This window comes from Mchenga conophoros, linkage group LG3 (genome assembly GCF_057382185.1).
Source record: "Mchenga conophoros isolate Kocher_MC1m ecotype Shallow Benthic linkage group LG3, M_conophoros_male_GT1.1, whole genome shotgun sequence".
Lineage (NCBI taxonomy): Eukaryota > Metazoa > Chordata > Actinopteri > Cichliformes > Cichlidae > Mchenga > Mchenga conophoros.
In genome coordinates this window covers 9,743,689-9,860,096 of record NC_140528.1, presented here as the reverse complement: position 1 = coordinate 9,860,096, position 116,408 = coordinate 9,743,689, and the positions used below count along the sequence as shown (strand labels likewise).

The following is a 116,408-nucleotide window of genomic DNA, read 5'->3' as shown; positions in this document are numbered from 1 at the left end:
TGAGTCAGAGCTGTTCATCGATCCTACAGGTACTAACATACAAACACGATCAGCAGCTTCTCTCATATGGAGAACACACTTCAACATCTGCAGCAAATCCTGTGTTTTATGTTGATGTGACCAACATCTTGTGTTGAGTCTTTGAAGATGAGGAGCCAAACACAGACAGTGGATCCAGAAGGACTGTTTATTCAGGGCTTTAATACGACTGAACTGATGCTTCACATCCTGTTTAGAGACGATCGACCAACACAGGCTCAGTCCTCACTCATCACACGGACTTCAGTCACACTGGGATCAACAGAGGAGACTGTTCACCATCACAGTTCAGCAACAATAATCAGAGCTTTTCTCTCTTGGTGAGGATCACATGTTCTGACACACAAAATATCTTCTGCTTTAACTCGTCTCTCTTTTTTAGTTTGATTGTCGTGTTTTTTACTCTTTGTTCCTGTCAGTGTCAAATATGAGAGCAAACTGTTTTATGCAGGAGCCAAACCAACACCAAGCTGACCAAGAGAACCTATAACACCACCAGAATTTATTATCCAGACTTTACTGACAGATTTATGTGCAAGTAAAGCTGTTTTTTAAATTATGTTCACTGCTTTCAGCCAAGGAAGCATTCGTTCTTAAAAGTTCACGAAACGAGTAAATCCAGTTCAGCAGAGTTCCAGTTTGTAGCACAGCTGATCTCAGCTGATCAACAGTAACAACAGTAGGGGTGGGCCATAGAAACGATATACGATAGAAACGATATAAATTTGGCCAACGATAGAGATTGTGACTATACCGCATGTTGATGATGTCATCAAGCTGCGCCTGTTTTGGTCGAAAGCATCGCAGCAGCTACAACAATTATCATCTGCAATTATGGCGGGCGACAGTCATAACAAAGAGATGAAGCACTATTGAAATATGGTGAAAGCCAAAAAGTTAGCATTCATCCTCCAGCTTCACTGTGCTAATGTTATGCTAACATAGCTGTGTCGCTAGCAGTCATGTAGCACAACATTATATACCAGGTAGTCCAACTTCAGTAACCCTGCAAACGCCACTGCTGTTTAGTCTTCATTTATGTTGGAAGTGATAGCAGAGCTGTACGTTTGAATTAGTTTCAAAAATCTCTCAGTCAGAACATGGTATGAAATGTTTAGGTGGAAACTAGCGAGCTAACTTCCTGTTAACTTCTAACTCCGTTAAATTGAATAAATTCTGTTTTCATGGATGCCTGGATGTAGGGCTGCTCGATTATGGCAAAAATGATAATCACGGTTATTTTCATTGAAATTGAGATCTCGATTATTTGACAATATTTATTTAACAATAACAATGTGTTGAATAATGACTTTAAAGGTTGTCAAAAAATAATATTAAATAGTGTGCAAATACTGATAACAGTGCAAATGTTTGCAATATAAAAAAATAAATGAAAAATGTAAACATCTATGTTTAGTGAACTTTGCAGTGTTGCTCTGTGGTGCAGCTATGACACCGTAGCAAAGTTTACACACAGTCTACTTGATCCACGTCTGACTGAACCCATGTTTCCAAACCACTGAAGTTTTTTTACCTCTTTTCAACCAACAGCAGTCACTCTCCTCTCCAAATAACTTCTGCTTGGCTTTCCGAGCTTCCCTCAGGTCCTCTTAATCAGCGGTCCCCAACCCCCGGGCCTCGGACCGGTCCCGGTCGGTGAGTCGTTTGGTACCGGGCCGCGAGAGTTGAGGCTCAGGTGTGAAATGTATAGTTTTCAGGGTTTTTATCGGTTTTCCATGTTATTTTGTCATCGTTTTTATCGTTGACTTGGTTTTCCTGGGTCTTTTCACGTGTGTTATGAATAAATTTTCTTTTTTTCGGTACCGGCACTAGTTTTATTTTGTTGTATTTATCCGCGACACCTTAATGGCCGGCCCGTGAAAATATTGTCCGGCATAAACTGGTCCGTGGAGCAAAAAAGGTTGGAGGCCGCTGCTCTTAATTGTTGTGACACGTGTTCGAAATGCAGAGAGGTGCGCTCGATTTGCCACACGGAGCAGCGCGAGAGTAAAGCACGAGGGAGGGGCTAATAATCGGCTCAGTCATTTTTAATGATCGTTGAAAGCCCAGATCGTAATCGAGATTAAAATTCGATTAATTGAGCAGCCCTACCTGGATGTTAAACTTAATTGTTACACCTGGTAAAGCAGCAACGCTGATGATTTTATTAAAGATGAAAGAATTTAGACCATTTTTAACTCTTTGTGTTCGTTTGACTTTGGGACCTGAAGCTGTCGGAGTTTTGGACCCAGATTACTCCGTGAAGCTCCTCCCTACAGCAGCCGTAATGCTCTGACGATCCATCAAGCAGTGCTGCTTACCAAAGTTGTACTAAAACATTTTTAACAGATTTCTGCAGCCAAAATCGGTTCGAGGTCAGTAAGCACAACCAGAATTCATACATAAGGCACACTCTCGATTTTTGAGGAAATTAAAGGATTTTAAGTGTGGAAAATATGTTATACAGAAGAATATATCGTGATATGGATTTGAGGCCATATCGCCCAGCCCTAAACAACAGGTTATTAAACACATCAGTTTGATCCACAGATCAGATCATACATCAGGTTTACTTCATGTAAAATAAACGTCTCACTCTATGAGCTCCATCAGTCTGTGTACCTCCTCATTGTCATTTCTGAGCAGAGTTTACCTGCACACTTCCTCATGTCTGACAGTGTCACAGTGTGTGTGTGTGCCAACATTAACCAGCTTATCATCAGCTGCTTGTGCTTCATGAATAACTCAGACTGACAGAGTGATGAACAGAGCACAGAGGGAGGCTCTGCTCTGGTCCATCAAGCAGGATTCACATAGTAACATGTTTTTCCTTTGAACACTTCATTGTGTTTAACTTGAAACAGATTAAAAAGTGTTCGATTGTGCACTTCACACAGTCCTGAGTCACAGAGGCTTAAATGTGTTTGATTCTGAGAGGCTTTACTCCTGCATCAACATCAAGTATATGTAGGATTTAAACCGCAGTGAAAACATCCTTAAATATTGATGGTGTGTGAGAGAGTCTGTATTTACTTCTGATTATCTCTGTTTGCAGTGACCCTGAACTGAGCTGGAGCAGCTTCATGTTGTTTTGACGTCACTCAGTAAAACCTGAATGTCGGCTTCTGAAGAACAAACTGGTTTCATCTGTTTCCAGTTAAAGGGACGATCATTGTTCCACCAGTGATGTTGGATCCAAAGTTTCATTCAGATCGTTTTAAACTGTTTATCAAAGACAAATGTTTGAGTGCAGAGTTACTGACTGATAACCAGAGTGGATTCAGCCAATCATCAAATCATCTCATTGGTTTTATTTTATGTAAATACAAACGTCTCACTTCCTGATCTGCTCATAAAGTTCCTAAAGACAAACTGTTAAAGGAGGAAACAGAGCAAACTTACAGCTTCTTCACACACCAACAACAAGCTGCACAGCTGCACACTAAACACAGACACACAGGTGATTCCTGGAAGGAGGCGGGGCTTCACCTGAAGCAGGACAGGTGGAGACTTGATAGGAATTTTCCCCGTACAGGGAGGAGGCTGATCTTCAGATGAGTTCCTGTTAAATCTGACGAAACAAAGTTAAAAGTGGACTCAGTCTTGTCTGATTTCACTCTGTTTTTCACTGAGCAGGTTTAAGTTTTATTAATGAAAATCAGCAGAGCTTGGTACTGATGGAAGACCCTCCTCTAATCGTTGTCATTCAGAGTGATCCAACCTGTTTGTGAATGCAGCTCACAGACTCTCCGCATTTCCACACGACTTAACAGACTGATGGTGTTTTTCCTTCAAACAAACTTTACTGAGAACACTCAGTGACACTCATGGACGCTCCAACAGAGTGAAGATGGTGATCAGGATGAAGAAGACTTTAGAGAGTTCTCAGAGCTGCTGAGCTTCTCACAGTGGAGACTCAAAGTCAGGACTTTAACCTTTTTAAGCATCTGTATTAAAGCAGATATAATATTAAACAGTGCTGTCATATACAGGCTCACCTCCAGGAATAAACATGCAGACACATAAACTTGTGTTCATGCTGACATTAAATAGGAACATACAAAATGATTTTATCAACTCTTACAGTTCAGATCAGGCAGAGTGGAGCTGTTTATAAAGACCAGTCAAACCTAAGATAAGATCATGAGAGGTGGAAACAAAATCCCCAAATGACTCGTTTGTATTTTAATGTCACAATAACTCGTGTGTTGCTCACCTAAAGTATAGAAAATGAAAAAATCAATTGAGTTTAATGTCATCAAATTAATGTTGCAGTTCATTTTCACTGCAGTGAGATAAAAAGGTTTAGTATCTACGTGTTAGCTGGTGTTTGTTTGCTTACAGCTGTTCAGTTTTTAATGTTTGTCAACATCTACAAAGATTTTAGTTTTCTATTATAATCATGTAAAATACTATTCTCACCGAGAAAAAGCAACGATTGAATGTCACAGCTCAAAGTCTGACTTTTCCTACTAAAATAAAACGTGTGAGTGATACGTGTCAGGCACGCTGTCCACAGGGTTCATACACCTTTTTCAGGGTGAAATTCAAGTACTTTTTAAGCACTTTCAAGGTCCTTTTTCAAGCTTTTTTGTTCATCTCCCTTAAATAAACAGGCAGCCTGTAAGTATGAAATATTCATATACAAACACACATAAATGTGTGTACTGTCGCAGTGGCTGATTGTGCCCCACAGGCCTCAGTGTGACCTTGAAGACATTTATAATCTTTAAGTAGTTTGATGTGTCGGTGCTGATGATAAACAGTTTGAATGAAACTTTGGTAGCACAGAAACAAGAGGCTATTCTTTGTGACCATATGGATCGGTCACATTACCGTTATTTCACCCAAAGGCACCAAGTTAATACTCAAAGAAGCTGCAGCTGTACACACGAATATAAACAGTACTTGGTGACACCTTTGCTTTTAGCCTCTAACCCTCTGGGGTCCAGGCTGTAATTGGCCGTTTCTGACTACTTTTGATTTGTTCTCTAGATTTCACCTTTAAAACTGTTATTTTCTCATTTTGACAAACTGTAAATATGTAAATATTGTGCTTAAAACATGAGTAGAAAGTGATATTTTTGACTGTAAAAACCAGAAGCATGTTTAACAAATCATTTTCGTAACTTGAAATGCAAATAGAAATTGTGCATTTTTAAAAAATATGCACAAGTTTTGCAAACAACAAAGTTATTTGGTACTGTTGAGCTAAAAATGCAGCCGAGGCTCAGACGTTTTTCATATAACCATTTCAAACTATGTACAGAACAATCAGCTGTTCTGCATCAAAGAAGAAGACACACGAATGATTTATGCAACTCCAAAAAATAGTTTGTGTCACTGTGACACAGAGGAGAACAGCACAGGGATAAACCTGCAGGTCTGACAGCAGCTGTGTCAGCGCTTACACTGCAACCTGCCTTTGGTGGCTTTAAGGCAGCAACTGTGGCGTTCACTAGTAGAACTGACACACAAAACAACAACTACACACTAACTACACAAGACAACACACTAACCTCTCCCTCTCTCTCTCTCTCTCTCTCTCTCTTCTCGCTGGTCACTCCTAAAACTTCCGCCTCTTCCCAAACAACCACATGCCACATGTTGCCATATCATTTTTTGATTGGTCCATTTTTCCACCAATAGGGAAGGAGTGTTTTTTCTTTTTTCACTCACAATCAAAGCGTGTTTGCTAGCGCTCTCCTTAGAAAACGCCGTTTTTACCGTTTCTTCCCGGAGGAAACGCCAGTTTTATTCAGAAAAAACATCAGTTTTACGAGGCCTATCAACACGATTTAAAAGCTGGTACATAGTTTGAAGTCCGCACGTTCGACCCAAGTTGAAATGGAGACTCTTGGTCCGTCGACCCCAGAGGGTTAATCAGAAAGCCTAAGTTAGCTAGTTATGGTAAATGGTCTGTATTTGTATAGCGCTTTACACTCTACACAATCATCCACCTATTCACACACACATTCACACACTGATAGTTATGTATCGGGCTAATGTTTAAAGTTTTCACTTGAGTAAATTAACTCATATCACTGCTAAGTGATGTTAGCTATGTTCACAGCATATTCCATAACAGCGCTGCCATACTGCATCACACTCAGTGCATTTCGATCATTGCTCCAGCGAGTTTGATAGCAACATAATAATCATAATTTTTTAAAAATAGCGTGTGTAACATACACATACTGGAAAATTATTTACTAGCACTCACCTATCATGACTGGAGAGCGCAAACTCCGCCATTTGTTCCATCAAACACTCATTAAAACAGCGACCTACAGGTATGTTAGCGCACTCATCCCCGACTGTCCGACGGAGGGGCGGGGTCACACGGTGAAACAGACGCAAGGCAGCCAGGCGGGGAAATTTTGCTTTTACATTTTGCGACTCATTTTATTTTTATATCTGACAAGAAAAGTATTCAACCAGATAGTTATTTGTGGTGAATGAAATACAGTTACACTTTTAAGCACCACATCTGAAATTCAAGCACTTTTCAAACCTTGAAAAGACAACATTCAAGGATTTTCACGGATTTCAAGCACCCGTATGAACCCTGTGTCCGTCTCAGCTGAGTACATCAGTTTTGTTAAGTGCTATAAATAAATAAATAGATCAAATAAAGTAGCAACATCCTGAGATCTCGGTGTTAGAAAAACTGAATCCTTTTAGAGGTGAATCGTTGCATCTACAGCCTCCAAGGAAACCGGTGACTTCACTTGTAATTAAGCACATATTTCAATCAACTGATGGTTCCTGTATCACATCTGTACAAAATGCAATAAAAGTCTAATTTTGCTGTGGTCTTTGTCTCCACATATCTTACATCTGTGCAGTTCTTATTGGCCATAACAAAATACATTTGAGTGCAAAGGAACCATGGAAAGTGTCTCACATGGTGTGTTAGCTGAAACTAACAACACAAGTTAGCCCAGGGAGCACATGTGGATACGCTAGCATCCATTCACAGGCTAACACAGCTAAGAAATCATTAGCAGCTTCTACAATCACATTTCCAACAAAACGTCGTATCCTGACTGGTTTTAGAAGTCAGACACCGGACTGTGAACCACAATTCAATTTGCAAATAAACGAGATTCACCAGGATCTTCTTCACAGAATAAACTCTGTGGTTCAACACGTTACTGGACAGAAACTTTGACAACAGCTTTGTGCATCTACAAAACAAAATCAGTGCCTCGTTTCATGGAGCTAAAGAAACACAGGCTCTATATACAGAGAAACTCACCCTGCTCCATGCAGACAGATGCAGTGAAACCATGAGCAGCACTACGGTGCATTCATGGTGCATGGGGAAACTCACTGCTCTACAAAAAGTAACATTTAAAATAAAATAACCAGAGATTACACTCTCCCTCTCTAAACAGCATGAGTCCCTTCATGCATCGTTGACCAACGTGGACGTGGTGGAGTAACAGTTGTGGAGAATGCAACAGCTGAAGTTTGAGAAAAGGAGCTAATAGCCAAGGTCAGCGGCTCTCCTACTTCCTCATAAGGAAACTTCTCAGGTGGATGTCTTTCTCTGTCAGAGCGCCTCCACCTTACTGGCTGTGGTGCAGTGAGATCTGAGTCAGTCTTGGTAGGAGTCAAGTCAGGTTCATCAATCACAACATGGTCTGAAGACCAAGCACCTGAGTGAACATAGTCAACACGACTTGTGCCAAAGACTTCAGGTGTGTCAGGTTGGTGGGTTTGCCAACCAGGTAAGGACATTTCTGGTATAACAGTGTCAGAGAAGTTCTGACGTGCACTGTTGGGCTTCCTGTTAGACTCTCTTGGTAAACCTCAGAGCCTGACGTCTACAAACCAACTGTCCTTTGACATTTTTAGATGTGGGGTCAAAAGCAGAGCTGATCGAGGATTTCAGTGATGGCTCCAAATATCTAACCTGCACTTTTACATAGCAGCTGCTCCGTCTGTCAGTAATTTAAAAACTTTTAATGAGCTGCTGTTTCTCACTGACCGTCAGCTGTAGCTGAGCAGGATATCATTGCATTTGAATCCTCCTCGCTCTCTTTAACCCGAGTTCCTTCTGATTGGTTTCCTGGTTCTACAAAGAGAGTCTGCTGCCTGAGGGCCCCACCTCCTCCTCCACCTACTGCTGTGGACATTTACAAAACGTCAATCCAAGAAAAATTGTCTGGTTTGTAATAGATAGTCATTTTTTATTAGAGTCTACAGCAGGAACCAACCTGAACCTTGTTATGAGCTGAATCAGTGCTGGACTGTAGAAATGCTGTTTCAGTGGCTGCTGCAGGAACTAACATGGAAACGTGTTCAGCAGCTTTCCAGCTCTAATATAGGAAACACAAGATCAGAGTTTGGACACACTGGAACCAAACAGTTTTGTCTCGGGCTTTTATTTCAGCATCATCGTTTGGGTTGAATTAAAACCTTTCAGCAACGCTAACCAGACTTTACGAGGTAAACGTGTATCTCCAAGAATGTCTTGCTAAGAGTCGCGTGTTCTGGGAAACAACACACAAATCAGTGGCGTCAATAAGGTTGTGTTTCATGTAATACTCTAGACTTTACTGTGAGACCATCACTAACATGCAGACGTCACAAAGTTGTTCACGGATCACATTAATCCAGAGTCACAGACATGCAGAGACACTTGCAGGTATAACATATATAATCCACACAGTCAGTCACAGCTGAGCTCTTTACTGAAGTCAGCATCAGCTCTCTGCTCGCTCTCACATCATATTCATGACAATCAGACGTGTTTCAATGATGCTGCTGTTTTCAGCCAAGCACACAGTCTCCATGGAAGTTTAAACTGGAAACACTGGTAACTGCAGCAGAGTTTCATTTGGAGCAGACCTGATCTTTGTGACGCATCAACATGTCAACACAGTATTTAACAGAACTGCAGTTTGCATCAGATCATACATCAGACTGACCACGTTTGTCATTTCATCAAACCTGCCATTAACATATTCAACAGTACTTACACTATCTTAAACATGTTTTCTTTTTAAAATGTTTGCATATTTATTAAATATAAACTGTGCAGTATTTCATTGATGGAGGCCAAGAAAACACAGTTACAGGAGAAATGTATTTAAGCTTGAAATGTAGCTGCACTCGGTAGAATTGAGCCAACTGGTTGTCTTCATTTTCAGTTCTGATGAGCTCACATGTTTAAGATCATCAGTTTAAAGAACCATAAGGCCGTGGATCCTTAAGGGTTTTATGGTTTGAGTTTACAGTGAGAGGTGTTGATAATGATGTTGGCTGTTTTCAAGTTGAACAATCTTCCAGGGAAGTTTAAACTAGAAAAACGAGTCACTGCCTGCAGCAGAGATTCAGTTTGCAGCATTCCTGATCTTTGTGCAGCAGCAACAACATGTTGTTAACAGAGCTGTGTAAAGACTGACTCACCTCACCAGGCTCTCTTTCATTCACAGCATACACAACATTTACTTCATTACAAGCTGTGCTGCTCAAGTTACTGGAAATAAGTACTCAGTTACTAAGTAATCCCATGTCTTTACTGATTACTTATTTTCAAAAGTATTTGGTTACTTTACTCTTTAAAAAAACACGACTTGAATACGTAATAAAGTAGAAAGTAGACGTTCCAGCCCGAGACTTTTTTCTGCATAATCCATCATATAGAAATGAATCAAATTAAAAAGCCTTTCTTTTAAGTGTTTTATTGTTTTTAATCTTTTTATTTTATGCATCAAGAAAAGATTAAATTATATTATAGCTGTTTTTGACTTGATGAAATGTGTTTAACATTTAAACCTATTTCCTGTATATTCCAGCACATGACATAAAATAATGTTTTGTGTTTCCACTCCCGAGTGGGGCGGGTGGAGGTCTGCCCACAGCGGTCATGTCAGGGGGAGGATCCGGGGTTTTCTCTGTCAATGTCACGTTCCCATGGCAGCGTGCTTGCTCAGATCTGAAGTGTTATGGTCCTGGGTGGGTGGCCCAGTGTTTTTTGAGTTTTGGTTTCTTCTCATGGTTCCTTAGTTTTTTAGTGTTTCCTGAGTTCTAGTTTTAGGGTTTGTTATGTGGCTTCCTTCTGCATTTCCTGTTTTATTGTGAAGGTCTGTGTCTTATGCCAGAGTGTTCAGTTTGCATTTCCCCTGTCTCGTCTTGTCAATCAGAATCGGCCGTGCCTCCCTCCTGTGTGTAGTTTCCCCTCTGTGTATTTATAGTGTGTGTTGTCTCGTGTTCGTCGCTGGTTCGTCTGTGTCGTCTCCTTCACGTCTCCCTGCATATCTTTCTAAGGATTTCAGGTTTGAGGTTAGTTTTGTTTAGTGATGGGTAGATGAGGCTTCGTGAAGCGTTTCAGCACATTCCCCAAACTGTACCGATACTGTGTCGACACAGTGTTGCTGTTTTGCTCCATACTGACACCTGCTGGACTTTAAATATCATTGCAGGCAACTTACTTGAGACTCAACAGACACCTAGTCATACTTGTTTACACTGTAAGGTACAGTGGAACCCCGACTTACCAAATTAATTCGTTTCCGAAGGTCTTTCGTAAGTCGAACATTTTCGTAAGTCGAAGCACCCATTGCGCGTTTTGAGTGAGGCGATGCTGAATGATAGGCTATAGGCTAACAACAATACTCTAACTAGAACAACAATACATCAGTGGAACAGCGATGCGCAAGTACGGAAGCCAAGGGGTTGTCTCCGAAAACATTAGAGCACTTTTGCAAACATGTGATGTCTTCAGGGGCGGATCTAGAAGGGTGGCATGCATGTGCCACCCTAAAATGATCCCTTGCCACCCCAAGTGCCACCCCAGTTTTGCATTTGACAGTGTTGTTTATTAAAATAAGATCGCATTAACAGTTTGAGCGTAGTTACAGGCAGCAGTGATATATACACATATATAGTATATATATATATATATATATATATATATATATATATATATATATATATATATATATAGTATTATATATATATATATATATACTATATATATATATATATATATATATATATATATATATATATATATATATATATATACTATATATATATATAGTATTATATATATATAGCATATACACTGGGTGAATGTGCAGTAGTAGCAGCAAGCAGGTGAATTCTGTACATTAATATGAATAGAAATCTGACTATTTTACAGGATAGACAATATAAACATATTTAAAATTAAAGGAATTGAAATGTACATTGTGCCTGGGTTTAGAGTGTCTGGAAGAGTCCTGTCTCAGTCAGTTATAGATGATGTGAGAGGGCGGGTGTGTGTGTTTAGGGCACGGATGGCTTGGGGATAGAAGCTCCTCTTGAGTCTCTCTGTCCTTGCCCGGATGATGCGGAACCTTCTACCAGATTGCAGGAGTTGGAACAGTTTGTTGCCAGGATGGGACGGGTCCTTCAGTATCTGCTCTAGTCCGGCATCTCCTGGTGTAGGTGTCCTGAAGCGGGGGGAGAGCAATCCTGCAGCAGCGTTCTGCTGTACGGATCACTCTCTGGAGAGCTTTTTGGTCCTTCACACAGCTGTTCCCGAACCACGATGTCATGTTCTGTGTGAGGATGCTCTCCACAGCGCCTGTATAGAAAATCCTGAGGATCTTTGGAGAGACCCTGAACTTCCTCAGTTGTCGTAGGTGATACAGGCGCTGCCTAGCCTTTTTGGTCTGGACCTGAATGTGTCAGGTCTGAGGAGATGTGGACACCAAGATACTTGAAGGACTGCACCCTCTCCACTGGAGCTCCATTGATGATAATGGGCTTGTAGTCTCTGTGCGATGTGAATTATATTATATGTGAATGATATAATGTTAAATTACTATTAAGCAAATGGCTGACTAAGTATTGTAGACTTTAGTTTACTGCAGCCATGTTTCATATAAATCAGGTATCATACAAAAATAAAAATAGCTTCAAATACAGTCATGACAATAAAGAATATGACTTTAAGGACTTAACATCATTACTTCAGTTATAGTACACCAACATCTCTGATACATTAGCACTTGTTAGGTGTGGCTGTGTGAAAACAGTAGATCACGACACAGACACAGAGAAACACAGGGCTTAAATACACAGAGGGAGCAATCAGGGAATGGGTAACAGGAGGGAAACACAGCTGGGGCAAATCAGGCCTAACGAGACAAGAGGAAGCAAAACCAGACACATTAACATCAGACATGGACTTTCAAAGTAAAACAGGAAACATAACACAGACTCACGGGCAGGCACTATAACAAAGGGAACAGAGACGTGGGAACAGGGCAGACACAAACACTGACTGAACACGGGGATATAGGAACTTAGGATACACATAGACGCGAACTAGACAAGGGAACTCAGTGTACTAAGGGAACACTGAATGACCTGGTGGGTTTTGTCCATAAAACTACTCATCTACTGACCTTGGTTTTAAGTTGGACAGTGATTTTAAATTGGACAACCAAATCAGAGCAGTGGTGAAGTCCGGTTTTTATCATTTAAGGCGACTGGCAAGAGTAAAATCTTTTCTTTCGAGGCAGCACCTTGAAACAGTGATCCATGCTTTTATTTCTTCCCGCCTGGACTACTGTAACTCACTTTATGTGGGGGTCAGTCAGTCGTTGCTCTCACGTCTGCAGCTGGTTCAAAATGCGGCTGCACGACTCCTAACAGGGACTCAAAAAAGAGAGCATATAACCCCCGTGCTGGCCTCTCTGCACTGGCTGCCTGTGTCTTTTAGAGTTCATTTTAAAATTCTTATGTTTGTTTTTAAATGCCTTCACAGTCTTGCCCCGCCTTACCTCTCTGAGCTTCTTCATCCCCACACACCCTGTCGGTCTCTCAGGTCAGCTGACCAGCTGCTCCTGGAGGTACCGAGATCCAGGAGGAAGCTCAGAGGGGGCGGGGCCTTCTCTATTGTGGCTCCAAGTTATGGAATGATTTGCCCATGCATGTTAGAGAGGCCCCTTCACTGTCCACTTTTAAATCACGTCTTAAAACCCACTTTTATTCCTTGGCTTTTAACCTCAGTGAGACTTAGTTTCTTTTTTAATTGAAGTAGTTATTTAATTAATGATTTCACTCTTCTTTTATTTGTGTTTTATTTATATCTCATGTAATTTTATTTTACAGTTCCAGTGTACAGCACTTTGTGTCAGCTGTGGTTGTTTTAAAGTGCTTTATAAATAAAGTTGATGATGATCTCAGATGACCACAAAGTAAAAGATCTCTCAGCAACATGATGCAACAGTTTAGGCACTGTTGCCCCGATCAGATCAGTGAGCTTTTTATTCTAAACATGAGCTGCTGTTACAGCAACAGACATTAATCCTACTGGTGTCCCACACAACAACTCAGTGTCCACTATGTGAAGCAGCCAAACACAGGCCTGCTCCTCTCACTAACAGAGACAAACTGCTGGCATGTTGGTTTCCATCTATACTGTCCAGTCTCTGCTGGTGGACACACAGCAGCATTGTTTCATCTCGTTTGAGTCATTGTTGACCTTAGCATGTTTTTAGTCTTCTGAGAGCACTGAAGCTTCTTTCAGCCTCAGTACCTGCGTTTTATCCTCAGATTAAATTATTATTCTGTGCTTGATGGGCCTCACCTTTGGCCCTGGCTCCTCCCCTCTGACTGCACTAGGACATACTGTCACCTGATAAAATAACACATGGATTCGTGCCATATAAAAAGTGAGACGTGTCAATTCAGATTCTTTGTCAAACATACACTAATGAATCAGTTTACATCAGCAGCCTGACAACTGTCATGATAAATACTAGTTAATCTACAGTCACCTGTGAGCTCTCCTCTCCACCTCTGAGCTACATGGCAGAGCTGCCTCTGTCACCTGATCAATAACAGTGAGACACTCCACATACATGCAGTCACACATGTGCTTCAAATACAGTCATGAACCATCAGGTCATCCTCCAGTTTCACCTGTGACCTTGTGCCACCATTGCTCTCTGAGCTCTGTGTTGGTTCTTCTGTCACCTGACAAACAGGACAAACATGACAATAAGAATAAAATGTGCAGCTGCTTCAGTGTTTCTGTCACTTTGTGCAGATCCTGACTCGTCAGTAATGTTTGTAGGCTGAGTGCATTTTAAAACTGTGCAAACTGCACTACAAGGTGGAATATTTGCAAAATCGTGACTACCTCATGATATATTGTCTCAAAAATGAACCCTATGAATACGTCAGTGCCATTAGGATGAAATTATTGTGTCACCAACATTTTAACATTAGACATATAATTCTAACAGCCTCTGTAAACTAATATCCGGGCTGCTCGAGGCTGCCGTTTTCTCTGACAGTTTCAATCAAAATTAGAAACGCTGCTCTGAGACTGAGAGAACTAACAGTGCTGATGGTCCGCTTGAAGCTGAAGCTCCGGTGCGTGTCAAAAAAATCAACACACACCGGCTCACTCCTTGGCGGCCGCTTATTGGGGCTCGCTCGGGCCACTTCGGAGGTGGGGTGCCCCCGGCCTCTCAGCCTGGGGCTCGGTCACTCAGGCACAGCTGGCTGCCGGCGGAGCTCACGGGCGCGTCACTGCAACTCCCCCTGGCTTCTGCTCCGCGGCTGCTGAATGAGCCCTCATCTGGGACTCTCCTCAGCTCTTTCTGGGACAGTGGCGCGGCTGCCCCTCTGTTGGTCTTCCTTGGTCTCTTGTGTTCTGGGGGCCTCTGGATGTCTGGAGTTTTGAGCTCCTCCATACCTGCTTGATACCATAAAGGACGGGGCTGTGGCCCCCCCACACCCTCTAGCAGATCGTTACATGGAGAAACCTTTGGAATGCAAGCATGCTGATCCACACAGGTATGCACACAGGTGTACACATGTGTATTCACAGACACGGACTACAGCTTTCTTGGCTGCTGCCTCAAAGCACACTGTGCGCTGTCTATCTTGCGTGCTGCACAATATCGTTTATTATTTAGTATCTACTGATATCTACTGCTAGCTAGTTTATTGTGATGGTGCTGTTTTTTTTATTATGTTGCTCTTTGCTGTTTGCTGTCTCCTCTGGGTTTTTTCTCCATACAGGTGACCCAGGAGTTTTGTTTTTTTTATTTGTTTGTTTTTTTCTCTCTTCCCCCCTTCTCACCGTCTCTTCTCCCCTTTGGTTTTCTTTCTCTCCCTCTCTTTCTTTCATTCTTTCCCCCTGTCCTATCCCACAGTCATGTCTGTCCCGTTTGTAGCAACTGAAAATAAAATAAATTCATAATTATAATAAAGGTCAATCAAATGGACCAATATGGCAAGGCCATGATGATCCACTTGGTAAAATAAATCCGCTTGCCATCTTTCTTGGCCTTAAGACAACAATTCTGATGGCTATAGATCCAAACAGGACAAAAAAAAAAAAAAAAAAATCAACACACTGCTTCAGAAGCTCTGTGTCGAAGCTTGATTCGTTTGGCCAGAGTGATCAGTGACGTCCGAAGCTTCATTTAGAACCTAACTGCTTCGGTGTCTGATTCAATGGTTTATAAGGAAGTGAATCATTCGCGGGATTTGTGGAGTGTTTGGTGGTGACAGATAGTGAACCAGTGATCATTCCACTGAGAGATTTGGAGCCAGTGAGGAATAGAGGAGGTTCTGTTGTGTGGGAGAATTTTGAGTTGATTTTGGTCGATCCGGTGGGTTTTCCAGCTTTGTGTTCTGGCCGTTTGCTTTTGTTTTGTGCGTGTTTATTATATCTGAAAACGGGAAAAAGATAAAATGTCAAAAATCTGCTTCCATAATATAAATATCATTAAATAACTTTAGAAAAACTTCCACTTGACTCTTTACATGTAATGTTGTAAAAATATATATTTTATTGTTTAATTAATCTGAAAATGTTAGTCTGCCAAATGTGCAGCAATTGAATTTATTTATTCTCTTTGGCTGATAGTTTGTGGGGCCCAGGTAGACTGTACAACTGCATCTCTACCAGTTTCTCTGCACTCCAGCCTCCTCTGTGCCATGTGAAGGGATTTTCCTTAAGGCAGGAGAAATGATCTCCACGAAAAGGAACAGGTTCGGCCATCGCACACTAGAACAAATTCTCTGCTTAAATAAAAATGAAGAAGGGTTACCGTCAATGCATCATGTTTTTCATTTGCAAGTTCATAAGCATTTTCCATTTCACAATCAATTCTACCCCCAGGTCAAAAATATGTCTGGGAAAATTTCCCTAATATAATATTATTTATTATTTTTATACCAACACGGTGGCACAGTGGTTAGCACTGTTGCCGCACAGCAAGAAGGTCCTGAGTTCAATTCCACCATCAGGCCGGGGTCTTTCTGTGTGGAGTTTGCATGTTCTCCCCGTGTTTGCGTGGGTTCCCTCCGGGTACTCCGGCTTCCTCCCACCGTCCAAAGACATGCAGCTTGTGGGGATAGGTTAATTGGATAATACAAATTGCCACAAGGTGTGAATGGTGGCATGTTTAAACAAGGAGAGTTTACCGGTCAAAACTATTTATTAAACAAATAAAACACATTTTTTAACCACCAAAAAATACACGTTCAAAGCAACACAGCGGCGGCCCAATATCAGACAGAACTCCACTCTGTAGAGTGAGCAGTCATTATGAAGCAGTTGGTTTTCTTTTGTGGATTCAAGCTGCTCTTCATATTTTTGGCCACCAGATGTCACCAGAGAGGACTGTGTTGAAAAGCTTCGAGTAATGAACCGTTTTTCAATACAAGCTTCAGAAAGCTTCATTTAGCCATCACTACCTGTAACGTTATTGTGACACATTTTATGAGTGAACTTGGCTCTAAGTGACTCACAGGTTTCTTTGAAAAACACTTTCTTACATCCAGCTTCTTCCTCTTTGCTGCCGTCCTCCTCTCCTCCTCGCAGCGCAGGCTTGCCGCTGCTGAAACTAAACAGAGCTCCCTGACAGGCTCAGCCAATCACATTGGCCATACTTGTCACATGACCAGGACTCCAGTAGAAGTAATTTAACTCTTTGGGCACCGCTGGGTGAGATGTATGGAGTGCCAGGACTGCCATAATGCATTAATTAAATACACCATTAAATAATTAATTAAATGTGGCAACAATTAATTAAAATTGGAATTAATTAATTAAATAAATAGTTATGACACATGTAATTAATTAATTATTGACACATTTCAAGTCAAACTGCATGAAATCTGACCTGAAGAAATCCAGTCTTCTGCCTGTTGTGGTTGTGACAGCTGCTCGTAGGAGAGTTTGTTTGTAGGAGGTGGAGATGTTCTCAGATCAAGTGCGTAATCGTCTCTTTGTGTAGACGCTAAAAGCTGTGAGCCAAAACTCTCTGCTCTGAAACTCTTCACTCAGTCCTCACGCTGAGAGTTTAGAGGCTGAACTTCTTGTTCCTCCATAACACTTTTCATGAAACAGCAGAAATGAGCTTGTGTTTCTCAGCAGTGCGCACACAGAGAACCGATCCTCTCTGCTCAGTCTGAACAAATCAAAGTGAAACGTCAGTGAACCCACAGCTGCTGATCAAACTGTGTCAGATTAATGCCTCAATGTTTCACTGTGAGGTTAAAAAATACGTAAAAATGATTTAAAGAAATAAGAGGCAGATTTTCACAATAAGAGCACTTTGTTTTTAATTCAGTTAATGTCAAACTGTCATCAACACCTCTGTGTTGTCTCCGTCTCTGAGCAGATTCAGGCATTACTCAAATAATAAAGGCTTTTTTTTTCACTATTATACTTTTCATTAGTCTCCAGGTTGATGATTATAAACAGAATTATTAAAGTTTTAATAATTTCAGGCTGAAAATCAACATGAATTTGGTTCTAATCAAAGAAGCTCCTTTAATGTGTGTCATTAAAATCCTCACACAGACTTAAAAAGGCGACATTAACATTAAAATAAATGAAAGAAGCTTCAGCTGAGAGCTTCATGCAGTCATCATCAGCAGCTCATAGCAGTCACAGCTCTTTATTACGCAGCTTTGCAGGAATTAAAGTGGCTGAAGTGTCAGAGTTTGTGTGAGAAGCTGCTTCATGGACAGCTGTACACACGTCTTTATTATTTCTTCATAAATCAAACACACAGGTTTGTCTGCAGATGATTTAAAGTGTGTCGTTGTGCAGTTAAAGCTGTTTGTGTGACGCCCTGACCTCCTGTGAATGAAACAGCCAATCAGATCCATCAGAGAGAGAGCAGGAAGTGTGTGTTTGTGACAGAACAAGGAAACAGTGATGATGATGAACATACAGGTCCTCTGATGTTTCCTGTTACAGTAACGCTTGTTCATCTGTTGCTCTCCTACACTTTCCTATAAATAAAGGAGAAAAAGTGCGTTTAGTTTCATTTCCTACAGCTCAGAGTTACACTTCACATTCCTGCTGTCACATCAAAAAGCTTCACTTTGGTCCAACATCTACATGTTAACATGAAACACAGACAGACTCAGAACATCTGGAACATCTGCACTTTGACCCAAACTGTTATAGCAGGATATTTTCTACATATTTCTTATGTTGGACCTGTTTGAACTGTAAACGACCTGTAATCATCTGTAAATGGTGTGAGACACACTGAGGCCACCTACAGGGCAGCTGGGGAACAGCAGGGATCTGAAATCATACGAGACGTTAGTGAGTGAGAAGAACAAACGGACTTAAGATGGCTCGAAGTGATCAAAGTTGATCTAAAACAGAAGATAAATCCACTGATTCTTTGTAAAGTTCATCTGCTGCTCACATGAATCCATGAAAGATTTATTTCACTGAATGTTTCTTCAAAGCTCATTTCAACCTGTTGAAGTCATGAATGAAAGTGCAGACTGAGAGTGGATCACATGATGTTTGAGGTGTGTCATGTGACATGTTCAGTATTGTCACACATGTCTAGATTGTCCCTGATATCATAACTGCTCAAACACTGATGATTATATTTGAAGAATTATTCCTGATGGCAGCAAAGTTTGAATGGAGCTCTCTGTCTGTGCTGATTTGTCGCCCTCTGGAGGTCAAAGCACAAACCTACAGGGCAGCTGGGGAACAGCAGGGATCTGAAATCATACGAGATGTTAGTGAGAAGTTAGAACAAACGGACTTAAGATGGCTCGAAGTGATCAAAGTTGGTCTAAAACAGAAGATAAATCCAAAGCAGCATCAGATGAATGTTACCATTTCCAGTTACGGTGCCCTTCATCTAATATGGAAATGTGTTGTTTTTTTTTGCCGTGTTGTTGTTCTTCCTATTGTGTTTAGGCCAGAGATGCTCTTCAAACAGCTGACAGACATGACCACATTACAAGAACATGGTGTGAGTCCGATTTGATATTCCAGTCAACGCTGAGAGACCTTAACCAGGAAGTCAGAGGTCAGCTGATGCTGCGAGCAGGAAGCGAACCAAGGGAAAGGTCCACTCTACTCAATCTCAAAGAAAATATGCTGGTATTTGTTGATGTTGATGGTACAATAAAAATATATAATATAATAAATAATAAAATATCATGTGATGATGAGATGTGTTGTTGGTGTTTGTATTTTCTGTAAATGTCTTTTTTAATGTAAATGCTTTGTTCCAGACGGACAGGGAATCAGTTGCTGTACGATGACATCATCTTGATGTTGACGAGGAGGGCGAGAAAAACTAGTTTTGTCCTGCAGATGGCGATCTTGCACCGTGTTCAGAGAGCCGACACTTTGATGGTGCTGCTCTACTCAGCTTACTTTAGCCTGGGTTGGACTCTATATGAGCAGCTTCCACTCTGGTTTCACTCTTAAACACACTTGTTTGATTTCACTTGTAAAAGTTGAAGAATAAATATTTTATTACAAAATTATTTGTTGATGCATTTTTTTAGGGTCAAATATCTTGTTTGATTTGAGGAATGAACTGTTAGGGTGGAAAAAGTGAATCAGGTTAAAATAGTGGTGCTTTATATCAGTGAAGATGTATAATGTAATTTAAAATGTTGATGATGGGTTGTAGTGGGCTTGTACTTACAAAACTGCCTCATTTTATTGGAACGATCCACAGTTGCATCCATTCACGGATGACATCTGACATCATTTGACATCTGGTCTGAACACGTTTGTACACAAGATGCCTCAGTTCTGGATGTTCCCACAGACTCCTCTGTGCACCTAAAGGAAAGGTCAAGGGTCAGCAGCACATGTAGTTGGGACAATTCTTCAGTCGCACAAACTACACAATCATTTTCCTCCAATGACGACTTTTCACTTGCAGAAATGGTCCTGTGTGATTTCCAGGCTGTGATATAAAAACTAGTTCCTAATGGCAGCGACTCACTCAGTAAACATGTGTTTCCTTCACCAACCTCACACACAGATCCAATAAGATCAGGAAGTGGGCAGTATAGTACAATATGTGTTATTCTGTGCTGCACTGCCCAAACTAAAGATCTGCTGAAGTGTTGGAAATGATCCAGATGTTTATTTTGGACGATACAGCAGAAGATCAGACATGAAAGTGGAGATAACACAGAAGACCTGCAGCAAAGGTCAGAGGTCAGACTGGGCCCTGGATTCAACAATGAGCCAATGATCATCAAGCAGTGACTAAAGCAGAGCCCTGACCTTCTGACATTCATCACACAGTCAGAACAAATGTCTGCTGATGACTTCATCTCATGAAACGACTGATAGATGTCAGTTCATTGATCAGCTGAGCTGCTGATCTTCATCGTCACAGAAACATTCAGCTTGTTTCAATCAGTAAATAACTCCCACTACTCCCAGTTTGAACTGTTCCCACTCAAAATGCTGTGAGAACAATGATCATTGTAGAACTTCACAAACATCACGTGTTGTTTTCCACATGTAAGATCAGCAAACACACAGAAACTTCCTGTTGCCAGACACGGCCTCTAAAATCTCTTCCACGCTTTCTGTCTGAAGTCCACTCTCTGTGTCGGATCCACAGGAAACAACAAGATCTTATTAACATGGTTTTCAATGTGTCTCCTTCCAAAAAGTCCAACCAATGAACAAATGTGTGTATTTGTGGAGGCCGAACAAAAGCATGACACATTTCTCTGTTTCTATAAACTGGAGTCAAACACAAACATGAAGAGTTTCACTGACAGACTCCAAAATGCCCCCACAGTGGATCAAAGGGAAATCCTACAGTGTGGCCAGAGACTCTTAATGGCTCCAACATCAACACATCCACAATGTTGGATCCAGTTCTGCCTCACAGAGTTACTAAGACACACCCTCTGCCAGCATCACAACAGCTCCACCTGCTTCACCTGCCTCCTCAGCATCTGTACACCTGAAGAGAAAAGAAAGGCTCCAACAGCTCAAATCTACAAAGGATTCATGAAGTTTCATCCAACAATAACATGTTTGCCTTCCACAGTGTGCTGTTAGACACCACTGTACCTCTGCCATTTCAAAAAGAGCAGCTTGGGAACATTTTGGCTCCAAACACTTTGTGTTTAAGTTCTTTGTTTTCTTTGTGAAGCCGACAACATCTGGAGCTTTGTGACTCATAGAAACATCATTTTGTTCTTTAGATGACAGCAGATTGGGACTGAATAATCAATCACTATCAAACCAATAAAGACAAACATGCTGATTTTACAGGAACTTTGTTGGAGAAGCTGCAAAGACATGAAACTGGTGGAGATCCCAAACCAGTTGATAGTGCTGGTTATTCCAAATAAAGCTGTTTCCCTTTGAGATGAAATGACTTTGTGTCCTGATATATAATAAAGATGTTGTTGTTTTTGAGCCCCTGTATTAAAAGTAGCTTAAAGTCAGCTTGAGTTTGATGTCTTTATGTCAAAGCTGCTCATGATGTTGAGCTGCTGATGGAATAAAAACAATATAAAAGCATGTAGTCCAGACTTAAATGTAGCCTGTTGTTAGCTGAGGTCCACACACAGTGTTTGACAGTGTAAAGTGTGTGAAAGGGCTGCTGGTGGAGCTCACTAGGATGAGCAGGTGACCACGAGGTGGAGAGCAGCTGGCCTGGCTTTGACCCGGGCCACGCCCCCTTTCTCTCTGCTTTGCTGTCACTTATCTTCACTGCTCTGTCCAATAAAGCTGAAAAAGGCCCCGAATCAAAGAAATCTGCTGCAGCCTCTGAAATGTCTTCTGTTTCCTTCCCGACGGCTTTTTCACCGTCAGCCCATCAGACAGTCCAGCAGCATTTATGATGATGTCATGATGTTGAAGAGGCTGCTACGGTGGCCTCCCATGACCCCCAGCCTCATCACAGCTGAGATGCAGACATTTGAAAACATTCAGCAGACAACTGAATAACAGTCCAACACAACAGTCTGTGTGCAGACACACACTGACCTTTCATATAGTCAAACACAGCTGGTTGAGTCATTTCTCTGTGAGTCTAAAGTGAATCTAGTATTTGAAAGTCCACTTCCTGTATTTGTTGTTGAAGACTTCTTCAGCTTCTTCTCAAGGACATCAGCTGCTTGTTTGGCAGCAGAGGCAGTTAAGAAGCTTCCTGAAAAACACTGAACAGTGAGTTCACTGTGGCATATGACAGATTCAGCTTTCTGTGTGCAAATGTGTCTGTGTCGACCTTTCAAATGCTGTTGAATCCAAAACATCAGCGGCTCCTCGGCTGCTCACTTCATGCACTTCTGTCTGTGTGACAGTCCAATGACATCACAGCTGTTTCCAGCCCCAGTGTCTCAGGACTGGACACCTTTAAACATGTCGAGGATCAAACAGCGTCCAGCTAAACACACATGAAACTATCAGAGCTGACAATCATTCCAATAACATCTAATGGTTCATGTATGTAGACACAGGACTACAAGGAAATGGCTCTCAGCATCTGGCTGTGGGAACACATGAGTCCCTGTTTGTGTTCAGATTGTGTGCATGTTTTAGACGTGTGTCACATGTAGAAACACAACAATCCCACAATGACACACAGATGTGTTTGACACAGCTGTGCAGCTGTAAGTTGTTTCTAATGATTCATTGAAGCTCTTCTAACATTCTGGAGACGATCAGTACATGAATCTGTTCAACACGACAACAATTTGACTTCAGTGTGAACGTTTGCATTAAATAACCTTCTTCATCCAGCTGACAGCATCTTCATCCTATGATGTGAACAGTTCCTCCTGTTGATGACAAACCTCTGACAGGATCTGCTTGAGGAGCTTTTTCATGTGCAGCTCTCTGAGCTCAGGGCTGAGCTGCTGTTTCATCTTTAAGAGCTGCTGCCTCCTCGCCGGACTTGTTCTCCTCTTCTTCTCCTAATGACACCATTTCTGCTTCATATAAAATTCAATAAAGATGCTGACATGTATCTGTAGCAACAACATCATTGAATCTAGAACAACTGGAGCCAAACCAGTGGCTCTGCTGGGATCACTGGTGAGCCAACACTTCCTTGTTGATGCAGATTTCAGGGCTTCCTTTTGCTCCTCCGTTATAACTGTTCTCTCTTCTCAACACATGATGACACAAAGGAATCAGCAGTGACAAAGATGATGCTGAAGAGAAGCACACACTTCACACATATAACAGAGCAGTGCAGTTACACACACCTCTGCTCGACATCAGGCCTCAAACAAAGACACAAAACACTAACTTGACTCTAAACAGAAGAAACGAGCAGCTGTTTCTGTTCTGTGCTTATTTATATTTGACACACATGCTTCTCTTTGTGCAAACACACATCGCACTATAAGGGTAACCTCGCACACAATGATTGGACAGCACAGTGATGATGCTGGGAGATCCTATACGCAGCAACACAGAAACACTGAGAACTTTAAACAATGATGGAAAGTGTTATAAATGACTTGTTGGCCTCTGATCTGTCACAAACAGCTGAAACGTGTCTCTCATGAGTCACATGAAGGTTTTTGACAGAAAGGACAAAAAGTAGCTGCAGTCAGTTTGTGTCATTTTTATATTTATTCATCTGGGAGAAAAATCTGAGGGACATTAAAATGTGTTTTCAACAGAGACAAGAACATGAATATAACAGAACAGGTAAATGAACATGTTTCAAGTAAACAGCTGGACTGATCAGGTCCAAACACAGAGTGATAAACTTGTCAAACAGCTGTCATATCTTTATATAGAAGCTCTTTATAAATGCTGCTCACTGCAGTCTGTTTACTAATAATGTCAAAGTGTTAGAAACACAGAAACATCAGAATGGTCTTTGTTCACAGAAACCTGTCTGGGATCCTTTGTTGTTCTTTTGATGCAGAGTTACATTATAAATATAAAGAGTTATTTCAGAGTCTCATCAGTTTTCCTGCATGTCTTTATTTAACACATCAGCAGGGCTGAAGCTCTCATGTTAAACACACACTGATCTATGGACACGTTCATGTGTTTCTAACAGAACCAGGCTGTTATCAGCCTGCACTAACATTATGTCACACACACTGAATGTAACAGTGACAGTTTACATCATCACACAATCAGCTGTGATTGTTTCACTGTCATCAAACGAGTCAACAGGAAGTAGAATCAATAGAAACCAATCATTTACTGACAGCATGTCTGATGGAAATAAGTGCAGATTATGTATGAAGTCTAACTGCACACAGTAACTGTGTTACAATAAGGACTTAACAGCGCCCTCTGCTGGAGTGTTTCAGTACTGCGTTAACTAGAATACACCACCTCCTCCTCACACCACCTGCTACAGCTCTACTCTTCTATGACTACAGTCATCCACAGCACTGATGTGAGGTCACATGGTTCATATGTAAGGAGCACAGCTGACCTCAGGTCAGTTTAATGACTGTGAGCAGCAGCTGTGTTATTGTCACTGTGACAGGGAGACACTCTCAGACACAGCGCTCATGTCAGCTTGTTCTCATGCAGGAGGATCAGGAGCTCCATGTTTGTCTTTCTGTTTGAATCATGATGTGTTTGTGCCATCAGAGTCTGTCATGAGTACTCAGGGTTTCACAGCAGCTCTTCTGGATGCTGACGAGGACTCCAACCTCATGTTTCACCTCTCTGAGCTTCTGATGTCTGTGAACACTCGTGTTTCTTCTCTGGGCTCATCTGGACAAAAACACCTTTCTGTGTTTGGCTGCAGCCTCATTCTGACTGACAGGAAGTGTGTTATCCATGAGCTGCACTTCTGTGAGGAAGTTTCCTGCTGTGTTTCCTGTCTGTGGACAAACACGAGTGTTCCAGCTGAGGACTTGCTTCCTTCCACCTGTCCATACAGGACATCACGCTGTCTGCAGCTCTGTAAATGCAGCTCCAGGTCCTTCCACGTGCTGCTCTGTATTTGTGCAGTTTGTAGTGTGTCCTGGGAAACGTAGCACACATGGTGTTCTTCTGCTGTTTCCTCCTTTCACTGAGTGTGAAACACTGACGCTGTGCTGTTGTTCACAGAGGGGAGCTGATTCTAGCTGCAGCTGGACTCTGTCATCTAACTGAATGTGTTGGTGCTGATCACGGGGCTCTGAGGGGGGAGCAGCAGGAGGACTCTGGATGCTGACGTCAGTGTATCTGTGGAAGCTCCCACAGCGTGTCTGTCATTCAATATTGTGCTGTATATTGTATCTATGCAAAGATGAACAGACTGTGTGTTCACTGGTCTCTGTGCTGCAGCTCTGATGTCATCATCACTCCCTCCTCCACCCTCAGCAGTCCCAGCATGCTGCTGTGGTGCACCCCACCCTCACTCTACACCTGAGACCACACCCTCCACCTCAATATACACCACAGTTTTCTCTGCTGTGGAAATGAGATCAGGAGGAAATCATCATTATTATTATTTAATAAACGCTCACATTAATGTGGGCTTATTTGTTTCATATTAGAAACATTAGTTGAGTGTTTTTAGTATAAAATGGTCAAAGTCCCTCTTTTTGCTCCTCCCCTCACCTGTGGATGGGCGGTGCTGTTACCGTGGTGACAGCTTGGATGTGTTTCAGTCCTGCCTGGTTATCACTGCAGGAATCTTTCACATTTATTACAGGTAATAACTCTGATTTTTCTGTGTATTATGAACCAAATGTATCCTGATACACACAGAGATGGATGAGCAGAGGTTGTTTTTGCAGTTTATGTAGTTACTATGGACTTAATGCATACATATTATTAAAATTAGGGCTATAACAGTTGTATTGATGTATAGCAACTTGAAATGCTCCCACAAATGGCTCCACAGCATGTAAAAATATAACAAAAGCTCTGGCGGACTTGGTTCTGTGCTCAGTCTTAAAGGGTGAAGTTAAACTCTGTAATCTTCACTGTGTCACAGAGTTCAGTGAGTCCCGTTATTCACAGTATCAATCAGATCATCAGAGAACAGCTGATCAGCAATCAGTGGTGCCAACAGCGCCTCCTGTGGTGAGAGGATGCAATAATGCAATGTAGCATTTTTCCACTCAACACTTGCAGTCATGGAAACTGTCTGTTGGATCTGTGTGACGTTGCTTTCTTGGTTAGAGTTCCTCACAAATGTCCAGATGATTCTTCTAATGAGGCGTCGACCATGTTTGCAGCTCTTTGGAAGAAAACGTCGCCCTTTGCCATCCTTACTTTTCTTTGACTTCTTCAAATGCAGCTGAACTCCAGCTGGTATTTTCTTGGACTTTGCAGCTGTTTCTGGTCATCAGTTCATTCCTGCAAACCTCTGAAGCTGAACAACAATGATGCTGCATTGCTGGCTGATCCCAAAAGGTTGATTCTGTTCATCTGGACGTTTTCAGAAACGTTTGCTCACTGATCAGGTGACTTCTTCAGTCTCAGCTGACTGCAGCTTTACAAGCTTACAAACAGCACATTTGCACAATGACTGAAAGCAGCAGCACCTGATATATATGATACTAATATAATACATATACATATATAATCCATACTAATGATGAAGGAACTGAGCTCACAGTCCATTGTTCATTCAGTGAACTACTCAGTTTATTTTGGGCCTCAGAAATGCTCACTCTGTTTGTACATCACTGTCAGCAATAGACTCATTCTGCTGTGTGGACAGGAACACATGTGACATCACTTCCTGTTTGTTTGTGACTGAAAAGGAAGAAGTTTACAAGGAATCATTTAGAAGAGTTTCAAACATCAACTGATTGAATCCATGAATCTGAAAACGTGTTTGTGAGTGAAAGAGACAGACATGTACAGACTGAACTATCTGTTCAACAGTCAGAGTGTTTCTGTAACAGGAGACACTCTTTACACTCCACTCAGCACAGGGACACTGAGTCACCAGGATACCAGAACATAAACCCAGGATAAAGAGTTTGAGTGAATGTGGTGTTGAAGGTGTGGAGGTGGATCAGAGTGTCAGAGGAGACTCTGTAGAAGGACAGAGTGCCAGCAGGACAGTCCACATACACTGCTGCTCTGTTAGAGACAGAGGAGGAGGAGATGGATGTTACTCTGTTATTGTGCCAGACAGACTGAGGACCATCATCAGAGCAGCTCAGACTCCAGGACTGATTATTGAATCCAAACAAACAGTCATAACTGCCTCCTTTCCTTCTGATGCTTCTGTAACTCACTGATATATAAACGTCTCCTCTCCACTCGACCTCCCAGTAACAGCGACCAGTCAGACCATTTCTACACAGCAGCTGAGCCCAGTAATCAAATCTGTCTGGATGATCAGGATATGACTGAACCTCCTCCACATGTGTCACCTTCCTGTTGTTGTCAGACAGTTGGAGCTCTGTGTTCACTGTGTTTGTGTCGATTGTGAGTTGACAGGAATCTGATGGAGAGAACAAACACAATCCAGCTGCAGTTATTGATCCATCATCTGTTCATTGATTGACACTTTGATGATGACTCCTGACATGATGAAGATGGTTGAATGTGTGCTGCTTTGTTTTCATGAATCCCATTAAAAACACACTTACACTTCCTCAGACCTGGTCTCAACCATCGGACTCCAGCAGGCTCCACCCTGAAAGGAGGAGGGGGGTCAGAGCAGCACAGTCAGCATGCACACATGGACATTACATGGCTCTCACACACACACTGTTACACACTGAGCTCAAAGCTCGGCTCCACTGTTTTATTCAAAGAAATCTACATTTATTTATCAGCACATTTAAAAACAGCTTGAGCCAAAGTGCTGCACAGAGTAGAGAGAAAATAGGAAACATACACAGTAATGACTATAAAGACTGGTCAGGATTGAAAGCTACAGAGTACAAATGTGTTTCCAACCGGCTTTTAAAAATGTCCAGTGTTGGTGACGACCTGATGTGAAGGGCGACTGTTCCAGAGTTTGGCTGCAGCCATCGATAAAGCTCACCTCTGTTTTTACGTCTAGTTCTGGTCAGAAGCTGCTTATCTGCAGACCTGAGGGCTCCACTTGGATTCTTTTGTTAAAGAGAGATAAGATGGAGCCAATCCATTCACAGATTTAAAGACAACCAGATCTGGAAGTGGATTCTACCACGTACTGGTAACCAGTGGAAAAAGCTGCTGATGGGTCGTCTAGCACAGACCCACCGCTGGAACCAGACAATTGATGAGGGAGAGAACTGTGACAGCGCCGTTCCTTCACTTGACCTCAGTCGCTCTCGTCTGCTCCCTCGTAACACTGCTCTTTATTGAGCTTACATGAATATGCACAAGTTCATTATGACGTCTTACACAGGTATGAACAAAGAGTACCAGTCTGTGCATAGTGTGTGTGTGTGTGTGTGTGTGTGTGTGTGTGTGTGTGTCTGTGTGTGTGTGTCTGTGTGTGTGTGTGTGTGTGTGTGTGTGCGTGTCTGTGTGTGTGTGTCTGTGTGTGTGTGTGTGTGTGTGTGTGTGCGTGTGTGTGTGTGTGTGTGTGTGCGTGCGTGTCTGTGCGTGCGTGTCTGTGTGTGTGTGTGCGTGCGTGTCTGTGTGTGTGTGTGTGTGTGTGTGTCTGTGTGTGTGTCTGTGTGTGTGTCTGTGTGCGTGCGTGTGTGTCTGTGTGTGTGTCTGTGTGTCTGTCTGTGTGTGTGTCTGTGTGTGTGTCTGTGTGTGTGTGTCTGTGTCTGTGTGTGTGTGTGTCTGTGTGTGTCTGTGTGTGTGTCTGTGTCTGTGTGTGTGTGTCTGTGTCTGTGTGTGTGTGTGTCTGTGTGTGTCTGTGTGTGTGTCTGTGTCTGTGCGTGTCTGTGTCTGTGTGTGTGTGTCTGTGTCTGTGTGTGTGTGTGTGTCTGTGTGTGTGTCTGTGTGTGTGTCTGTGTGTGTGTCTGTGTGTGTGTGTGTGTTCCAGATGTGACCCCAAAGCTGGTGCTAAGAGTCCAGCGGTCCCCCTAACAAAGGGCTCTTATACTTAACCAGACACAGAGTAGGTGTCCTCCTACACCAGGGGTCTCAAACTCGCGGCCCGCGGGCCAATTGCGGCCCGCAGGACGATAGTTTTTGGCCCCACCTTAATATGAAAATGTAATGTTAGTTTGATAATGTATGACACTTTACAGTGTTGTGGGCGGAGCTGAATTAACCCACCAATCAGGGTGGGATATGGATCTCAGGGGACACCAGCCGGGCTTGATGCAAGCAGGGAAACATTTCTCAATGAGTCAAAGTTCCAGCAGCGTTGCCCTGGAGTGTTTCTTTCTTTCCTGTGCCTGGCTGGCTTCCTCCTTTCTATTGGGCAAACGCCGACATTCGCCCCAGCGCGCTGCGTTCACAACACTTCAAAAAAAGTTTTTTTTTTTAAGTTGCTGCCCAGCGGGACATTATACGTATATAGATTTAAATCCCACTGACGTGTGTATAAAGTTATTTTTCCACAGAGAGAGATCTCATATTAACTCTCACAGTGATGCGTAGGCGGCGGGATAAAAGAAAAGTCATGAACTCAATGCAGCCCAATTTAGTCTGCAGTCACATAGCGACACCTGTTCATCGGCAACAACAGTCCCCGGTAACCCGGACTAATTATAGGGTCGCACCGTAATTTGTGGCTCCATGTTTTTATTTGCATCACTGCGTTTGCATTGCAGCAAACATGAACATTACATATATTTCAATATAATGTAAAAGCAGTCAAAACAACTAACATCAGAAACAGCTGATGTTATTTGTTATATGTCACGGTGTCGTTTCCGCTTCTTTCTCCTGTAACAACAGCCCGGCGCCGTGAGCAGTCGCCTTTTTTGCGCTCGCTATCCCTGCACTTTCTACCATCTGCAAACGCCACGGTGTTCGTGTCGTCATGAAAGACATGAACATCGAGCGTAAAAACAAAGGAGACTGCTACCGGCTTTTTATCTGCCGATCGCCGTGCTACGGTTGCAAGAAAAAGAAGCAGAAATGACGTTCTCTACGCGTTGAGACGTTCCCCGTCCGTCGGCTAAACGCTTGATTGAAACTTCAATGCGACAGCGACCAAGTAGAATTATAAATGTCACATAGCCCCAAACATGTCTTTTTCAAAGCCTGCGGTGAAGAGAAAGGTTGGTGATGAGCACCGACAATTTCAGGAAAAGTGGGAAATGCAATATTTCTTTGTTGAGCACAGGGGCACCCCGACCTGTCTTATTTGCACAGAGAAAGTTGCGCTGCACAAGGAATACAATTTGAAACGTCATTACACAACTAGACATGCTGAGCTGGATGCAAAATACCAGGGAGACGAGAGAGCGAACCGGGTTGCCAGTCTTAAAACAGATCTACTGAGGCAGCAAGATTTCTCCAAGAAAGCAACCAAAGAGAATAATGCAGCAGTCGGAGCCACGTGGTTAGTGAGATGATTGCTAAAGCAGGGAAGCCATTCACAGAAGGTGCATTTGTCTAAAAGTGCATATTGCAGGCTGCAAATATAGTCTGTCCGGGAAAGAAAGGTCAGTTTAGCAACATCAGCCTTTCTGCCAACACCGCAGCAGATCGCATTTCTGACCTGTCAAGTGACATTTATGACCAACTGTGTGAGAAAGCCAAATGTTTCAGTGTATACTCAGTCGCTCTTGATGAGACCACAGAAATCACCGACACTGCCCAGCTCCCAATGTATGTCCGTGGTGTTGATGACAGTTTTGAAGTGATGGAGGAGCTGCTCACAGTAATTCCAATGCATGGCCAGACCACCGCTCAGCAGATATTTACAAGCTGTGTGATGCCATTGAGAATGTTGGTTTGCCATGGAAGAGGTTTGTTGGAATAACAACAGATGGAGCGCCATCAATGACAGGGAGGAAACATGGACTGGTGGCACAAAACAAACTGGAAGAGGAAGGCGTGGAGGAGGCCATTGCTCTGCACTGCATCATCCATCAGCAGGTCCTTTGCAGCAAATGCCTGAAGTTTGACAATGTGATGTCTATTGTTGTGAAATGCATCAACCAAATCAGATCCAGGGGCTTAAAGCACCGAAGGTTCTGTGCTTTTTTAGAGGAAATGGAGTCAGAATATGGGGATGTGCTCGACTTCACTGAGGTACGTTGGCTCAGCAGGGGAAATGTATTAAAGAGACTTTTTGAGTTGAGAGCAGAAGTGAAGCCTTCATGGAGAAGGATGGAGTTAGTGTTCCTGTGCTAACTGATCCCAAATGGCTCATGGACTCAGCTTTTCTTGTTGATATGACACATGAGCTTAATGTACTGAACAAGACGTTACAAGGCCAGGGGCAACTTGTCAGTGCTGCCTATGACAACGTGAGAGCATTCTCCACAAAACTGGCGCTCTGGAAAGCTCAGCTCTCTCAGACAAACCTTTGCCATTTCCCAGCATGCAAGGCACTCGTGGATGCAGGCACACCATTCAGTGCTGACGAGTATGTTGATGTCATTTTGAGGCTACAGGAGGAATTTGATCACAGATTTGCTGACTTCAAGACACACAGAGCCACCTTTCACATTTTTGCGGACCCCGTCTCCTTTGATGTGCAAGATGCCCCTTCTGTGCTTCAAATGGAGCTCATTGAGCTGCAGTGCAACTCTGAACTCAAAGCAAAGTTCAGGGAGGTGAGTGGAAAAGCAGACAAGCTTGGACAATTTTTGAGAGACTTGAGCCCTAGTTTCCCTCGGCTTTCCCGAATGTTCAAGCGGACCATGTGCCTTTTTGGTAGCACATACTTGTGCCAAAAGCTCTTCTCCACTTTGAACTTCAATAAGTCCAAGTACAGGTCCAGACTTACGGATGATCATCTTCAAGACATACTGAGGGTCGCAACTGCTTCCTCCCTCAGGCCAAATCTGGCTCGGCTATGCGAGAGGAAACGCTGCCAGGTCTCTAGTAGAGATGGACCGATCCGATATTACGTATCGGTATCGGTCCGATACTGACCTAAATTACTGGATCGGATATTGGAGAAAAATAAAAAATGTAATCTGATCCATTAAATATCACGAAAGCACCTCACAAAACTTGCAACACGCCGTAACTCACCTCAGAACGTTAGCACGTCGTAGCAGTATGCATCACGTGATAGAGCGGCTGTGGCATGCGGGACCTGTCGGTGGTCTGGATAGCATGTGGAACTTCGCTAGCAACCCGGCATTTCATCTTCGACAAAGTTATCCCCGAGAGAAGTAAAGCAAGTGTGTAAGTCCATCTCTGAATGTTTGTAAAGCATTCCTGCGTTAAGCTTAACAAGCGACTGCCTCTTTTTGCTGCTACTTCAATCATGAAACTGCTTAATTATCAGCTGATCGGCTTTTCTGTCGCGACTCCGTCTCTCTTCTTTGTTTTTGGCCCACTTTGCACCAGAAAGAGGAAACCAGCGGCTGAACAACAGCAGCACGTTTAAACTTGATAAGCTGTTGTTACAATTTATTTAATATTACTTTCTACACCAGGATCTTTTTCTACGTAGCTGACGGCTGGTAACTGTGCAGGGGCGGATCTAGCAAAGTTTAGCCAGGGGGGCCAATAGGGCATTAACAGGGAAAAGGGGGCACAAAGACATACTTTTCTTTCTTATTCTCATTTAAAATGTCTAGCTTTTAATAAATAATTATCTGACACCCAAAGTTTTAATTTGATGTAAAATGAATAGAAGTCAATTACTGTATATAGTAACTGTTAAGTCTAATATATATACCCTAGTAAGCTATAGTACTTTTTACTTTGGGAAGGTACCATCTGTGCAGTCTGCAATTTTGTTGAAGAAAGATGTTGAATCTATTTAATATTTCTTGAAAAGTAATTGATTTCTGTGCATTTTTATTCACACTGCATCAAATTAAGGTTGATTACGTCGATTAAGCATCATGAGGTGGAGCGTGAGGGGTGGTTCCCTATATTTTATTTATTTATTTTTGTTGTTGCTGGGAGTTGGAACCCTATTAGTTAGGTTGCTTAATATTTACGCTAAGTACTCTTTAAAATACCAGAATAGGGAGGATGGTGTAGGTCTAAGTTTATTAGATTGATCAGTATTGCTGAACTATGAAATGTTTTTTTTGTATACAGGTATAACAGAATAGCTTTAGTGTAGTTGTTGTTTTAAACTTGAGTATGAACTTGCAGACTTGCAAAATGCAGCAAGATATTTTAAAAAACAGTTTTGTTGATTAAAAAACACTATATCGGATTCATATCGGTATCGGCACATATCCAAATTTATGATATCGGTATTGGACATAAAAAAGTGGTATTGTGCCTTCTCTAGTCTCTAGCAGCAAGGAGTAGGCAAGAGAAGCCATGTTCAGAAGAACAGTTCATTTTCTACAGTGTTCCATTCATGTTCAGAAGAAGGTTATAGAACTGTTAATACAGACATTTCAATCTAAATACAGCAGATATAGAAGCCTGAAAGATACACACAAGTTCACTGACTAAAAACATCTTATTATTATTTTATTTATGTATTACAGATTGATTTATTTTCTTATTAATTCTTAATTTGTTTATTTATTTTTCATATTTTGTATTAAAAAATAAAAATAAAGAGATTTGAGAAGATTGGAATTTTTTAACCATGTCTTTCTTGTGGAAAACCTAATGCGGCCCAGCCTCACCCAGACTCTGCCTGCAGCGGCCCCCAGCTAAATTGAGTTTGAGACCTCTGTCCTACACCATAAATCAGTAAGAGAGGGTACGACCTCTCTCATGGCCCCAAGTGGTGTGTGCATGCCAGAGCACTCTGGAAGGCACACAGAGTCTTTACAGACTACTAAGGATCAATCCTCTATCATTATGCAATCAATTATACAACTCTAAGCATATATGAGTAAATATTTCTAAGTATAAATGACAATCAACAATATAAACCTTACAGCTGGTTTTAATAACAGAATTTATTTGTTTCTCAAATGAGAAAGAGCTATCGAGAAACACTCCTAAATCTTTAGTTCTGAACTTTTCCAGTGGGCCAAGGTCAACATTATTAGATAATGCTAATTCTTTTCCCTTACATTATAACAATGTGAGGAGTTAATGCTAAGTATACTGCCATTAGCGGCTAATTCTAATTAGGGGTGAATAATTATTAGTAGCTAATGCTAATATCGTTTTCTCTTCCCTTTTAACAATGTGAACAGCTAGTGCTAGGTAGGCTGATGCTAGCAGCTAATGCTAATTTGACGTGAATTAGCATTATATTAGTGAGGAGTTAATGCTAAGTAGGCTGCCATTAGCTGCTAATGCTAATTTTAGATGAAAAAGCATTAGCAGCTAATGCTCATATTGTTTTCCTTTGCTTTGTAAGAATGACAGCAGCTAGTGATACGAAGTCTACCATTATTAACTATTGTTAATTTGATGTAAATTAGCATTATCCGATAATGGTAACCCTTTTCCCCTGCATTATAACGATGTCAGGAGTTAATGCTAACTAGGCTGCCATTAGGGGCTAACTCTAATTAGGTGAATAATTATTAGCAGCTAATGCTATTATTGTTTTCCCTTTTAACAATGTGAGCAGCTAATGCTAATTTGATGTGAATTAGCATTATATTAGTGAGCAGTTAATGCTAAGTAGGCTGCCATTATTAACTAATGCTACTTTGACGTGAATTAGCATTATGTGCTAATACTAATACTGTTTTCCCTTACTTTTTAACAATGTGAGCAGCTAATTCTAAGTACGCTCTTGTAAATAGGTAATTCTAATTTAGTGTGAATTAGCATTGTTCAATAATGCTAACACTGTTTTCTCTTACTTATTAAAAATGATAGTAGCTAATACTAATACTCTTTCCCGTTGGGTAACAACGATGTGAGGAGTTAATGCTAAGTAGGCTGCTTTTAGAGGCTTATTCTAATTAGGGCTGAATAACTATTAGTAGCTAATGCTAATATTGTTTTCTCTTTCCTTATAACAATATGAGCAGCTAATGCTAATTTGATATGAATTAGCATTATATTAGTGAGGAGTTAATGCTAAGTAGGCTACCATTAGCAGCTAAAGCCAGAGGTGGGACCAAGTCATTGTTTTGCAAGTCTCAAGTAAGTCTCAAGTCTTTATCCTCAAGTCTCAAGTCAAGTCTCAAGTAATGTCAGGCAAGTCAGAGTCGAGTCTCAAGTCACTGGTGTAAAAGTCCGAGTCAAGTCACAAGTCTGAAACTTTGAATTTCAAGTCCTTTCGAGTCTTAAAAAAAAAAAAAATGAAAAAATAATGTTGCAGTTATATGCTAAATGTAAATATTAGACCATGTAATTTTAAAATCTGTGTTTTTCTCAACACATGACAAAATAGTGAACTTAGAAAATATACACAAATTGTGAAATTGCACCTCTTTAAAATGCAGCTCAATTAAACCTAGCTCCAAGAATAATTTTCACCGACAGTTCTGAGATAAGCTGCATGTTATTCTTGGATGCGGTTGTAGGACCAGCTTTAATATCGCATGACAAAAATATCATACACATTAAAAAAAACTGTATCACCAACGTAGCCTGGACAACATTTGCTAGTTGGATGAAGTCAGCTATCTCATCTTAGCATATTTATATGCATATTTATAATTATACGGTTCTTGGAGTGAGTGCATACACTCATGAAGTTTAGTAACTTCAGGTCACTGCAACAAGCCCAGGTACAGTTTACCGACGGATGGGTACAGGACCTTGAAATGCACCGTGTAGAACGAAAGACCATCGTACGTATCATAAGTTTACCAGTCTCACAAATTGTCGTCATAAATACACATTCCTTAACCGTTTATTAATAGGACCTTTGAGCTCAACGGTAATTAATTAGTAGTGGAAATAATTTCTGGTACCCATCACAGAAATGTAGCAGTGACAATAATACTGTATGCTGTAATCGTACTGGACAATTGGTGATACAAAAAACCTGTTTTATCCTGTGAATAAAAGTATATGTTTTTATCAGTCTACCATAATAACAGAAGCGAAACACAATATTGTGTCAGGATAATTTACTATTTATGCACAATAAACAAAGAAGCATAGCGCGACAATTTCTGTTCAGCGCCAGACTTGCTTGTAACCTATATCACCAATTATGTTATGAAAAATGACGTATTAACTACTAAAAAACACTGACCTTCGTGTAAATGCTTGGAGCAGACTAACCTGTGAGCTGGAGTGTTCTGGGACGTTATATTTGGTCTTTGAATGGCTGCAATCCAGTCACGTCTTTGTTACTTCGGAAACATGGCTCGAACAATTTCTCTTCAACGACGTAATCCGATAACAACCGATCTCTTTACCCGTCGGCTTCCCGTGGCTGTCATGCGACCGGCTATTGCAGTTAATAATACAACAGCTTCTTGACATTTTTGTGTTTCTTTTTATCGCTGTGTGACTGATTTTAATTGAAAGCCTGCGTGCGCTAGTACCGCTTGCCACGAGTTCCCAGAATCCTTTGCGGTATGCATGTTAAATTTTATATTTGGGGTAAAATATCAAGTCTTTTCAAGTAAACCGGTTCAAGTCCAATTCAAGTCCCAAGTCATTGGTGTAAAAGTCCAAGTCAAGTCACAAGTCTTAGAACATTTTTTCAAGTCAAGTCTAAAGTCATAAAATTAATGACTCGAGTCTGACTCGAGTCCAAGTCATGTGACTCGAGTCCACACCTCTGGCTAAAGCTAATTTGAGGTGAATAAGCATTAGTAGCTTATGCTAATACCCTTTTCTCTTGTTTTATAATGATGTGAGACGTTAATGCTAAATAGGCTTCCATGAGTGACTCCTTTCCCTTGCATTATAAAGATGTGAAGAGTTTATGCTAAGTAAGCTGCCATTAGCAGCTAATGCTAATACTGTTTTCCCTTTCTTTATACAACTTGAGCAGTTATTGCTAAGTAGGCCACTTTTCTCTGCTAAAGATTTCTGTGACCATGATAGAAACTCTGATAAGCTAATGCTACTAAGCTAATGCTGTTTATGGGCCCTGTTAGAATCAATATTTCATTCTCATTCTGTTGTTTGAGAACAATAACAGAAAAATGTGCACTTCAGAACAAATTTATTGTGAATTCAGCTGTGAATGTACAGTTTGTCATTATTTAAGCTTCCATTTCCAAATGTTAGCTGACACTTTATTAGGTACACTGGCATCTATATCAGGTATACCTGTGACCTAAATGTTCCTGCAAACAGACTCCTTGGAGACCCCTACATAAATATCCATGAACTATCCAGCTAGACTAGTGTGTCTGTCCCTGAAAATATTCCTGCATGTGTGATTGTTCATGTGTCATCTGCAGGAAACAAACAGGAAGTGAGTGAAAGACACAGGAAATGTTTCCAGCTCTTCCTCCTCTATCAGATTTTCTCTCCATACCTGAGAGTGTCCAGTCTCCAGCCTGGATCCTTCAGTCCAGCCGACAGCAGCTTCATTCCTGAGTCACCTGGATGATTGTAGCTCAGGTCCAGCTCTCTCAGATGGGAGGGGTTGGAGCTCAGAGCTAAGGCCAGAGAAGTACAGCCTTCCTCTGTGATCAGACAGCCTGACAGACTGCAGACACACAAAACAACAATCTATCTGTCAACAGTTGTTTTCTCTTTGTCACAATAACATCTATCCATTTACATCCATTCAATGTAACTTTATTTATAAGTGACAATACCCAACAGACAACAACAGTCATCTGAAGCTGTTTAACAGTGTAAGGTGACCGCCTCCACTGTGAGCAGCACTTGGTGATGGTGGGAAGAAGAACTCCCTTTGACACAAAGATCCTCCCAGTGAAAACAGGCTCCAGGAGGAGCATCTACCATGACTGGTTGCAGGGTGAGGGGAAAGAGAAGAGATGAGCTCAGAGAGACAAGAACAAAACAGAGAGACAAAAGTTAAGGACATGCAGTAGTGACATATAAAAGCATCAGGAGTGAAAAGAGGGGAGAAGAAAGCAGAGCATCATGGGAAGTCCACCAACAGCCTGAGCCTATAGCAGCATAACTAAGGGATGGTTCAGGGCCACCTGATCCAGCTCGAACTATAAGCTTTATCAAAAAGGAAAGTTTGAAGCTGATCTTCAAAGTAGAGAGGGTGTCTGTCTCCTGAACTCAAACTGGGAGCTGCTGCCACACCCAGTCCAACATAGCCAGGCTTTCTTTGCTGCTCTGACAAAACCTCAAATCCCAGTCAGAGATGATGAGCATCATCACAGTGATGATCATTTCTCTGTAACCCAGGCTTTCTGCTTCAGGATCTGTGCACGCTCACAGAACAAGGAGACCTTTAAACATCATTTCACTAACTGGATGGACTGAGCTCAGCCTACAGATGAACTGGTGCCAGAGATCATAAAGAACATCAAACAGTCAAATTCAACACTTTAATGGAAATATGAGATTAATGCTGCAGACAATCATGAAGCTGCTGAATTCATGAACATCAAGAATGCAGCGAGTGGTAAAATAAAGATTTGACCTCAGTGTGCTCAGTGTTCCTGTCTATTCCTAACATATTCCTAACATGATAGCTGCACTTTAGAGCTCTAAAACTGGAACTGACACATGTTTAAACTCTACATGTTACTCAGTACATTCAGTTCTGACACTCGCCCACAGTCCAACAAAGGAAACATGGAGATCACATCAGTTTGTCATCAAAGTCTAATTATTAGGGCAACTTAACCTGTTATTATCTCGTTAACTCATTAACTGATTAACGTCAGCAATTATTTTAATCACAGTTTTTAAAATCATGATTATTGTGAAAGTGCTCACTGGCTCTGAATATAACAGCCATGGGTCACAGGAGGGATGTTGATCAGTGCTGGCTTGAAATGGGCGTCAGTATGCGTCTCAGCCAATGGGAGCATTGAGGGTGGGCCTAATACTACTGCAGCGCTCACATGACCCAGGACAGAGAGAAAAGGGCGGGGACAGAAACATGGAGACAGGTACAGATCTTTGACATGTTCATTTTAAACTGTTCCAGGAGGCAGTGTTGATACAACTAAAGTTATCTGTTGTTGAAGAAGTCGGTCTGAGGAACGTTCTTAGGATCAACAAATGACGGCATGTATGAGCCTCAAGACGCAGCATCACAAGAAGAACACATGAGCTGTAGAAAAAGGAGAGACTACGAAAGCCACGGCGTTACAACGTGAACATGCTTGATCAGAGTGTGATTGTGAACAGGAGGAAGACTCAGCTGAGAACAGTGTGGTGGATACAGAGCAGAGCCCACCATCAGTACAGAGGCCTGTCCATTAGAGTGCTGCTCCAACATGCAGCACATGTACTTGGCCACAGCTGCAACATCTGTACCTGTGAAAGCTTCTTCTCTGTTGCTGCTCATATTGTGCAGAAGAAGAGAGTTTCTTTATCATCAGAAAATGTCAATGAGCTTGTGAGTCTTAGCAGCTGGCTCGGTGCAGAGGAGGAAGAACATGTCAAGTCAGAGGAAGATAAATGCAGTTCATGTTGTCAACTCAACCTGGACTGTTGAAAGAGTTTTTCTTTGTCTGGTTTCTGACTGAGATTCTCCAAAGGAAATCCAGCACAAACACACACTTCACACACTCAAAGTCCTGCACAGTAAATGAGCTGATGAGCGTTTGTGCTGCTGCCTGATAACAGAACAATAGTTCTGCTGCTTCCTGTTCTGCAAACACACATTTATAAATGTTCACTTGCTGTTGATCAAAGGTATGTTGGTGGCTCTGGACGCTGAGGGAACTTTGTAAAAAACTAGATCAAATGTTAACGTCCTGGCAGAGGCAAAGAACTTTGATTTGATATTTGATTAGATTCATGTTTCAGCTCAGACTGACAGAAATATTTGAACTGCTGCTGTGTTAAAGGGAACACTGCTGTTAGAAAGCACCTGATCTGTTTCTGCACACTGAATGTTGCACTTCTCATACTGCAGTACTATTAAAATAAGTACACAATGCACTACTGATGAGCAAACCATGTGGCCAAACACTTTAAGAGACAGACTGGGATCATACCATTATGTGAAAGAGGACGGAAATGTCCCATAGACAGCAAGGGTAGTGGTAGAGACCAGTACACAGAGAAATGGGAGCTGTATTGAAATGCAAGCGTGTCAGGAAAGAGTGAAAAGGCAAAATGAGCAGCATCTGGCTGCATTTCAGTGATATTGGAGAGCACAAAGCTGAGTGCAACATTTATACAGGAGATATACAGGAGACGCTGAGAGTAGAACTGATAAAATTAGGAGCTGGCTAAAGTGAGACCCATTTTTATTTCCACCCATTTTCCACTGTGGAGGACAAAAGGTTTCAAACTGGTCCAGGTCTTAAACCTCACGTGTTCTTCCTAATAGCAGTAAATGGATAGAAATAAGGCTTTTATGAAAACACTGAATACAACTTGCTGCCTTTAAAAAGACTAAATGTACAGTTCAGTATTGAATACTACATAAAATAAACTATATATAAAGTGTGTCTGAATGGCAGAGATGCAGAAATATGTGCATGTAGCACAGAGCCACGGCTCAGTGTCTGAATGAGTCTCACAGACCTGAATGTGCTGTTGAAGCCATTTATAATTATAACGTAATTCTTTACTCGTTTGATCTGCTCCTTACCACAAGCCACCAGACGTAGAAGGTTTTGGACTTTTAACTATATTTTCTGAAGTTTTACAACTTTTCTTACTGTTAAAAACCTCGTTATGGCCATTCATGCTGTACAAAGTAATTAGACATGTGTGGTATCAACAGAAACGTCAGAATCTCAGCTAAAAGTTCACAAAACCATCTCAACAACCACCAAACAGCTGAAACAGCAGGTGAACAGATCACACAAAAAAGATGTAAACACAAATCCCCCTGATCATCTGTTTTTTAAACATGAAGCGTCGTTTTGGACGTTCATTTACTGCTGGTTCAGTGAATTTTGGTTGGACAGTGATGAAACCTGCAGCCTCAGAATCTGTGAGAAGTCTGCTTTCAGCACGCAACAGCATTGTTGTGTTGTGTGCTGTGGATCCACCTCTGCAAACTCATCACTGTTTTACCATCATGTTTCTACTTAGACAACAACAAAGGAAGCAGTTCCCAAGAACTACTTCCTGTCTTGTTAACATAAGAGTATGTTGCCCTTCAAAACACCTCCACTTCTCCTCTTATTAGAGGACTGCCTTATTATTAATCTGCTAATTCTGTCAGTTGATGAAAGAAAAATGCTTGATCTCACCTGAGAGTTTCCAGTGTACAGCGTGGACTCTTCAGTCCTTCAGACAGAAGCTTCACGCCTGAATCCTTCAGGTTAATGTTACTCAGGTCCAGCTGTCTCAGATTAGAGGTCTGAGAGCTGAGACCTGAGGCCAGAGCTTCACAGCTTCTCTCTGACAGGTCACAGTGACTCAGTCTGAAAAATAACAGATAAACAATTACAAAAATAAAACACTTATGTTGAAGCGTAATGAGATACTATTATATTTAGCAATATTTAATCTTGTTTTGTCAGGAAACTGAGCACTGATGCAGAGCAACATGTGGAGAGAATCAGAGGAGAAGAAGTGAAGAGAGAACAGCAGTAAAACAACACTGAATTGTTCAGTGTGCTTTTGATATCAACAGAATGTGTCAAACTTCTTTATTTTGTATTTGTTTTAGTAGAATTGATGATTATCACTTAGATAACAACCACAGGCCAGGTCTAAATTGCACTTTGGTGACACTTACACCCAGAAATATTTCAGAAACGTGGACAATTTGTGCTCCATTGTATTCAGTATTGAACAAACTGAGTACCGATGACCACTTAATATTTTTGATATTTTATTTGAGTTGTTCCACCTGATCTGTGTTAACTAGAATAAACATTTAAAAGCTAAAGCTATGATCACATATGTACTTACAGAGCTTTGTTGGAGGCTTTGACCACTGGCAGCAGCCTCAGAAGAGCCTTTTTAAAGGCTCATGTTCTCACTTAGATCATTTATTTCTACTTACATTTCATTCTGGGAAAAATGGGGATTACTTTGGAAACAGGAAGTATTTTCCCCAATAAGCAGCCCTGGATTAGTAAATCACTCCAACATGTTCTCAGGCAGAAGAAGCTGTCTTGTTATGAGGGAGAGAAGAAAAGCAGCTAAAATCAGGTGTAAAAGTAAAGCAGAGGATGAGCTGAATAAAGGACACTCAAGGCTGGCTTGGAAAGGAATGAAGTCCATGTTGGGGATGCAGAAAAAGGAGCAAAGATGAATGTGATGCTGAATCAGCAGAAGACTTGGACTCATATAATTCCAGCTTTGATATCATTGATTTCAATGAAGAGCTTTGTGATTGTAGCAAAGGGCTGGTAGCTCTGAGAGTCCCACTGATGAGGTGTTTGTGAAGGTTCGCAGTCATCTAAAGATCTTAGAAAAAAAGGCATCTGGACTTCTTTAAGTTCTTTGAAGACGTTTCACCTTTCACCTCTCATCCAAGAAGCTTCTTTATTTCTAGTGTCAAATGGTGGAGAGTCCCAGATTAGCCTGTGTACAAACAGACTTCAGCCATATGAGAGTGAGTGTGAGTGAATGAGAGCACACACAGGACACTCTGATCTCTGAATGTGTGTGACGCAGTGAAAAAGAGGATTGTACTGGATATACTGTGACTGACAAACAGAGTTTAAAGAGAAAGGTGTTTGGATTAAAATGGATTATGCTAAAGTGAACGTGCTAATGAAATCTGAACTGACTGAAATGTGAAGTGAAGATAATTCAGATGTAAAAGAGAGAGAAACTGATAATAAGGTGGGGCTGGAGATCAGTGAAGGGCATGTAAACACCTGATTGGTTGACTAGATATCAGATCGACAGTTTCACAGTCTTCCCTGTGGATTATAACTTTAAGAAGATGTGACATTCATCAAGGAATTCTGCTCTCCGGATTATTTCCATGAACACTGAGCTGGATCACATCTACAGTGCTGGAAGTGCCCGTCTCACCACCAACCTCTCTGTGCACATTCACTTTTCAACCCTTTGTGAGACACTAAAGGTGTAAATCTGAGTATTAATCTATGTTAGTGCGAACACCTCTAATAGGTTGGTTTAGTCTTTCCAAGTCATATCTTCCCTTAGATCTGCGGTCCAGGCTCCTAAAATCATCCTAGTTTAACAAGCACTACAATCTAGAGGAGAACTGCACTAACAGGTGTGACTGATGAGATCTGACCTGCAAGGATACTCATGTTTATGTATCAGGACAAGCAGGGAAGACCTGGACATCAACTCTGTCAGGCTGCCTGAGTCCTCTCACCCACATCAGCTCAGAACTCTGCATTATTTACTGAGTCAGACTCAGAGGATCAGGGATCAGAAGTTCTACAAAGAGTAGAACCAGACTTCCTGTATAGAGGTGTGTGGGCCTACTGATCCACAGTGTCAGCACAACTTTCACATCATATTCATCTCAGCACAACTAAAACATGTGACTGACCTCAGAGTTTTAAATCGACATCGTGGATTCTCCAGAAGAACACACAGCTGCTTCACTCCTGAATCCTGCAGGTTGTTGTAGGTTCCACTCAGGTCCAGCACTCTGGGATACGAGGGGTTGGACTTCAGTGCTGCTGCCAGATAATCACAGCTGATCTCTGACAAACCACAGCCAAACAATCTGTATGAAGAATGAAAGATGTAAGTTTATTAGACAAAGTGTGAGCTTGAAATCATTCAGTGTTTCATCATCTGTTCAGAGCTGAAGAAGGTTCAGAATGTAGAAGTTTAGAAAATGGAAACTCCAAACAGCTGAAGCCAACAGGAAGCAGCTTCAAGCAAACACAACAACAGAAAAAAAACTCTGAATGTTTCACATTAAAGTCGTACATTTATCATAAAAACAGGAAAAAGACTTGAAAAAGTCGTGTTTTTCCTTCCAGGAACCACATGGCTTCACTTTTAAAGGTGAAGTGTGACAGAAATGGACATATTTGAAGTCAACACCTTTTTCCAGTCACATTATTAAAGCAGACAAACTACAAGCTCATTTTCATTCCAACAAGTCATCTTCTGACCTGGACTAACAACACTGGTCTCTATGTGCAGCTGGCTGTGAGACCAGTGCTCAGGGAGCGTCTACAAAGTGCAACACTGAAAGAACATCACACACTCTTTTGCTTCCAGCACTTTCACACAAACATCTACTGTCATTATTGTCACCAAACTCTGTGGATCCTTTATTGCAAATTCAAATGGGATCAAATAGTCAGACAGAAGAGGATTATGAGGAAATATGATGAAATGTTGTGTATTAGCAGCAAGTTATTGAATCATTTTCCTCAGAAACCAAACAAAATGATTGACAAACATGTTTTTACAAACTCAGTGTTGGACTTGGATCAGCAGGATAAGCTAATGTTTAAAGGCATTTGAGTCTCGCTGTATGAGAGTCCAGTTATTACTCAATATTTATGGATGATGTTCTTTCAGTGTTGCACTTTGTAGATGCTCCCTGAGCCTCACAGCCAGCTGCACATGGACCAGCTGACATTACCCAGCATTAGAGGCGGCTGTAAAAAAATGGATTTTCCTATTTAAATGGTTTTAATTTGAATAAAGCGATGTTGATTCATTCAATCCTGAATCGATTTTTCATATAAATGTATTTTGCCAGAATCTCAGGTTAAAGCTCCCAAAAGTATTTCAACAACAAGCAAACAGATAAAACAGTAAATGAGAGCAGCTAAACACACAAAGATGGAAACACAGAGCGTGGATCGTTCACGCGACGGCACATACACGGACACGCCGTCGGGGCTGAAAGTGGACAGCTCACAGATCCTGAAGCTGCAGGTTTCATCTGTCTCCAACCAAAACTGAGTGAAGCAGCAGCAAAAGAAGATCCAAACTCTGCTTTACGTTTGATGAACATCGTCATGAATTCTCTCTGACTTTGACGTTTACTTCCTGCACAGCTCTCTCTCTCTCAGTGTACTTCAAGAACAGTTTACCTTCAAAAATCTGTTTCCTGCATTATTCACTGCTTATTACGCACCAGTCTGCTGTTGTGTTCACTGCTGTCGGCCTCCGAAAACAAAGCCTCATTTCTGCTGTTCAATACTGAAGAAATTTAAACCTTTTAAAATGATGACAGATTACAAACTCTCAGCTGTGTCTGTAATCAAACCTCTGTAACTTTGCTTCACTTCAGCAGCATCAGGTCATGTTCACATGTTGATTCATGGTTTGCTTCAGTTTTTGATCGACTGCAGAATATTTTGAAGGTTATCTGCTATAAAAAGCCAGAAGAGGAAAATCAGCTTCATGTGTTTCTGTTTGATCCTCAGTGACTTTGACACAAAGGCCTCTGCTGTGATGATCACACCTCTGATCAAGTCTCACAGTGTCAGCTTTGTTTTTATACATATGGATATGTGCTGATAAATGATCAGAATTATAATATTTCCCACTGTCTGCTGTGTGCCGTGACCCTTGACCTGCTAAAGACAGTCAGCTGTGGATTATTCATTGTTGTGTCTGATACTTAGGACTGTGAGGAAGAAGCTACACAGTTAATCAGGGTCCCCTCTCTCTGAATCAGGAAAGGTGTGGGCCGCGGGCAATATGTTGAGTATCACTGTTTGAAATGCAAACATTGTTCTGCTGCAGTCAATGGACTAAACCAGAGAAGAAGAAAACAGACTTTACCATGAAGATCCTCAGTGTGGATCAGTATAATATCAGCCTGATGTCTGCAGTTTAGTGTTAGCACAACTTTCACATCATATTCATCTCAGCACAACTAAAACATGCTGACTGACCTCAGAGTTTCAAGTCCACATCCTGGACTCTCCAGGAAACCACACAGATGCTTCACTCCTGGATCCTGCAGGTTGTTATTGTTACTCAGGTCCAGCTCTCTCAGATGGGAGGGGTTGGACTTCAGTGCTGCTGCCAGATAATCACAGCTGATCTTTGACAAACCACAGCTCTCCAATCTGTATAAAGAAAGAAAGATGTAAGTTTATTAGACAAAGTGTGAGCTTGAAATCATTCAGTGTTTCATCATCTGTTCAGAGCTGAAGAAGGTTCAGAATGTAGAAGTTTAGAAAATGGAAACTCCAAACAGCTGAAGCCAACAGGAAGCAGCTTCAAGCAAACACAACAACAGAAAAAAACTCTGAATGTTTCACATTAAAGTCGTACATTTATCATAAAAACAGGACAAAGACTTGAAAAAGTCGTGTTTTTCCTTCCAGGAACCACATGGCTTCACTTTTAAAGGTGAAGTGTGACAGAAATGGACATATTTGAAGTCAACACCTTTTTCCAGTCACATTATTAAAGCAGACAAACTACAAGCTCATTTTCATTCCAACAAGTCATCTTCTGACCTGGACTAACAACACTGGTCTCTATGTGCAGCTGGCTGTGAGACCAGTGCTCAGGGAGCGTCTACAAAGTGCAACACTGAAAGAACATCACACACTCTTTTGCTTCCAGCACTTTCACACAAACATCTACTGTCATTATTGTCACCAAACTCTGTGGATCCTTTATTGCAAATTCAAATGGGATCAAATAGTCAGACAGAAGAGGATTATGAGGAAATATGATGAAATGTTGTGTATTAGCAGCAAGTTATTGAATCATTTTCCTCAGAAACCAAACAAAATGATTGACAAACATGTTTTTACAAACTCAGTGTTGGACTTGGATCAGCAGGATAAGCTAATGTTTAAAGGCATTTGAGTCTCGCTGTATGAGAGTCCAGTTATTACTCAATATTTATGGATGATGTTCTTTCAGTGTTGCACTTTGTAGATGCTCCCTGAGCCTCACAGCCAGCTGCACATGGACCAGCTGACATTACCCAGCATTAGAGGCGGCTGTAAAAAAATGGATTTTCCTATTTAAATGGTTTTAATTTGAATAAAGCGATGTTGATTCATTCAATCCTGAATCGATTTTTCATATAAATGTATTTTGCCAGAATCTCAGGTTAAAGCTCCCAAAAGTATTTCAACAACAAGCAAACAGATAAAACAGTAAATGAGAGCAGCTAAACACACAAAGATGGAAACACAGAGCGTGGATCGTTCACGCGACGGCACATACACGGACACGCCGTCGGGGCTGAAAGTGGACAGCTCACAGATCCTGAAGCTGCAGGTTTCATCTGTCTCCAACCAAAACTGAGTGAACCAGCAGCAAAAGAAGATCCAAACTCTGCTTTACGTTTGATGAACATCGTCATGAATTCTCTCTGACTTTGACGTTTACTTCCTGCACAGCTCTCTCTCTCTCAGTGTACTTCAAGAACAGTTTACCTTCAAAAATCTGTTTCCTGCATTATTCACTGCTTATTACGCACCAGTCTGCTGTTGTGTTCACTGCTGTCGGCCTCCGAAAACAAAGCCTCATTTCTGCTGTTCAATACTGAAGAAATTTAAACCTTTTAAAATGATGACAGATTACAAACTCTCAGCTGTGTCTGTAATCAAACCTCTGTAACTTTGCTTCACTTCAGCAGCATCAGCTCATGTTCACATGTTCATTCATGGTTTGCTTCAGTTGTTGATGGACTGCAGAATATTTTGAAGGTTATCTGCTATAAAAAGCCAGAAGAGGAAAATCTGCTTCATGTGTTTCTGTTTGATCCTCAGTGACTTTGACACAAAGGCCTCTGCTGTGATGATCACACCTCTGATCAAGTCTCACAGTGTCAGCTTTGTTTTTATACATATGGATATGTGCTGATAAATGATCAGAATTATAATATTTCCCACTGTCTGCTGTGTGCCGTGACCCTTGACCTGCTAAAGACAGTCAGCTGTGGATTATTCATTGTTGTGTCTGATACTTAGGACTGTGAGGAAGAAGCTACACAGTTAATCAGGGTCCCCTCTCTCTGAATCAGGAAAGGTGTGGGCCGCGGGCAATATGTTGAGTATCACTGTTTGAAATGCAAACATTGTTCTGCTGCAGTCAATGGACTAAACCAGAGAAGAAGAAAACAGACTTTACCATGAAGATCCTCAGTGTGGATCAGTATAATATCAGCCTGATGTCTGCAGTTTAGTGTTAGCACAACTTTCACATCATATTCATCTCAGCACAACTAAAACATGCTGACTGACCTCAGAGTTTCAAGTCCACATCCTGGACTCTCCAGGAAACCACACAGATGCTTCACTCCTGGATCCTGCAGGTTGTTATTGTTACTCAGGTCCAGCTCTCTCAGATGGGAGGGGTTGGACTTCAGTGCTGCTGCCAGATAATCACAGCTGATCTTTGACAAACCACAGCTCTCCAATCTGTATAAAGAAAGAAAGATGTAAGTTTATTAGACAAAGTGTGAGCTTGAAATCATTCAGTGTTTCATCATCTGTTCAGAGCTGAAGAAGGTTCAGAATGTAGAAGTTTAGAAAATGGAAACTCCAAACAGCTGAAGCCAACAGGAAGCAGCTTCAAACAAACAAGAGAAAAAAATGAATTTTTCACATTGAAGTCGTACATTTATCATAAAGTTGTCAAGTTTTGCCGTGTGAAATAAAAAAAACTGAACAGGAATCCTCAGAGTTGAACCCTCTGCACAGAGGTTCAGGTTCCTCTTCAGGTCCCAAAGTGCAGAACAACAAGGTTTCAAACAGCTTCGTTCCAGCAGCATCAGCCACAGAAATGCAGAGATAATTCTTTGGATCTCTTGGTTGTGTTGTATGATGCTGTGTTTGCATATCTGGTGTCTGTGTTGCTTTGTGAGGACGGATCATTTACTGCAGCTCCAGATAAACAGAGCTGGACCTGAACCTGGTAGCTTCACTTAGAAGACACTTGTGACGGGAACGTCAGGTCAAAAAAGTGCCCCTCCGACAGCCAAACCCATCTGTTCTCTGATTGGATAGTTACATTTGTGATTGACATGACATTGACCAATCAGATGAAAGGAAGAAAAATAGGGTCAAAATTCGTACTTGTAACTTGCAGGGATTTTTTTTGGCTAAGTCCACACACAAATCTTTTTTTAGACACACACAAATCTTTTTTTCACGCACACACAAATTCTTTTTACACATACAAATCTTTTTCACGCACACACAAATTCTTTTTACACATACAAATCTTTTTCACGCACACACAAATTCTTTTTACACATACAAATCCTGATTTACAAGTACAAAATATTTATGACCACATTTTGAGCCCATACAAATGTTCTGCAGACGAGTCCATGCGCTCACAACAAAGCTCAGTGTGGACGACGCTGTGCACGCTCCAATGCTGATTGGTTAGAAAGTGGGCGGGAACAGGGAAGAGAGCGACAGCAGTGTTCAGCACAAACACGAAGGATCAAAGAAGAAGAACATGACAAGCTCAGATGGAGGCTGCAGTGGACACTTTTCATTGTTTTAACATTCGCTTTCACTTCAGCTTCACCAACAACAGCACAAGCAGAGCAGCCCACTGACTGCGTGGCCGTGACGGCGCCCCCTGGTGACTGTAAACCACTACAACATGTAGACGGCCGTCTGCTGCTCATTTCTTTGCCACCATCACAGGAGCTCTTTATCATGTTCTACACTCTCATTGGTTCTTTGTGTGCTTGTTTTTACAACAGTAGTCATTGTGATTGTTCAAAGAAGACAGTCAGCTGTGACTAAATGTAGCTCCTACAGTGATTGGAATAACTACTGAAGCTAATCCAGTATCAAAGCTCAGGAATCAGCAGCTCCCACCTCGTTTTCTTTGAACAACTATTTTTAGCTGCTGTGTTTTTGTGTTTCTGCGGACCTCAGACATCCTGCTGCTCTGGAGAACTGAAGCTCTAAAGGCTTCAGCCTTTATCTCCAAGAAACAAAGCTGATCATGGAGACCCAGCAGGTCAGCTGATCTGTGGACAGCACCAGCATCTTTAAGTAAGTCTGAGAGGTGAGCAGTCTTTGGAAGCCTTTACTGTCTGATAGTCTCAGAGCAGGATTTGGATCATTATTTGGCTTTTCTTCTATTATTATGTTTAGTTTCTGCTTCACAGATATTCTCTGAGATGTTCTCTGAAATGTTTCCCACTGTTGGACAAACTTTCACAGTTTCTTCATAAAGGAGATCTCCTGTGCAGTCCATCTGTGATAATATGTTAAACACTGAATTATGATTCATATCTGAATGTACTGACTGTTAATTATTGATGAGAACATAATCAGTAAATATAAATATGTTTGAGTTTGGCTTTGATGAATCAGAATAAAAGTAATAAAATAATGATTTTAGAGACAGGCCTAACTCAGGCCAGCTGACAGCCTGTGTACAAACAGACTTCAGCCATATGAGAGTGAGTGTGAGTGAATGAGAGCACACACAGGACACTCTGATCTCTGAATGTGTGTGACGCAGTGAAAAAGAGGATTGTACTGGATATACTGTGACTGACAAACAGAGTTTAAAGAGAAAGGTGTTTGGATTAAAATGGATTATGCTAAAGTGAACGTGCTAATGAAATCTGAACTGACTGAAATGTGAAGTGAAGATAATTCAGATGTAAAAGAGAGAGAAACTGATAATAAGGTGGGGCTGGAGATCAGTGAAGGGCATGTAAACACCTGATTGGTTGAGTAGATATCAGATCGACAGTTTCACAGTTTTCCCTGTGGATTATAACTTTAAGAAGATGTGACATTCATCAAGGAATCCTGCTCTCCGGATTATTTCCATGAACACTGAGCTGGAACACATCTACAGTGCTGGAAGTGCCCGTCTCACCACCAACCTCTCTGTGCACATTCACTTTTCAACCCTTTGTGAGACACTAAAGGTGTAAATCTGAGTATTAATCTATGTTAGTGCGAACACCTCTAATAGGTTGGTTTAGTCTTTCCAAGTCATATCTTCCCTTAGATCTGCGGTCCAGGCTCCTAAAATCATCCTAGTTTTACAAGCACTACAATCTAGAGGAGAGCTGCACTAACAGGTGTGACTGATGAGATCTGACCTGCAAGGATACTCATGTTTATGTGTATCAGGACAAGCAGGGAAGACCTGGACATCAACTCTGTCAGGCTGCCTGAGTCCTCTCACCCACATCAGCTCATCAACTCTAAACAGGAACGAGCAGCTCATTTCAAAATAAAAGGTTGGAATTGTAAAGAAAACAAACAGAGCTCATAAACTGAAACTGATTTCATTTTTTCAGCTGGAACATTTTAGTTGTTCCTTTTTCAATACATACATAATTATATTTACAGTAAGTCTTATCATTCCCCTTTTCCCTGCCAGTCACCGCCAATGTTCCCTCTAATGTTTCATGTGTCTGAGCGAACACACAAACTCCCTGAGCGTCCCTTGGACCACTGTGAGCAACAGCAGACGTGTGCACTGTGGTCACGCCAGCATCTTATCCATCCAAGTTACATGGTTTATTAAAGTAATCAAATTACAGCATTTACATTTATGTTAGACTACTTTTAATTAACTGCTTTAGCCCACTTACAATGAAAATTAAAAACAACCTTGTTGATGACCTGTAGCATGTTAACACTATTGGAAGTAAAAATAACTTGAACTCCAATTTTTAAAACACAACTTTATTTTTTCTATTTTTATAAAGCTCTGACTTGTATTATGAGTCTGTGGTCTGGGAGAGAGTCTGTAACTCTGTCTGCAAAATACAGGATATAATGACCAATGTTGGGCAATTAATTATATAGTTACTTCTTCAAAAAAGTAACTGAGTTTTGCAAACAACAAAGTTTGTTGCAATAAATACTGAATACTATCGTTGTTATAAAAAACGATAGTATTCAGGAAGAAAACCAAACATTGCAGATATTTTATCATAACTCTGGTTTTACGTGGCCGATCAACACAACTTAAAAACTTGGATAAAGTCCACACTTTGTCCGTCAACATGCAGCTACCAACCCAAATGGTGAGGTGGTGGTTAGTTCTTACTGTTGTTTATGATCCCCTACATTATCCTACATTCAAATATATTCTCCAGCTACAATAGTGTTTGTGTTCCTAAAAGGATTTCATGAACGTGTTATTGTTCATGTCACATCTGTATGAAACAAAGAGGAAGTGAGGTTTATCCTTCATGATCACAAACTGTTCCAGCATGTAAACCTGAGATCTGTGTGGAGCAGCTGACCTGTACGATGTGCTCAACACAAACATTATTTACCATCAGTTACTGTGTGACTGAACCACGTGGGTGTATGAAACATCGCTTTCAGTTTTAATAGCACATGGCAACATTCAGACGTGAATCTATACAGTAACACTTTGATTTGTTACAGTGAGGAGACTGATGAAGGGAACGATGAGGGGAAACTGTAACAGCAGCAACAGAAACCAGGAGACAAAGCTGAGGTCTGGGTTCCTCTATGCTACACACAGCCTCCTGCTCCTGGACTTTAGAAAACACATAAATGTCTCCAAGTACACTTACTTCAGAAACTCTATTAAACTCATTACAAGTTTACTTCAGCTTTAAATTACTCACAACATCAGCACACATGAGTAAACAAAGTAACTCACAGCTACTGTTCAAGTTTAGTCATCTTTAATACAAATATACCTCATTATTATGACTCTCACAGCTACCTGCTCATTGAACTGAACAATAATTCTGTTTGACCATTAAAACAAAATATGTGACTGTAAAAAAGTCTTCAGCCAATTCTATAAAGCTTGGTTGTTTATACAATAATATCATTTAATGATATGTTTGGATCCTGACCTGAGAGTTTCCAGTGTACAATGTGGACTCTGCAGTGCAGCAGACAGAAGCTTCACTCCTGAATCCCGCAGGTCATTGTTACTCAGGTCCAGCTCTTTCAGACTAGAGGACTGGGAGTTGAGAACTGAGGACAGAGCATCACAGCTTCTCTCTGAGAGGTTACAGCCACTCAGTCTGGAAGAAAACAAACAAACAATTAAATCAGTAAAATGAAACATTTTTAATGCCAGCATGCAATACAATTATTGGTTAACTAAATAGCTTCATTAAAACACAACTCTTCTTCTATAGCAGCACTTACTCCTTGTAAGCTCCACCTGCTCCACCATCTGAGTCAGAAGACATGAAAACAAACTGTAAATCTAGTAGAAACATGATTGGAAATCTTCTCAGATCCATTTGTACATTTAGAGCCTGATCCTGAAATATAGCAGCACGGACATTCACAGCAGCAAAGGGTTCTTGCTGATCTGAGCTGGCTTGGCCCTGGCTTATTGACGATTAAAGAAAGCGGAACCAGCTGTTCAAACCCCCACAAGGCTGCCCGCTGTGACTGAAACAATGAGACGGGTCGTGAGTTCTCAAAATGGGCTCATTGAACGCAGCACGGATAAGATCTTGAAGAAGCTCATGGTGGTCATGAGTTCTCAGACTTTGCTCTTTGAGCGCAAAACCGATAACCTCTCGGAGAAGCTCGTGGCTCTCCAACGGGAGATTGAGAGACGAGTGACGGACTGTTAGATCAGCTGTGAAATTGACATGCAGTTGTTCGCACCAAAGAAAGCCACCATCAGCTCATGCGGGTAACATACCGGCGCGAGCTGTGGTCTCAAGGCTGGAGCTGAACATAACAAATCTCACCCTGATAACAGACGGTGTTTAGACTGTTCCTTCCCATCCTAAGCATGCTTATCCCCTCCTGGTGCAGACGGTGGGTCGAGGGGACCAGCGCAAATGCTGCAGGCCCGGATGCGCTGTCTACACCGGCTGTCTCTCACCTTTTACCCATCCCTGTTGCTTGTCATGTGCTTCTATGGCGCATTAAGAGTTTTCATGTGTTCTGCGCTAAGGTCATTTTTTTTGTCTTTTCTCAAACTGATCTCCCTGTTGAAGCTCAGTCTGGGGGGAGTTCTTTTTTCTCCTCATCTTTCCTGATGTTGTGCATTTTCTGCTGTTCGGTTCCGGGTCGCTGCTCTAGCGGCTGACCGGCCAGCTACCTAGCCTGACCCGTCTCCCCAATGTGATGTTTGTGTATTGTAGGTACGGTTGGAAAGCTCAGTATCCTAATTGCCCCTTGAAAATAAATACAGTGTTCTGAATCTGAATAGATTACAGAAGATGACTCTGTTCAGTAAATATTACACTCATGCTGTCACGAAATACCAAAGGTAGGTAAAACTCTGGTTGTTGCAGCCATCCAGTATGACATGCTTTGTACTGTCCTGCTGCAGTTTGTGACACCTGGTTGATGAGTTGTGAAGGACGATGAAACAAACACTTCACTCAATGTTTGTCTTCTAAACTGGATGTAATTTGGGCAGCCGATAGTTTTTCTTAATCTATCCCAGCTGCAAATAGGAACACAACAAATAAATAACTTTACCCACTTGGATCCTTATCATTCAAGATTGTGAAAAGATTCTCTAGTCAGAGAATACTGGGGATGTTAGATGAGAGAGATGATTTGGAAGATGATGAAGGGGAAGAGTTTTCAGAACTTGAGGCCTTTTGTCTTCACTGTATAGGACAAAGAAGACAGGAAGGGAGGGAGAAGTGAGGAGAATAACACACAGGAAATGGTCTTGGGCAGACTCAAACCAGGCCCTGGAGTCACGACTCTAACCTTCAGTGCATGGGTCACCTGCTCAGCCAGGTAAGCTACAGCAGTCAGCAGTGTGTGAGTTAATTTGAAGACAATGATGACTATAAGTCAAAAAAAAAAATACTATCATCAACCAACAAGGGGAAAACAGTGAGCTTGAATGGCCAAGCTTTGACCAAGGGTGGCTCACTCCTCGGTCTTCTTGCCCAAGGAGTGAACCACCCTGCATGGCCATCAATGTGGTGCAACCAAGGCCATCATACAGTACAGGCCATCCAAGCTGATTTTAACTTTTCCTCCCAGATACCACCTTAGAAATCATCTAGATTAGGATATGTTGGCTGTTCTAGATCCAATCACAACAAACAGAGAGCTGTTGTGTGTCCAAGGTGAACAGGAAGAATATATACATGCATAAAGTCAATAAAGTCAGAAGGTTTGCTTTAGACTGTGCTGCAGTTTATCATCAAAGACTGACAAACAGGCACCATGCTGCCAACAAATGGCATCAAGTCTGACTTGAAGTTTTTTGTTCTTTTTTTTTTTACTCAAGATTAAATTTTATAGCAACCACAGCAGAGATAACCAGGGAAGGTGTGCTTGAGGGGATATAGCTACAACAGCTGGTTTCAGACTGAAGATGAACTGAGGTGCTGCACCCAAGTCTGCAGGTTCAGGGAGGGACAAACATCTGCTGCAACCAGATTGGAGTGAGAGGAGAGAGCAGGCCAACAACAACAAAGAAACAACAAACACACTGTGGAAGACCGAAGCAGAGTTTAGTTTAAAGTGGAACTAAGGATGTTTCTCTGGCTGCCAGGATTCACTGAGTAATTCAAATGCTTTCTTTAATGCAGGACCCACCATGCATGTAAACGCAAGTGTTTCACCAACATTTGTGACTAAAATAGACCTGCAGTAGAAATGAATCTAGGGGCATGCATGTGAATATAAAGTATCACAACATCAGGCACATGCAGCCTAAGTGTTTAAACAAAGACTGATAACATAACAGCAGCAGTGATGATCAGTTTATGGTGAATCCAGCGTCTCGAGTTCTGGAGGCATTAAAGAGGTCACAGTTGTATTGGAGAAATCCCAAAACTTTACAAATTCATACAAAGAGAGAAAGCCTGGTGAAATAAATTACTGACACAGTTGGATGTTAAAAGTAAAGACATGAGTACAAATGTACTCACAGAGCTTTGTTGGAGGCTTTGACCACTGGCAGCAGCCTCAGAAGAGCCTCCTCTGAAGCAGAGTATTTCTTCAGGTCAAACACATCCAGATCTTCTTCTGATGACAGTAAGATGAAGACCAGAGCTGACCACTGAGCAGGAGACAGTTCATCTGTAGAGAGACGTCCTGATCTCAGGGACTGTTGGATCTCCTCCACTAGAGAACGATCATTCAGTTCATTCAGACAGTGGAACAGATTGATGCTTTTCTCTGCAGACAGATTCTCACTGAGCTTCTCCTTGATGTACTGGACTGTTTTCTTATTGGTCTGTGAGCTACTTCCTGTCTGTGTCAGCAGACCTCGTAGGAGAGTCTGATTGGTCTGCAGTGAAAGACCCAGGAGGAAGCGGAGGAACAAGTCCAGGTGTCCATTTGGACTCTGTAAGGCCTTGTTCACAGCACTCTGGTGAAGAGATGGTTTAAACCACCAGGAGGTTGTTTGTTGTTGTTCCAGCAGATTGAGTCCAGAGTTGCTGAAGGTCAGATGGACATGAAGAGCAGCCAGAAACTCCTGAACACTCAGATGGATGAAGCAGAACACCTTTTTCTGGTACAGTCCTCTCTCCTCTTTAAAGATCTGTGTGAACACTCCTGAGTACACTGAGGCTGCTCTGATATCGATGCCACACTCTGTCAGGTCTGATTCATAGAAGATCAGGTTTCCTTTCTGCAGCTGATCAAAAGCCAGTTTTCCCAGAGACTCCATCATCTTCCTGCTCTCTGGACTCCAGTGTGGATCTGTCTCAGCTCCTCCATCATACTTGACCTTCTTCACTTTGGCCTGAACCACCAGGAAGTGGATGTACATCTCAGTCAGGGTCTTGGGCAGCTGTCCTCCCTCTCTGGTTTCCAGCACATCCTCCAGAACTGTAGCAGTGATCCAGCAGAAGACTGGGATGTGACACATGATGTGGAGGCTTCGTGATGTCTTGATGTGGGAGATGATCCTGCTGGCCTGCTTCTTATCTCTGAATCTCTTCCTGAAGTACTCCTCCTTCTGTGGGTCAGTGAACCCTCTGACCTCTGTCACCATGCCAACACAGTCAGGAGGGATCTGATTGGCTGCTGCAGGTCGTGTGGTTATCCAGAGGCGAGCAGAGGGAAGCAGTTTCCCCCTGATGAGGTTTATCAGCAGCACATCCACTGAGGTGGACTTTCTAGGGTCAGTTAGGATTGTAGTTTTGTGGAAGTCCAGAGGAAGTCGACACTCATCCAGACCATCAAAGATGAACACAACCTGGAAGTCTTCAAAGCTGCAGATTCCTGCTTCTTTGGTTTCAGTAAAGAAGTGATGAACAAGTCCCACCAAGCTGAACTTTTCCTCTTTCAGCACATTCAGCTCTCTGAAAGTGAATGGAAATATGAACTGGATGTCCTGGTTGGCTTTGTCTTCAGCCCAGTCCAGGCTGTATTTCTGTGTTAAGACTGTTTTCCCAATGCCAGCCACTCCCTTTGTCAGCACTGTTCTGATTGGTTCATCTCTTCCAGGTGAGGCTTTAAAGATGTCTTCTTGTCTGATGGTTGTTTCTGGTCTGTGTGGTTTCCTGGATGCTGTTTCAATCTGTCTGACCTCATGTTCATCATTGACCTCTGCAGTCCCTCCCTCTATGATGTAGAGCTCTGTGTAGATCTGATTCAGAAGGGTTGGGTTTCCTGCTTTAGCGATGCCCTCAAACACACACTGGAACTTCTTCTTCAGGGTGGATTTAAGGTTACGATGACAAACTGCAGCTTGAAGTTCTGAATGAGAAGAAAAATAAACACTCAATTCCAAAAAGAACTAATCTTTAAAACATGTTGCTCCATCTTCCATCTCTGGAAAATGTTAATTTATCCAGCAGCTTAAATCTTTAGATAAATCCTCTTACTGCTCTGCAGACGGTCAGCCAGCTCCTCCTGTTTCATTCTCCTCAGGAAGTCCACTGTGATCTTCACAAATGCCTCTCTGCTGCTGCTCCTCTGACTCTCTAAGCATTCTGGGTAATCTGGACTCAGAACCTTCTGGATCTTCTTCAGCTCGTTCTTCACAAAAGTGATGATGTTGTCCTCCAGCAGCTGGAACAGAATATTTATGAATGAGCCAATCAGACTGAAATCATGGAGCCAAACATCAGATCCATGTTGGACACACTGACGATCCACTGGTCTCCAAAGAGCAGCATGGAGATGACTGAACAGAACAGATGTAACAGTAGTTGTTGTACATGTACAGACCATAAATATGGAGTCCAGCTGTGTTTGATGCTGCTGGGCAGACTGACCACTGGGAACCTCTGAGCTCTGCTGCTCCACTCTGTGGAGGAACCATGAAGGATTAGATCAACACAGGATAAAGATCCAGGAGTTTCTGCTCAAATAACTTCATCTGAATCAAGTCTGTCAAGTTTTAAACTCTCAGATTGTGAACATATCAGTAATTTTCAGTCTGTTTTCATGGACGTCCTTTCAGTGGTGATGTCAGGGATGATTTTGAAGAAGCTCATCAAACTGAACCATCAGCAGATCACTGCTCCAAAACCAGAACATGATCCGAGGTCTCCCTCCACCACCAGAACACCAGCTTTACTAACGTGGTAGATCAGTGTAGTACAGATCAATAACTGATGAGTCATTTGATCAAAATCACTGAGTGCTTCACGTCTGACCCTCTGATGCTTCTGTAGACATTTTGCATATTTAATGAATGTCTGACAGTTTTACATTCATTCTATGAACACAGTGGAAATGTTGTGTTATAGTCTCCATGTTGTTTCCAGCATCATAAATTCTTCAGTTCAGAAAATTAGATTCTTTCTTCACAGCTGAAAAACAACAACATTTATTCTCTATTGAAATCTGCATCGTCCACTCCAAAGGTCACAATCTGAAGGTAACATCTGGTTTTGTTCCCTGTGGTTAACTCTGAGCATCAGTATGGTGGGATTTATCCACTACATCCACACCACTGTGGTTCAGTGTTGTCCTGATGGAGTAACAGCAGCCAGTATGATCCAGGCTTTAGCTGCTGGGTCTCTGTGTGACCTCTCAGACTGTTTAACAGATCAGACACAAAGAGAATCAGAGCAGCTCTGTTCTTTAAAGACAAACATGAACCCACTCAGGTCACACTTTCCCCACAGATATGAGCATCACTGTCCTCAAACAGCAAATGACCAAGTCGAACATTTGGATCTTTTCTCTTTCATTCTTTTCTTTTTAATGAATCTTTGTAACAATCTGAGGATGTTTCAGGTCATATTTATCCAGGAAACACAAACATGTAAAGGAGTCATCACAGCTCTCTGACCTCGTTGCTCCAGGTTCACCACTGAAGTCTGGGGGTGGAGTTTTGGACCGGTCACTCCTCACAGACGGACAGCTGGACCCTGCAGACTGTGACCTCTGACCTCTGCAGACACAAACATGATTGAAGCAGCTGTGATCACACAGACTGCAGATAATGCAGCTGTTTCCTGTCAGTAACATCCTCTTAGATTAGAGTTCAGCTTTTTACAGGAAAACTGGACAAAACTGATTTTTGTTACAAACTCATTTTCATTTCCTCTCAGCTCACAAACACAGTCAGACAATCAACCAGAGTCAACACTGATTATAATGTCAGTGCAGAATTATTTCTGTTACTCAGTGAGTTCAGCTCTCTGACCTCGTTGCTCCAGGTTCACCACTGAAGTCTGGATTTTCATCTTTGGACTCGTCACTCTCACAGCTGGACCCTGCAGACTCTGCTCTGTCCTCCTCTTCCTCCATCATCATCTTCAGTCAGTCTGAGAGGTAAACCACAAACACTCAGTGAGTTCACATTAACAGGAGGAACTGAGTTACAGTCGCTGACCTCTGACCTGTCATGTGACCATGAAACCAGGTCAATATGTCTGTAGGTTCAGTCATCCAGGTCATGTGATCTAAGGAGCTTGGAGAGAAAAGAGACGTCTTTAAGTTTCTGGAAGACGTTTCATCTGAGAAGCTTCTTCAGCTCTAAAACCAAACGGTGGAGAGTCCCAGATATTTAAACCTGAGAGGGAAAGAAAGCATGTCGCTGACCCACCACTGATGTTATTTCAAGGAGGAAACTGAGAGCCTTTGCACCAGGAGCACAAACATCAGCTCCAGCAATGATCCACTGATGTGTTTTTATTCCATGTATGAATGTTGTTATTGACAGAGATGACGTTTGTGTGTCAGTGATGCAGTGACTGTTGTTGTTACCTGTACAGGCTGGTTAGACTCTATGAAACAGATCATACAGATCTCTGCATGTTAGAAGAGACTATTAAAGGTCATGAATGAGACAAAGGCAGGGAGGCGTCCTTTACAGCTAAACAGCAGAGTGAGAGAACAGCCAGCACCTCTACATTTATCACATTATACAGCACATGTATGATACTGACAGGGATGAGAAGAATTTAGTGATTCTGATCCCATCATTGATATTACTTATTGATTCTCAGTAGCTCTGCTCTGACAGTCACCACCATCACTGAGCAGCATATCAAAGACATTTGTGCACATTAACTGCATGTTGTGGCTCAAATGTTTGTGCATGTTGGAGGCATTTCCTCTTTGTTGTGATCAGTGTTGGTCATTACTCAAAACAGTCATTATTACACATATTACACAGAACACTTTGATTAAAAGTAATGGAGTACGTTACTTCATTACTCCTCATAACATTACTTTGATGTTACTGTGTGAAATGAACAAATGAGCATGTAACAACATAAAGCTGAGGTACAGCCCCACACACCAACACAGATCCTGATGAGGTCACGTGATGTTTCTCTGAGTGTTTATGAACACAAATCAAAGATGAAACAGCACAAAGACACTTCAAAGTGATTCTACTGTAGAAACATGAACAGGTAGAAACCTGCAGCCTGACTGCTCATCACTTTGTTACCTGTTCAAGTTCAGCAGCAGCAGCTCACTTTATCATTGTGAAAACAAAAATGTCAAAAACCATTGCTATTCTCTATAAAACAAAGCATGTCCTGAACAAAAAATCATTATACACACTTTATTGTACTCTGTTGCTTCCATATATGACTTACTGTCTGGAGATATGGGGTAATGCATATAAAACGAACACTCTTCCTATTTTCAAGTTACAAAAAAGAGCTATAAGAATTATAAACCAATCAAACTATATAGAACCAACTAACATTTTGTTTATTAATCTGAATACTAGGGCTGCACGATAAATCGAAAATTTATTGTCATCGCGATATCAGCCTGCGCGATGGGCCCATCGCAAAAGACGGCGTAAACTGCGATAATTGGGTACCTTAAAATGTTTACACACGTGCTGTAAAGAATTTACCAATCAAAGAAATCCATTTACACATTTGACCAGTCGAATAGAGCCCTTCACGGCATTAACCAATCAAATGGATTAGAGGCCCGCCTCCTACGCAGGTCGGGCGCGAACAACGCTGCAGCAACGAGTCAGAGTTGTAATGGCTGAGAGCGAGACGCGTGACGAGAATGCTACTGAACTCGTGGCTAAAAAAAAAAAATAGTACCTCACTTATTTGGAGGTACTTTGGATTTGATAAAGACGACGTTCTCCAAACACAGGTACTCTGCAAAACTTGCCGAACACTCGTGGCAACCACCAGAGGAAACACGACTAATCTCCACCATCATCTTCAATACAACCACAGAGAACTGTTTGAAGAGTTCCAGAAAGATAGGGCTAGCCAAACAAAGGTTGCTAATGTTAAGACAAAGAGCGCAGCAGTCCAACAGCCGTCTCTGTATCAGAGTTTTTCAAGTGGAATTCCTTATGAGAAAACGTCGAAGCGGTACAAAGAAATAACAGAGGCCATTACACATTTTTTGGCTAAAGACATGATGCCTATAAATACAGTTAGCAGAGAGGGCTTCACCAGTCTGATACATAAAGTGGACCAGAGATACCGCATCCCCTCACGAAACTACTTTTCACATGTCGCCATTCCACAAATGTATGAAACATGCCGCAAGACCGTCATGTTTGAACTGAGCCAAGCTGAAAACTACGCAAGCACTACAGACCTATGGTCAAGTCGTACAACGGAACCATATATGAGTTTCACAGTGCACTTCCTCACCGAAGACTTTGAACTGAAAACACGGTGTCTAGAGACTGTGTATTTTCCAGACTCCCACACTAGTGAAAATATAGCCCATGTATTACGTGAGGTGTTAGCCAGCTGGGATCTTAAAGAAGATCGACAAGTGTGCATCACCACAGACAACGGTGCCAATGTTGTGAGAGCCACGGAGCTAAACAACTGGGTCAGACTTCAGTGTTTTGGACACAGGCTGCACCTTGCAATCGGTAAGTTTTATTCAAGGCAGATCTTTTTAGCAATGAAAATGTGCTATACATTATTATCAAATTGATATTGATAAGGATAATGTTACCTTTTTAGACAACTTTAGTTATAAATTTCAATTTGTTTTTTTTTTTTAAAAAAAAGGTTTTAAACATGACAGTTTTTTTGTTTCCTCTTATTTCTCCAGAAAATTCTATCAAAGATGATGCCCGCATTGCCCGAGCCATTGGACTTTGCAAAAAGTTAGTTGGACATTTTTGCCACAGCTGGAAAGCAAAGATGGCTCTGAAAAAAGCACAGCAGAAGCTCAACCTCCCAGAGCACACACTGATCACAGAATGCCCAACCAGGTGGGGTTCCAGGCAGAAGATGATTGAGAGAGTCCTGGAGCAGCAGCGGGCCATTTCTGATGTCATCTCAGCAGACAAGAAATCAAGACACTTGATTCCTACTTGGCAGGATCTTGAGGTACTGGAGTCTGTCAACCAGGCATTACACCCCCTGCAAGACTTTACAGATGCCCTGTCTGGTGAGAGCTACGTTAGTGTTTCATATGTAAAACCAGTCCTTCATCTGATGAAGACGTCGGTGCTTGCAGAGAAGGAAGAAGACAGTGATTTGACAAAATCAATTAAGAAGAAAATCCTCGAGTACCTGATTACTAAATATGAAAATCCAGCTACCCAGGAACTTATGGACATGGCGTGCTTCATGGATCCCAGATTTAAAGTCAGCTACACCAGCACTGATCGAGTCTCAGACATCAAGACCAGAGTGATGTCAGAAATGGAAGCAGTGGCACAGAAGGTATTCATGCATGCTTATATATAAAACCTTTCAATTCATATTTAGTCCAAAATGTTTACTTTTCTTATAATCTGCTTTCTGTTCCAGGAGAGAAGCTCCGCTGAACCAGAGGCCCAGACAGATGATCCACCCAGTCGTCCCCTGAAGAAGGCAAAAAAGTCCCTGGGCAGTTTCTTCAAGGCAGCTCCAATCCCTACCTCCTCTTTTATGCATCTCTCACAAGCTGTTGAAGCTGAGCTTAACAGCTACTTGCTATCCACGGCCATAGACAGTGAGGAAGACCCCTTGGCATGGTGGAAACTCCACAAAATGACATTCCCACAGCTAAGCAAGCTTGCAAGGAAGTATCTCTGCATACCTGCAAGTAGCTCACCTTCAGAGAGACTTTTTAGTACATCAGGAAACATAGTAACATGTCAGCGCACATGTTTAAAACCTTGGAGAGTAAACATGTTGGTTTTCCTTAACAAGAACTTGCCATAAAAAACATTCACTCAGGAAGGATGAATGCAAGATAGAGAAACCTTTTTTTTTTTTCAAAAAATTACAAAAATACACTACCTACATTGTTCTTAATTGTTGATAATATTAGTCTTGGCCAGTACGACCACAAAGGTAGACAATTGTTCTTTGGTGTGTTCCCACAGCAGACAAGTTCTTACCTATAGTTTAATCTAGTAAAGTTTCCACTCCAGTTTTGACTTGCATCATAACTACTTGGTGAGTGGTAAAATGATGAACAACTGCATAGAGATAATTTGCAGTATAATTTAAGTTATGTTTATTTAAAACTAATTATAGAGACCGGGAAGGATGTCTTTCAGAATTCAAGCCTCAGAAATTTTTTTATGGGGGCAATGTTTCAATGTTTGACTGCACTTTGTTGTTACACTGCTAATACAGCAGCTTTCATTAAATAAAACTGTGCAGTAAAACGGAAATTATGTATTTGTTTTTTGTTTTTTTTTTGCTATTTATTTTATCGCAAGTCATATCGTTATCGCAGTATTGATCACAGTTATCGCACATCGCAGGTTTTCCTAATATCGTGCAGCCCTACTGAATACCCTGAAATTTTATGATTTAGTTGAATATAAAATGGCACAGATAATGTATAAAGCACAAAATAACTTGCTTTGCCCCAGTACTCAGAAGCTGTTCAAAGTCAGAGAGAGTCAATATGACTTAAGGGGAAGAGATTTCTTTAAAAAAAACAAGATAAGGACAAATATAAAGCAGAGATGTGTTTCTGTTAGAGGAGGTAACCTGTGGAATAGTTCTGACAGGGATTTAAAAAGGTGTAGTTCATTTTCCTTGTTTAAAAACATGTTTAAAAATAGAGTATTAGAAAAATATATAAATCAAGAATGAAAAGAGCAAAAAAAAAAAAAAAAAACAACCTCTTGATTCTTTTGCTTTGATGTAGTTACTTATCTAAGGTGGAAAGTTTTTTTTTCTTGTTTGTTTGTTTGGTTTTTGCTTTGTTTTCTTATTTGCTTCAGGCCCTGTGTACAGGAGCTGCATGCAAAAAGATATTTTGTGAAAAGGGTTGGCGTAATAAGCAAATGCTTCAGCCAATACCTTTTGATTAGCCTTGTTTCATGCTTACTTGCTTTATGGTCGATTTTTGTTCTGTTTTCACTGAGATATTTGAATGCTAATCAATAAAATCAAAATCAAATCACAGTGCTGGTCTGAGGTCAGTGTTTACTCAGCTTTAACTCACTCTGGGTTCTAGGTTAGCTTAGCGTTAGCATGCTGTGTGCTAGCTTAGCGTTAGCTTAGTGTTAGCATGCTGTGTGCTAGCTTAGCGTCAGAGCTCTGCAGGTGTCTCGTGTGTAAATATTAATCACAGTGACAGTAAAGGAGGTAAAGGGCTGTGACGTCATCACGTACGCTGCGTCCTCTGTGGGCTCTGACTGAACTCAAAGTACAAACTACAAGTACACAAACACGAACGTAGCTCAGAGTGGCGGACACACTCGGCCTCGTTGGTCCAGCTGTGAGTCCGTTACCGTGAACTATGGAGCGGCAGATTTGTGCTGAACTAAGCTGCACACAGCTGATGTTAGCCAGGAAACATTACACACTGACTTTAATGGAGAGACCGGAAATACAAACACACACAGTTTGTTGTGTGAAGAAATCAAACACGAGCTGAACAAACAGTAAAGTTCCTAAAGACAAACTGTTAAAGGAGGAAACAAAGCAAACTTACAGTTTCTTCACACACCAACAACAAGCTCCACTCCACACCTGGACACTAAACACGGACACACAGGTGAGCTGCTTCCTGGAAGGAGGCGGGACTCCACCTGAAACTCAGCACAGGTGGGAGGGGCTCAGCTCTGTGTGTGCTGATGTGTTAACTTTAAAAATATGCCGTCTGACTGCTCAGACTGAGTCAGAGTAAAGTTCACATGCTGACGTGTGGAGACATGAAACCTTGTTGTAGCTGCAGGTGTGAACACACTGATCCCAGATCAGCTCTGCTGTATTTGTAACATGAACATTTCTGCTGCAAAGCTTCAAATGTTCAGCATGTTTCTCTGTTTCCAGTCTATAGATCCAGTCACACTTTCTACCTTCACCTGTGCAGTAAAGACTGAGAGCAGAGCTGAAAGCAAGCGTCCAATCAGTGAGCAGCATCAACACCTGAGCTTCATTCAGACTCTGTTATTGAAGATGTTGTTGGTACAAAGTTCACCTGCTGCTCACATGAATCCATGAAAGATTTATTTCACTGAATGTTTCTTCAAAGCTCATTTCAACCTGTTGAAGTCATGAATGAAAGTGCAGACTGAGAGTGGATCACATGATGTTTGAGGTGTGTCATGTGACATGTTCAGTATTGTCACACATGTCTAGATTGTCCCTGATATCATAACTGCTCAAACACTGATGATTATATTTGAAGAATTATTCCTGATGGCAGCAAAGTTTGAATGGAGCTCTCTGTCTGTGCTGATTTGTCGCCCTCTGGAGGTCAAAGCACAAACTGCATGATGTCACTGTAACCACCACAGTGACAGGAAGTGTTTTTATGACTGAAACACTGAAATGATGCTAACGGCTGTCGTTAGGCTCACTGACAGCAGTGCTGATGTGTTCATGTCAAACACTGGCTCAGGTCAGACTCCTTCATCCTTCTCCAGCGTGAGGCCGCCCTCAGACCCACAGGAGCTCTGACCTTTGACCTCCTGACCCTAACCATTTTAGTCTTGTTGCATCTTTAAATGCAAATCCATCCAAACTGTAGCCGAGCAAAAGAAGCTGGAAGTTGTTCTATGAATGATGTTGTTGAAGGAGCTTGGAAAGAAAAGCGTCTGGACTTCTTTAAGTTGCTTGAAGAGGGACATGGACGTCTTAACGCCCACTCACATCCTGGGACATTTGATCACAGGAAATCACATGATAGCGTGGGGCTAGATCTCACAATGGGTTCACCCAAAACCTTGGCTGATTGAGACCCACACCCGTTCTCACGGAGGAGGAGGAGTTTCACATGCTGAACATGTGACAGCCTGGTTTAAAGGGACCAAAAGTAACTGGACACCTGATTCAGTTCAGGTTTATTCATCCGCTCCAAACCACAGCAGCAGTCACCTCCAGGGAACCAGCTGATCCATGTAACTGGGGACAGACCACAGCCCAGAGCACTGGTTCATGATGTGTTTGTGGACTGTAGGTTGTTTGGATAGAGATGAGATGTACACAGCAGTCTGTCTCTAATGTTTAATGAAATGTTCTGAAGATGATAATAACTTGTGATTTTCTTTTGAATGAATCTTTAATCGTGTTGTAGGGCCTCTGACTCTCATGAAGATTTTCACAGCAATGTGCTTTTCACAAAGATATTAACAATGAAAATGACGTGCAGCCCTGAACTACTCATGCGTTAACTCAGCGGTTCCCAACCCCCGGGTCACGGACCGGTCCGTGAGTCGTTTGGTACCGGGCCGTGAGAGTCGTGGCTCGGTGTGAAATTGATGGTTGATAGGTTTGTAGCATAAACCTGTTCGCTGGATCGTTCAATCCAGCTACACAGCAAAGCAAGACACGAGTAGTTCTTTATGTTTCTCGTGCACGGGAGAGAACTGGACCAATGCCGTTCCTTCGCTTGACCACAGTCGCTCTCGTCCGTTCCCTCGTAACACTGTTCTTTTATTGAGGTTACATGAATATACATAGGTTCATTAACATACACGTGAACAAAGGTACCAGTCTGTATGTTATGTAGGTGTATGTGTGTGTGTGTGTGTGTGTGTGTGTGTGTGTGTGTGTGTGTGTGTGTGTGTGTGTGTGTGTGTGTGTGTGTGTGTGACCCCATAAACGACTTCCCTAAACCTGCTGGTCTGGAAGTCCAGCAGTTCATCTAAACAAAAGGCACTTAGACTAAAACAGACATCCTACCACAAAACAATAAGAAGGTAGCACCTCTCCCATGATCCCAGGACGTGGGTGTGAATGCCAGAACACTCTGGAGTCACACAAAGTCTTTAAAGACTACTATCATTACACAATTGGTTCTACACCTCTGAGCATATATGGTTAGATATTCCCCAATAACAATGACAATGATAAAATATAAATCCAACAATGGTTTTCAGGGTTTTTATCGTTAACTTCGTTTCCCTGGGTCTTTTCCCGTGTTGTAGTCTTGTGTCTTATTTTGAAAGAAATGTTTACGCGTTACCATAGCGACCAGAGAGCATTAAGGGTGCAGACAGGTGCATCCAACAACATTTTATTTTCCCTTATTTGATTTATGGACCTAACTGTATGAACTGGACTTTGGCTTTAATGCTGTTCCTCTTCATCATTGCTGTGTTGCATTTCCATCATTCTGCTGCTGGATTCACTGCAGGCTTTAACAAACACTCCTTTGGGTCCAGGCCCAGCCACGTGTTTGTAAGCTGCTGTGCTCCTCACAAATAAAGCCTGAAGCAGCTCAGACTGTTAGAAGCAGCACTGAGCCCTGTTACAGTTATAGTGTTAGAGCAACGGCTGCAGCCTACAGCATTTAAACTAGCTGACAGTAAACACATCAGTCCAGATGTTACCACATTACTTTGTGATGCTGAGAGTTAAAGGAGACTGGCTGATTAAAATCCCATTCCTTACATCACCGTCCTCTGCTCTGACTGCTTTCATTTAATCACAATCAGAATACTTTTTTGATCCCCAGGGGAAATTATTTAGGTTACAGTGCTGCAGCACAAACAGGAACAAAGACACAACACACTAAGTAAGAAATAGCACAATATACACAATATATACATGCATACATATGAGTCACTTATAAGTAACATGTGAGTGCTGGGGTCTATGACAGCAGGCAGGTCTGTATTTATGTCCAGGCTGACATGAACAGCTAGTAGTTCAGGGTTCAACACTCAGGAAAGTGTGTGACCTTCCACACTGACAGAAGATGCTAAACATGACTTTAAACTGTTGTTTGTTAAAGCCTCACAGATCTGAGAGCAGGGCTCAGTGGGTACATGAACCTTTATACATGAAGGCTTTCTGTTTCCAGGAGAGGAAACATGTGATCCAGCTGTGTTTGGTCACATGGATCTGCTCTGCATGGATCACCTGACTAAAACATGTTGTTATTATTGTTCTTACAGTCTTAAATCGGTACATCAGGCGGGTCACATGACACCCGGGGGTGACAGCAGCATCTTTCCTCTTTAGAAAGCTGCTCTCTGTCCCAGGAGCTGTTGTCACAGTAACAGCAGGAACAGGAAGTCACATGCTCTCTGCTCTGTGATTGGCTGCTTTTTATCTCAGCTTCCTGCAGAGGGTGGGGTCTGCTGATAACGCACACCAACAGAAGTGTGACTTTCACTTCCTGTTTATTGCTGTTGTTCTTAAAGCTCTCAGACGATGCTGCAGCGCCCCCTGCTGACACAAACTCCTCCCTCTGTCTCAGAGGTCACAGGTCAGCCTGCTGCAGAGGGTCTGCCTGTTCATGGACTTCCTGTTACAGAGACGGGTCTCAGCGTCAACACTAGTTTCTGATTGGACGGTGTGGAAAATGTTACGAGTTCAAAATATTGGGGATGGAGACAAGAGAAAAACCACAATAACAACACTGGTCCGGTCGGGTTGAGTCAAACGATGATTTTAATGATCACACACGTGGGAGATGGACACTGATGCAGACAGCCTCAGATCTCAAAATGGTGGAGTATTGCTCAAACTCTTATAGCCTCTGGTGCCTCCACCTTATCATAAAAGCCTAAACATTCACATGCTTTCTCTCACACGGCGCCTAAGCTACGACCTTGGCTCCCTGTTTATCTGCTGCTGCTGAGATGGGGCAGAAAACTCCAGCATGTTCTCTTCTAATCAGACAAATAAGGCGATGACTTTCTGCAAACAGTATTTCTTATAACTCAGCAGTATAATGCATCATAAACAATATCATTCATTCACAATAAATCAGCAGTTTAATATAATGCACATCAGTTTAACTAATGCAATAGTTATCAGCTTCTTCTAATTCAGGAGAATAATGCAAACTAAAACTACATAATAATTCACAATCTTTAATTAGGGGTCTAACATGGCATAAAATAATATTATAATCTAACAAAACCCAGCTTCCTCCAGCCGAGTGATGTGTGGATTCATCACTCTCTGTGGATCAGTGTAAGTCTGTGTGTGGGTCAGCTGCAGGACTTGTTTGACCTTTGACCCTGGCAGACAGAGCTGGTTACTGCTGTGTGACTCCTGCCGTCGCTCCACTTTAAATTTTACTTAAAATAAGTCCTGACATGGCCCCGCCCCCTCTGACCTGCTGCTCCTGGATGTGCTGAGGACACAGCGGAGGCTCAGAGGGGGCGGGGCTTTTCCCGTGGCGGTAACCAAACTGCATTAGGTCACTGCACTGCCAGTGTTTAACCACACCTCTTCTGACTGACCTTTGACCTCTGACATGTTGATTCGATCCTTATTTAATGACGTCTTTTATCTAGTGATTTAATTCTGTGTATTTATATGTGATGGTGTTCCTGAGTTCAGCCTCAGCTGATATCCACAGACGCTCCTATTGGCTGGTTTTAAAAACACATTTTTCCATTAAAGAGACTCTTTTAAAAACACGTCTGCCTGAAATTCACATTTCATTTATTTTGGGGGATTTTAACAGAGAGATAGAACTTTATGAATCCCTCATGTTTATCCTCCAGGAAATCCAGTTTGTAGCAGCAGAACACCGACAAACTTTTACACAGCACAGAATTAGGATATCAAATAAAGGGGAATAAGAGAATATGAATATAAGCATAAATATATACATATATACACAGACCTCACACAGAGACAGCAGCTACACTGTGTGTGGATGTGATCCACAGTCACAGCTGTGGGTTTCAGTCAGTGTGTCTCTAACTTCATGGTCACATTTCAAAGCTTATTGGAGCCAGAAGATGTTCAAGTAAAAGATTTATTGCTGTACTCGTCTACCAGGATAACAGGAGGTTCATAAAGCTGTGTAATACTTCACAGAATTAGGATATCAAATAAAGGGGAATAAGAGAATATGAATATAAGCATAAATATGTACATATATACACAGACCTCACACAGAGACAGCAGCTACACTGTGTGTGGATGTGATCCACAGTCACAGCTCCCAGTATAAACTGCCACATCATCTGTAATTCTTTTACTCATCACCAAACTTATTTGTGGGAGAACAAATGCAGCAGCCGTTCTTTTATCTGACAGTGTTGACGCATCAGTAAATATCCTCACATGACCTGAGGACTTTCCCACTATATGAACCTGCTTTTAGTCGCCCCTCCTCCCTCGCCACAAGCTTCCTTTACAACATAACTTATAAAAAACAACTTTATTGACAATCAGCAATAACAATTACAGACAGTCTAGAAGAAGAATCACATGATCAAGGAGCAGAAGTTTATGGTTTTAATAGCTTTTACATTTTGGGAAAGTTTTAAAAACATTGTTTGGTTTTCTTTCTAAAGCGTTGAAAGGACGGCTTTGCATCAGAACAGTAAGATCAGCAAATGAATCCATTAAAGTTCTTTTGCCTTGTTTGCAAAAGAAGCCAAACAACATTTGTGTTACAAAGAGAGACTTCAGAACAGATCAAAGATCACAAACATCAGGCACTGATGGAAACAGCCAAACACAGAAACAGAGGCACCAGCAGGTGAAGGAGGCCTGTTGTAGAAATGACTCTGAGTGCTCAGGTAGAAACGCATGAAGAACCAGTGCGTCTAATATTTGGAAACCAGTCTGTGTTTGAGCGTCCTGGATGAAACACAGATCATGTTGCAGAGCGAGGACGTCGTCTTTCCTCCCGAGTGTGTAACTACAGGACGTGTGCAGAAGGTTTAATCGTCTACCTGACAGTTACTGATGAACGAGTCCTTCAGGGAGGCTCCAGGATCACTGTGGCTTTTACCAGCTGCTGCTAAACTGAGAGGTGTTGCTGCTTCATGTGTGAAGATGTCTGCATGGCTTTAACAGTGCAGACGTTCCTCATGTGCACCCATTTCATATGTTTTATTGTGATGTTTAGTAACATCTGCTTTCCTCCTTCAGGCAGACGATAAAGTGAGCTCAGCCTTAAACATGTGGAGAGAACGTTTGACCGACAGTCCTGGGACGACTGCAGAACAATGGTTTGTTTTTAATGATAAAGTTTCATAATGGAAATAAATGCTGAGCCTGTTTCATGATGTTGGCCCTGCAGCATCAGGCAGGATTAATACTGTAACAAACGTGTGTCACAGTTATAATGACTTTAAATGAAGACTTGGGTTGGATGGAGATGTCAGCTGGATTTGTGCTGACTGTCACTTTAAATGTTTTCAGTTCAGCTTCTAAATCTACTTTTGTATAATGTTTGCTGAGTTTTGCACTTCATGACGCTTTTAAGAAGAGCCAATAAATCCTGACTTTACACAAAAATAAAGGTTTAATGTGTTTAGTGTGACAGTGGAGGAGAGCGCACATAATAAGAGTCATTAACAGAATGGTGACAATTATAATCTGTCTCATTTTAGGAGCAGCTCACAGGCACAACAGACTACAGAGCAATCAAAGCACCAGTTAAACGTCCATGTGACCGGCTTACAGCCAATGAACAATCAGTCCCCACTGTCCCCACCAACATCACTGTACTGGAAAGACTGTGCTGCCATGGTCAGAGATGAACTGGTACTAAAATGTAAGGCAGCTGATGTGTGTGGCCTTAGCAGCACAAATGCATCACGGCTGCAACGCTGCAGTGTGTTTAAACATTTGAACATTTCTGTGGCTTCAAACCAGCAGCTGCTCTGTACTCAGTCGTGTTTGTGTGTCTGTCAAAGTGATTGTTGTCTTTAAAAAGCCTTTTGTGTTGAGTTTTGTGAGCAGTGCCGAGCTTCTCTGTAGTCTAAGCTGAGTCGATATATTTGATTCCATGTTTGGTGTGATTTTCAAAGTCAGCAGCAGCAAACGCTGAACAAGCAAAGTTTGGGCCCATCAGAGACAGCAGTGGACCTGCTGACCTGTAGGTGTTGGAGGTGTTTGTGTGCAGCTGTGGGTCAGTCAGCTTTATTTCACTTATCCATGACAGAGCGCTGTTAGCTGTGAGTTAGCATCCACTGAGCTGTTTCATCTACTCTGTCACTGCCAGCAAGCAGAGCCCAGGGTTGGCTTCAGAAGCTGGACGTGGCCTTGCTCAAGGGCACTTTAGCAGCACGTTCCCAGCAGTAACAGAGGGATTCAAACTGGTGACCCTGGAGTAGGAATCACCCAGAAAAGTCACCTTATGCCAGAAGTTTTAGTGAGACGGGAACAACATTACAGCTCTGATGTCATTGACCTGTGCAGTGAGGACATATTGAACTGTGAGGACACAGCTTATAGGTTCAACACTGATCCAGGGTCAGCATGTGCAGGTGACATGGTGTTGGTGTCACCACTACAGACAGCTCAGGTTCAACTGGTTCTTCTTTGATTTGCTTCTATAGCACAAAGGTTGACACCAGTCTGGTCCAGTTAGCATCTGAATCCATAAACGTGTGAGCTCGTCCCACCAGAGGACGTCAGCATCATGGGGATAATGTCTGCAGCAGGAAAACACAGGGACAGTTGGGTTTGCTGCACATCTGGAACACACAGTTAGCTCAGATATGTTCATGTCGCTAACACCAATACAGTGACTGAGTGCTCTATAGCAGCTAATGCTAACAACTGTAACACTGCTGTTTGTCATGGTTTTCAGACCAAATGATAACAAAACGTTGGGAAAAGTGAAATATTGGAACATGAAATCATAAATTATTACATTTAAACAACAATAATACAGCTAAATTCCCCCTGTTGGCTCATAAGCTGCTCACCTGGATGTAGGGTTGCCAACTCCCTGAAAAATAAATAAGGGACACCTCGTGGCCAGGGCCGGGCAACCCAGTTGTCTTCACCCTTCCCAGTGTGGTAGCTCTTTTTTTGTGTGTGAAATTATTTTTTAACCATTTGACTTGAACTTGATTTAAGCAGATGCATATTCTTTGTGATATGACCATATGGGAAACAAATGATCATTTAGCCATTTATTTTTAGCTCACAATGACAACATTAACACAGTAAAACAGGTCTCTTTCTTAAACAGAAGCCTGTCATGCTTAACTTTTGAGAATATAAGTAAATCTTTCTTTAAAAGAACTCTGTCCTACTTAACTTAAAATTATATAAATTAATAGAAAGCAATAGAACGAAAAATATTCTTGTAACAGTGCACATTTAGTGCATTTAGTACAGTTGGCTTCAGTTGAGGTATTATTTCAGCTTTTCTAATGCTAATCAGCGGCTCCTGTTTGTAAACCCGCTTGTTCCCATGATTACGCATCATAACTCATCATCATTATTCATCTATGTATTACTTTTATGTATTAGTGATCTATTTGTTGTAATCATTTATCCTTGCAGTTGTTTATTACACAAAATAAATTATATTATCACACTTCTGGCCACATAGCCCTGATATTCACTGCACATGCCCATATTAACCTTAACCAGAGGGTTTAAAAAAACAAACCAGTGTTTACATACCATATCTGCTTCTGCCGTGGCCTGGTGGACAAAAAATTGGTAAAGGGTTCCCCGAGCTTTCATGCCCCTCATGTTCTTCATGTGCCCACCAATAGAAGCATGCCTATGGAAAAAGTGCGCCGGCACACAGTGCAGTGCGCTTTATAGGTGTTATCGTGCACTTTTCCAGCCAGGCGTTTTCCTTTTCCCATTCCTCCCTGTACTTTTGCAGCCTTTTTTTTTCTTTCTCTGAGCAACAAACATTGCTGCTCTAATGCTGGGCTCACACTGTGCGATTTTTGGCCCATTTTGAGCCGATTTTTGAGTCGTGCGACCGATTTGGCGATCGGCCCGATTTTGGCCTTCATCGTGCATCGTGTAGTATACGTGGGGTAACGAGAAGCGATTAACACCTCACGACCAGCTCCCGATCATCAATCGCTCGTGAGGGTGTCACCACAGCCGCTCACACTGCTCGCGCGCAAACACGTAAACGTCGGTGAAAAAGACGTTGCAGCACAGCTGTGCAGCGTGTGATCTGGACACAAGCGATGGAGGCACAACTTGTAGAACTTTGGAAAGCTCATCCGAGCCTTTTCCATGTGGCATCACAAAATTATCACGACCACAACAACCGTGAAAATAGTTGGATTTACATGCTGCTCAATCACAGCTGCCTGATAAATGTTTTTCATTAGCAATTTAGCAAAGTTGATGTGGTGGTGTGTCTGTGTGAGTGAAAGACAGAGAGAGCGAGCGACAGATTTTCTGTTATAACCTTCATTTTATGGACGCACAGTGTGCCGTCCGAGACTTGCACCGCAGTGTCGGCGTTTGTTTCCCTGTTGGCCATGCTTGTTGTTGTGGTCATCGGTTGTCTTCCGGTATTTTCTCCGTAAGCGACCTTTCCTCAACCAATGAGATGAGCGGTAATCTGACTTGTCATACTCGAATTGTCATAAGTGTGCTGTCAGCTCATTGGTCACAAAGCAGGAGAGGGGCTGGGAATTATGTTTTCAAACAAAGTGTTAATTCCATTAACATTTATAGACTACTTTTGATTCTCACTGTATTACGGGACAAAGTGCGTCCCTTATTAGCTCAATACGGGACAAAGTGCGTCCCTTATTAGCTCAATACGGAACGTGTACTTTTGTTTCTAAATACGGGACGATTCCGTTTTTTAAGGGACGGTTGGCAACCCTACCTGGATGCTACATCAGTGCAGTCCTCTCTGAACATTAGATAATCAACACACACACACTTATTGTTGAGAGGCTGACTTCACTAAACTCACAGAAACTCTTAAGAAGCTCCTCAAATGATGACTTTGGAGTTTTGTGTTACTGTCAGTGTATAAAAGCTAGAAAAGGAAGAAAAGCAGGAGAAATGATCAAAGTGCTGCTGTGTGCAGGAAGAACTACAACATGTTAGTGAGAAACACAAACAGGGTGTGAAACACACTCCAGAGGAAATGCTGTGTGCAGGCTGTCTGTGACTTCCTGTATCTCTGCCACAGACTGGGACAGACACCAGTGAAACCAGTCACTGTGGTCATGTGCTTGTAGCCAGCAGCCTGTGATGTGAGGCTGAAAACTGGTCTAGGCAAACCACTTGAAGGAACTGCAGCATCTAATATTGTTGAATTGGGGAAAGGAGGGCTAGCAGCCAGAACTGCACCAGAGTGATGGCTAAACTGGGGGGGCTGAGAGGGTGATTGACATGTTGCTGGATCAATCACTGGGAACTGCTCATGTTGCTGATGTGTTTGGGGAATGGCTTGTAAACCGCAAACAGAGGATTTGCTTTCATCAGAGACAGTGTGAATTGAAGATCTGGAGGAACTGCGAGAATGGGGAGGAGATAACTGTATCAGGAGTTGCCTAATCTCCCTCATTGTCATCAGGAGTTCCCTCATCACCTCATCTTGATTGGTGGGTAAAGGAACAGGCGATGTCTCTGGTAGACTTCCTGACTCCCCATCAGGATCCTGCAGCCCATGTGTGTCTGTATCACTATGCTGGCATTCTGTTTGACTCTCTGTATCACATTGAGCACTTCTACTTCCAGGATACTGAATGTCATACTGCTGCAGGTGGGCAGGAGGTCGACTATCACGACCGGAACGTCTCAAATCTTCAGTCAATGGCTGCTGTGAATCCATGACGCTAACGCTACTCCGGCTCGAAGGACCATGTTTTGGAGGAAGGAAGGTTCAGGGTTTCAGTAGTCATCATCATGGGCTCATCGGATTAGAATGAGAATAAGCAGTCATTATTTGCAGGTTTTGTCGTTTTATTGTATAACGTAGTGATGGCCCGCTTGAAGCTGACGCTCCGGAGCGTGTGTCGAAAAAAACAACACACTGGTTCAGAAGCACTGTGTCGAGGCTTGCTTCGTTTGGCAAAAGTCACGTGACCAGTGACGTCCGAAGCTTCATTACGCACGTAACTGCTTCGGTACCTGATTCAAACGGATATAAGGAAGTGAATCATCCACGGGATTCGTGGAGTGTGTTGATGGTGACAGAGAGCGAAGAGGTGATCATTCCACTGACAGATATGGAGCCAGCGAGGAAGAGAGGACGTTCTGGCGTGTGGGAATATTTTGAGTTGATTTTGCTCAATTCATTTTATCTGCCGAAGTGAAAAACTTGAAATGTCCAAAATCATGTTTTCATAATGTAAATATCATTACAGCATATGACTTCAGGAACACTTCCATGTGAATTAAAGCTGATGAAGACTACAAAAATGTATTTGACACTATACGTACATTACATTGCTACAGTTTAGAAAATCATTTTGTTTATTGTTGTTAGGTGATAGTCTGCAGGACCCAGGAATACCTGCATATCTACCAGCTTGCAGTGTGGTTCCTGCACTCCACAGCCTCTTCTGTTCCATGCAAGTGGATTTTCTCCAGGGCAGGAGAAACTATTTCTAAGAAAAGAAACAGACTCAGCCAGCGCACAGTAACACTAATCCTCTTTTTAACTGTAAATAACAAAAGGGCTACCTGACATAGATCATGTTTTTACTTTGCAAGTTCTTGATTAGGGGTGGGTTTTGATTATCGCTTTTCTGATTACAATCCATGCTAAATTGAATAAAGTGATATTGATTCATTACAATCCTGTGTCGATTTGTAAATTAACGTTATTATGCCTGAAACGCCAGCATCTCAGGTTAAACCTCACAACATGTCGTCAAACACCATACAGCTAAAACAGTAACTGGGAGCAGGTTTACGGATTCTGCATACAAACGTGAACACAGACGTGTCAGAATCAGATTTTGGTGCGTCGTCGGGTCCGCGCTGTGTTTGCCTCTTTTTTTTTCGTTGGCTTCTGCAGCTGCAGGTTTCATAACTCTCTGTTTACATCTCTAATTAAGTCTCACGTGTGTCAGCTTTCTTTTAATAGATACGAAATTATGGATATATACTGTTAAATGATCAGAATTGTAATATTTCTGACTGAGGCAAAACCTTCCAGATTCCAATCAAATCGGATCCTGTATCGAATCAAAATGATTCTACAAATCAGTGACGATGCAGCCGTACTCAGCTTCCTAAGCATTTTCCCTTTCCAGTTCACAATCAATCCCACCCCTAGGTCAAAAATATGTATAGGACAATCGGCCTCATCTAATATTTTGTATGAACCTGTCCAGCTGTGATTAAATGACAAGTAGATGGAGGCAGGACTCCACAGCAGGGGCATACTCCATAATGTGCTGTGCATTCTCATATGTATATTATATATATTGCTCACTTATTTTATTTACCAACATCAAGGAGTTATGAGCAAAGAAAGGCCACACCATAGTGCATGTTTAAATAGGGAAAGTTTATTGATCAAAATGTATTACGCAGATACGCATTACATTTTTTTCAGCCCCCCAATCGAGAAAACAAAAGCAATTACATGTTCAAAGCAACGGAACGGTGGCCCAATATCAGAGAGAACTCCACTCTTGAGTGAGCAGATGATTGAGCAGTCCGTTTTATTTTGCAGATTCAAGCTGCTCTCCAAAATATTCGCCACCAGATGTCACCGGAGAGGACTGTGTTGAAAAGCTTCGAGTAATGAACTGTTTTTCAATACAAGCTTCAGTGCTTCGGAAAGCTTCATTTGGCCATCACTAGTATAACGGGTAAAGGAAAGAAAGACACACATGGACTGCTCTCTCTCAGCTGCCGCCCCATGTGGGAGTGAAGAAAAAGTGAGAGGTAGGTGAGTGCAGTCCTTATATAACGAGTGACAGGTGAGTGCAATTAAGGCCAAGCACCACACCCAATCAAAGGTGAGGAAAAGAAACAAGGTGCATCTGGTGAAGTGAATGTGCTAGAAGGTGAGCCTTTACAACAGTAAGAAATGCCAAATTATATACACAAAGTTACAGGAATCACCACTCCTGTTGTTCATGATGATTTCAGTAACGTCACATAATAAAATGTAACGTCCTGTAAGCACAGTCTGCCTGTGTCTTTTCTCTGCAAATGAACATTTTCAGCCAATATAGGTAATACATCAACATGGCTTCTATCTATCTATCTGAACTCTGTGGACATTTGTCTAAAACTACTTGACAGCCCTTCATGTCAGAGGTTTATTACCTGTGCAGGATGGAGCACATGGTCTCAGTCAGGCTGGACACGATCACTCCTACAGGAAGTAAATGTGATTTTATTTCACCTGTGAAATGATGAAAAACAGCAGAATAGCTCACGCTAACAAACAGGTGTTGAAATGTTTCATTTTCTGCTGTTTCACAGGTCAAAAAGGGCGTCGAAGCAAACTGAAGCTGAGCTGCTGCTGCTGTTGTAGTGCAGCATCTGCTGTGTGCTTCATCAGAGAACCTTCTGTACACAGCAGACAGAGGCTGCTGCCACTGAAGTCCATCTGCTAGAGAGCTTTAAACACTGGTTATTGAAGTGGCTTTGATGATACTGATACACAGTCTTTGCTGCTGTCACAGGACAGGGATCCACCAGGGAGTAGTTGTCAGGATAAAGAGCCTTCGCTTCTCTAAATATAAACTGGATACTTGTAGGAAACTTTGGGAAGCAGCATTTTTCCTCATATCGTCTAAACTGAAGTTAGCTCAGGTGCTTCTTCCATACTTGCTCTGCAGAAAGCCAAAGAGTTTGGAGCTCTGCAAACATTTGCAGCACAGCTGGATGTTTGTAACTTTGGTCACCTCTGTATCATCCCTCAGATTCTTTCTGCACAGCTTTGAAACCACGACAGCACGAGTGATGCTGAGGAGACGTCCAGTTTAAACAGACCTTTATTCCTGGAACACAAACACATGAAGTGATGCTGCTAAAGAAGAACATTTAATCGCACTAATGAATCAAGCATCTGTTTGTCTGTCAGTCTGTCAACAGTTCCTCTGATCGACTTCAGACTTGGTGGGTATTTTGTTTTTGCAGCGGTCAAAGTCGATCAGCGTGTTGCTTTGTCTGCTGTAAATCTGCCTGTACAAAGGGAAACATGCATGTTTTAGATGCAAACTCACAACATGGCTGCATTTTTGTGATTATGTGTATTTTATATTGATTTATTCTATTATGTTTTGTATATGAATCTTTACAAGTGTGTCGATACAAAGGCTTGATTAAAACAAAGGTCTCAGCTGTGCTGTTAGGGATGCACTCATATTTGTTTCAAATGTAATAAATCAAAGGATTTCAGGCTTTTCATCCTTTTTATTTGTTTGGTTCTAACAGCAGCTGGATAAAAACATGCAGGTGATGAATATAATTGTGTGATATTATGAGCATTGTGAATAAAGAAAGAGCAGAGATAGTAAAAAGGAAACAGGTGATGGACGTGAGATTTTCAGAACAAAAGCTCCTCAGTGAGACGATCACCTGGACACAAGGTCAGGCAGCTGGGACTCATCTAGAGAGCAAAATGGAAAAGTGATCTGTGCAGAACATCACTGTTGATTGCAGTTATTTACATCAGACTTCTTCTCTGAGATAAGAGCACCATTTGTGGGAAAGATGACAGTATTTCCAGGCTGGATGCTGTTTGCAGGGAGAACTGAATGAAAGTCTCCTGCACCTCAGCGCTGAGGTCCACACCTGTGAACACAGATGAGGTCAATCTGCTGCAGCACGTAGAGCTTTACTGATCAGCAGGTTCAAAGGATTCAGCAGAGCGTAGAGTCAGAGCTAAATGCCACATCACCATAGAGTTTGTTAACAACAGCTTTCTTTGCCCTTTGTCTCGATGGACTGAATCAGGGATACTCGTCATACTTCACCTCAACCACGTCACTGAGAGACCCCAGCCTGACACAGCAGCAGAGATGATGAAAGCAGAAACAGCAAACAGATGCTTCAGTTGTGTTTCTCTCTGTGTGTGCGCTCACGCCCACTTGTGTGTGTGAACTTTCCACGTACCTCAGCTTGTTTCTCCAACATGAGCCATCAGGGCTGAAAAACATCACTAACACATGAATTCTTTCTCTTTTTGTTATCACCTGTGATCATGTGTCTCATGTTTCTGTCATTCACCAGTTCTTGTATAGTTACGTGTAACTAGACTTCTGTGGGACGTAAATGATTGTTTTGTATGCAGATCTGTACAAAGGATGTAAACACTTGATTACAAAGGAGATCTCAGCTGTGTTGTTGTGGATGGACTTCAACGTATTTGTTAAAAAAGAGAATAAAGCAAAGTGTTTTAGCTGTTTGGGAGTTTTTGTTTGATTCGATTCAGTTTTATTTCTATGGAGTCAAATAATAAGAAAGGCTCTAGAACAGCCCTGAGTTTGTCCAGGTGACAATCCTCTGAAGAACAAAGACAAAGAGGAAGAAGGGGATTCGTTTTCAAGTCTTGTTTCTTTCAAAATAAAAGCTGAAATGTTTTGGAAGCATGATAATATTTCAGCCAGGATGCCGTCTCCAAGGAGACCTGCACCTCAGCGCTGAGCTCCACATCACGCCCTGTGAAAGCACAGATATAAATCTGCTGCAGTGAGAAGAACTTTACCCAACACAAGTGTAGAAGTAGACATTTGACTTTACCTACAACCTGTTAACAACAAAGCTTTCATTGCCTCTGTTGTTGATGTCATGTAGGACTAATCATACTTCACATCAGCCATGCACACGTCAGAGGATCTCCAGGCTTTCAGTGATAAAGCCAAGCAGATGATGTGAACATAGCAATAGTAAAACATGCATCATAATCAGCTGTACAGTGGGGCAAAAAAGTATTTAGTCAGCCACCGATTGTGCAAGTTCCCCCACTTAAAATGATGACAGAGGTCAGTAATTTGCACCAGAGGTACACTTCAACTGTGAGAGACAGAATGTGAAAAAAAAATCCATGAATTCACATGGTAGGATTTGTAAAGAATTTATTTGTAAATCAGGGTGGAAAATAAGTATTTAAGTTTATTACTCTGTATCACACATGAGTGCCCGAGGGAGGCGGGGCTGACTGGGGAGACACAGGAAACAGAGAGACAGGGCTGACTCGACATGAAACGATGAAACGTGGGACACGGGAACAGAAACTAAACACAGGCTGAAATGAACACTGAGGGAGGGAGAACTAAGATTACTGAGAGCCTGATAAATAAGAAGAACAAAAACCAAGAAAAACAAGAGTCAAAGAAAACCAAAAACACAAAGCATTGGGCCAGGACCCACTGCTGTGACATTTATATGTGATAAAAACATTAAAAACTGCTCAGATGTTGAAATCTTTCTACGTATACTTTAGGTTCAGCTCTGCAGCCTGGCATTTGGTTAAGCATGATTCAAACATTTGATTTTGTTTAACTGGTTTTAATTATAGTTACTTTTTGTGAACATTTGTTGCAGCATTTAAAAATACATCATTTATTTTCAAACTTTTATTGGATTTAGAGCATCTTATTTGACCAACGGAAATGTTTTAATTTCATATAAAATAACTGAAACAGTGAACTAAATATCTGAAATCTTTCCTTCCTTAAAAGTTATAATCCTACTTAAGTTATAGTGCAAACGCTTAAGCAACAAATATACTTGATGCTAATTAATTAATATTTCCCTTTGATGTTGCAACTATGCGGTCACTTCTGTCTTTAAACAAAATAATATTTTCCAGTTACAGAAATCATAAAGTCCAAACTAAAGTGCTACTGTTGCTATATGCATTTTATATAAATCATGGATGATGGTCCTGACATGAAGGAAGAGAAAGTTACAGGTTGCATCCTTTGACTTTGTCTCCGTGCCTTTGGGCGATTTTCAGAAGGACAGATGTTTCTGTTCAATTCTTAAATCAATTTTTTCAAACACAAACACTATTTTAAAGCTTCTAGAGAGTAAAATATTAATGATAATTATAATAACAATAATAAAAACAAAAGCTCTCAGCTCCATCAAACCAAGCAGCAGAAAGAACAATAACTGAAGAGAAAACTTTAACCTTGTAGACTTCATTATGTTCCAGCTGCTCTACAGACGCTGTGACCTCGAACTTAAGCAGGTCGTAAAGTATGTGCAGCTCAATAACTTCATAATCAGACCCTGTGGTATTTAGGCAGCAGAACAACTAAGAATAACAACTACAAATAATGTTTTTAGGTTTCTGTTGTACTGCAAGGTTCTGTACAGGAGAACCAAACCAAGAGCAAATATTACGTCTCATTTACACCTGAGCACGAAGAGCCATCAACATTTAGCAAATTGAATCATCTTTGTTTAGATGCAAGAAGAATCATATAGAAATGAAAGAGTAGAAATAGAAATCCAGAGCAAAGATATCCTCTAATTCAGCGTAGCACATGTGCAGCTGCTGCGATTCACGTAAGCATTCGGCTCGTCGCTGTTGCAGATTTTTCTCTCGCTGTTCTGGCTCACAGCGCTGCAAACACAAAAATAAATATCCCCAAAGGTGTGAAAGGGAGCTAATTAGTAAGAGTATTGTTACTCTCCGCAGGAGTAGTCCAGCAGTAGAAATCAGTCCAATAACAAGGTGTGTAACATCTAGCAGGGTGACAGAAAAACCCAGGGCAACTTCTAAGGACCTCAACGTCTCTCTCACATTGTGTTTTTTAAACATGCTTCCATTTGTGTTACGTTCCCCTGGGGTCTAGGCGGGGAGGGGGAAGTAACAAAAGTGACCGGGTCAGAAAAAGGAATCAAGGAGGCGAAACAGTTAAATAAAACAGTTTTATTGAAGTAATTAAACTAAAAGAGACGGACAAGCCGCTATCACCATAAGAGTAACACAAACAAAACTCAGGCGTTGGTCAGTAATGCAAAATGTCAAAAGGAAAACGCAGCTCACTAGCTGAAAACCACAAAACACAGCTCACCAGCTGGAAACACCGCAAAAACACTCAGCTCACTAGCTGTACCCACACAAATGGCACTCTGGCCCAGAGCTCACCCTGCTCTGGGCTTAAATACCTTTAATTGCTGATGGGAGTCAGCTGTACAGGAGGGAAAGGTGGCACTTCGGGCAGGAAGTAGTGGGACACTCCCACACAGGCATCCTCAGGAGAGAGAGAGGCCCTGCTAGGGCCGTAACACCCCCTCCCATAAATGCAAACCCATGGTTTGTCAAATTTACGATAACACAAAGTGAGTCCATAGCCGTTTCATGAAGAAATTGCAGGGTTTCCACCTACCAAACCCCATAGCACCGGTTAGGCATTACCTGCGGGAGCTGCCAATCCCATCTCAGTGGGTTCACAACATTCCCAGAGAGTGGCCCCAAACCCTCGAAACAGTGTCCTATGGGATAGCCAGGGCTTCGAACTATCACGTGTGGAGAACTCAGCAGGCAGCTAGCAGGCTTCGCTGAAACACAGACATACTTGTTAGCAAGGGGTGCAGATCTGAAGGGTGGTTTTGAACATGAACCGGAGAAAGGGTCAACCAACGGCAGCTCAGGGTACACTGATTACGGGGTGCTACCGAGCAATTATGCTCCAGGTTTAGCCTTTCCGTAGGCCTGGCAAGCTTGTCAGTTTGAGAGCCACGACTGACTTTTCTCAAAACAGGCCCCTTTTGTGTTGAGTGGGCTTTCTGTTTGAGTGCCACTTTGACACAATTGGCAACCACATGGCCAGGCTTGTGACAGAAAAAACACAGTTTGGGCCTAGGTCTTAACACCATAACTGCATTTTCCTTCTTAGCTGGCCCACTTTTACCTGTCCAGGCTGCGCTATAGTGCAGAGGGATATCCTGTCCTACCGCACTTGCTGTATGAGTCAGCTTAAACTCATCTGCCAGGGTGGCAGCTTGCTGTAGAGTTGTAACCCTCTGTTCACTTAAATAAAGGGCCACAGACTTAGGAACAGAGATTTTAAAATCCTCCACCAGCATAAGCTCACGTATGGACCCCACATCATTAACCTGGGTTGCCGCACACCACCTATCAAAGAGCCTCGCCTTCTCCCTGGCGAAGTCAAGACTGTCCCTGTGCCAACTCCAACCCTCTGCCTATAGGCCTCAGGTACCAGTTCATAGGCTTGGAGGACGGCACTTTTGATCTTTCCATAAACCAGGCCGTCCTGCCTAGACAGACAAGAACACGCTTCTTGAGCCTTACCTGTCAACCGACACAGCAACATCACCCCCCACACATCTTGAGGCCACTGCAGTGCAGTTGCCAAGCGTTCGAACACACTGAAAAAGCTGTGAACACTGGATTCACAGAAGTCTGGAACCAGGTGAATGTTATTGCTCACAAACAAGCCTCTAGACACCTGTACACTAGCAGCTGTGTCAACCATTTTGGGGATGGTGAAGAGTTAGCAAAACGCAACCTAATTAAGACAGTTAACAGACCACTACACAACTTACTTTAGCTGACCAACGTACCTTCCGCAACACACACGTTAACAAAACAACTTACCCAGTTCCAAAACCTTGCCCTGTCTATCTTCCGGAGCGTGCTGGGCTCGAGGCAACTTTAAAGGCAGAACTTCAGCGACCGCAGCCCTGAATTGCTTACCCCCAACAGAGAATTAATCCCCACCCAGGATTACTCCTAAAACAACAAAGGCAAAATAACAAAAGAGTGCCCGAAGGAGGAACTTAAAAAGCTCAGCTGGGTACTCACCTACCTTAACTGGGAAGTTATTAATCTCTAAAAGGTGCCAAAGCGAGATAATCAAAAAGAAAACCAAATCCAACACAGAACTCCCTTTTCAAAGATCCCGGACGAGCCCCCACTTGTTACGTTCCCGCTTTGGGTTAGCTGGGATAAGTGATGGATGGAGGGAATTTTACTTCAGCCACAGAAATCCTAAACAGGAAGGAGCAGCAGAGTTACAGTGGATCACTATCCAGCAGGGAAACAAGGTTTATTTCAATTTCTTGACCATGAGTGAGATTTACTGAGTGGGCAAATTAGTCCTGTGCTACATCCATAAATAATGAATAAATTAGGAGCTAAAGCTGAAAGGACAGTTTATTTGTACCATCTTCACGTGAACACATTCAAGAACATCACAGATGAAGAAACATTAAAAACTTCCACACTACATAAAGCAAGAAAAATAGTTTTTCTTTCAGGTGGTTTCAGAAAAACAGAAACATCAAACATCTCCAAGACTCTCTTTGAAAGAACTAAAAACCTTTGTTCTCATGGTCCAATCATGAGTGAACTCCCCGATGAAGCCTTGTGTGCTAAAACATGTCAGAGTTTTAAAGGTTAAACATGAGTTTCCAAAACGTTTTGCTGGAGAACAATGAACTATTTGACTGAGTTTCAATCATTTACAGACGAGCAAAACCAGGACAGAGAAAAAAGGACAAAACTGACTCAGTAAAACACAGAAAAGAAGATCCCATGTAGATCTGTATTATGTAGAAGTTCAGCCCAGCAACCAGTTCAGTTCAACACAAGTTTAAATGATTCTATCTGAACTCTGTGGAGCCTGATCTCAAGCTTTTTGAGTCTGACCAGAGGAAACCAGAGGATCTTTCTGTGTCTTCAGATTCACTGTGATCCAGTCATGGGAGTGATTTCAGCCCTGAGTGATCGCGCTGATGTTTGCACAGAGCAGACAATGAGGTGAATGTTTGGGCACATTGGTAACAGTGAAACAGTTTATTAGTAACGTGGGATCGTTTGTGTGCAGAGTATGAACTGAGATTCCTGAAGCTCTTGTCACACTGGTCACAGCTGTAGTTTCCTTCCATGTGTCCACGTTCATGAATGTTACGATTACCTGACTGTGAGAAGCTTCTCTCACAGTGTCTGCACTTGTGTGGTTTCTCTCCTGTGTGGACTCCTTTGTGTGTTTTAAGCTGACTTGCAGTGGTGAAGGATGACCCACACTGATCACAGAGGTGCTTTTTAACCCCACTGTGAATCAGTTCATGTTGTTTTAACTCACTTGATGTGGTGAAGCTTCTCCCACATTCTTTGCAGTATTTCAGTTTGTCTCCAGTGTGTCTACGTTGATGTCTTTTTAGGGCCTTTTGCCAACTGAAAGTTTTTCCACAGAGGTCACAATGAAAGTCTTTCCCACCACCACAGTCATGACAGGGTTGAGAACTGGATCCATCTGTGTCACTCTGCTTCTAAACAAAGACACAAAGACAGTGTAAGTCAGTCCTTCAACATTTGTATCCTGAAAGTCGCCTGAAATAAAGAGCATCTCTGCAGACGTCCAACTACATTTGACTGTTTCAGTTAACACACTCAGTTTACTGGGCTGCAATAACTACAATACTACCACCATAATACTACAGTAATACTAAAATCATAACTGAAAGGAAAATCTGAATAATCACTCAGAGCTGCTTTACCATGCAGTAGAATTGCTAACATGCTAACACAGTTTAATGAGCAGAGTTGTTCCAAACAGTCAGGCTAAAATGACAAGATAACAATATAAATACATACCTCACAGTAGCTGCACTTGTAGAGTCTCTTTCTGGTGTGGATCTGTTGGTGTCGTCTCAGGTCATGTGGAGATTTAAAAGTCTTCTCACACAGGTCACATTGATAAGGTCTCTCCTCAGTGTGGGTAAACATGTGTTCTTGTAAGTGTGTGTGAGTTGTAAAGTATTTGCCACACTGTTCACAGCAGTACACATCATGTCTGGTGTGAATGCGTAGGTGTTCATTTCGTCTCCCTCTCTGGCTGAAAGTTTTTCCACAGATGTCACAGCTGTATGGCTTAATTCCAGAGTGGGTAACTAGATGCCTCTGTAAGTGGCTACTTTGAGTAAAAGCTCTGCCACACTGATCACAGCTGTACGCTTTAACTCCACTGTGGATGAGTTGGTGTTGTTTTAGGGAACCCTTCAAGGAAAAAGACTTTCCACACAAGTCACAGCTGAACGGTCTCTCTCCAGTGTGGATGACCTGATGCTGTTTTAGTGAAGCCTTCAGAGTAAAACCCTTCCCACACTGATCACAGCTGTACGCTTTAACTCCACTGTGGATGAGTTGGTGTGTTTTTAGGTGACCCTTGAAGGAAAAAGACTTTCCACACAAGTCACAGCTGAACGGTCTCTCTCCAGTGTGGATGACCTGATGCCGTTTTAGTTTAGCCTTCTCAGTAAAACCCTTCCCACACTCGTCACAGGTGTGTTTTTTCTCTCCCTTTCTTCTGTGAGGTTTGTCGGCCTCCTGAGAGCGCTGACTTCTGGCTCCATGTTGGTCCTGCAGTGACAGAGATACAAACAGAGGCAGTGAGTGAAATGCAGTCGTGGAACAAACTCAACCTTCAAACTCCATTAACACTAGTTTTAAACCTGAAGGTGGAGCGTGGCACCAAACACCTTAAAGGTCTCTTATCCCCACCTGCTGGTAGTTCTAACACATTACATCCAACCTGCTGTTAGAGATAATTCATGACTGTTCAAACACTAAAATCATGCCCATCCCTCCTGATTGTACACACACACACACACACACACACACACACACACACACTTTTATAATTTAGATTATTTTGTTGTTTCCTATTACATATTTCTATAATTTGTATAGATTTATACAGAATTATTCAGTGATAATAAATCCTATGTTTGTTTATTCTAAAGGAACCCCGTTAGCTTCCACAACAGATGTTACTCGTCTTCCGTCAAATACTCACATAAAATATTACACAATAAAGTGGATTCAAGATATCCACATAATTTCACTCTTACATCCACAGTGAGGTTTCACAATTGTTCAAATATAAGCAATCAATAATAATAATATCAATAACATTGAGGCACATTACACAAATTTCAAAAACAAATCATGTCTTACAATATTTACAACAACTAAAAGCTCTGTAAATCGGCTTTTAAGTGTTCATTGAAGTTTTGAATAATTCTCTAATTTTTTAAGGCAACTTATTCCACTTAAAAGTTGCTCTAAATGTAACAGTTTTACAAAACGTTACTTTTAACTCGAGCATTTACTAAATTGCAGCTTGTTGAAAACTGTGTAATATGATGATGTATTTCATCTGGATACTGCAGCTGAGCAGAATAAATGTGGTGTGTTTAACAGAATTGCTTTCTTTAGAACTACAAGTAAGCCATAGAATATTTTAGCCTGTACAGGAAGCCAAGAAAGGTTATTATGCATTTTATCAATATTAGTATAGTATGAACATCTTCACACTAATCTGGACGCCTTATTCTGGACTAACTGAAGTCTGTTAAGATCTGTCTTATTAGCTGCTGACCAAATGATTGAACAATACTCCAGATGAGACATTACTAGTGCATTAATGACATCTTTCATAATGAAGAAGTGATACACAAAGAGCATTTCATAGCCATAGCTATGCCTTGTCGGCAGAGTTATGTGACATTAGTGATGTTTGTACTTTCAGCGTTAACTTGGTTTTAAAGCCTTTAAAATATACGCCGTTCAATAGTCGACCTTCATCTGACAGAGAATGTGATGATTTTGTGGATAATTAAAGTCAGTCATATATCCACAAACACAACAAGCTGAAAGTCAGTGATGCTGCTCGGTTTGCAGTCCTGAACATCACGGCACAAGCAGGATTCACTGCACTGTTAATGTTAGCTGTGTTATATTGCTGCCTCTGTTCGGTGGTGTCGAGCCAAACGCACTTTAACGTGTGTTTGAACGAGCTGACGGTTCACTCGTTAAGCTGAAAGAAAGATGCTTTAATCACAGCAGTCACACATGTGTCCACTGCACCATCTGGGACTCTTCTTGTTTACACTCGTAATAACACAAACACTAAATCCTGCTTCTCTGTGCTGTTGTGTAGCAGTGTGTACACCTGAGACTGTCACCTGTCTGTCTGTCCTGCACTCTCTCTCTGTTTCTTTCTCTCTGATTGTGGAATAAAAGTATGAACATGTGTTTATAAGTTACACTTGTGTTTGAATCCTGCAGCTTATCACACATTTGATTTCCATGTGTGACGACTGCAAGTGTCCAGAGTGAGGACAGACTGAGGGAGCCACTGCTGCACATCATCTGTGAGGCTTTGCAGCCCTGATGATCCACCAGGACAAACTCAGCAGTGTGTGAGGAAGAGGAGGAGGAAGAGCCAGCAGCAGCTGACAGATGGAGAGAATAGACAGACTGTTCCCTGTTTGTGAAGGACTGCTAGGAAAGTTTAACATAACTGTCTGTGCTGAATCAGTCTTATTAGGTAATGTTCAAATAATGTGATCATCCCAGTGTTTCCAGTGTGGGAGAAAGTACTCAGGGCCTTCAAGTTACACACTATGAAAGGCAGCAACAAGTTTAATGTTCAGAAACCTAAAGTCTGTATCAGCAGCAGGATGGAGCTAAAAATAAATGTTTGTTTCAGTTCTATGAAGCTTTGAGTATTTTGGATCAGTAGCTGCTGTGTTTGTTGCATCATATTGCTGTAACTGTTTATATGCTTTATATATTCTGAGCTAAGTTGATCTATAGTGTTACATGATACACTCTCAGAAATAGAGAGAGAACAAGGAGAGAGAAGAACATTTTTGTACCTATAGGAACATTTTTTTAAATGTTCCCTTAAAAGTACATTACTGGTGTTTAAAAGTCCAGAAATGCCCCTTTAAAGGTTCAATCTGAAATAAAGTACAAATCTGTATTATAAAATCTTAAGCAGCAACTTCTCCAGGTTCCAATATTTATGCAATTCTCAAACCTTTTGGCCACGACTGTATAACCTCTTCTTAAGTTTAGTGGATATTATACATGGTTATGCTCAGGATGTGTCGGCCAGTTTCCACTGGAAACGCCTTTTGGTTAAACTGTCAGCGAGGAATTTGCATTTGCACTGTTACATTTTTATATAACTTTAATGCACATAAACAACAGCTGCTTGTTTCAGTGAAAATACATTGATGGGTTTTTAATAAAGTTGTGCAGCTGTAAAGTATTTTGTCTGGTGTCAATTCTATCGTCAGCTACATCGTTATGGCAAATGTTCAAATGTATATGGTGATAAATATCTTTGGTCATATGGTCCTGCTCTGTCTGTCACCTTCTGTGTTGAGCTCATTGTTTCCTCTGTAGTGGCTGAGCTGAGTCCAAGTAGCTGAAAATGTTCCTCTGCTGCTCCGTCAGACTCTCCTCCTCCTGCTGATCAGCTGGGACACAAAACAGATCTTTGTTAGGCTCCACACTGCACTGAAGAGTCAAAGTGTCTCATATGTTCATCTGACAAGTAAAAGAACACATTTTTGTTTCCCGAGGTGGGCAACTTGTTGGAAACAAACACAAAAGCTTTGAGCACTGATACCTGCCATTGCTGCCATTGAAAGATGCAACGCCAGCAATGTGGATTGTCAAGACTCAAACCAATCATCAAGCAAAGACAACAGGGATCATTTGTTTCTGTTTATTTAGCATTCACAGCATTTGTAGTTGCCTTCTGTGCAGGGGAAGTCCACGCACACTGTGTGGTACCGCCATCCGCAGAAGGTGCATTCAACCTCTGTAAGAGAAACGAGATTGTCTGAGACTGAAATGATATTCACTAAAGAAGTGGTGATTTGTAAAAGTTCACATTTTTATCCGGGACGTACTCTGCATGAAAACAAGCGCTCACTCTTCCTGCTCAACAAATGATAAGGGCGGAGCTTTATACCACGTGATACAGAAGCTGTGCCGTGTGATGCTAAAATTAGCAGGGAAAAAACAACGGAGAGCACGTCAGGGATGACGAGAAAGTGACAGGAGAAAATCCGTCCCGGTCAACCACCCAAACATCAATAACGGGAACCTTATACAGCGCTTCCCTATACACGTCGAACTCCCGCAGGCTCAAAGACATCACGGAGGCTATCACTTATCACCTGACCAAAGATATGGCTCCATCAACACTGTGCAAAACGAGGGATTTAGGAAAACGATCAACACCCTAGACAAACGCTACACAGTGCCGTCCCGCAACTATTTTTCTATTGTTGCACTACCTGCTCTGTACACGGAGCGTCGAGCAACGGTGGAGACGGAATTTCAAGCAGGACAACATTTTGCTGCAACAACAAAACGTGAGACATTTGTTGTTTTATGTTTATTTATTGTTATGAGAGAATCATGATCTCAATTCTAAGCCAAAAAATCGTGATTCTCATTTTATGCAAAATCGTGCAGCCCTAACATTAACACAAAACTATTGTTTCACCAGAGAAACACACATGAAGAGAGAGAGAGAGACAATAACAGCTACCAAACAGTCGTCATAATTCGTCACACAATGAGAAAAGGACAAATCAACAAGTAACAATGACTAATTAATATTAAAATCTGTAACATAATGTATTGTTTGGAGTTTAGTCTGATTGGTTCAGGATGAGCTGCCATTATCCAATCACACGTCTGCTTACCTGCATCTTTTCTCTTTTTTCTAACCTGAGCACCTGATGGCTTTGAACTTTTGTTGTCCATCTTCCATTGGTTTGAATTTTGCGCTCCAGTACAAACACAAATCCCCCAACCCGAGGATCAGCACAATTAACCTAACAGACCTACACCTTAGTTCACAGATTCACTTTGTCTAAGGTTGATTTCTGGGATTTCACACAACCCAGGATTCAGATCGTGAATCCATGATGGGCTTGGATTTACATCATTATAAATGAAATGTGCTCTACTTGGAAGCAGCCGGCCCCGCCCCTTTTGACGGGTTGTGTGAGACTTTAAATCATCAAACTGTAAATTATAAATTTAAATTGTTATTGATCCTTTACCCCGAGTCCTAAAGTGTAGATTTATTTTCTTACTCTTCTTATATTTATTGTTTGTTTACTTGCACCGCTGTAACTGCAGCCTCATCGTCTCGTCTCTCTATATGCTGGACTGTCTGTAGCGGAGATGACAATAAAGTTTACTTTGACTTCAGCAGCGCGCAGGCGCACCGAGGGCTCTCGCGCTCACTTTATAGAATTTAGAAAAAACATCGGTGCAGATTATAAGTCTGTATCATAATATCTGTTTGTTGTTTTTATTTTGTTTTGCGAGTTGGTTATTAGATGCCGCTCCAGCCAGCCAGACTCCCCGCCGCCCTGCCCTCTCCTCCCTGTGCCGCCAGCAGCAGGCGCACCTCGCAAACGGAGGGCGCCCTTACTCCCAGCAAATGGCTGATAGAAAACCGATCGGTGCCTACGAATTTCCCAATATGCGCTGGCATGACGTCGGGGAAGCATGGGTACGACCGATTCTTTTATTTTTTTCTTGCCCGTGATGCCCCCCCCACCACGATGCATTCTATTGGTTTGCACACTTACACACACCCAGCTGTGGTTTCCTGTTTTGCTGGACTCTGGAGAGCCCCGCCTTTAACGCTCTTCTCTCACAGAGAGCAACAGAAAACTTGGAAAAACTCCAGATTGACTGAACTCAGTTCAAAGTTACCTTGACACCTTTAGATGTGAGACGTAGTGATGGTCCGCTTGAAGCTGACGCTCCGGTGCGTGTGTCAGAAAGATCAACGCGCTGCTTCAGAAGCACCGTGTCGAGGCTTGATTCGTTTGGCCAGAGTCACGTGATCAGTGACGTCTGAAGCTTCGTTTAGAACGTACCTTTTTTTAAATCGAACTTTATTGAAACACAATGAGTATACAACATACAAACAGATGAAGTTTACAAAAGAACAGAACATGAACATACAGAACCAGGAGTAAAAAAATGATGATATGAGTAGGCGAAAAAAATCAACATATTGTAACGTGCAGTGGAGATGAAGCCAGCCGCGGAGGTGTGCAGGTGGATAGCGAATGAGCAACAGCTTCTGACTTTCCAAAAAGTACTCATTTATTTACAATATCAAAAATAAAAGTGCTACCTCTACCACACATTACTAAAGAGTACACTAGTCCGCGTACACACGGGAGCATCCATTACAGGAGGAGCGCGAAGAAGAACAAAAAGGGGGTGACACCAGTCGTGAGACAGGAGGCGCCGCCATGTGGTGATACACTGCATTACAATAGCAACTGTTACATAGTCCCCCCCTGGTGAGAAAAAGGCTGTCCTCAGCCGTACACAGCTGAAAAAGCACACACCACACCTAACAGTACCCTATACATAGAGGTTACAGCTAAGATTGGTGCACACACACAGGGCAAAAGACAATTTAAAAATGAAATTGGTGAAAATAAGACGAATATGTACAGTGGAAAATCAGTTTTCTTAGTTTTTTTCACTTTTTTCTTTTGTTCTTTTTTTTTCTAAGTAAATGCCAAGAATGAACCTTAACGCACGAAAGAGCCATAAAACTGGATTAAGTAGAGCAAACAGAAACATCTACATATCATGACTCAAAGTAGCAATGCAACAAGACAGCATCAAACAGGTTTAACCAAAACATTTCACTTCAAATCAAGCCTGGTTGTGTGAAAATCATTAGTCCATCTTTTGTTGCTCCAGCCAGACGTAACTCTGGGGAAACGTCTGGGCCTGAGATTGTAATGTCCACCAGCAGCTGGGTGCTGGACAGATCTGGGTGAAACACTCTCTGGAACAGCGCCCACACCAGAAGAAGAGTCAATGTCCGGTAAATCAAAGGGGAATGGCTCAGAGTCAATGTCAGTGTCTGCAGGGGGGCCAGGGTGGGCCTGAGAGTCAGAGTTCAGACCCTCTGCGTTCTCTCTCTCAGCAGGCAATGAAACAGAATGTTCTTTGGAAGTGAGAGAGTCCCAGGTATGGAACGGTTGCATGTTCACAACATGATAAACACCTGCATCCACACCGGAGTCCACCCAAGTGAGCCTGTAATTAACATCACTGAGTCTCTGAGATACACACAATGGTCCCTGAAACAGTGGTGCAAGTTTAGCAGTAAAGTTAGACTGAGCGTCTGACCTGGGGTGCGTCTTAACTCTCACAAGGTCACCAACACGAAACGTGGCATGTCGATGTCTCAAGTCATAGTAATGTTTTTGTCTGTCATGGCTATAGTCCAAAGCTGCTTTGGCGTGGCCGTGAGCTTCCTGCAGGGAGGCTCTCAGAGTCTCGGGGTAAGGCACACCCGGTTCATCAACACCTGCTGTAGAAGGCTGAGTGATAAGGTCAAGCGAGGTGTCTAACTCACGACCATAAAGCATCATGGCAGGAGTCATACCTGTACTGTCATGGGGGGGCGGTGCGCAGAGCAAAGCAAATCTGAGGGAGAAACTTGTCCCATGATGTGTGCTTATCACCTACATAAGCGCGGATTGCAGTTTTCAGAGTCCGGTTGACGCGTTCAGTAGCATTTGTCTGAGGGTGATATGCCGTAGTGAGTCTGTGCACCGAGCCTAAGGCAGAAACAACATGTTCAAAAAGCTCACTCACAAAAGGATCAAATAAGCATTACCAGTGGGGGTGCGGGGAAGTGGCCCAACAAAATCCACACCCACATACTCCCAGGGTTTCTGGGGGACAATGGGAACCATAAGACCGGCTGCTTTTTTCTGACTTGGCTTGGTGAGTTGGCACACTGAGCATGAAATCACATAGCGTTTCACATCAGCTGCCATTTTGGGCCAGAAAAACCTAAAACGCAGTCTAGCCAATGTCTTAGAAACACCCAAGTGACCTGCTGTGGGGTGGTCATGGTAATAGTCCAGCAAGGTGCCTCTCATGGCAGTAGGGGCAAACAGTTTCAGCTCTTTCAAAGGGTGCAAAGCACATGTGGACTTGGGTTCTCTGTGATACAAAAGAGAGTCATACACAACATACTGTAACAAGGTGGCGTTGTCCGAGCTGTTCAGAGAGTCTGCTTCAATGTCTCTGAGCAGTGGACCTGTGACATGATCGTCTAACTGCAGCTGTCTGAATTGTGAACGGTCAGCCAGAATGACGGGGGGCAGAGTACGAATGTCCAGGCTGCCCATAACAGCATGATCTGGTAAAAGATCAGTCGGCCTGTCACAGGTCAGAGGCAAAGGGTTGCGTGACAGTGCGTCGGGAACTTTGTTCTGTGCACCAGGTTTGTGCACTATTGTGAAATCAAAGTCCTGCAAACGAAGTGACCAGCGGGCGAGTCGGCCCGTTGGGTTTTGACGAGACATGAGCCACCTGAGACTGTTGTGGTCAGTGAAGATAGTAACATGAACACCTTCAACATATGGGCGGAAGTGTTCCAGAGCCCATATCACAGCGAGGTACTCCTTCTCTGAAGTGCAGTAGGGGAGTTCAGCTTTGTGAAGGGAGCGACTAGCAAAAGCCACAACGTACTCACGACCCTTGTCATCCTTTTGCATCAACACTGCCCCAAGACCAATGTCACATGCATCGGCGTGAATGGAAAAGGGACGGTTGAAGTCTGGAAATGACAGGATCGGGGCTGATGTGACATGATCCTTCAAAGTGTCCATGGCCCTTCGACAGCTGTCGTCCCAGTGGAAAGCATTGTCCTTTCTGGTGATGGCGTGAAGAGGTTCGGCATGGCGGGCATAATTCTGAATGAAGCGTCGATAATAGCCAGTCAAGCCAAGGAACTGACGGACGTGTTTCACTGAGGTTGGGGTATCAAACTCCTTAACCGCCTTTACTTTGTCCGGATCGGGCTTAACACCTGATGATGTGATGCGGTACCCGAGAAAGGTGAATTCATCGAGGCAGAATTGGCACTTTTTGAGCTTCAATGACAAGCCAGCAGCCTGGAGTCTGCCCAGCACCTCCTCAAGATCCACTAAGTGCTGTTCAAAGGTAGGTGAGGCGATAACAATGTCATCCAGGTAGACTGCGCACGTTTTGTAAATGAAGCCAGCAAGCACAGAGTTCATGAGTCTCTGAAAAGTTGCAGGTGCGTTGCAGAGCCCAAAGGGCAGCACCCGAAACTGGAAGAGACCGCAGTGAGAGATGAAGGCAGTTTTAGGCTTCGAGTCCTCTGCTACAGCAATCTGCCAATAGCCTCGCGCTAAGTCCAATGTCGAGACAAACTTTCCTCTTGCCAGAAAGTCCAAAGACTCATCTACACGAGGCAGGGGATAAGAGTCTTTTCGGGTAACTTGGTTGAGCCCTCGAAAGTCCACACAAAACCTTGGTTCCGTGGCCGCTCTATTTACAATGACTACAGGAGCTGCCCAAGGGCTTGTGGAAGGTTCAATGATGTTGTCCTTCAACATTTGTTGCACTTGTTCTTCAATCACACGTTTCTTAGCAGGTGACGTGCGATAGGGTGGGAGATTGACAGGTGTTGCATTGCCAGTCTCTATGGCGTGCTCAGGGAGAGCCGTTCGACCAAGTTGACCATCAAACAAGGAGCTAAACTTGCTGAGCAGATTTAGTAAAGCATCCTTGTTGTTCTCTGAGAGACTTGCTTCAGACAGTTTGGCTGTTAAGTCTGAGCGAACCAAGTCCAAAGACATCAGTGTTCCAGGTGAATGTGAGTAATCATTTTGAAGGTCCTCTTCATTGTCTGCGAGTGGGCAGGGGATGTCCTCAATGTAGACTGTTCTAGTGGGAATGTGAATAGAAACAGAAGCTCTTGCCATAAAATCCATTCCCAGAATGAAAGGAGAGGACAAATCTGGTATTATGGCAAAACGCTGGTAAAAGTTCTTGTTCATGAATCCAATATTGAGCCAAATAACACCAACAGGGATACAGGGAGCATTATTGGCGAGGTTAACTGCAGGACCATTCCACTCACTTGTGTTTCTAGGGTAAGAGTCATTTACTTGAATGAGATCTGCTCGTACAGCCGAGAGGGAAGCACCCGTGTCGAGGGTAGCATCCACAGATGAAGCATTGAAGTTCACTTTCGTTCTTAGTGGGGTATTCCAGTGGACTTGTGAAAAATTGTCTTCCAAGTGTCCAAGACTGTGTCCACCCTGTAGTGAATCGGGCGTGTGAGGCTCCGTTAGTAACTGGGGGAAGGTTGGCCTCTGTGAAATGTCCTCCCCCCCCTGTAGTTTCCCGACTGCCTGTATTGTGGCTGGGATGTGGTGCTGCTTAATTCCACCTTTTCATGGCCAGGGTCAGAGGTGCCAGGTGCTGGCAATGGCTGGACTGGGCCATGCCTAGCGGTGTTCGAGGCTTGTTGTGGCAAATGAGGTTGGGTGTTACAGTTTGGGCAGGTGCGTGTAGTGAACCCTGGCTGAGAGCATTTGAAGCAGTAAGGTTCAGGCTTATAGTTGTCTTTGCTACATAAAGCAGGCTGTGGTCTTTGTGGTCCAAGCACTGAGTGAAGCTCATGAGCGCGTAGCAGCAGGTCCATTACAGAAGTGACATTAGCGCCATACAGGGCAACTCTGTATTTTTCGAGAGCATGTTTACTAATTAGGTCAATTCTGTCTTTTTCAGGTGGGGGCCTCTTCAGTTTGTCAAACTCACTCAACATGTGGGCGACAAAGGTTGGGAGCGGCTCGTCCTGAGCCTGAACACGATCCAAAATTCCTCTCAGGATGCGTTCTTGGTTGTCGGAGGGCAGAAAAACTGTCTTAAACAGTTGACAGAATTTAGCCCATGATGTGATGTGGGAGCTCAGTGCCTTGAACCATTTCCCGGGCTCTTTTGCAAGAAAGTGTGGCAGTTCATTTAGCAATTGCCCATCAGTTAGGTTCAATGAGGCTTTGTATGTGCCAACTGCATTTAACCAGTCCTCAGGTTGCACTTTTCCGTCCCCAGCATACACAGGAGGCTCCAGCTTTGCGTGATGTAAAGCTGCCGCAATCACTCTGGAAGTGCTGCTGAGTTCAAGTGAGTGAGATGGGAGGAAAGGATTTGTAGGTTGAAATGGGTTGCTGGGCAGGAACGGATTGGTACTGTTGGTGGGTTCAGTTTTGTCCATCACATGAACATGAGGTGTCGATGTGGCCATTGGGAAAACAGGAAACTGTGGGACTGCAGGAGGGGGAGAGTTCCCCATTGTGAGTTGGTCCCACTGCCTTAGTAAACTCTGCTGTATGTTCAGTGAGTCACGTAAACAATCACTAAGCTTATTCACCTCAGTTCTTAACTCCACCACTTGTTGGCTAAGGCTAGGAGTCACATTTTCAACTATCTAGCACATAGGTAACGAGGTAAGTTCCATGTCTGAGTCAGAGTCGTCTGGGCAGTGTGCCATTGCGATTTCAAAAAAATTAAGCCGCTCCAGGGCACAGCGCAGTTATTGATTTAGCAGTAAAAGAGTCAGTTAGGTCAGACTAGAAAGACAAAACTGCAAAAATGCGTTCAAGATTAAATTTAGAAAAACCACATATAAAATTTCGCCCAACAACTGAAATTAGACTGGAGTGATCAGAACCATGTTATTACAATAGCATATCTGCAACACTAGAGCTCAATGCAAGATTAGTTTTAAGTCGTTTCGTTATACTGAGCCGAAGACCAGCACCAACGGTTGTAGTCGGCCAAGCTATCACTTACATGTGCTACAGTCAGTCTCAGCAGAGGGAAAGGGGAATGAAAAGCCAGCAGAAATGTTCATGTCCAGGCTCTCCACAGAAGAATTAATCCTTAGAAGACGAAACCAACAACAAATAACAAATCCACGGAGTCCATTCGCGTCGCGGAGTCAGCTTCTCTCTTTTTCTTTCTCCCAAGCGGAGCAGCGGCACACCACGGTATCCAGAAATTATTCGGGTCCCACCTGAGCTGAGGCTGCGGCCATGGCTGGAGAAAACGTCTGAGCGTCCGCAAAACTGGGGGGGTTTCTGAGACAGTTCACGTGCTAGAAGAGAAGAATCCTCGGCGGGATGCAAAAATCGTCTGAAGTCCAAGGGGAAAAAGTTCAGGCGCCAGTTGTAACGTGCAGTGGAGATGAAGCCAGCCGCGGAGGTGTGCAGGTGGATAGCGAATGAGCAACAGCTTCTGACTTTCCAAAAAGTACTCATTTATTTACAATATCAAAAATAAAAGTGCTACCTCTACCACACATTACTAAAGAGCACACTAGTCCGCGTACACACGGGAGCATCCATTACAGGAGGAGTGCGAAGAAGAACAAAAAGGGGGTGACACCAGTCGTGAGACAGGAGGCGCCGCCATGTGGTGATACACTGCATTACAATAGCAACTGTTACAATATAAATATTGTTCTGAGAGGCTTTTTGTTGGTTGAGTCTGAAATTGATTGTATGTACAATTCATATCCTTATAGAACGGCAGAAATATGGTGTTTTATTAATAAACTTACATTTATGGCAGTGGCGTGTCTAGAAAATTTTTGTTGGGGGGGGGGCAGGTAGGGGCACAGATTTGGAGAAGGGTGGCAGATGTAATTGGCAGATAATGTTTAAAAAAAATTCTACCAACCATTAACCATAATTCAATAATCCTGTAAACCTAATAACCGAATGCGCTTTTAACTCTTATTAGAATGAGATTTTAACCACTCCGGTGCAAAGTTTTTAGATACTGCGTTGATAAAGTACAAGAGATACAATCAGTGCTTTGTCAGTGTTTACTCAGCATTCAAGGACAGCAATATTTGCATAGTGTTTTTACTGACATATAGTGCACATATGTTTTGGGCAAAAACATTTTTTAATATTAAAATATGAACATTTGTAACAAACAATTGACAAATTAGCCAATGCCAATGCAAAACTTTATCTGCCTATTAAAAAAAGAAGATAATCTTCTCACAAACTGGTGTTTGATTTTGAAACAGGGAAAAAGTGGGGAAACAAATGAAAAGACTAATATTTGAATAAAACCTGAAAGCAAGTAAATACTTTCTTTGCTTCCTTATGGTAAACTTTGGTAATATTGATAAAGAACAACACTGGCTGATGATGAAATACAGTCAGCTGGCATGGTGACACTGCCAGTATTAACCTGCAGGGCTGGACCGGTACAGAAAATCGGGCATTTTGACTAGAGACCGGCCCACCAGGTATTAAAGCCTTTGAATGGAAACAAATGCTGTTGTGACAGTGATGTACAGTTTTGTTGGTATATGTATGATTTCTATACATTTTACGTCAGATAAAAACTTTGGTTGTAAGATTTAGATAATTATTTAATAAAAGCTAGATATTTTAAATGAGAATAAGAAAGAAAAGTATTTCTTTCTGCCCCCCTCTCCCTGTTAATGCCCTACCTGGCCCCCTGGCAAAAATTTGCTAGATCCACCCCTGCACAGTTACCAGCTGTCAGCTACATAGAAAAGGATCCTGGTGTTGTTTGTCTCTCAGAAACAGTTCATAACTTCCCTTCAACTCATTCATGTCACCTAAAAGGTAAACCTGTTTCTCCATCACCTGTTCAGCTCTGATGATTCAGTAAGGACATCTCCTGGTTTCATCTGCATGTTTCCCTCTCACCACATATACAAACCGACATCACCCAGCAAAGTGGGCGATAAATAAATGAGAGAGAAAAGCCGATCAGCTGATCATTGATCAGTTTCATGATTGAAGTAGCAACAGGAGAGAGAGGGTGAGAGAATGAGAGAAGAAGAGGCAGCTGTGCAGCGTAAAGACAGAATAACTCCAGCTTTGTGTCTTTTTCCATTCTAGCTAAAGTCCAGGACAAACTGCGCCTCTTCTCAGCTCAATACGAAACGTGTAATATTTTCTCTGAATGAGGGACCATTCCATCTTTTTAAGGAGCCGTGGCAACTCTACTAACTAACCTTATGAATAAAATAAAGTTCACTATCAGTAACATCATAGCACCACCCAGCTGTATAAAAACTCCATCAAGCTGGCTAGAACGCAGTACGAGTTATTGCAACTGAGGGTAAAAAGTCAGCACAACGAAAATAAACTACACCTAAACTTAGTTTATATCTGACCCAGATAGACTGCAGGTCATAACTTCTTACCTGAAGTTCAGTTCACCTGACACTCGGACTGGTGGCTGCCTCGGGGCTCTCCTCCTGCCTCCCCTTCCCTCATCCACCTGCTGGCCTCTGTGGAAGCCCCGCCATAGCCACCACCAAACAACTGACTTATTTTTACACATCGACCTGCATCTTATAACTCATAACTCTTATGTTAGCTGCCCTCAGTAGCATACTGTCTGAAATATTCGACGGCTGCAAAAATTCTTTAAGTGTTATTTTTTCCTTGGGATTCTAATTTCACTGAAGTTTACTAAACTCAACAAACTTAATATTACTTACCGGGACATTTATTCTGTCCTCATTTTCTTTCACCGAAAAATTGTTTCCTGCAGTGTTGTCCTTCGTGCTTGGCTCGCCTACCTTTGCATAGCGCAGAAGCCGATGCTGCATTCACTTACACTCGGATATCTGAGCTTCAGCGTGAAAACATAATCGTACATTTGATATTTGATTGAATTTTATTGTTTTACCTTTGGGGTGGCACCTGGGGTGGCCAGTCTGGTTGGGGGGTGGCCTGTGCCCCCCCAGGCCACCCCGCTGGACACGCCATTGATTTATGGATATAAAATAGCTAAAAGTATTAACATGCCTCAGAGAAATCACTGAGAAATCACTAATAACACTAAGGGCTGGACGGATTTGATTTGCATTCTTCAAGAAGAGTGTGGCGTCATCAGCTAGCTGACTGATGATGAGCTCCTTATCAGCTGTGCTGATTCCTTGTATAACAGGTCAAATCTCGGGGTGGAGTCTTAATCATTTTAATTGAGCTATTGCCATTCGTGTACAAGGTTTTGATAGCTTTACAGAAAAATGCCAAATTTTTCCAAAGAGTGGAAAATAAATTGATGTTCAATTGTATCAAAAGCCTTTTAAAAATCCAGGAAGAGAATGAAGCTATAGTCAGATACCAAATCAGAGTAATCAAGTAGATCTAAAACCAGTCTCATGTTCTTAGAAAGGTGTCTGTTTCTCATAAAGCCTGATTGTGTCTCATCGATAATTGTGTCCAAGAACTCTTTCATTCTGTTAGCAAGTACTAAAGCCATAATCTCATAGTCATCATTGAGCAGACAGATGGGTCTCCAATTATCAATAAGAAGTTAAGTCTTTGTTTGGCTTTGGAATAAGTGTTATGAGACCCTGAGTAAGAGTAGGAGGGAGGATGTTATTCTCTACACTTCCTATGAAAAGCTGCAGTAAGAACGGAGCCAGGAGATTAGAAAATGATTCATAAAACTCTGCAGTTAAACCATCTGTGCCGGGAGATTTGTTGGCCTTAAGTGCAGAAATAGGATTACAAACGTCCTCCACAGTCAGAGGGCTGTCACAGTGACTTCTATCTTCCACAACAATAGTTTTTAGGTTTTTAATATTATTGAGAAACAGCGTTGAGACATATATATATATATATATATATATATATATATATATATATATATATATATATATATATATATATATATATATATATATATATTCTACTTTTCTAAATGATTGACTATTTCAATGGAGAACCTAAATGACACGGACCCGTGTTTGTTATTACATATCTCTATTTTGAATGTGACAAGTCTATCATTGCCTGTTATTCATAGGTATTAACAGAGTTTTTGGCCTTTTTTTCCTCTATAACAGTTAATTGACACTTTACAGTGGCCTGCTATGGTTAATAATAACATGTTCAGTCATGAGTGAAATCAAAGCTTTTCTTCACTTTAGCATTTAACATTCCCAACAATATAATGTGATACCTTAATTAAAACACAGCTAATAAAACACAATTTTCTTAATGCAAACATCAGTGACTCAACATTAGCAACCAAAGGGTTCAGTCTGCAGCTCACACTCATGTGAAGCTACAGCCTCCCCCTTTAGTCTCTGTCATCCTTCTGCTCCTGCACAAACAAAGCAAGACAAAACCTCCACCCTTCTTCTACAGGCTGGGTGAATTGTTGTGGACATTCACTAATCCTAAAGTCGGCACCGTTTTTGTCTCAGTATCAAGTCAGTTAAACTTTTAGTCGTCAGTCCGTCACAGTCCAGTCACATGCATACATCCACACACATTCATACCAGATATTGCTGATAATGGAGTCTCACGCGCAGCCTATTCGAGCCTCCATCACCAGCAAGATGACGTCATCATTTTAAAGGAAAACAGCTCCTTGTTTTTGGACTGGATTGACTCGCTGCAATCCTTTTAGGCTCAGGACTTCTCATGTGATCAATGTCACATATAAGTGAATTTCTCCCAAGCCCATTATAATCATGGAGAAAAACACTTTGCGACTGTTTCCAGTAAGAATATTTTATAGCGCTTTAAAGTTCAACCTCTCAGGTCTGGATTAAAGAGCTGATTTGTTAAATCGGGAACTCACAAAATACCAAAATATCACCAGTGGTGGATCACACCTCTCAGATGTTCTTATCTCAGTGCACTGTAACAAAAGCACAAACAAACGCAACCAATAAAATACTAATAAAGTAACAAATACTGGGGCCCATTGCAAACATGTCCAAGCATAAAACCATCTTTCTCTCTCTTAGAGAAAGAAAACAATCCAAACCTCACTGATAAAATCAACCTAGTGTCAAGCAAAACCCAAAAATCAACCAAAACTTCACCAGAAAGTTTTTCTCCCTCCCGGGACAATATTGTGCAGGAATACAGGCACCGTAACTCCTTTTGCACTGACAAAAACATGTTGGATTTACTTGATTCAATAGTGGACACTGGTTGCACACAAAGGTTTTGCTTTGGCAGAAACTTAAACAACTGAGTTAAATCAACACAACCTTTTCATATTCAGTAAAACTGCATGTTGTGTTCATAAAACACGATTGAAACATGTTCAGATGGAGTAAGTTGAGCTCCTGGAACATTTTAATCCTTCAATTGAAATTGAATGGGTCTACAACAACTACCATCCTCCTATCTCTATCCTGGTTGCAGCAGGGCTGGGAAATAACCCTGAAGTGATAGGTTACCAGGCAGGGTACACCCTGGACAGCTCACCAGTCTATCAGATAGAAACACACAGCCGTTTACATTCATGGATAATTTAGCCCAGGACCTTCTTACTGTGGAGCAACAGCACTAACCAGCATGCCAACAATGGAGGAAATACAGGAAAGCTATGATTTCCTGTATTTGAGGCACAATTCTTTTGTTCTTGCCCTTGACAGGTTAATCCACAATAAATAGCAACAGCATGCATGTGGTGTGTGTGTCGTTGTCTGCCTCTTATAACTCCAGTGATTTTCCTGTAGTTTGAAATCTTATGCGGTGTTGACACAATAATTTGTTGTAAACCAGGAAATTCCCAACTGTGGTAGAAAGCACAGCTTAGCCTTAGCAAATGTTCAAAGAAAAGTCGTCACTTCCTGATTTCTGCTTCACTGATAAATATTGTCACACTGGGGTTTTTGCAAATGATATCAGTGAGCACTGTGTGGCAGCTGGAGTCAGACAACTGAAGCTCCCACAATCAAGACCACAAACAGCTTTCAAAGGAGATTTGAAGCTTTTCTGGCAGCAAGCTTCATGATTTATGGGACTGGAACTGGAACAGAAACTACCTGATCACCAATGGTGAGCTGGCATGGAATTATTTTTATGACATTTTATCAAAGTTATAAATAAGCATGCCCATTAACACATAGTGAGTGAGCATGTTGTCTTCCCACGCAGTGAACAGCGGATGCTAATGTTTCTGTCACTTTTTACAGAGTCAAACTCAAAGTAAGGTCAGTGCTTCCACGCTTTAAACGCTGCACGCTCACACTCTCTCCACACTCGATAGATTATCCATTGTTCATCTGCACACAGCTGCGGTTTTAGTAACGCAGTAACGCAGCGTGCTTACGGGAAAGTAACAGTAATCTAATTACCTTTTTTGCAATAGTAATCCCTCACTTTACTCGTTTCTTGAAAAAAGTAATCGGATTACTGCCCACCTCTGGTTGGAGCTGTGCACTTGTGGGTTCCACCTTGTGTACACGTTTATCTTTGCTGTGTGTACTTGTACCTCTGAGTGGAAGCTGAACTCTTAAGTTCGAGTATCGAAGCATCAGCTGTGACGTTAAAGTCCAAACAGCTCGTTCATTTGACGTGCAAATGAACGAAGGTAACGCCGTTTTCATGTGGATGTGTCACTGAGACACTTTCCACATCCACAGCTCACAAAATGGGAAAACTATAGAAGTATAACAATGAAGAAGTTACTATGTTACGGGTCCCAAGGATGAAGACCTCGATGACAAATATGTTACCTGTAAAAGCAGGTGAAGAGCAGAGTAAGGAAGACACGATGCGTCTCTGCTTTCCTCCAGAACGTGTCTGAGTCTGATTTATTTCACACAAATAAATGCTATAAAACACTAAACATGAGCTTTCAATATACTGTTCAGCTGGTTCCTCATTCACATTGTCGCGCTGACCTAGTAGGTGTGGCTGTTATTCCTCTTTTCCTCCTCCTGCCATCTACCTGTTCGGTGCTGCTGTTTACCCATGGCCGCTGATTAGACCTTGGGTGCAATCAACAACTAAGCACGGCCTGGTGTGCGCCGCCCTGCCAGGTGAGCCACATTAGAGCAATCAAGGGTGGGCGTGCCGAGTAAACCTTTAAATGCATGCAGCAGTCATTTGACCCGGGTGCAACATACTGAGAGGACGGCAAACAAAGCACTTTTCCACTGTGAGGAAGACTTTGAACAAGACAGGCTATCGGTAAGCTCTTGAGTTCACATTTTGCTTTTGCAGATGTATCTGGGACTATGGAAGCTCAGTTGTGCAAATGTTTTACGCTTAGGGAAATAGTTGCTGCATTTAAGTTTAATTATATTGACAAAAATGAATGTTTAAGTTTGAATAAATTGTTTGTGCAGTTAGTGTTCCCACATATTTATGTTAATTAATATTAAAAATAGTTACCCCAAATCCTTGGGTGGATCGTAAAACTAGTGAATAAATGTTTGGTTTTGATTTAAAGAAAATAATTCTTTGTAAAGAAAATCCTTAGTTAAAGTCTATTAAAATGTTTGAACTCTAAAATGTATACTTTAAAATACAATTGTTTATAAAAAAGTGTTAAATGCAAAGAAGACACATTGTGTATATTTATTTAAGAACCACAGTTAAATTAACACAGTTAACCACATGGTAAATGGCTTTACTGAAGTGTATTTTGTTATTTCATCTGTCTTCTGTGTAATTTATCTGAATGGTTAATGAAATGTTCTTTATTTTTGTGTTGAAAGGTTTTTTACCTGCTGCTACCTACCAGCTATCAAACTAGTTGGTCTAAATAAAGTTGAGTGAAATTCAAAGTCTGGTCTTTTTCAAGTGTGGACACCTCACAGTCAGAGGAACACTTGACACACATCAATTACATTTACTTATTTCACAACATCAGTGAAATATACTCTTTTTAACTGGTTCAGTTTCTCAAGTTCACACTTCTTTCCATAACAGCTACATCCTTTTATCATATCAATAAACACATCACATTGTCTTCTGCAGTGTCTTACTGGCTAAACAGTTCTATTCAATAACAGCATTGGTAAATACATTACATTTGTTCCCTCCAGTAATTTACTGGCAAAATCACTATTTAGTGCATCATGAAACACAGCTTGTTGAATCAACCCATGAATGCCTCTGTTAGCTACACAGAGTTGCTCAGAGTGCTTGTGTTACACTAGCTAATCTACTCAGTCACTTTAACAGAACTATTAACATTCACATCTCACAGAACTGATTTGATTGGAGCATTACAACACGTTTGCACAGAGCATAGGAGCGCACTGACTCTGCTTCACGAGCGCTCCACCTAACGAGCGGGCTCGCGGTGCGGTCGCGCGGGACACTCCTCTGGTTTTCTCCCGTGTTTACATATAAATAACTTTGGCGGACCGCCTTAACTCTCCCATTCACATTAACGTGGGTAACCATGGTGACAATAAACAACATTTTCGGTGCGAGCACCGTGTACCGACCTGTAAAAGCAGGTGAAGAGCAGAGTAAGGAAGACACGATGCGTCTCTGCTTTCCTCCAGAACGTGTCTGAGGAAGCAGCGGAAGGTGGGCTCCACTTACTGCTCCCCGAAACCCCGGAGCAAGCACCAAAGTTCCGCCCTCACTGCTTTCTAACATAAAATGAATCCCTGTTACATGGATTTTCTATCCTCTTAAAGAAACTGAAAATAAATACATATAGCAATGAAAAATGTCCCGTTACATGAGTGTTTTACACAAAATAATATTCATGTGGTCATTCCCTCACAGGGGTGCCACAACTACACTGCTGTTTTGACAGAGACACAGTGTGTTTATCTAACTTGGCTGAAGCCAAAGTTCTCCAGACAAATTCAGTCTGTTTCTGCCAAGTGTGAACTCACTGGATGAGCGCCAGATACACAGAATCAAAAAGGGATAAATTACTTTTCTTATGTCATGTTCCCGTCACAAACTGGCTCAAGGAGAGGGGAAGCAGGAGTCCACAGATGAAATGTTCCTATAAATAAAGTGGAATTTATTCAAACTTTACCAAAACTTCAACACATCAAATACAAGCAGTTCAGCAGGGAGTGGATGTGTGTTGCATGTGCCAGGTGGATGCAGAGAGAGGCCAGGGCCACGTTCAAACCTGAACACGCTGCACAGTGTTTTCTTCCATTTGTTAGGGATGAATGAAATGCTTCCTTGAAAGGATGTGTGCAGTCACCAGTGGGCGTGGAAGCATGTGCGCCCTCATTTGGTGGGTGTGCAAGAAAAGTCATCCTGTCACACAGCAATGCCTACATAAATCACACCACTCTGCTTAAAATAATAATGTTTAGTGAAGCAGGTGAAGCAAAGGGCTGCTTTTAATAGGCTGGGAGACCCAGGTGTGCTGCTTTAGCTGCTGAGCCTCTTATGACAGAACAGCGGAGAGTGGTAAGAAGGGAGGAGGGGGTCTGGCTGTGTTTGTGAACGATAGATGGTGTAACTCTGGGCATTTCTCTATCAAAGAGACGCTATGCTGTAAGGACATTGAGCTGCTAGCGGTTAGCATGAGACCGTACTATCTACCACGAGAGTTTACACACGTGATTATGATAGCTGTGTATGTCCCGCCCTCTGCTAACGCTGCAGCAGCCTGTGAGGTCCTGCACACTGTAACCAGCAGACTCCAAACACAGCACCCTCAGGCCCTTTTCCTGATCTCTGGGGACTTTAAAGATGATGTAACCATTTAATTATGGTTACATAATTAATTATGTAATTAATTATGCAAAATGCAAAACGCTCAGCTGTGTCTCCAATCAAAGCTCTGTAACTTCAGAGGTGATGTTCATATGTTGACTAATGGTTTTCTTTCATTTTTGATGTACTGCAGAATATTTGTATAAAATCCAGGCCAGGAAAATCTCCTTCATGTGTTTCTGTGTTTTGTCTTCAGCTACGTTGACACAAAGGCCTCTGCTGTGACGCTCACACCTTTGATAAAGTCTGGAGAGTGTCAGCTTCCTGTTTATAGATACAAAAATATGTAATGTTGTGAACTCTGGCCGCAGCGGCGCAAGAAAAAGGAGAATTACGGGAAGCACTCACAACAGGTAAAATCCAAATAACAAAGTAAAGTAGGATAAAATAAAAACCAACAAAAGAACAACACAATATACTTCCCCGTACTGTTACTGCTAACCTCTGTTAACCTAGTAACTCTTACCTTCTAACTGACAGCTGGTCAATAAACGAGCTCCATAAACGCTCCATATTCACCTTTACATGGAATATAAAGGGAAAAGAAGAAACACAGTGCTGTGTCAGCGTTAGACATATAGATATATCCTTGCTTTTAATACATTTGAAGGTGGGTGGGAGAGGTGCTTCTCCGCGTAGTCTACGGTCTCTTTGGGATCGCTAAAGCTTTTCCTCACATCACCATGGGTCACTAACAGCTTTGCAGGGTATAGCAGTCTGTACCTGACGCCGGTCATCCCACGTAGTCTTCCTCTCATATTTGCAAATGCGGCTCTGCGTTTCCAACAGAGGGAGGGAAATCTGGGAGGATGTTTATTTTAAAAACCCTTATACATCAGGTTCTTGTTCTCTGCAGCTTTCAGCAGAATTTCCTCACCAATGTGGTAGTAGTGCAATCTCAAGATGATGGGCCGAGGAAGATGACTTTGTTTGGGACGCTGGCGATTCGCTTTATGTGCTCGATCGATGAGTGGCTTCTCCTCGAGAGATAGCGCCTCCGCCAACAGGTGGGAACCAACTCAGTCATCTTGGGTCCCTCTGTGCCTTCTGGTATTCCTGCAGTTCTTAAATTATTCCTCCTGGAGTGCCTCAAGAGCTCCACATCTCTCATCTAACTTCTTTACCTCCGCAGACAAACGCTCCACAGTGGCCTGGAGAGTGGCGATGGTGTCAGAGTGGTTCGAGGTACAGTCCTGCAGTTCAGTCAAAGTGTTATCATGCCTGGCCACGTCGCTTTTTATGTCCGAAATTGAGGGCTGGATGCTCTGGTTCAAGGATGATATCTCGCCTCCTATGGTGGTAGAAATCTCTAATATGCAAGTGTCCAGTGCTAGTTAGTTAGTTCTAGTGGTTAGTGGGGCTTTATTTGATGATTCTAGTGTGTGTTACATTGTTGTCATATTGTTGAGTCGCAGAGCTGCACAGTGTTACAGTTTCTGTAGAGTCTGGTATAAGGAACTCAGATCCCTCTGTGAATAATGTTCACTGAAACTGATCTGTAGTTAATGAACTAGTCAGGATTTACACTAGAGAACGTTTCTGCCATTACATGGCCTGTATTTGTAGAGCGCTTTACTCGTCCCTGAGGACCCCAAAGTGCTTTTTTGCCCAAGGACACAACGACCGAGACTGTCCAAGCCGGGGCTCGAACCGGCAACCTTCCGATTACAAGACGAGCTGCCAACTCTTGAGCCACGATCGGCCCACATATTGTTGTCTTTTGTTGCAGACACCAAGTGTTGAGATCCTGTCTCAACCTCCTACATTCTTCCAGCAGGTTACACATTATTTTTTGTATTTGGAATCAAATATATGTGTCAGTTGGGCCTAGTGCAGGGGTCAGCAACCTTTAACACCCAAAAAGCCTTTTGGACCCGGTTTCCACGCAAAGGGTCAGGGTTCGGGAAAACACTGGGAGCCGCAAATACTTTGTGACATCTAAAATGAAGATAACACTGTGTATATTGTTTTTACCTTTATGCTTTGTGTGAACAACTACAGGGTGTTGCTTATGAAATCCATGAAGTGCTACAGAGAAAATTACATTTGATTTATGTAATGAACACATTTTGAGCTCTTAAAGAAATATAACTGAAGGAAATTGCCGTCCCGGGTTTCCTCCGTGGCGTGAGCGATAAGCAGAGTTTTGTCCTTTCCTTATAAGATTCCTAATTATTTAAAGTAACACTCAGGTATGCCGTTCAGCTGGGTTAGTTACGATATCGGGAGCAGTTAGGAGAACAAAGTGATACAGAAACTGTTCAGATTGCTTTCCCAGAATCAACTCAAAGGTTTATTTGATACACAGCAGTTTATATAGAGAAAAAAAAGGTTCGTGTGTCAGCTTTCCCAGTTCAAACCGGTACAGACTAAATAAGGAAACGTCTTCCTGCCTTCTGAGCAAAGTATCCCTTGTGTAGTTTATCAGTTCAGCTATAATTTATGATCATCCCAGCAAAATACACTCCTAGACATAAAATACAGAGTTCTTTCATTAGTGAATTCTGAAACAAACCACCTAGCCTTTAACGAGCCTTTTCCAGGAGATAAAGAAAAAGGGAGGATGGGAGTAAGGAAGTGGTCTCATCTCTGTGGTGTTCTCGACCTTGGGGTACCAGCTTGTGAGTCCTACACATTAATTCTTGGGTCACAGAGAAAGAGAAAAACAACTAGTATATGGGCCTTATTGAGTAACAGTTTTCCTGTATAAAACAATATCCTGTAAATGCTTACCGTGGTATCAAAATATCATAACAGTTCTCCCCTTTTATCATGAAATGATAACATAGTATAAAGACAGAATGTAATAACATAATACAAAGATAAATCATAAATGTGAAACAAATCATAAATGTGAAACAAATCATAAATGTAACTAGTCCTTCGAGTGAGCTTAATATCAAAATCTTAAAAAGAAGAAAAGAAAAAGAAGAAAACGTCATTCTCTTCTTGGACAACCGAGTAATTCACAATCTAATGCTCAATACATACATCAGGATCATCATTGATGACATCTGACACATAATCTGGGTCAATTTGTGCCAATTGCAAATACATTGAAGTAGCCGTACTAGTAGCTATACGGGTTATCATTGAACGTACACAGGGTACCACACAACAGACAATAATCATCAAAAACAAAATAATACATGCTACAATGGTTACAAAAGCTACAATTAGTTCCTTCCATTTTCCAAACGTGTCCTGCAGCCACTTGTCAAGCCACTGACCGTGACCTGCATTGGCTCTTAGTTCTATCTGCAATGCTTCAAGTTTATTCATAGCTTGTGTGAATGAACCGTTAGGGGCAGTATTATTGGGAATGAAAGTACAACAAACATCTCCGAACATCGCGCAAACACCTCCTTTCTCAGCTAACAGCATGTCTAAGGCCATCCTATTTTGCATGGTCATTAAAGAGGTAGCAGACATCTGTTCTCCTAGGGCCTTAAGGGCCGTATTGGTCAAATTAGTAAGTCTTTGCTGATTGTAATAAACATAATTGATCCAGGCTACATTTTTGTTTACCTGTATATGCGGTATTAGTGAGACAAACCCTGCGGATATTTCCCCTTGTGCCTTTAATTCCCTTGGTATCCCGCGTGGAACCCCTATAGCATCTATGTAAACGTTATGTGAGTAAGTGGAGCGTCTTGTACGTTTGCTGGATACAGGCAGATCTGAGGTTTGTTGTATTAGTAGTTCTTGAGCTAAAGTTACTAGACCGCAGGTACCGGTCCAATTAACAGGTAAAGCCACTCTAAGGGTATTATTGCACATCCAATAAGCATGTGGGATTGGTCTGGTCAGGCGCGAAGCTGTAAAGCCTTTTAATATGCCTCCCCAGTACGAGTCGTTTAGTGTGTTGGGCGAATGCAGGATTGTGGAGTTATCTGAATGCGTACTTATATATGCATATAGATAAAAAAAACATATGTCTATGTTGTGTCCTGTCAACACTCGCTGCTAGCCATGTTTCATTACAGCGTGCTCCTGGAGAGTCAGAAAAAAATGTATAGTTTTGCGCGTCATAATTTATGTTTTCAAGTTTTGGTCGGTGTATGCATGTCATCAAGATATTTGGGTGATGGCGCACCTGTTTTGGGGGCGAGAGAGGTTCAGTGCGGTCTTCGGGGCGCTTCATTGGGTTACAGGGGTGGGTAGAGTCGTTAATCATGCTGACATCCTTACTAGAGACTTGTCCTGTGTATATGAGTAAACAATCTAAAGGACTTAGTTCTACTCGCACCGCTTCAATCAGGGTTACTGTTAAGGGCCCCTTTTTATCATTTTTGAATAGCATCTTTGTCAGGGGAAAACCTGAGATTGGGTATCCCACTATAACCTGTTCTGGATTACCCTTTGAACAGACATAAAAATTGCTGTTTCCTAAATCACGAGCAGCTGTTCTAGCATTTTCATACCAGGAGTTGACTCCTACTCTAGAGGGTGCATAAAATGGTTTATTAGTGGCGTCTATGTTGTCATTTACTGATTTTAGGGAACGTGAAGAGTGCATTAAGTAGGTGTCTCGCAAAATAGAGCATGAAGTATCGTCAGCAAAATATGACCTGCAGAAATGTGAACATGGTTGCAGTTTACAATACAAAATAGCAAAGAAAAATCCTAAGGTTAATGCGATAAGTATGATAAATAACCTAAATATATAAGAAAAACAGTTCTTCAGTCGTCTTCTGGCCTGGTCCCAGGTTTGAGAGACATTGAATAAGCGCCGTATGATGACAATGGGCATTTCATTTTCTCCATTATCAGGATGGAGTGAGTCTGGCTTTATCAGGTTAGACATCATGTGGTACTTTTGGCTTTCTATTCCTGCTGGATGTTCGAGTACCTTGCTGTGGCTCTTTCAGACGTTGTGTGTTAATCAGTGATTGCGTGTGTACACTGGATCCGGGCGCTGGCTCGCCTGAGATGTCATCTACCCGTGTGTGTTTATTTGCTCTAGTTCCGGGCGCTGGCTCGCCGGAGATGTTGTCTGCTTGATCCGACGCCTGAGATGGTCCGATTGGGCTGGTCTTAACCCTGCTGGCATGAATCCACTGAGGTTGTCCGTCCGTAAGGATGCTGGTTCTCGTCACTGCCAGTACAGTCTGGGGGCTGGAAAACGCGGCCTCCCCGAGTGTCCTTGGTTTTAGTGACTTCACTAGTACCGCGTCCCCTGGTCTCCACTTGTGGGTTGGATCTGTGGAGGGGAGAGGCTGGGAGAGACAAACTTTCTGATAGTTATTATTCAGTGTTTCTACCAGATTGTGGACATAGTCGGACAATGCAGTGTCTATGTCCCCTTCCAATAGCGGTGCCCCTCTGGAAGCTGACCATGGTGTTGGAAATGGTCTTCCCATGATTATTTCAAATGGAGATAATTTGGTTGCTGCGGATGGAGTCATTCTAATCTCACAGAGGATTTGAGGAAGTAGTTTGATCCAGGTCATTCCTGTTTCTATCATTGCTTTAGTCAGGCGATTTTTTATGGTCCTATTCATTCTTTCTACAACTCCTGAACTCTGAGGATGGTATGGCACATGATATTTCCAGTCTATTCCTAGAGTTTTAGTACATTTTTGAATTACTTCTGATGTAAATGAAGGTCCTCTATCACTGTTAATTTGGTGAGGTATTCCGAATCTGGGTATTATTTCATTGCACAACTTTTGACAGACTACTTCTGCAGTTTCTTTTGAGGTTGGATAAGCTTCTACCCATTTACTAAATTGATCCACTATTACCAGTAAGTACTTGATGCTTCCTTGTGCTGGCATGTGTGTGAAATCAATTTGTAATGTATGAAATGGAAAATCTGGTTGTGGTAAATGCTGATGTTCTGCTTTTGGTCTTCCTACATTAGTTCGTGCACATGTTAGACAGGTTGCTAATATGCTTTTTACTGCATGCAATGTTTTCTCAATTACAAATCTTGATTTTATTGCCCCTATTACCCCTCTTTGTCCGACATGACTCACACCGTGAAAATGTCGGACAAGGACTGGCAGCAGGGAAGATGGGAGGGCAATCAAACCCTCAAGGTTTTTATATAGGCCATCTCTGTCATCTAAGGTACAGCCATTATTCTCCCAATAAGTGTAATCACATGCAGATGCTTGCTCTTGTATGAATTTTAAATCAACATTTGTTTCTAAATAGTCTGGGAGTGTAACAAGTGGCAGCTGTAGGGGCACAGATAATACTTCCTGTGGAGGTGGGAGCTGTGATGCAGCTGCAGCTTTTGCTGTCACGTCTGCTAGAGCATTACCTGTTGCTTCGTCTGTGTCAGCTGTACTGTGTCCTTTCGTTTTTACAACTGCAATGGCCGATGGCAGCTGTATAGCCTGCAAAAGTCTCTGCACAAGATCAGAATTAGCAATCGGTTTTCCATCAGCAGATCTAAATCCTCTTTGTCTCCACAATGTGCCAAAGTCATGTACGACGCCAAACGCATAGCGGCTGTCTGTGTAAATTGTCACACGCTTATCCAAATGGAGCTCACAGGCGCGTATTAAAGCCATGAGCTCTGCTTTTTGTGCTGAGTGAAATGGTAATGAGTGAGCCTCTAGTATGATGTCAGGCAATGTCACCACTGAATAGCCACAAAGAAATGAGTTGTCATTCGGCCTTGAACAGGACCCGTCCACATAAACCGTGGCTGAGTCTGGGATAGGTGTTTGCTCTAAATCTGGACGTGGTGCTGTGGATTCCTGTATACGTGTCATGCAGTCATGAACATCAAGCCTGTCTGAGCCATCCTGTCGGTCAGAAGAACACAGCATATGGATCAATAAATGTGCTGGCGAATTGGGTGTGCTGCTCGCTTTTATGGTGAGGTTTGCTGTGGAGGTCAGTGTAGCTTCATAACCTGAGCGACGTTGTGCGGTCATGTGTTGTGTAGTTATGTTTGCTAGAATGGTCGTGACCTGGTGATTGGTGTGTAGAATAGTGTCATGTGAGAGTGTAAGCTTCTCGCAGTCCCTTATCATGATAGAGCAAGCTGCTACTGCTCTCAGGCAGGCCGGCATCCCCTGAACTACTGCTGGCAATACCTTTGAATAGAAGGCTACTGGACGGTAGCCACTGCCATGCTCTTGGGCCAATACACCTGTGCAGGTCGTGCCGTTCTCTGTAACGTACAGATGGAAAGGTAAGTGGTAGTCAGGCAGACCCAAACAAGGGGCGGAGGTCAGCGCTCCCTTCAATGCATTGAAAGAGGCAGTCATTTCTGTGGACCACAGTATTCGAGGAAGCTTGTCTTTTTTGCAGCATTCACGCAGAATGTGGTCATGAAAAGAACAGTCTGGTATCCACTGTCTGCAATAGTTCACCATGCCTAAGAAGGACAGCATTTCCTTCTGTGTAGTAGGCCGAGGGACGGAGGTCACAGCTTTGACCCTGTCTGCAGTCATGGAACGTTTTCCGTGAGACAGTGTAAATCCCAAATATTGAACAGAAGTCTGACAGTACTGCATTTTCTTTGCAGATGCTTTGTGGCCAGTCTTTTGGAGGTGCTGGAGAAGCATGTGTGTAGCAGTTTGACACAATTCCTCACTCGGAGCACAGAGGAGGAGATCGTCCACATACTGGATCAGAGTACAGCCCTCAGGAGGAGTAAAGCTGTCCAGGGTAGCACGGATCACCATTGAGAAAGCAGCAGGGCTGTCTATCATGCCTTGAGGCAGACGAGTCCAAGTGTACTGCTTATTTCTATGTGTGAATGCAAATAACGGCTGTGTGTCTTTATGCACAGGCACTGAGAAAAAGGCAGAGCATAAATCCACCACG

General features: G+C 42.1%; 3 protein-coding genes and 1 pseudogene across 7 annotated transcripts; 1 reads left to right on the top strand and 3 right to left on the bottom strand.

Annotated features, from left to right (window-relative positions):
• Window positions 1–25,899: 25,899 nt before the first annotated feature.
• LOC146577201 (protein NLRC3-like) lies at window positions 25,900–65,427 on the bottom strand. Of its 2 annotated transcripts, XM_085252166.1 has the most exons (10): window positions 65,338–65,427; window positions 59,639–59,759; window positions 59,282–59,383; window positions 58,210–58,288; window positions 57,864–58,050; window positions 55,956–57,735; window positions 52,935–53,108; window positions 43,698–43,877; window positions 41,461–41,634; window positions 37,607–37,799 (listed from the first exon to the last, which is right to left on the bottom strand). In XM_085252166.1, the coding sequence occupies exons 2-10, from the start codon at window positions 59,746–59,748 to the stop codon at window positions 37,607–37,609; spliced, it is 2,979 nt and encodes a 992-aa protein (XP_085108292.1). In that variant the 5' UTR covers window positions 59,749–59,759; window positions 65,338–65,427. The 2 variants fall into 2 exon arrangements, with proteins under 2 accessions (XP_085108283.1, XP_085108292.1); XM_085252157.1 differs by lacking the exons at window positions 43,698–43,877; window positions 58,210–58,288; window positions 59,282–59,383; window positions 59,639–59,759; window positions 65,338–65,427 and adding exons at window positions 25,900–27,710; window positions 27,859–27,905 and having other exon boundaries at window positions 37,626–37,799; window positions 57,864–57,993.
• LOC146577202 (E3 SUMO-protein ligase ZBED1-like) lies at window positions 61,215–64,183 on the top strand. The gene is made up of 3 exons (XM_085252251.1): window positions 61,215–62,314; window positions 62,500–63,119; window positions 63,207–64,183. Exons 1-3 carry the CDS (start codon window positions 61,477–61,479, stop codon window positions 63,600–63,602), a joined length of 1,854 nt encoding a protein of 617 aa, XP_085108377.1. The 5' UTR covers window positions 61,215–61,476; the 3' UTR covers window positions 63,603–64,183.
• Window positions 65,428–83,351: 17,924 nt separating the features above from the next.
• On the bottom strand, window positions 83,352–105,937 carry LOC146577199 (uncharacterized). 4 transcript variants are annotated; one of them, XM_085252301.1, is made up of 4 exons: window positions 105,644–105,937; window positions 90,626–90,731; window positions 87,055–87,819; window positions 83,352–86,729 (listed from the first exon to the last, which is right to left on the bottom strand). In XM_085252301.1, exons 2-4 carry the CDS (start codon window positions 90,641–90,643, stop codon window positions 86,157–86,159), a joined length of 1,356 nt encoding a protein of 451 aa, XP_085108427.1. In that variant the 5' UTR covers window positions 90,644–90,731; window positions 105,644–105,937; the 3' UTR covers window positions 83,352–86,156. The 4 variants fall into 4 exon arrangements, with proteins under 4 accessions (XP_085108427.1, XP_085108419.1, XP_085108443.1 ...); XM_085252293.1 differs by lacking the exon at window positions 105,644–105,937 and adding an exon at window positions 93,001–93,079; XM_085252317.1 differs by lacking the exon at window positions 105,644–105,937 and adding an exon at window positions 93,001–93,079 and having other exon boundaries at window positions 83,352–86,726.
• LOC146577200 (uncharacterized) lies at window positions 97,436–99,127 on the bottom strand (annotated as a pseudogene).
• Window positions 105,938–116,408: the final 10,471 nt, after the last annotated feature.

Excerpts from the sequence above, each read along its gene's own strand:
- LOC146577202 (XM_085252251.1), top strand. The coding sequence starts at position 61,477 with ATGCTACTGAACTCGTGGCTAAAAAAAAAAAATAGTACCTCACTTATT. Across the intron at positions 62,315-62,499 it reads CAGGCTGCACCTTGCAATCG|AAAATTCTATCAAAGATGAT; the intron begins GTAAGTTTTATT and ends TTATTTCTCCAG. Across the intron at positions 63,120-63,206 it reads TGGAAGCAGTGGCACAGAAG|GAGAGAAGCTCCGCTGAACC; the intron begins GTATTCATGCAT and ends TTTCTGTTCCAG.
- LOC146577199 (XM_085252301.1), bottom strand. Across the intron at positions 86,730-87,054 it reads ACAAGTGCAGCTACTGTGAG|AAGCAGAGTGACACAGATGG; the intron begins GTATGTATTTAT and ends GTCTTTGTTTAG.
- LOC146577201 (XM_085252166.1), bottom strand. The coding sequence starts at position 59,748 with ATGATGATGGAGGAAGAGGAGGACAGAGCAGAGTCTGCAGGGTCCAGC. Across the intron at positions 58,289-59,281 it reads GGTGAACCTGGAGCAACGAG|AGTGGAGCAGCAGAGCTCAG; the intron begins GTCAGAGAGCTG and ends GTTCCTCCACAG. Across the intron at positions 43,878-52,934 it reads TGTACACTGGAAACTCTCAG|ATTGTTTGGCTGTGGTTTGT; the intron begins GTCAGGATCCAA and ends TTCTTCATACAG.